The sequence below is a fragment of the Daphnia pulex genome, chromosome 8 (assembly GCF_021134715.1).
Source record: "Daphnia pulex isolate KAP4 chromosome 8, ASM2113471v1".
NCBI lineage: Eukaryota > Metazoa > Arthropoda > Branchiopoda > Diplostraca > Daphniidae > Daphnia > Daphnia pulex.
In genome coordinates, this window is record NC_060024.1 from 8,857,121 (window position 1) to 8,975,048 (window position 117,928).

A 117,928-nucleotide genomic window follows, 5' to 3' on the forward strand; every position below is an offset into this window, starting at 1 on the left:
TCTAGAGCCAATCACAAAGTGTATGCACGTTATGGGAGTTTCAATCCCTCCCTCATCAGAGGAAGTCAAAAGTTGTCGGCCGATGTGTCATTTCTATCGCACCTTCTGTTTTCTATTGGTATCGTTCCTTCAGCTTATTCTTGTTATTCAAGTGTTTTGTGATGCTAAGAGTATTGCAAATTCTTATACGAATGGAATCTCTACCACGACCTTCTCGTGGAATTTCATTATCGACTATTTAAATTTGGCGCTCTACACAGTCGGCAGTCATATTTCTTTTCTGTTACTTAGACCTACACGACCGAAAACCTAGCTGGATCGGCTGGATCTCATCCTTTCCTTCAAATTGTTGGAGGAAAATGGGCATTCATCAGAATTTTATCCCAAATGCAGACACATAGCAGTTAAAGCCATTATCTACATAATTACTACGGTATGATTAATATGTTGATCACTTAGAAAAAAACTTTAACAGCATACTTAATATCGATTTCAGAATTTATGCTTGGATATAATACCCTCGCTTGATGTCATTTCCAATGACGCTCCCTGAGCACGCAAAATCCTGGACGTGTTGGGATTAGTCAACAAAATCTACCCAGCCGTCCAGCTGGCATTGTTCTCTATTTTGATGAAAATGATTTCACTCCAGCTCAAAGCCATCCGGAAACATTTCAAGGATCAGTTTACTCCGAGTCATCCATCAAGTTTAACGTTGGTTGAAAGTCAACGTTCTCATCTCATTGCTTTAAGAGGCCATCACCGCTTGATCTGCAACGCAATTCGCAAACTGAACCGCCATTTTGGCGTCTTTCTTACCCTTGAGGTCATTTTTATCTTTGTTAGTGTTATTAATTGCTCTCTATTTGTCCTTATGGGCGCAACCAGCGGAGATGGGCTCTTGGGAGGGTTGAATGCCGGCATTTGTCTCGAAAGTCTCGTTCATCTCTTGATTCTTTCTTCATTCTCCGATGACATCCCTAACCTAGTATTCAATTATAGCGTTTAGCAAAGATTGATTACAACAATTCCTTTCACTGATTTTACACAGACTGATAAGGTTTACGAGGCTTTATTACAGCTACTTCATCACCAACCGTCGTTGCAAAATGAGGTAGACCTCAATAACACTTTAATCGTAGAAAATTTATATGTTAACAGTTACAGCTAAATTTCTCTCCCGTTATAGGTGTCGTTGTTCACGGAACGAATTTTGCACATGAAACCTCACATCAATGCCATGGGATTTTTCAGTGTGAGCAAACACCTTTTTCCAACGGTATTATGGTTTCGAATACTTTTTAAAAATATATTTTAATTTAAACTTGTCGTTTCTTTACATCAATGCGGTAACTAATAGGAACATGGTGACGTACTTCCTTATTCTCGTACAATTTCATTCAGCGGAAAAATCCTAATGGAAGTGCGGAAGTCCATATTAGCACGTTATATTTTCTTCCTTTCTAAATGTTTTTATTGTGTTATTATTACAATAAAATGCTATATTACAAGTGTTCAGCCTCAGCTGTATCACGTGTCCTAGCTTAAACGTCTTTATATAACTTATTACCTATGGTATTTCAAGCTTTAGATTTATTAAGTTATCATTGGATTCATAATAAAATTCATTTCACAAGGGAAATTTAAAAAATATTAAAAAACTATTCGATTTTTTCTCTTTAAATTCGGTCGCTTGGGAAAATAAAACTTGTTTGAAAATGGACATAAGTTTGCAAATTGACCGCCGTTGGCGCTCTGTCGCTGTTTCAAAGCGGAAACATTGCATCCAAACCCAGAATCCCCGAAACCTTTATTTTTCAAATGAAAATAAAAAGGTTATAATTAATTGTATTTAACTTTAGACAGATTGAACAATAAATCTAAAATCTTAAACTATAATTTCAATTCATTTTGAAACGTTGAAAAGAAGAAATTAAATTAAAAAGCTAGGAAAAACATGAGGAAATGACTCGTGCAAAGGTTGGTTTCCCCTTGACCGGCATACATATGGAGGCGACGCCAACGACAATAGATAAACGTACTATTACTTAATTTCGTCGATCTGAATAATCTGTTACAAGAATTAAAAAGAAGCTTTTGATCTCTATCCAAAATGCATTGCATACTTGATTGGCTTATGCCATTTTTCCTTCCTTGGATGGGATTTTGTTTCATCGATGACTGCATTGAAAGTACTACCAAATCGCATCAGCGTGCAGTGATGAAGAAGAGTGTTATTCAACCGGACGTCTTGGGAACCCGAAAGGGAACCGCCTTTACTACCAGACCGACCATCAGGCCGTCGATGACCAAAGACAACATCTATCAAGAAAACAACCGTACCTTGATTAGAAAGCTCGCTGAAAATAGCGATGTTGCGGCCGAAAATAAGATCCTGAAGGCCGAATTGGCAAAATTAGAATTCGAACTCGCCCTCTCTAACAACAAGAATCGTCAGCTCGAAAACGAAAAAGACGAGTGGGCATCAGCCTCATCTCAAAGTGCCATGGAAACCAGAATACTCACCCTTGAACAAGAAAACCTTCGTTTGATCGAAAAGGAATCAGAGTCGAGCCGTGTTATTGAAGCTAAAGACCGTCTTCTAGAATTGATATCGTTTCTGTCGTCTGACCACACCCCCGCAGATTCGATCGACAAAGTATTGGAAAAGAACCTGACTGGATTTGAAGACAAAAAGAACACGGAAGTCCTTCGACGGTTGGCCGAAAGTAAAATGGAAATCTCCGAGCCAGTGATCCAAGCTTCTACCGACTTTGGGAATCCTTCGGCACCGATTAATATCTCTTGTAAATCCACCAATGAAATTTTAATCGATGAACTTCAACATCCAACATCCGACTTAGTGGATGATGTCGCATCACCAACGGCGGCATCGTCATCTTTCATTGATACCAACAAAGAGACCGTTGTCGAATACCTCATTATAAGCAACTTACCACCATCGGTCCCCGGCGCAGATATTGTTGATGACTTTCAACTTTTAATTGGCTCTGTCAAACACTACACGACGTTCACTGACGAAAATAGCGGCCATTACATTGGCACCATGGCGGTTGAATTTGTTAATCCACCGGACGCGAGGCGTGCGTATAAGACCTACGACGGAATGCTTTTCGAAGGCCAAAATAAACTGTGGTACAAGGTGGAAGTCGTGCATTACGTGAAAAGACAACGATCGTCCCAGACGGAAGAGGAATCGGTTCCTGGTCATCCATTGGCCGTCCACCAACAGAGTTTGACTCAAGACATTTCGCAACCTGGAGCAATAGCTGATGAAGAAATCCAGCAGACAACCACTGCAACTCACTTGGATGATCCAGTCGACGACAAGAACTTGCCGGAAGATTCTATGTCTTGCGAGATCCTGACTCGTGAGCAAAAAACAAACCAAAGAACCAATCGACGGAAAAAGGCGAAGAAAGCTCGGGAAGCAGCAGCGTCGTCAGCCAAGAAAGAGGATTACGTGTAAGGATAAAGAAAGGACTTAAATGAAAAAAAAAAAAAAAAATTGTCAGATAATCAGAAAAAACCCCCAAAAACTCGTGTATCCCCCCCCCCCACAAAAAAAAACTACTCTTGCTATTGTATAATGTATCTATGTCTATTCTTTTTCTTTCCCCTAAATTCTTTACCTTCCCCCTTTTTTTCCTTCATCTTTTTTCTCATCTTCTTTCATAATCGGGTCATGATATTGATGTTCACCTGACAAATTGAATTGACTCTTAATCTCGAATCGATTTCTTAATTTTATGTTTCCCCTTCTTTCTCTTTTCTTCTCTTCCTTCGCTTCCTTCGTGTTAATGAATGGATGAGCGTAGATTTGAAGAATGAGTGTGTGAAGTTGAGAGTGTGCGTGATTTGAATGAAAGTCTCAATAAAATATCTTAAACTAAAACTATACCAACATTGTCTTTTTATTATACTTAGCATTAGCAACATTTCGGAAAAACTGGTTATGGCCCGAACAAATTAAGGTTAAGTTAGTTAACAAAAATACTACTGGGTAGCTGATTTTGTTCACGGGAATGAAAAGGCAATTAACAATTCGTGCTTTAATTCTTTAATTTTAATTCCTATCTTTTTCTTAAGGTTTTTACGCAATCGATTAATAAGAAAAATTTATTAACAGTCTGTTCGAGTCTGTTAATAAATTTTCTTATTGACTGTTTATAACAGTCAATTTTTGTCTCTTAAAAACTCAAACCCGTGTTGTTTAGCAAGTTTGACTCGATTTTGTTTGCAGAGTTTGGGTGCGCGTCTGTGCGGGATCTTTTAACGTGTAAAGAGACGAAGCGGAGACTGCGCAGCATAGGCAACGTAGCCAAGCTAGATAATCTATTTTTACCCCAAACACTGTTTGAGGATATGTGAACTTTAATCGTTTGAAAAAGATGGCGGAAGAAAAGCACTGGAATATCTGGTGAAAATAATGTTTAAGATTACAGATTAGTGGTGATTGCAGTAAGACAAATGCGACCAAATATTTCTTCGTTTTTTCTGTTCAAACACTTATTTCCTTTACATGCTTTCACAAAGTAGTGATTAGAAGGGAAAATAACATTATTGTTGTCACCTACAATTCTTTATCTGTGGTACTCAAGTCAAGGTGTTTCATTTTACGATTGAACTTCATTCCACATATTTTTAATTGGTGGTTGTAAATTCAAATAATCTTACTTGTATTCAATTAGAACATGATTTGCAATAACTTGTAAGTTCGCTTAAAAGTTAAATGTCCGTTGAGGCGTTGAGGTAATTTGGTCCAACTAAATTTCTCTTTTTTCTAATTTATGTAAAAATATTGGCATCGTTTTCTTTTAGCGGGTGATCTTACTTTAAATTGTGAGGCTGCAGGCTGGGCTGGATGGCTGGACACGAGAAGGACTGGAAGTTCCTTGGGAAGTTCATTATTTTTTTATTATTTGCTGTTTCGAATATTATTTGCAATTTACTTTTTCGTGAAATCGTGAGCAAATTTAAAATTTAGTTCGTTTCTTAATTTTAAGTCGACTCACGGGAGTTTTAAAAAAATCTGGCAAAAGTGCATCTCGTGTCCAATGCCATGTACAGACTTGACTTGTTACTTCACTCTGATCACTCACATTGACATACGCTCATACTCAGCAGTCAGCAGCAGAACTCAGTACTTGATGCTGAGTACTACGTCTACCTGCTGTGGACGTAATGTGGTTTTTTAATGTAGTGTAAATTTTTTTTCAGACTTTTGTAGGTCATGTCCTTTTTTGATTGTTTTTTAATAAAAAAAAAATCGCAAACATCCCTTCGGGTACCCTGCTAACGTAGGTAGCTGACAATATCTCAAGTTCAGTCCTTCAAATAATGAGTGTTTAGGCATGTCTAATAGATGGCGCGTTAATTGTGTCAGTTATGGGCTCATGGCGGTTTGCTGTCAAAAGTGAAGCTATCTTTCTTTCGAAAATTACCAATGTATTTACTGGTAAATTCGAGTGATTTCATCTGTAGATTGTCGGTGATGTGTTCTATTCCGTGTATATGTTGGATACACTTAATGAATCTCATCAACTTATACAGGAGAAAACGTGTTGAAAGGGTCGTGCGGCTTACTGCTGTTAACCATTTGTTATTCGTTCAAAATCATTGTTCAAAATCATTTGTTCAAAATCAATATGTGCCATCAAAATGAAACAGGTAACAACCATTACTAGCTTTACCAATACAGTATTGCTGAAACATATATTCTTCTCATCTTTAATAGGATTCATCATAATTGTCTGCTGTTTGTATTGGACTTGCTAGATCGCCAATCCCAGCCATTTCCCTATTTTGAGTGTACACTACTAACTGTTTAATCATTTCTAGATCATATATGTCAAGCACATTGATGACACAAACTATGAACAAGGTGACTTAATGTTTTTTTATTTACAAGTTCTTCATTTCAGGTTTCTAACACATTGGCATGACAGATTTGATGAGCTAAGTCATATTTTGAAGGAAAAGGACAAGGACCATACAGTCAACAAGGTTCCTTGTTTGCTAACCCGGTGGCTGCTACCCTTCCATCTCCCTGATTTACTTCCTTACACAGGTCCTATTGATTTGGGTATAACTTTTTGTCGCTAAAACCTTGTTTGAATATTATTGTCATCCAAAAAAATGTTTATTCCGCTTTACAGGGTTTACAGGGTAACTCTTTTGCTACTGATCACATCAACTGTTGTAAACTGACGAGAAGGTGCTGCAATTCAAGACTGATACATTGTGTAGTTGTTAGATAAATGACAAGTGCATATCTGGGCTCCCTTCTTTTCTGTGGCCCCGTTTCCCTAACTAACCACTAACCAACGCCCGCCGGTGGTCCTCACTCGCTGTGAAACCAGGAGGAGGAGAGGGCTCTGGTCAAACGGGGACTTGGAAGGCTCATGATCTGATGAAAACTTTTGGAGGGTCATGAGTCTAACCCGGAAGCCTAGTATGACTATATCTCCCCGGAAAAATTTGCCTCGTACTTCTCTCTTCTTCTCGGTCCAGATCAGATACTATCTCTGGGGGCCGTAGACAATTTTCACTAGATGTGCGAGTTAAAACAAAGCAATGCGCAGGCCTGTGCGCCACCAAATGATACAAAAAGCGATGATTGTTGAATCAGTAAAATTTGTAACTTGACTGACGTAGATTTCCGTAAAAATAAATCATCGCTTTTTTCCCATTGGATGGCGAATTGCTTGCCTTGACTCGTACTAAATAAGAAAAGAGGAGCTTCGAACCGGACGCTCTGTTTATTAAATATAATTATTTTATGTGTTTCTTAATAAATTTTCGATAAAAATTTTGGTGTTACAAATTTATTTATTTCGATTATGCATGTTGCAATTTTTTCCTAACATTTGCGGTTTTTAAGGTTGGAGGGTTTGGGTGGAATAGTTATGGTATTGTTGCATGGTATTGTTATTGTAGCATAAAAATATATGAAATTTTCCATTGATTGACTGAACCAGGGAGATAACCCGACCGTGGTTAAGAGAAACCGGTAAAAGAACGAAGAGTTAAGGTACAGTTATTGACGGTCTTGAATATCAGCAGCCTCTCCTCAGTTTAACCGATGGATCACGTCTATGGAAGGGCGGAAAACGATTGAACTGAAATGAGAAGGGAGATTTTGATTTAAAGTCAATAATTAAATGAGACTATACATCAAGCATTACCTCAACGCCGGTACAGGTAGCAAGAGACGACATATCGACAAAACGCTGCCGATAAAGTAAGCCCGACAGCCATCAGACAACAATGACTATTTTACCCAACTGTTCAACACTGCATGCTGAAGGGCAATGGATAATAATGGTGCAATTTTCAGAAAATTGCACCTAATAGAACATTCGCAAATCCAAAAGTCTCCTATAAGAAAGGCAGCATTTCATTGATGGTTGAAAAATCTGAAGTAATGGTATTCATATGTTTGGGGAAATTAAAAAATTTTATTTCAGGTTTTCGAGAACTTAAACTAATAAATAAATTGTAATTGAGACATGCTTTATGCCGTCAATCTCTATTCGTGGCGGAGTAATTCCTCTTCTACAAGCTCGTGGCCTTACATTTGAACAATTATATTTATCGGTGGAAGTAACGAGTGAAGAAGTCTATCTCATCATCAAGAGCTGCCCGAACATTCGCCGTTTGCGACTTGTTATAAAAAGTACCGGTCAGGATACTCCTGAACCTGTGGTAGATGATGGCGTCCACTCTTCTCATTGTTCTCCAAAGGAAGTATTTCCGTTAAGGATGCTGGAAGACATATCTCTTCTGACCTTTTTTTTTCTCCAAACCCCATCTTCGCTATTCCACGCAAATTGTTGCTATTGCTTTTGTATACAGTGATTTCCATAGAAAAGTGTTTTACTCTTGATGACCAAATGATTGAGGAAGCTTGCACTAAATAAAAAACAGTTTCAAGTATTTGACAAAGTTAAACTTTTACGGTTGTTCTAATGTGAGCCAGAAAGGCATCGATTTCTTCTTGAACGAAGCGAATCCTTTGGACGAAATTTCTTTAAAAGAATGTGAACCTTGAGCGTATGAAAACCATGGCTCAAGAGAAGCATTGGAATTCGGTAAAAATAACTGTTGAAGATTAGAGGTGATCGCAGAGTGAGATGGGCGGACAGAAATGCGATCCAATATTTCTTTTAAAAGTTTCGTTTCCTGTTCGAACACTTTTTCTTTATGTTTATATCTTTAAAAAGAAAAAAGAATATTGTTTTTGTCAAAATTCTTTTTATCTGTGGTACTCAAGAAATATTAAATAAATTCAATTTTAACATCTATGTTTTCATACTTTATTCTACAAAATTTTTATAGGTTTCAATTCAGGGAATGGCTACACTCATTCCGATAAGCTAAACAAATCTAATTTTGTGTTTGTATTTTATTCAGGACATGATTTTCATTAATTTGTTGTAAGTTTGCTTAAATGTCCGTTGTAATTTCTAATTTGGTCAAACTAGATTTCTCTTCCTTCAAGCTCTGATGTTAGAAATATTGGCGTCGTTCTCAGGTGATATCCAACTTTGATAGGTCGACTGGGCTCTGTTGGTGCTGGACTGGTGAAGGTATTCGTTGCTACTGGTGTTTCGTTTGATGCTGGAAAGGTAGGTTGTGTACGGAATTCAATGTGTCTGTTTCATTTTACAATTGAACTTCATTCCACACCTTCTTAATGGGTGTAAATTTAAATAAGCCTTACACTACATTTATTCAATTAGGACATGATTTTCATTACTTGTAAGTTCGCTTTTATGTTCGTTGAAGTAATTTAGACTGGACATTAAACTTAATTTATCTTTTTTATTCTAAGTGCTGATGTTAAAAATATTTGCATCGTTTTAACAACGGGTGATCCTACCTACTACTTTAATTTAATCGCTTTAACTGTGAGACAGGACACGAGAAGAAAGGGATGTTTATTATTTTTTATTATTTGCTGATGTATTTGCAATTTACTTTTTTTGTTGTTGTGTGGATTGAGAAATTTAGTTCGTTTTCGTTTCTTAATTTTAATTTTATCGATTCACGCGAGTTGTAAAAGAAATCTGGCAATGGTGCATCGCGTTCAATGAAATTATTCTGTTCGCGCTGGTCGGACCTATTGCCATGCCGGTCCGACAGGGCAATAGCCATAGGGGGCTATTGCCCTGTCAGTGTTAATAACCCCATCTAGCGACGGCTATTGCATTTCACATTACGTATGTACACTTTTACCTTGGTCTAGGCCTATTGCACCCCGCGGAGTCCTTTTTTAAAATTAACTCCGTCACGACTAACGAATCGTGTTAGTGTTATCATGTATGAGTAAAATTATGTGCAAAATTCTTTGTTACAAACTATTATGGATATGATGATTCTTATATCTATGACTGTTATTGAATTCTCAGGTTAGATAACCATAGTTATTGTAAGCGTTTTTTCATCTCGTTCAGTGCATATAAGTAATCTTGTTTTTGCTCTTGTTGTTCGTAAGATAAAAACATTTTCGGTGGCTCTTAACTTATAAAAATCGAATAGAGAGAGATAGTACACAGCCATGAGTGACGGTAAACACACTCTTTGGTTAAATTAGAAGCAATGTATAGGACGATAGAACTTTATAATTAAAATTCTATAAATTAAACTTTATAAACTAAAAATTTTTAATGACGCATGATACAAAGGTAGATTTCAATGTCACGTGATGTCACGGTATAAGACCGATCCTTAAAAATTCAGTGGGCTTTCCGTTTTGGTAAAAAAGTTTAACTTTATTTGTTTATCATTACATTAGGCTGTTTAAAAAATTATCGACCCGGTGGAAGAGAAGCATTCAAAAAGTGAAACGATTGAGTGCAACGGGCGTGAACCAGTTTTATTTTTTTAAGTATCAGCCTATCATGATGGCAATATTTCCTGTGTTGATGATTTTTTTTTGTGTTGACTAATTCCGTTAATTCTCTCAGACGTAAGAGGGTGAACGGTGAACCATGCGCAGCCAGTTCTGCATAAAACGGGAGTCCCGTTGGTCCCATCTTTCTTGTTCGATTCACGCGTAACGTGGGAATCAATCAGCAGAAAAGGGGGAAATGGTGAGTCACGTTGCTGGTCGATGTTTATTCAAGGTCGTAAACAACCCCCCGCACCCCATTCTGACTTCTGAGAACTCCGGCTCAACCTTCAGCCAAACAAGGTCAAGGGGGGAGATTGAGGGTGACTCAGTCTGTTGTTGTAAATGAAACCATGTAATTTACATGCTTTAAATGATAACGCATTTGTTTTGTTTACAAAAAACAAAACACAATAAATGCGTTTCCTTTTTCAAGAATATGTTTTACTATATAAACAAGTTTTTAAAACTATTCATCAGAGCAATAGATTGCTCTGCTATTCACCCATAATGATACAAAATTTTATAAAATATCCTCCTGAATTAATAATATTCCCTAGCTTACTTTAATTAAACACAAATTTCAAATTGAGGTTTGATATTACGAAAACAAATTTTAAAATATATTCTGTGATAGCTTTGCAGTTTACAATATAACGTCCCATATTATAACTTACAAGGTCGTTAACTTAATTCTACATAGCATTCATATGGATGGATTCAGAAAGGCTACCATTTTTTTTAGACTTTTGTTCTTCATATCATGGTATTTTTATTTTTCTTTTATGAAAAAAAATCGCAAACATCCCTTCCCCTTGCTAACGCGGGTGAGCTGAATTCTAGTTAGCATTCGTTTGGATTCAAACAGGCTACCAAAAGCCGTCACTAGATGGGGGTTTCAGCACTGACAGGGCAATAGCCCTCTATGGCTATTGCCCTGTCGGACCGGCATGGCAATAGATTTCACGGTTCGCGCTTAATTGTCAAGAGTCAGACAGAAGAAGGGACTAGGCCACTAGGGAGAGAAAACTGCGAAATATTTAGATTTTAGAACATTCTTTAGTGTGATGTGTGATCGTTGTCGTTGATTTTCGTCGTGTACGTGTCGTGGTTTTCACTGAACGTGTTCTCTTAACCATTATCTTCAACAATCAACATGCCTCAGCCGAAATGGTACCACAAATCTCTGGCAGAATTGTGTATGGACAGTATCGTCGATAACATGGAGAAATGGACGGCATCGCGTAGTTCGGAGCACGTTTTCTGTCATTTTTATTTACTGCGTGAGTGTCTATGGAATACTTGGTTATTAGTTGGTTTACTGTTACAATTATTTTATTACGGCATTTTGACTACATACAGCTTCACATTGTCTGGAGTACATGACTGAATGTCTCTTGAAAGACTACTCGATAACAGAGGACATGTTTGATTTACTTTTTAAAAGCCCACACATGAAAGTTCTGGATTTATCACAACTGGGCACTGGACGTGATGCAGAAAGAAATCTTCGCATCGTTCGTCTGGCATCTGACAGATGTTTGGTATATAGACCAATAGTTAATTCTGCATTATAATAGTAGTAAATTTATGTGTAACTCTTTGCAATTACAGCAACTCACTACACTGAAGATTCATGATGGCTATGGTTTTTTTTGCAATGGAAAGAGTAATTTTGAAGTAGAAGAGGCTTTTGCTTCTATTTTGCAGCGTTTTGAACACTTGCAAATTCTTGATTTATCTTCCACAATTTATGGTGCATGTTGCATGCTCAAACTTGGATCAACTTGTAAACCAAAAATAAGGTAGGTTCTACTCTACTTATTTAATCAAATAAATTGATTGTACATTTTATATTTTTTTCCCCTAGGGAGTTGCTAGTTAATCGCTGCCCTGGTGTAACTGATTCTGTAGTTGAAGTTTGTTGCAACGGTCAAAGTTCCCTTCAGAAATTATCAGTTTATGGAACGGAAGTGACTCATATCGGAATTCGATTTGCTATCGAACATTTACCAGAGCTGAAAGAATTAAATTGCGACGATGATTCTGATATCCTAAGAGCTTTTCGTAGAATTCGTAATGATAACAGAGAATCAAAAAAATATTCCTTGACCAAGTTGTTAATGGCTATGCCAAACAAAGTACCCTATAAACCCTATAAAAAAGGAAGCGTTTCATTGATGGTTGACATGTGTCCGTCGCTTGTTGAAGTTGATGTTATGATACATGTAAACGACGAAGGATTTACGGATGAGGAGTTATTAGGTGAGAAAAATCTGAAATGATGGTATTCGTATGTGTCGACAAACTAAACGCAATTGTATTTCAGGTTTTCGAAAGCTTCAACAACTAAAAAATCTCGAAATTTTGATAACCTTCATGTCGTCAGTCTCTATTCGTGGCGGAGTAATTCCTCTTCTACAAGCTCGTGGCCTTACACTTGAAGATTTATATTTATCGGTGGAAGTAACGAGTGAAGAAGTCTATCTCATCATCCAATGCTGTCCGAACATACGCCGTTTGTTCCTTTCTTTAGAAAGTACCGATCTGGATACTCCCGAACCGGTGGTAGGTGATGGCGTCCACTCTTCTCTTTGTACCCCAAAGGAAGTAATTCCGTTAAGGATGTTGGAAGTCATCTCTCTCTCCTCTGATACACCCAACGATATCTTCGTTATTTCACGCAAACTCTTACTTTTGCTTTTATCTTCCCTTACTATTACAGAGATAGCCATAGACGATTGTTTCACTCTTGATGACCAGATCATCGAGGAAGCTTGCGCTAGAAACAGTTTCAAGTATTTGACCAAGTTAAACTTTTACGGTTGTTCTAATGTGAGCCAGAAAGGCATCGATTTCTTTCTGAACGAAACGAATCCTTTGGGCGACATTTGTGTACACAACTGTGGAAATGTGAACCTTAAGCGTATGAGAACCATGGCTCAAGAGAAGCATTGGAATCAGGTAAAAATAACTGTTTAAGATCAGAGGTGATTTCAGTGAGACAAATTATGCGATCCAATGTATTTTAAGTTTCGTTTTCTATTCGAACACTTTCTTTATGTTTATGTGCTTTCACAAAATGCCCACTTAAAAGGAAAAAGAATATTGTTTTGATCAAAATTCTTTTTATCTGTGGTACTCAAGAAATATTAAAAAATTTAACAACATCAATTTTTTCTTACTTTATTCAACAAAATGTTAATAGGTTTCAATTCAGGGGATGGCTACACTACATTCCGATAAGCTAAACAAATGTTATTTTGTTTTTGTATATTATTTAGGACATGATTTTCATTAATTTGTTGTAAGTTCGCTTAAATGTCTGTTGTAATTTGGTCAAACTAGATTTCTCTTCTTTCAAGCTGATGTTAGAAATATTGGCGTCGTTCTCAGCTGATCCAACTTTGACAGGTCGACTGGGCTCTGTTGGTGCTGGACTGGTGAAGGTATTCGTTGCTACTGGTGTTTCGTTTGATGCTGGAAAGGTAGGAAAAGAATTTAACTTATTATGATTAAAAATGGTCGTTTGTGGCTGTGTTGAATATCTGATGAGGTTAGAAGTAACTTCAGGAGTAGTTGGTGGTTCGGTTGTTGGCAGATCGGTCGTCATTGGCCTGCCAGTTGTTGTAATATATTTAGCTGTTGTCCTAGGTAGTAGAGACGTGTTTGCAGTGTTAAGGTTTTCCCTGTTTATGGTATTGCGGTTTGGGTTATTTGAATAGTAATGTTGATTGTAGGGAGCTGTTAACTTTAATGATGAAGCAGTAGAATTTTTACGAAGATAAGCAGATTTTAGAGCCAGCCACGGATTTGTAGTCGTCATTTCTGGGACTTGTTTCACATTAACGGCTTGGTTATTATGTGGGTAAATTTCAAATGATGATGACGAATAATGGTTTTCTGTTTGCTCAGGAGATTTCAGAATAACCCATGGAATGTCTTGATAGTCGTTGAAATAAGTTGTGGGTGGTCGAACGGTCGTCGATGATGGCCGCTGACTTGTTTTTTCTGTTGACGAAGGGAAATAGGTGACTGAATCCGACGAATGTGATGGATGGCTGGATTCGGGGGATTGCGAGATGAGCCAAGATTCGTTTTCAGGATTGTTATCGTTAAAAACAGCTGGTTGTTTAGTTGGTGCTGCGCTAGTTGAAGTAGTTTTTGGTACTTGGAAGAAAATCAGATGTTGCTGGATGGATGAGATTTTGTGACAATCGCAGAATAGTTTGTGGTAGATCGTCATTCATCTCAGTGTACTCTGGATCGAATTCGGTTATGGACGATTGACTTTCCGTCTCAATCGACTTGTTTCTCAAAAAAGGTGTTTTTCCTAATAGAATACGAGATTTGATCGCCCATTAAAAATTTTCAGTTTTAGTTCTGTGATAGGTACTACCTGCCGAAGTGAACGACACGACGAGAATGCAATGGATGACAAACACAACGAAAACTTGTTGGCGCATATCGACTACCTGCACAGGTGAAATTTAAAATTAAACGTCTAAATCTTAACCCCTTAATAATCGAAATAATAAATCAAAATTTACCTTCCAGGGTGATCGTCCGATCCATGGCGAATTGAACGACATTTAATCTGGCAAGTACGACGTGCCTAACCAGTGAAAAAGTGTACGTGCAAATTATTTGGTGTCCTAACTCTTCTTCTGGTTGATAGGCAATAATGAGACGCCCAGGCAGCAAGTGCTTACTCAGATGCTTCAGACGTTGGACTGAGAGTCTGAAACTGTAGCAGTTATGGAATTAAGTGGCAACAACAAGTCGTTTTCTCCAGCACTCTCACAAGAAACAACATAGTAAACTCATTTTACACCAGACTACACAATGAACACTGTGTTTATTATATCCCAGCATTCAACTATTTAAAAAAAAGTTGCCCAGAGGTTTTTTCTTTGCTCTTTTGAGCTCATCTGCACCATATAAATTCTGTCCTCTTTAAGCAAATGAAACGAGCGAAACCGCAGAATAAGAAACTTCTTCAACCGAAAAATCTCTTGTGATAATGTTTTCGTGAATTTCCGTGACACGCATTCCATGCAGATATTATTTCACGCTCGCTCGACTCACACGGGAATGCTGTATGGGTAAGTTTTAAAATATTTTACTTGCTCAAGGAAAATGTAACCGAATCTAAATTTCTTGTTTGTTAGTTTTTTTAATAAAGGAAAGAACAAGTTCTCACAAATCTGGTAAAACCGCACCTGGAAAAACCACGTCAATTATCTTTTCGCGCCTTTGAATAAGGGGAGAGGAAATGATGCCCATTCTGGCCATTCATCGTTCGTGCCATCATGGTGTCAAGTTTCTTAATCAGCGAGATCAACTGTCAAGTTTGGTAATGATGACTAAAACAAATTATTATACATGACATGAATAATAACATTCTGCTTGGTTTATTATTAGTTGGTGCTATTTTGCATGGATAGTGTCGTTGTTGGGCATGCACGAATGAGTTGCCAAGCACGTTGCCTACTTATTTCACTGTTACGTCTCATGGAGTCTCGGTATCCCCTATTCAGTAAGTAAATTACATTTTATTCCTTATACTAGTGCACGTTTTTCCCATGGAATGAACGTTTTTTTATAAAGTTTTTGGTTATAGTTTAGGTCCCACCGATTTATTTATCAACCACAAAATGAGAGATAGATAGTAGCATAATATTTATTTAGGCCTGATAATTTATAACTGAGTAATTACTGCTGTCAATAAGCCATATGCTTATCAGACATATATTATGTTTCATTGCTGTTTCTGTTATTTCTGCTGGTTTATTTCCGCTTCCCTTTTGATTTCTTCCAATTGCGACGTGATGTCAGAAATGGCTTCGTCGATAATGATGTCATCGTTAATCACAATTGGCCGTACCCCGTTTGTGGCCGCCTTTGAATTGCTGTTGGGGACATTAAGAACCGGACTTTTGGTTGTGAGTGAAACCTTAGTGCCTGATTTTCGGGTCGTAGTTGATTGTCGTTTAGTTTGTTGACGAACGGTGGGGGAAGTAGGGCGAACTGTAGAAACACGAGTGGACGATGGAACAGCAGATTTAGTTGCTGGTTTCTTGGCTGCAGTGCCGGGACGAACGGTGGTCGATGACAAACGAGTCGCTGTTGTTGACGACTGAACTGAACCATTAGATGTCTTGTTAGGCGGACGTTGAGTCTTTGATGTTGGCTTGTTTGTCGATGGACTAGTCGAAGAGCGATGGGTGGTGGGTGGACGGACCGTAGTCAACGGCTTAGCTGAAGTAGATGGGGTCGTTGATGCCTTTAATGGGGAATGATTTTCACTAACGGGAGATTTTAGAATGACCCATGGAATAGGGGAAGTAACGTGCGGGGTGACGTGGGGAATCTTTGGAAGATTATTCACAGGACTTATTGACGAATGAATCGCTGCTGGAGCTACAATCTCATTTCTAACGACATTTGGAACTACGTTTGACGAAGAAGATATCTTCGTGTCGGACAGCGGCTTCAGGATGACCCAGGGAATGTCTTATTGATCTTCAAAATGGTTAGAGGTCGTTTTATTGAAGTTTTGAGTGTTTGGCAGGATCGAGCTGATGGTCGTGGAACCAAAGATCCCAGGTGTGATTAATCTCGGCCCATCTCCATTAACAGATTCTTCCCTCAATCGATTCACCCATCGAGTAGTGGACCAATAATTTTCAATATCGACGTCAATCTTCTTGATATCCGGCCTGATTTGAATACATTCGCCTAAAATTCACCACAGAGACACAGAATCAGGTATACAACATTCAATTGATTCATCAAATTATCTTTAAATGTCATTTTACTTTGAAGGCTGAAAGACAGACCCTCGGAACGGCCGTCATTTAATCCAATGTTTTACATGACGATGGAAACATCTTCCAGTTTTTGGTCGTCCACGTACCACTGGAAGGGCGGAACTGTTCCGATCCGGCCGCAAAGTCTTGACACAAAACAATGATGGTAATTAAAGGAAATATAATTTTACAAAGAATCAAGTACTTTGCTTCCTTCATTATAGGTGTCACGGTGTAGTATCCCTTTGTACAGCCATCCACATCGGCCAATCGACTCCGGACATCCACTCTCATTGTGACTCGAGTACGACGGCATAGCGGACTCACCTGCGAATGTAATTGATTAAATTATTAAAGCCGTTATAAAAGTTTGATTTTTACTTTTGACATTCCATATGCAGACGAGAGGATAATTGCGTCCGGTGAAGAAATGCGACGATTCGTGGAACGAGAGTCGATCGAATATCAAAGGGACATGGATTGTTCCTCCGCAAGTATCTGTTTTTCAATTTTTTAAAATTATTTATTAACCCCTTTTTGTATTCAAATGTAGACAAACCGTATTGGTCAAAAGTTATGGGTCGAGGTGTTGTTGCACGGGCAGTGACTGGATGAGCTGTTGGAAGTGACGGGCGTCGGATGTTGGGACGTCGAGTTGGTCGAGGACGACGGGTAGGCGGTTGATTTAGGTTACTCTCAATGTTATTTACTGTAGTGACACTTGCCAATGTCGTAGGTGGCGGCAGTGTTCCAGGATTTTCCATCCAGGGAATAATATTGGTCAGATCCACACCCGGAATGAAAACCCTGGGTCCTCCAGCGACTACCGAGTTTTTCCACAGCTGATGCAGCCACTGACTGTTGCTGGAATTCATGCCATTGTCGTTGATAGTCACGTTTGATAAGTATGCCAAACATTCACCTATCAGTTTAATAGAAGTAAGTTGTTTTTATAAGGAAATGAAAATTTTTAAAAGTGCCAGTGCTGTACCTTGGAGGGTGAAAGACAGACCGGTGGATTTGTCTTCTTCAAGTCCCATATTCCGCATGGAAATGGTCACAGTTTCCGGCTGTTGGTCCTCGACGTGCCACTGGAGAGGAGGGACGTCTCCGATGCGGCCACAGATTCTGTTGTATCCCATAATGAATCATTTTATTTTTAAGGTGAACTAAACTTAACTTTTGACTGTATTACTTGGCTTCTTTCATAAAGGGAGAAACGCGGATGTATCCATTTGTGCATTCCTTGTCATTGGGCAGTCAACTGCGTTCGTCAAAAACAATTCGACCGTGACGGCAATTTATGCTCACTGGAGTCGACCCATCATCACCATGAATTTCGAGGGCAAATGTGATTTTCTACGTACCTTGACATTCCAAGTGCAGATTGATGGATACGTTCTCGCTATTGGGAAACTAGTCGACCGGTAAGTTTCCTCGATGACTTTATTATTCTGATCGTCTGACAAAGGCACAAGGATGTTGCCCCCCGCAAGTATCTGCATGAATGATTGCATTGAATTTAATATGTTGAAAAATGTTATGGCGTATTTCTTTACCGGCTTGATCCCAACTGTGAACGGGATCTTTAGTTTCTGCTGGATGCCTAGTTGGTCTTGGACGTCGGCTCGTAGTAGCCGGTCGTCTGACAACGGGTTTAACTGTTGTGCTTTTCTTTACAGCATTGGCCGGAGGACTGTTTTTACGGTAATAATCCTCGTCGTATCCGCTGCTGTTTATGGATGTGGCCAAAGTTGTCTCTGCTAAGGTAATAGGCGAAACTGTTATGTAACTGCTGTTTTGCGAAAAGTCTTTAGCCGAATCATCTAAATAATAAGTTAATGAATTAATGAACATGTTGTCATTTGAACTACAGGAAATGATTTATTTACCTGCCACGGTGACGGATAAAACGAGGCTGAACAACAAGACGAGATGGCGAATTTCGAGTATCAACTGAAACAAGTTCACCTTTCGCAATTCAACGCAACGAAAATGTAGGAAACTTGTTGAAGATGTTGATATGCTTCAGAGACTACAGTTGGAGAAACACTGACTGCTGGATGAGGAGCGGAAGCAAACACACCTAACCGTGGGCTATAGTTTAACAGTCTTGTTATTAGAATGAAAACCAGCACGGCGCTGCTAGTTTCCAGGACGTTTTCTGTTCTACAATAACAACATAACTTACGCACTTGATTTGTCACGTGGTGAAAGTACTGCAAACGACGTTCGACTAGCTTACTTCTTTTATTTGCGGCTGCACCTCAGTCATTTTATAAATAGCGAGCTAGATAATTAAAACGGGGTTAAAAAATGGTCGTAACCTCAATTCCATTTAGTTTATAGATCTCTAATTGCGCCCTTTTTTTTAAACATCTTCACTTGTAAGAAAAAGGTATCCTGTGTTGTATTAGGAAATAAGTTGATATGGCGACATCTGCGTTACAATAAGGTGGTCGGCATCCACTAAAGACAATGAAACCTCTAGCCCGAATATCTGGCTTATTCCTTCAAGCAAAATAGACGTGAAATGCCTTTTTCAAAAACCATTTTCTTTGGGGAAAAAAACATGTAATGATCTTATTGATCATTTCTTTGAAACATATGGGCGTTTTCGCCATAATAAAAGGCTGGTACCATAGGCCTTTACTAGTAACAAATCAAGCATGCCAAACTTGCTAAACACATTATTAAAACGTATTAAAATCACTTGTAGGTGTACACTTTATCATTATATCAGATCACAGTGTTAAAGTATACTCAAATTCTATTTTGCTACTGCCAAAAATTTGTCACGACTTCTATTTTAAAGAGTAACTCCCGTCGATTCACTATGATTGGGTTGTCATTTTTGCATTGACAACGAGTAATGTTTGGGTCCAGCGGCGGTTGTCAGTAGGACGCTGATCAAGTTTGCCGGTTTGCGGAATTTTGCATTTGTTGGTCAGTATTTATGCGGGATAAAATATTTCAATCCGATAATTCAAATATCCACCAGGTTTTCGTGTTTCGTAATTCACCCATGGCCATGGGAATTCGCTAATCATGTTTGATTGTATTGGCAACTGTGTTCTTATTTCTTAAATGATAATTCAAGCTCGTGGATCGCCTGCTGTTCCTGGCTTTCGTCAATTTTCGCTTATCTTCATGCTTCATGACTGCACGTTAAAATTTGGTAATTTGGCTTCAAAAACTTGTAATTTGCACATAGCCATACAACGACTGTTTTATATTTATACAATTTTTTGCAGTTTCATCATGCCTCAAGCGAAAAGTGCAAAAACTTTATTGGAACTGTCGATAGCATATGTTGTACAAAGCATGGACCAGTGGTCATGGAAGCCCATCGAGCTCTTAGACATGTCAGATTCAGATCTAGTTTCAAGTCCTTTACATCAGCTGCGTAAGTGTTGAATCTAATATGATTTCACTTTCTTATTTTTGTATTATTATACATATTTTATTGCTTCAAGCTCTGTGTGTTATGGAGAAAATCGTGCATTATCTCCACATGAACCAATTGCTGACTAAACACTTAAAATGGGTTATTACATCTGAACTAAATGAGCTTCTATTAATCTCACGTGATGAAAAAGAGATTCATGTACAACTCAAACATGCTTCTATCCAATGCCCAGTAAGAAACAATTACGTTTTCTGCTCTATTAAGATAAAAAGATAATCTTCTAATTGGCATTCTTTTATTTATTACAGCTACTGAAAAAATTGAAATTTGAAGAAACTTGGAAATTTCTTGATATCGAAACATCCATAGTGCAATTCCTTCCTAAATTCCAACAATTAGAGGTATTGGAAATTGCAAACACTTCTGTGAGAGACAATAGCTTAGAAGTTTTTGGAACTTATTTCAAACATCTAAGGTACAAAGTGTCATCTGTGAAATATTTGTATTGCCTACAATTTATTAATGTGAAAATGTTATATTTTAAAGGGAGCTGGATGTGAGTCACTGTCTAGGTGTGACAGACAACGGAATTCAAAGATTGTGTGGTAGTGCCCACCATTTGGAAGAGGAAAGTAGAAGAAAAGATTATGTATGGTGGGATTATGGGAAGTGTAAAGGTATTCAGATATTGCGCGTCAAGGGAACTAACGTTACCAAGAAAGGAATTCGAATCGCTCTTCAAAATCTGCCTTCCTTGAAAGTTTTAAGTCATAAGTTAGTTGTAGAAGTCTTGAGTAACATTCATCATCATCAATTAGCGCTTGAGAGTAACCTGCCCGTAATCCCCAAATATTCCTTAATTGAAATCGCTGTCGCCCGTCCGTACACACATGGAAGCTTAGGCTTAGCGCTCCTTCTTTGCCCTTCAATTATCAAGGTCAAGATTAAGGGTATTAGTAATTTTCTTGATAGTGACTTGTTAGAATTATTGTCACTTGCTAATCTTTGTCACCTAAATATATCTGGTCGTTTTGTAACATTTTGTGATGGAGTGATCCCATTGCTAAAGGCTAATGGAAATCTTCTCGAGAGCCTGAAACTGAAACATTTCTCTGATGTCGACATTCATTCTATCATTGAGTTATGTCTCAATCTCAATTCGCTTACAATTGACCATTGTGAGATTCCCATTCCTGTTGAAGATCCAAACAATTCTGTGCGTCGGAAACGATTCAAAATCGAACAACCAATTTTAAGAAAACTTGAAGTATTGCGTCTATTCTTTTCGTCTTTTCAATTCAATGCCGAATCCCTACTTTTGCAGCTCTTGTCATCGCCTTCACTCAGGATTCTTGAAATTGTTGTTTGTATTGAACTTACGGATAGCATACTTGAAAGAGTTGTGTTGCTTCATCATTTCCAAAATTTGAAACATTTAAAATTAGCTTTCTGTGGTTCTCTGACCAAAAAAGGAATTGATTTTTTGATGAATGAAAACAACTCAATCAATAGCATGGAGTTGGAAATTAACGAGAGCTCTCTTATTACAACTGAGAACCTAAATGAATGGAAAGAGAAAAGCAAACAGAAAAATTGGCAATTTAACCTAACTATTAGGAATTATCGAGACTAGTTGTTCATAATTGGTGAGATTTTGTTTTTAAATGTTCTCCCTTTTCATTGTGTTCACTTGATATATTCCCTAAGCATGTTCTTTGGTGTCATAAACTCATAATGTTGAGGCTAGAAAATAAATCACCCAATTTTGAAATTGTGCGTTCCCGTTCAATAACAAAACTATGAATTTTACAAATCTTCTATCTGCAATTGTGCGTGGAGCTTACTTTACTAGGTCCAGCTCGGTGATCAGTATGGGTTATCACTTTGTGGAATATAGCATAGCATTTGTTCCATTGCTTGTCGATATTTATGCAGGAAAAAATATTTCAATCCGATGACCAAATCAGAGTAATAGAATATCTATAGAATATAACCAGAAAGCAGAAATCCAGAATCCACGTTTTCAGTTTTCATTTTTCAATCTGAAATATGAGAAATCGAGAAATCCGTTAATATCATTAAATGGCAACTGTGTTCCTTAATGAAAATCATAAATCATAAGATCTTCTGCTATTATTAATTATTCCTGGTTGTTCAGTGTTGTTCACTTTCACGTTTTATTAGCGGCGTTTTGTGTTTTCACTTTAGACGTATTATAAACTTCAACTTGCACATAGCCGTGTAACGCCTGTTCAGTAATTTTGACAACACTTTTTTTCTGTATTTTCGTCATGCCTCGAGCGAAAAGTGCAAAAACTTTATTGGAATTGTCGATAGCATATGTTGTACAAAGCATGAATCAGTGGACATGGAAGCCAATCAAGCTATCAGACGCCATATCAGATTTAGAGCTCGGCACGTCTCCTTTACATCAGCTACGTAAGTTATCAATTCTGATACGTAATTGACTTCACTTTGATCAACACATTTTTTTGCTTCTAGCTTTGCATGTTCTGGAGGAAATCATGTACTATCTTCACTATAATAATTTGTTGGACAAACACTTGAAATGGGTTATCACTTCTCAACTCGATGAGCTACTATTAACCTCATGTAATGAAGTTCAGATCCGTGGATATCTTAAACATGCTGCTATACAATGTCCAGTAATGAGCAACTAAGCTTATTCTTATTCTAGTAACATAATCTTACAGTTGGGCTAATTTAAATATTGCAGTGTATGAAATCAATAGAATTTCAGAGGAGCAGAGATAACATTCTTAATATTGAGACATCCATACTACAATTCTTTCCTAAATTCCAGCAATTGGAGAAATTGGAGATTGCATTCACTTCAGTGGGAGATAATAGCTTGGAAGTTTTTGGAACGTATTGCAAATATCTAAGGTAGAAAAAGTGTCAACTGAAAAATTTTTATTGTCTATAATTATATTAATGTGAATATGTAATATTTTGAAGGGAGCTGGATGTGAGTCACTGTCCAGCTGTGACTGATGCTGGAATTGAAAGATTGTGTGGTGATGCCGACTATTTGGGAGAAGAAGGTGGAAGAATAGATTATATGTGGGATAATGGGAAGTGTAAAGGTATTCAGATATTGCGCGTCAAGGGAACTAACGTTACCAAGAAAGGAATTCAAATCGCTCTTCAAAACCTGCCTTCCTTGAAAGTATTAAGTCATGAGTTAGTTGTAGAAGTTTTGAGTAACATTCATCAATTAGCGCTTGAGAATAACCTGCCCGTTATCCCCAAATTTTCCGTAACTGAAATCACTGTCGTTAGTCCGTATGTACCTGGAAGCTTTGTCGTAGCGCTTCTTCTTTGCCCTTCAATTATCAAGGTCAAGATTAAGGGGATCAATGGTTTTCTTAACAGTGACTTATTGGCATTATTGTCGCTTGCTAGTCTCCGTCACCTACAGATATCTGCTTGTCCTGAAGTAAAGTTTTATGATGGAGTGATCCCATTGCTAAAGGCCAATGGAGATCTTCTCGAGAGCCTGAAACTGGAAAATTTCTATGATGTCGACTTTCATTCTATCGTCGAGTTATGTCCTAATCTCAATTCGCTTGTAATTGATGATTGTGTCAGCCGTGAAATTCCTATTGAAGAACAAGACAATTCTGTGCGTCGAAAACGAATCAAAGTTGAACATCCGATTTTGAAGAAACTTGAAGTATTGCGTGTGACCTTTTCGTCTGTTAATTCCGAATCCCTACTTTTGCTATTGTCTTCACCTTCTCTCAAGGGTCTTGAAATTACTGATTGTTTTGAACTTACGGATGACATACTTGAAAGGGCCGCGTTGCTTCATGATTTTCAACATTTGGAAGAATTAGAATTAGCTTACTGCGATTCTGTGACCAAAAAGGGAATTGATTTATTGTTGAATGATAGCAACTCAATCAGGGAAATGTCGTTGCAATTCGACTTCGAACATTCAGAACTGCTTACGGCAGAGAACATAAATGAATGGAAAGAGAAAAGCAAACAGAAAAATTGGCAGTTGAAATTAGATTTTTATGTTCAAGAAACTAATTGTTCATAATTCATGACATTTGTTTTAAATTATTTTCCCTTTCAATGCGTTTGGTTGTTGGATGGCCTATCTGCGTTTTTTGGTTTCACAACGTCGAGGCTAAAAAATAAAACACAGTTAATTTTAAAATTGTCTGTTCACTAACAAAACGTAATTGCTATTTGGTGATACTGTGCAATTTACCGGTTTTCTTTCTAAACTATTTCTCTTAATTAGTGCTATTTGATCTGGTTAATATAACTTAAGAACCAACCCATTGGCAAAGTAATACTGAGATTTAAAATTGACAGAAATCGCGATAATCACCAATGAATAGGCGTATTTTTATGAAAAAAGTAAAAGCAAAGTATCTAAAAAAAATATGTGAGACTACTATTGTTTTGTCTATTTCAAATTCGCTAGAGAAGAAAAAGCAGAATACTGAAAACTCCATCAATTCATGCAAAACTTCGCCGAGCAATGGGGAATCGGCGAACCGTCCGTATGAGTTTACAATATTTTGAGCAAGATTCATTCACCATGAAGGCGGGAATTTGAATAGTTATACTGCACATCAAGGTTCAACACCTGAAAAGTTATTCCTTTTACAGGTATTCTTACTAATTGTAATAAGAAATTAAAACACTTACAGCATCTCTCCATCAACAGTCTGAACATCAATGGCCATCGAAACTTACACAGAGAAAATAAAGATTTATCACAAGTAAGGCAAAGTGCAGAATGACAGGAATGAAGATAAAAGTTAAAAAGGTGATACGTAAAGGTAGCAGTATACGATATTTCGTCAACAATCTGGGATCACTATCAGATGTAGGAGCACTCCTCATTATAGAAGAGATTGTACCTTGGGGATTTCATCTGTTGTGATGTGTGATGCTGTCGTGGTGCACTGCCTAACAGGGCCTTACGGCAAATCTGGGGGAGGTGCGACATATTCGGCCCCATGGCACATACACCAAGAGACCGAACAGTGCGGGCCCTTGCTAGAAGCTAACATGGGGAGAAAAATGCGTGGCAGCCAACGGGTTAACTTACAAACAAATCATACCAACAACAATAGATGATTAGCGTTGAACGTATTGCAGACCCTTCGTCGTTGTCAGCCGATTTCTTTTTTTTTATGCTCATCTAGGCTGCATCCTCTCTGTCATTACCTAAATAGAAAAATAAAAATAAAAAAGTTGACAATATTATGGAGTGATTTTACAATGAGATTTACATATAGTAACACCGATCTAGTTTTCTAGGCATCCAGATGATCCAGGGTGAAGGGGTTGTATAATGTGATGTCAACACCAAGTTCATTTCGTGGGGGAAGGGACCATGTCAATGACAGCAAACAATACCAAATGATGATTCACTTTGGTGATCCCTGATACATTCAGTGGTTGTAGTTTGCCATCATCACCTCCAAGGCTCCAATTCTAAATAAATTGAAAATCAAATATACACACACCATTAACTCAGGGATAAAAAATTATTAAAGAGCAATCAACTTACACTTAGTTACAACCCCGAATTACAATTGCAACAGGAAATCTGGAAGTTGGAGAATACCCCAATAAATGATGAATTTGGTAATTGATAGCCATCACCACAAATGTTGTTTCTTAATGACTACAGAATTTTTAAAGAAATTCAGAAATTTACTTGTTCCGATGAGGATGACACAGTAGAAAATCTCCTTACTTAACCAAACATGATTTCTTTTCCTGTTTTTTATATAATAACTGGCAGAATTACCTAATGAGTGTTCAATTAAAATGAGTTATCTCTGTCAAATTGAAAAAAAAGTCTCCAAAATGTATGAGTTGTTTCATTCATACAAAAATGATGACATACCTTCTTTTCTTTTAGCTCTTTCTTCACAATTTGTCAATAGGCAGGAAGTTGGTGTAAAAAATTTCTTATCAGGCAAACAAATCCAGTTTAATGCTTCTTGTGTTGATTTTAAAAAAACATATGCGAAAACGCAACCGAATTGCCAAATTTTAACGTGCAGTCATGAAGGATGAAGGTAAGCGAAAATTGACGAAAGCCAGGAACAGCAGACGATCCACGAGCTTGAATTTTCATTTAAGAACACAGTTGCCAATACAATCAAAACATGATTAGCGAATTCCCATGGGCCATGGGTGAATTACGAAACACGAAAACCTGGTGGATATTTGAATTATCAGATTGAAATATTTTATCCCGCATCAATACTGACCAACAAATGCAAAATTCCGCAAACCGGCAAACTTGTTCAGCAGCGTCCTACTGACAACCGCCACTAGACCCAAACATTACTCGTTGTCAATCAAAAATGACAACCCAATCATAGTGAATCGACGGGAGTTACTCTTTAAAATAGAAGTCGTGTTTCCTTGTATGAGGTCCTAGAACTAGACTCGTCTAATTAAAATTTAACAGGATCCACAGGCACATTGAAATGTAGAAATATTCCGTAAGACTGAATTTTTTTGCTTTTTGAAAATGATATATGGTCTCAACTTCTATAACGAGGACATCCAATAAAAAAAATTAACCGCATTGAACGACCCATTACACACCAGTTTACTAAACTCAAAACTATCGAGCGTTTAATAATTAAGTTCCTATTTCAAATAAAGACACTCCTCGTCCTCGATAGCATGTCGATAGTGTTGAATGTTGACACTTGACAATAGGTTTATATTTTAAAAAAGGAATTCCTCTCTCAACAAATTTTTGGCAGTAGCAAAATAGAATTTGAGTATACTTTAACACTGTGATCTGATATAATCATAAAGTGTACACCTACATGTGATTTCAATACGTTTTAATAATGTGTTAAGCAAGTTTTGCATGCTTGATTTGTTACTAGTAAAGGCCTAAACTAGCCTTTAATTATGGCGAAAACGCCCATATGTTTCAAAGAAATGATCAATAAGATCATTACATGTTTTTTTCCCAAAGAAAATGGTTTTTGAAAAAGGCATTTCACGTCTATTTTGCTTGGAGGAATCGGAAGGAATAAGCCAGATATTCGGGCTAGAGGTTTCATTTTCATTGTCTTTAGTTTATGCCGACCACCTTATTATAACGCAGATGTCGCCATATCAACTTATTTCCTACAACACAGGATACTTGGAATTGGCTAGGGCCAGGATTGGCTACCAATTCTGGTAGCCAATTCGTCTCCCAATTCTGGTAGCCAATTCGTCTCCCAATTCTGGTAGCCAATGATTCGTCTCCCAATTCTGGTAGCCAATTCGTCTCCCAATGAAGATTGATGATTTCCATCATTGGCTAGGCTAATTCATAAAGAAGACAAGTTAAATGTAAAAAAAAAAATTAAATGTAATAGTTCAGTATGGCTACTGGAATTGGCTACCAATTCTGGTAGCCAATTCGTCTCCCAATTCTGGTAGCCAATTCGTCTCCCAATTCTGGTAGCCAATTCGTCTCCCAATTCTGGTAGCCAATTCGTCTCCCAATGAAGATTGGGATTACTATCATTGGCTGGGTTAATTCATAAAGAAAAATTAAATGTTAAAAAAAAAATTAAATATTTAACATATGAATAGAATGAGAATTGTAACCACTTGTATTTAAACCAAAACCCAAAACCAAGAACACAAATTTTTGGGAAAAAAGCAAACAATTTTTCATGACAAATGTTGACAGCAGCAGGATGCCACAACATTTAAAAAGAGTAGAAAAATGGGTTTTTTGGGACAACTCGTGGACAACTCAAATGAACGTGTTAATTGACGATACAAAAGGGAAGGGGGGGATACGAAATTTCACATATCAACAGGTTGGAGTTGGGCCAATAATATGCTATTGGCGGGTGCTTTCAGGCTTACAAGTGGCACCAGGTGGGTCGACTTCTTCTTCGGGACGCCAAGCTAGAACTCTTAGGGCCACGGAATTCAGTAGAACCGGAAGAGGATATCCTGATAAAAATAAAAACAGTTAACACAAAGTAAAATTACAAGTTAAAAACACAAGGCAAAAAAAAAACTTACGTTTAAAGCAGCGAGAACAGCGTCTCTTGAGTAGAATGTTATGGTTACTGAGCGGCTCAATCCTTGGTTCGAATTTTCTCCAACCTCCATCACTTTCCCTTATTGCGAAAAAGTTTCCTAAGAAAAATAAAATTAATATAAGCAATTATCTATAAAAAAAAGAAAACTACCTTGATCGCCTCGAGGGGCACACTCAACCCGATTCTTTTAACAAACAGACGTAGGGCAGGATCCCGTTTAACAACTTCCTTCAGTTCTTTCAATTCGTCATCAACTTGATTTTTTTGAAAATTCTTGAGTCGAAGATGCTTCTCAAATGCAGCCGTGACATGACCAGCAGCTTTCTTTAAGACTTCCTGATCCTCAATGGGCAAGCTACTACGGGGATCAAACTTCAGTTTCTTTGGAGACGGTTCCATCGTGTGTTGTTCAAGTGCGTCAACTCGAGAGACTGAGGCTGGTAGGATGGGGCACTGGATTTATACGCCGCAGCGTCCTAGGTTTAGGGAAGCTACTCCTCTCTGAGAGGGCCAGTATTGGCTACTGGAATTGGCTACTAGTTGAATATCGTCGCCAAGATTTTTATCAAACTTAAAAATTATCATAGACGAGATAGTGCGCGACCAGCCTGTGAAGGTAAGCGAAAATTGACGAAAGCCAGGAACAGCAGACGATCCACGAACTTGAATTTTCTTTAAGGAACACAGTTGCCAATACAATCAAAACATGATTAGCGAATTCCCATGGGCCATGGGTGAATTACGAAACACGAAAACCTGGTGGATATTTGAATTATCAGATTGAAATATTTTATCCCGCATAACTACTGACCAACAAATACAAAATTCCGCAAACCGGCAAACTTGATCAGCGTCCTACTGACAACCGCCACTAGACCCAAACATTACTCGTTGTCAATCAAAAATGACAACCCAATCATAGTGAATCGACGGGAGTTACTCTTAGTAGAAGTCGTGTTTCCTAGAACTAGACTCGTCTAATTACAATTTAACAGGATCCACAGGCACATTGAAATGTAGAAATATTCCGTAAGACTGAATTTTTAAGCTTTAAATGATATATGGTCTCAACTTCTATAACGAGGACATCCAATAAACAAAAATTAACTGCATTGAACGACCCATTACACACCAGTTTACTAAACTCAAAACTAGCGGGCGTGTAATAATTAAGTTCCTATTTCAAATAAAGACACTCCTCGTCCTCGATAGCATGTCGATAGTGTTGACACTTGACAATAGGTTTATATTAAAAAGGAATTCCTCTCTTAACAAATTTTTGGCAGTAGCAAAATAGAATTTGAGTATACTTTAACACTGTGATCTGATATAATAATAAAGTGTACACCTACAAGTGATTTTAATACGTTTTAATAATGTGTTTAGCAAGTTTTGCATCCTTGATTTGTTACTAGTAAAGGCCTATGATACCAGCCTTTTATTATGGCGAAAACGCCCATATGTTTCAAAGAAACGATCAATAAGATCATTACATGATTTGTTTTTTTCAAAGAAAATAGTTTTTGAAAAAGGCATTTCACGTCTATTTTGCTTGGAGGAATCGGAAGCAATAAGCCAGATATTTGGGCTAGAGGTTTCATTTTCATTGTCTTTAGTTGATGCCGACCACCTTATTATAACGCAGATGTCACCATATCAACTTATTTCCTAATACAACACAGGATACCTTTTTCTTACAAGTGAAGATGTTTAAAAAAAGGGCGCAATTAGTATGGGGTATGGGGTGCCGTTTTTCCCTTTTTACAACATATCTATCGTTTAATTTATTTCAACTCCGTGTCATCATTAAACATATAAATTTGCATTGATATATTATTAAACCTACCAATTCATACTTTGATATCAAGAAATCAACCATACTATTTGTATTAATTGATTAAACATTAATAAATTGATTAAATACATTTCAAGCATGAATCAAACATTAATAAAGCAATAAAATTCATATCAAACATGAATCAAATCAATTTAACAAAATAACCGAGGGAAAGAATCATTAACGTGAAAATGGGAAACATATATTATTTATGTGGAAAAAGGAATAATATTAAATAATTCTACCGATTCCATAAAATTTATAATTCAACTTCGAATTCAAGTTGTTAAAAAAGACAGCCACCTAGCGGTTTATAAATGCTTCATTCGCCCACCCCCTTTATAGCCAGAACGGGAGCGGAGAGCGAGCGGTGCGATAGCGCCATCATCTTGGAATAGGTCTAAGCAATTCATTTTATCGTATTATTTACGAAACGTGCAAGCGCTAAAATATATTTAAAGCTACTTAACACGCATCGCATCAAATTTTATTAACAGGCGTAACAATGGAAGCGATTGCGGTGACTGGTCGGAAGAGCTTCCCCGTCCGTTATTTAAACGCTAAGCGTCGCCCATTTGCTTTTTTAGGCCACTCACTGCGCGAAAAATAATTAAGTCAAATATTTCGCGCTATAGATCTAGCGCTATGTAAGCGCGCATGTCGCTTATCATTTACTTTAAAATTCACACGATGCGCTAAATTTAGTACAATTCATTTTATCATATAATTTATAAAACACGCATTGTAAATATTTAGTGCTAGGTCTCTCTACATGTTTGCTACATGCGAAGTTTCATGTCACCTTTTTGCGGCTAATACAGTATCATGCCGTGTATACACAGCTCAATAGAAGCTTGTCCGCCTTTTTCCTTTCGTCCGATATTTACCCGCCCATATAGGCCTATATACACTGATTTTCCCGATATGTTAGCGCAATTAATTTCAGCCTAAAATTTGCAAGAATAAGTGTTCCCCTTTAGTTAAATTTAGTGCGATGCAAATGCGCTAAATATTTTCTCTCCAGCAACACGGCCAACTGGAACTTGTCCCGCAGCGTCAGCTCAGTGGGCGAGAGACACAGCGACACTTTCTCTATGCCAAAACATGGACCGTAACGTTCGGCACGGATTTCAACAGAACGGAAAGGATAAGGGCTTATAGTCAAGAAGTAGGACACCGATTTGACGCTCGTCGAGTCGACGATAAACGAACAGAAGCAGCAAAATAATAACAAAATTTACGTACGGTAAATGTATATATATGTATAAACGACCGAAATTTGCCCCCTTTTTTATAAACAACCATTCAATTATTACGATGGTTTTGAATGAGCTTGTGTTTTTTTTCTCCGCTTTTAGACGGTTACTTTTTTTCGCAAGGAAGACGGATTGGTGCTTCAAAAATGGACATCTAGTTCGAGCCTACGATGTCACTACCTTGATGTCAATGCTTGCTGCTTATATGGAAATTTTTTTAAAGAAACACACAAACGAACGAACGAAACAATACAAAAAATCCGTAAAAAATGCAGTGCTCTGTGGTGCTGTCAACGAATTAGACGAAAAACATAAATTGCATGGGTAAATACCGGGTAAATAAAATCACCAAGCAAAAAATTTCGATCCCTTCCACCTTTCATCCAATTATCGAGAAACTGAAACGGCCATTCGTTGGTGCTGGAGACTTTTGTCGACAACCCTCATGCTGAATTTCATCGTGTCATATTCTATAGTCCCGTTCTAGTCCCAAAATTGCTAGATAAGTGGCTGGCTAATTAAAATCTTATCAGCCGGGCAAGGCATCGGGAATTTCCTTGTGAGGGTTTATTAGTTGGTATTCATATTGATATTACGTAATTACACTGGCTATACCTTACTGAAGACCGGTTTGGATGTCGACAGCTTTTTTCAAATATAGTTGTAGCGCCTAGACAGACGGTGATGGTACGAGAAAGGCGAGCCGTGCCAAATTTGGCGATCATATTTCATTTTCCGACAAACTGAGAGAGATTTCAGGCTTATAGTCACTGCATTATTGTACGCTATTTTTTAATTAATTACTTGAATATTCGATTCTTATGAGATTTAGTGTATAAATACTTCTTATAATAAACATTGTCCATTTGATTTAATGGTTTTATAGTTACTCGTACTATTTATTTCATTTATTTTTCCTTTTATATAATTTCAAAATATATTTTTGTTTGATTCAAAATTTAAATGTCATTCGTTCTTTCATGGAACATAACCCACAGCATTGTAGTTTAATAAAAACAAATAATTTTATTCGCAAATTTATTCAATTAGGGGAGACTGGAGTAAAACGGGACGGTTTTCGTTTGCCCCCTATATCTCCCCAACTAATCATTTAATTTATTTAAAATTTTTTTTTTATGTATTCCCTATTGTAATGTACCCCCCATATTTTTTTTTATAATTTTATAATAAACCATTTCCCCATAAAAGACCTTTAAAGTTTACTCAGATTTATGGGAGGAGCCAATTTTTTGGGGTAAGTGAGGACACTGGGGTGGGTGGTAAGGGACGTCCTCCGTTTTCGCCTTAAAATTCATTAATAAAATTTAAAAAAATTTAAAAAGTGTTCCACTGCATAGACTCTTTGAGTTTATAAATGTTTCAATTCAATTATTGTGTTAATGAACCTTTTTTCTTATATATACAAAAACCCTTATGGAACAGTAGGACATCCTGCGTTGCTAGGTCAGGAAATCGAGCCTCTTAAAAATGCTGTACGCTGATTGGTCCGTAACTGTCCCATTTTAGGCAAAAACAGCTGTCCCGATTTCCCGATTACGACTCTTTTTTTAAAAAGTTCATACTGTCTAAATGAATTGATCTAAAATTCTAATTTTTTTTTAACGATCAAGAAATGAATCAGCTTCATTTCCATATTAAATTTACATGCCATTAGCGTTTATTTCTTTCTATAAAAACGGCACCCCATGGGGTGCCGTTTTTCCCTTCTATCAGCATACAAAGGAATAGAAAAATATTTAAACAAAAATCAATCATGGATCAAATGGATCAAACATGAATCAAACGAAATCAAACACAGATTAAACAAAAATCAATGTTTTTAACAGCGATCAAACCACATCTAACAGAGATCAAACACAATTAATCGATTAACAATTAATGAAATAGGGATGACGTCAATGGTAAGGTTATACTAAATAGCAGTTGCTGATATAAATTTGTAAAAACATAAGAAATCATTTCAAAAAGAGGAAATTGATCAGAAATGCTGGAATCAAACGGGAAATCCAAGAAAAATAATTGAATAAAGATGCGAATAAAATTATTTGTTTTTATTAAACTACAATGCTGTGTGTTATGTTCAAAGAAAAAACGAATGACATTTAAATTTTAAATCAAACAAAAATATATTTTGCAATTATCAAAGAAAAAATAAATGAAATAAATAGTACGTAACTATAAAACCATTAAATCAAATGGGCAATGTTTATTATAAGAAATATTTGTACACTAAATCTCATAAGAATCGAATATTCAACTAATCAATTAATAAATAGCGTACAATAATGCAGTGACCTATAAGCCTGAAATCTCTCTCAGTTTGTCGGAAAATGAAATATGATCGCCAAATTTGTCACGGCTCGCCTTTCTCGTACCATCACCGTCTGTCTAGGCGCTACAACTATATTTGAAAAAAGCTGTCGACATCCAAACCGGTCTTCAGTAAGGTAGCCAGTGTAATTACGTAATATCAATATGAATACCAACCTCACAAGGAAATTCCCGATGCCTTGCCCGACTGATAAGATTTTAATTAGCCAGCCACTTAGGCTATCTAGCAATTTTGGGACTAGAACGGGACTATAGAATATGACACGATGAAATTCAGCATGAGGGTTGTCGACAAAAGTCTCCAGCACCAACGAATGACCGTTTCAGCTTCTCGATAATTGGATGAAAGGTGGAGGGGATCGAAATTTTTTGCTTGGTGATTTTATTTACCCGGTATTTACCCATGCAATTTATGTTTTTCGTCTAATTCGTTGACAGCACCACAGAGCACTGTATTTTTTACGGATTTTTTTTATTGTTTCGTTCGTTCGTTTGTGTTTCTTTCAGTTTCTTTAAAAAAAATTCCATATAAGCAGCAAGCATTGACATCAAGGCAGGGACATCGTAGGCTCGAACTAGATGTCCATTTTTGAAGCACCAATCCGTCTTCCTCTTGCGAAAAAAGTAACCGTCTAAAAGTGGAGAGAAAAAAAAACACAAGCTGATTCAAAACCATCGAATGGTTGTTTATATGAACATAAAAAAGGGGGCAAATTTCGGTCGTTTATCGGGGGTTGGCAACTCCCCAGAATCCTCGTACACCCTAGCCAGAATCTTGTCAGAATCTTAAGAATCTTTCCAGAATCTTAAGAATCTCATAGAATCTTCAGAATCTCGTAGAATCTTCAGAATCTCACAGAATCCCGTAGAATCCCATAGAATCTCGTAGAATCTCCAGAATCTCACTAAATTTACCCCCTTTTTTAACTTTAAACTACCCCAAAACCGTCTAAAATTCCAGATATTTTGTGAATTTGGTCTTTGAAAAGCTCCAATTGTAAAAAATGCACTAGAAATACTGCAAAATGTAAAAATATGGGTTGCGCTAAATCTTCTTTAATTTTCCCTCCTTTTTCCCACCGCTGGGTGGCGTACACATTTTTTCATCTGCTCATGAATGGAGGATGGGGTGGGAAAAATTTATGGTTAAAAAAACTTTATTGATAATATGCCATTAATTCCCAGCAATTAAAGTTAATTTTCCCCGTATATTTTATTTCAAAATTAATAATCTGGACTTTTAATTCAAACCTATCAAATTTCTAACTATCAGATTACTTCATCTTACTTGAAACTACAAAACCTATTTAGCACCTTTTCCTATCATTAATTATCTTAAAGATAATACGATCTACATGTCTATAAGCTGTATAGAGCATGCCAAAACGGAGCTACGCCCACTACGTAACATAGTGCATACTTCTGTACAGAAACTGGGCAAAGGACTAGTGGCGCCCCTAGCGGAATTTTGGGGAAAACTTGATTCAGAATCTCGCAGAAATCTCGTAGAATCTCTCAGAATCTCTCAGAATCTCTAGAATCTCTCGGAATCTCTGAGATTCTGAATCCTCGTACACCCAAATTTTGAGTTGCCAACCCCCGTCGTTTATACATATATATACATTTCCCGTACGTAAATTTTTTTATTATTTTGCTGCTTCTGTTCGTTTATCGTCGACTCGACGAGCGTCAAATCGGTGTCCTACTTCTTGACTAAGCCCTTATCCTTTCCGTTCTGTTGAAATTCGTGCCGAACGTTACGGTCCATGTTTTGGCAGTAAATGCATATAGAGAAAGTGTCGCTGTGTCTCTCGCCCACTGAGGTGACGCTGCCGGACAAGTTCCAGTTGGCCGTGTTGCTGGAGAGAAAATATTTAGCGCATTTGCATCGCACTAAATTTAACTAAAGGGGAACACTTCTTGCAAAGTTTAGGCTGAAATTAATTGCGCTAACATATCGGGAAAATCAGTGTATATAGGCCTATATGGGCGGATAAATATCGGACGAAAGGAAAAAGGCGGACAAGCTTCTATTGAGCTGTGTATACACGGCATGATACTGTATTAGCCGCAAAAAGGTGACATGAAGCTTCGCATGTAGCAAGCATGTAGAGAGACCTAGCGCTAAATATTTACAATGCGTGTTTTATGAATTATATGATAAAATGAATTGCACTAAATTTAGCGCATCGTGTGAATTTTAAAGTAAATTATAAGCGACATGCGCGCTTACATAGCGCTAGATCTATAGCGCGAAATATTTGACTTAATTATTTTTCGCGCAGTGAGCGGCCTAAAAAAGCAAATGGGCGACGCTTAGCACTAAAATCGCGAACGGACGCGCGGTAAGCGCTAAAATAACGGACGGGCAAGCGCTACTCTTCCGACCAGTCACCGCAATCGCTTCCATTGTTACGCCGGTTAATAAAATTTGATGCGATGCGTGTTAAGTAGCTTTAAATATATTTTAGCGCTTGCACGTTTCGTAAATAATACGATAAAATGAATTGCTTAGATCTATTCCAAGATGATGGCGCTATCGCACCGCTCGCTCTCCGCTCCCGTTCCCTGGCTATAAAGGGGGTGGGCGAATGAAGCATTTATAAACCGCTAGGTGGCTGTCTTTTTTAACAACTTGAATTCGAAGTTAAATTATAAATTTTATGGAATCGGTAGAATTATTTAATATTATTCCTTTTTCCACATAAATAGTAAATGTTTCCCATTTTCACGTTAATGATTCTTTCCCTCGGTTATTTTGTTAAATTGATTTGATTCATGTTTGATATGAATTATATTGCTGTATTAATGTTTGATTCAGTTTTGAAATGTATTTAATCAATTTATTAATGTTTAATCAATTAATACAAATAGTATGGTTGATTTCTTGATATCAAAGTATGAATTGGTAGGTTTAATAATATATCAATGCAAATTTATATGTTTAATGATGACACGGAGTTGAAATAAATTAAACGATAGATATGTTGTAAAAAGGGAAAAACGGCACCCCATATACAACGGCACCCCATAAATTAGAGATCTAGAAACTAAATGGAATTGAGGTTACGACCATTTTTAACCCCGTTTCAATCCTCTAGCTCGCTATTTATAAAATGACTGAGGTACAGCCACAAATAAAAGAAGTACAGTAAGCTATAGTCGAACGTCGTTTACAGGACTTTCACCGCGTGACAAAAATAAACGCGTACACATATTGACGCATATTGAATTACTTGACTATTTAACCTTTAATCGTGTACACCAGATCCCAGATAAAGAATTGTATGACAAAAACAATATTATTGTTCCTTGTAGTTGAGAATTTTGTGAAAGCATGCAGTAGGCTATAAACATAAGGAAATATGTGTTGGATAGGAAAAACGACGAAACTTAAAAAATATTGGAAAGCATTGTCTTACAGCAATCACCTCATCTAATCTTCAACATTATTTTTACCTGATATTCAGTGCTTCTCATCCGCCATCCAATTTAAACGATTAAAGTTCACATTTCCAATATTTTCTACAGAAATTTCGGACAAAGGATTCGCTTCGTTCAGGAAGATGTGGCCTTTCTGGCTCACATTACAACAACCGTGCAACCTTAACTTGGTCAAATACTTGAAACTTTTTCTAGAGCAAGCTTTCTCAATGATTTGGTCATCAAGAGTGAAACACTTTACTACGAAAATCACTGTCAGAGCAGGGGAAGACAAAAGCAATAGGAATAATTTGCGTGAAATAGCGAAAATAGCGATTAGGCCTATTGTTGAAAAAAATGGTTTTCAGATAAATGACTTCCAACATACTTAACGAAATAACTTCCTTTGGGTATTGGGGAACAAAGAGAAGAATGGAAGCAATCCACCACCGGTCCGCGAGTTTCCGGATCGGTACTTTCTAAAACAAGTAGCAAACGGCGAATATTCAGGCAGCACTCGATGATGAGATAGACTTCTTCACTTGTTAGGCCTACTTCGATTGATAAATATTACTTTTCAAGTGTAGGGCAACGAACTTGTAGAACTTTAGTTAGTGAACAGAAAATTTTTATTTATTTATTTATTTATTATTTATTTTTATATTTCCATCACTTCGTTCCCAGAATCCTTTACTTTAGCTGGGGTTTTGCTGGATCTATTATAGAAAGATTGCAAATGCCTTTCTTTTTGATGCCATTATCTATTATCTCCGTATTTTTAATGATCTTTCGTTCGTTCCCATAAAAAAGTTGGCGCTTTATCTAAGTCACATCCTGATATTGTAAGATTTCACAATGATTTTGCTCATTTACAAAGAGAACTTCCTGTATTGCAAAAGAAAAACTTACTTCTGTTTTCATTATTTTTGTGATATTGCTTATTTTTTTATTATTCCCAAATTATTGTTAATAAAAAATAATAGAGTATAGGATTCATATTGTTTGTCCAGATTGTTTAGAAAAAGATTCTTTAACTATCTGTGGTCCTGGAATTGAGAGAATTGAAGAAGAAACTAGGAGTATTTTTCCTGATAGTAAAATTGCTGTAATTAGTAAAGATCATTCTCAAAAATCTAAAGATTCATGGGGCAAAGAAATTATCACAGATTAGTTTTGAGGAAATGCTGGAATTTGCATCTTGTGGGGCGAAAGTGTTGCATCCACGTTCCTTAGAAATTCAACCTGGTCAAAGACTTATTGCGTTATTGAATGCAGACTCTTATGTTCACATTGGTGCAAGTTATGCACAATATTGCAAATCTAGAAATAGCAATCCACCGATAAGCTTGAACAAAAACAACCAAAACTAAATATACCTTCTCTACCTTGATTGAAAAGCACCTTCGAACCAAGAATATCCAGAAGAACGTTGTTGACGACGAGCTAAAGGCCCTTGAGGAGGTTGTCAAACGCGATGCATCCCTTCGTCTGTATGTGAAAAATATTGGAGTAGGTGTGCCCCTCGAGACCATTCAGGTAGTTTGCTAATTAATTTAGATAATTGCAAAAATTAATTTTTTTTTTGTGAAGGAGAAATTTTCGTTTTTCGGCAAAGTGATGGAGGTAGAGGAGAACCCCAACCCCGGATTGATCCGCTCGGTCACTATTACATTTTACTCAAAAGATTCAGTTGTTGCTGCTATACATGTAAGTTGTTTCTATTTTGCAAATGTGACTTTTTATTAATTTTTTTGTTTTTTTCATTTCTTCCAGCATCAAGAACCTATTTTGCTGAATTCCGTAGTACTCAAAGTCACCGCTTGGCGTCCCGACGAAGAAGTTGACCTACCTGGTGCTGGAGGCGCCACCTGCAAGCCTGGAAGTATCCGCCAATAGCAGTTCAGTTTCGCCAGTTCAGTTTAGCCAACTTTCCAACTCGTTGATATGTATAAATGAAAATTCGTATCCCCCCTCTTCCCAATGTTTGGCCTTGTTCATGTACTGAAATGTAAATTTCGTCCCCTTTCTGAGAATGCAACGTTGCTGAAATAGAATTTTTTTCCTTGAAGTTTGACTTTTTTTTCCTTTTTCGGTTGAGTACATGCGTGAACGGTAGGGCTATGGCCCGGACCATGGTGGAGAGAGTTTTCTTATTACTTATTATATTATTTTCCTAATCTCCCTAAACAAAATTTAAATAGTAAATTTGATGCTTTTCCTTGGTCTCAAGACTTGAATTTATTTAAATGCTAGCAAAAAAGCTTAGGAAATGTATCTAGTGCATGTAAGACAATGGGGTATAGCAGAGATAGTTATTATAGATTCAAGGAATTTGCTACCAGTTCTAGTAGCCAATTGGCCACTGGAATTGGCTAGGGCCAGGGTTGGCTACTGGAATTGGCTACCAATTTTGGTAGCCAATTCCGGCAGCCAAATCTGGTAGTTCAGTATGGCTACCGCCAATATTGGCTACTGGAATTGGCTACCAATTCTGGTAGCCAATTCGTCTCCCAATGAAGATTGATGATTTTCATCATTGGCTAGGCTAATTGATAAAGAAGACAAGTTAAATATTAAAAAAAAATTAAATATTTAACATATGAATAGAATAAGAATTGTAACCACTTGTATTTAAACCAAAGCCCAAAACCAGAACACAAATTTTCGGGAAAAAAGCAAACAATTCTGAATGGCAAATGTTTACAGTAGCAGGTGCCTCAACATTTAAAAAGAGTAGAAAAACGGGATTTTTGGGGTTTAATTGAAGTTAAATCAAACTCGTGGACAACTCAAATGAACGTGTCAATTGACAAAAGTTACAAAAGGGAAGGGGGGGATACGAATTTTCACATATCAACAAGTTGGATAGTTGGCCAAACTATATGCTATTGGCGGGTGCTTTCAGGCTTGCAAGTGGCGCCACTAGCACCAAGTGGGTCGACTTCTTCTTCGGGACGCCAAGCGGTAACTTTGAGGGCAACGGAATTCAGTAAAACTGGAAGTGGATCCTGAAAAAAAGTAAAAACAATTAATACAAAGTAAAATTGGCAAAAAAAAAACTTACATTTAAAGCAGCGAGAACAGCATCCCTTGAGTAAAACGTTATTGTTACGGAGCGGCTCAATCCGGCGTTAGAATTCTCTCTTACCATCATCACTTTGCCGTAAACCGAAAATGTTTCCTTAAAAAAAAATTAATTTAAGCAATTATCTATATAAAATGGAAACTACCTTTATATCCTCGAGGGGCACACTCAGCCCGATTCTTTTCACGAACAGACGTAGGGAAGAATCTCGTTTAACCACTTCCTTCAGTTCCTTTAACTCGTCATCAACTTCTTTCTTCTGGAAATTCTTGAGACGGAGATGCTTTTCAAACGCAGCCGTTAGTTGACTTACAGCTTTCTTCATGACTTCCTGATCCTCAATGGGCATACTACTACGGGGATCAAACTTCTGCTTCTCATATATTCTTGTCATATCAAGCAGGTATAATCAGAAATATACTCACAACAGCATAAAGCAGAAATGTCTGAACATGGCTAGTTATGCATACTGTCGAGCACACTTCGATAGAGAAACCCCAGTTACCCAGATTACTTCAAAGCTGTTAAACTTTCACTACATCATTATTCATTACTGCATAGTAAGTATGTTCATTTAAACAAAAGCAGGCATTGTGATGTCAAAATTACCTTAAGTGAAACGAATCATAATCAAAACGTATTGCAATTGTCAAGCAGGCACAGCTTGTTGGGAATAGAATCGATGCCCAACAGCCGACGACTAGGATCGGCCGACAAACTCGATTACCGCGACATTTAAATGCTTACTGTATTCGGGGCCCCCGATAGGTGGCCCCCTGTGCCGCCGTTTACCCCCCATTTGGCCATTGTTCCTTTCCTCCTATTTTAAACCATTCGCATTTATGCTGTAAATTATTTAGTGTACAATAAACCAGCGCAGAGGAAGGAACCAATTCTAGAAGTGTCGTTATTATCGCATTTAACTTGAGATTGTAATTGGGTCGACACCCCACAAGCATTGCATTCTTAACACAGCTAACTGTAGGCCCGTAGCTGCCATCTTGAATGTTTAAATGAGGAATGTGCAAGGTTGCATGATAGGGAAAATGTTGTAAAAAAAATAGAAGAGAAATTGTGTTCAAAATAAATCCAAGTGGCTTTGTTTTGTATGTGTATTGAACCTTCTTTACAAAAAGCAAAAGTCATAAGAAAACCTTGAGAGACAGATAGAGATTCGAAATGCCACACATTCATAGGAAAATCCAAAGAGGAAGAAAATGTAGATGAAGGAGAGGGGGTCCAAATTCCAACACATAACGAATACCCAAATGTCTTGAACAAAAGCAAATGAAGGCGTTTACAAAAGGGTCTGACTGCATAGGCACGTAAACTGTTATCATGAGAGGAAAAAACACACCGGGGTTCAGGAAATGACAGAAAGAAGGACAAAATTAAAGAGTTTGGGGGGTCGACCATCGGAAAGAAATTTAATGAGAAATAAAACAAAACAACGAAAGCCTGTGTCCTCAATTCAGAAATAATTTCAAAATATCTGGTTCCAAGTAAAAAAAAAAATAAATCAAACTTTCTAAGTTGAATCAAAATATTGAAACAGGCTCTAGACTTCTACTGGTATGGCAGTGTTTCAAAACGGCGACGAGTAAGGCTAGCTTTCATATTTCTAATGATAATTTTATGAATCTTTTGGGAGGGGCTGGGATGTGAAAAAACTTGTGGGGTTTTCGAGAATGAAGGAGCGTGGTGTTGTTTAGTCGAGGATGGAAAATGACGCTCCGTTAAATGTGGCTTCTTCTGCTTACCAGAAGCAAGCCATGCCAATCTCCAGAGAGAACTGCTGGTTTGGCTCACCAATGTCGAAAATTCCGACATCAACGAATGGCAATCGGTTAGGCTTGTCCGTCTCGAATGTGATAACCGATTTGGCCCAAGTGTCGGAGCGAGACTGTGAAGAAGATTTTAATTAGACATCAATCGTCATAGCTGGGAATCCTCAATATTTTTCTGCGATAACTTACTTTACACTCGTCTTCGGTCACTTCGTACTTGAATCTCTTCTTGCCCATAGCGTTGAGCTCAATATCGTTCCAGCCGAGAATCTTCATTGATTTTTTGTAGGACCGATCATTGGCATCGTAATTAGCCACGGAGTTGCGGCAGTGGTATGTCAAGTTTTGGCTTCCGTGAGTAGACAACAGCTGCAAGAATGTCATTTGGTTGCTGTCTGATTTGTAAGTGAACTGCGAAGGTGAGAAGAAAAAATGAATATTAATGGTCGAACAATAAAAGGGCCGCAAATAAACTGATATACCTGGAAGCCGGAATCCATTTCGGAGAACCAAACTTCAGCACGAGGTTTGCCGAGATAAGTAATTTGCTTGGTTTTCTCGGGCTTGGGTCGGATGCAGGTGGATCGTCGGTTCATCTCGCAGAATACCAAGATAGAATCTTTGGTGTCACCTTGGTTGGGATCGATCCAGTAGTCTCCAGATGGAAGTTCAGGGTGGGCAACGGCCAGATCACGGCAAGTCCTGGCTGGAGCAGCCTTGTCTCCACTAGGCTTAGTGTACTTGTCAAACGAGACCTTGAGTTGCTCGTAAGCTTTCACAACCAAAGCTTTACGGTCGTCGTCTGTTAGTTTGGCAAACAGGCGAGACGGGTCATCACCAGCCATCGGATCAGGTCCCTAAAAATAACATACAACTTAATAGGCTGCAAGGAATAAATCAGTTTGATTTTAAATTTGAATTACCTTGGAGGAACCTTGTCCGAGGATGGCGGCCAATGCAGCAGCGTCGTAACCCATCGATTCACCAGGAGGTCCAGGAGGTCCAGCAGGACCAGGAGAGCCGGGAGGACCAGATTTACCAGATTCACCAGCAGGACCGCGAGGGCCAGGTGGTCCCATAATGCCCTGAGGTCCAGAGCTTCCGTCACGGCCAGCAGGACCTTTAGGTCCAGGTTCTCCAGATTTGCCAGGAGGTCCAGCGAGACCCATCGGTCCTCGGTCTCCTTGGGCGCCCTACAATCAAGCAAATGAAATGATTTCGTTGAGTGACGGGTAAGAAGTATCAAGATAAAATAAAGGATAGGAAATTTGCCGTACAAGTGCGCCGGGAAGACCTTGCAGACCAATGAGACCGCGATGACCCTTGGCGCCTTTAGCTCCAGATTCTCCACGCTCTCCGCGTTCACCTTGAATACCTTGGACACCAGGTTTACCACGAGGTCCCTAAATTAGAATAGAGATTTTTCGTTATTTACCTGATTTGAATTGCATGTTTAAACCAAATACTTACAGGAGGGCCTTCAACACCCATTGGGCCAGTTTCACCAATGGAACCACGCTCTCCAGTAGGGCCGGGAGGTCCAGATTGTCCAGGTGATCCCTAAACATAATCATAATGTACGATGATTTAAATGAATCAAATTGAAATCTAATTTCATTAGCATACGGGAAGTCCAGAAGGACCGGGAGGTCCGAGAGGGCCAACGGAACCGGGGGGTCCCTTGTCTCCAGGGCGTCCACCAATACCAGGAGGTCCTTCTTTGCCGGGTGAGCCTTCAGGTCCGGGTTCTCCAGGTGGACCAATCGGGCCGACTGGGCCAACAAGACCAATTGGACCGGGAGGTCCTTCATTTCCGGGTCTACCTGGGGGTCCAGTTTCACCCTAAATTCGAGAAGAAATTTGGGTAATTAAAAGAGAATTTTGATTTTCTTTTGAAATTTCCTTACGGCTGATCCGCGTAATCCACGAGCACCGATCGCACCAACTGGGCCTGGGAGTCCAGGTAAACCACGGTCTCCAGGTGGACCTTGGGGTCCAGACTGTCCAACAGGTCCAATAGGTCCTTCGCTACCTTGTTCTCCTTTCTGACCTTCAGATCCAGGAGCTCCGGGTTGTCCAGGGGGTCCAGCATTACCAGTGCGACCATTGTCACCGGGTTGACCCTTGATACCAGGCATACCAGCTGAGCCAGGTGGTCCAGGAGGTCCTTGTGATCCCTTTAGAAATGAAATGCATTAAAATTTAGAATTTTGATGAAACTCGGACGATGATGTTCAACTCACAGCAGGACCCTGTTCTCCAGCACGTCCAGGTGGGCCCATAAGACCTTGGTCACCCTTGTTGCCAGATTCACCACGAGCACCCTTAGGTCCAACCAAACCTTGCAAACCTGGTGAACCAGGCTCACCGGGATTACCGACAGCACCGGGGTTGCCTTGCTCACCCTTAGATCCAGAGAGACCGCGTTCACCTTTGGTACCGGAAATACCGGATGGACCTTGTGGGCCGGGGAAGCCTTGCAAGCCTGGGCCTCCAGGAGGTCCGCGTTCACCAGTCATACCCATAGCACCAGCTTCACCAGCCGGTCCGGGTGGTCCAGTGTCACCTCGTTCAGCTGGCTCACCAGGAGGTCCAGGGGGACCCATGATACCCTGCAAACCGCGTTCACCTTGTTTTCCTGCAGGACCTTCGGGACCAATTGGGCCCTGAGTTCCGCGTTCACCCTTTTCACCAGACAGACCAGGTTGGCCTCTTTGACCGGGCAAGCCCTGCAATTGAGAAAGTGATTCGTAGCATATAAGAATTTGGTTTTTCATTAAATATATAATGAAGTGTGGATTGAAACTTACCACTAAACCTGAAGGACCGGCATGACCCTTGTCACCTTTAGGACCAGATGGACCCTGTTTGATGGGAAAAGATGATAATAATTATTTTTAAGACATTGTTTTCGCATTGGAATTGAATGAGGGAAATTTACCGATGGACCGTCAGCTCCCATCATACCAACTGGACCGCGTTCACCAGGACCTCCGGGTGGACCAACCGGTCCGCGTTCGCCAGGGAATCCACGCTCACCGCGAGGTCCGCTGGCACCGGGTAAGCCGGAAACACCTTGAAGACCGGGTTCACCATCTTTACCAGGGTTACCAGGAGTTCCGGCGACACCAGGAAGTCCCTAATCAAATACATTTACCGAATTAAAACATAATTTGGAGTAAAAAATATAATGGAAGAAATTGGATAGCGAACCTGGAAACCACGAGCTCCAGCAGGGCCAGGGGGACCGCGTTCACCATCAGCGCCAGGAGGACCGGGAGGACCTTGGGCACCAGCAGCTCCGTCTTTGCCTGAATCACCGCGAGGTCCGGGAGCTCCTGTCGGTCCAGGATCTCCGTCTTTACCGTTCTCTCCCTGTTTTTGAATGAGAATGTTACTTTGCTTCCTTGGATTTGTGAAAATTATTGATTTCTATTTACCATAAGACCGCGTTCTCCGGGAATACCAGTAGGTCCGGGAAGACCTTGGATACCTTGGGGTCCCTGTTCTCCGTTTTTGCCATCAGCACCAGGTAAACCACGTTCTCCAGCGCTACCAGGCTTGCCGGGAGGTCCAGTTCGGCCTGGAAGACCGCGAAGTCCTTGCAAACCAGGAGGTCCAGGACGACCTGGGTCTCCGACTTTTCCTTTGGGTCCGTCAGGACCAGCTGGTCCTCTATCACCGTTTTGACCTGTGACACAAAATTAAGAGTCAAATAAGTATTCGTTTACATTCGCAGGCGATGATTTAATAAATACCTTTAGGTCCAGGGGGTCCATCGGCTCCGGGCAAACCTCTTCCTCCGGGGGCACCACGCTCACCAGGTGGGCCAGAAGCACCACTTGTACCGCGAGGACCGATCTTACCACGCTTACCAGCAGCTCCAGTAGGGCCGGGCAGACCGCGAGGTCCACCAGCACCGACTTCTCCCTTCAAACCAGTTTCACCCTTGACACCAGGAGTACCGCTCTCACCAGGGTGGCCTTTAGCACCAGGGGTTCCTGGGCTGCCGGCAAGTCCGGGGGGACCGCGAGCACCAGGGAAACCAGGAGCTCCAGCAATACCAACTTCACCTTGGCTACCTTTGTCACCAGCTAGACCATCTTTACCGGCCGGGCCAGGAGGACCTGCTTCACCAGGAACTCCGGGTTTGCCTGCCTCTCCGCGTGGGCCTTGCAAGCCTTGGCTACCTTTAGGTCCGGGGCCGCCCATGTCACCTTTGGAACCGGGACTGCCGGGGAAGCCGGGTGGTCCTGATTTACCAACAGCGCCCTATGAAAAAGATTCCGTCCAAGTGGAAAATTGTTGTTAGATTTCAAGTGGAAATATTTAAATGGTAGAATAATAATTACAGGTGGTCCGGGGGGTCCAGCCAAACCATCGATTCCTCTTAAACCAGCAGGGCCAGGGGGTCCTTCACGTCCTCTTTCTCCTCGTGGGCCAGCAGGACCCTAATTGAAGAGAAATTTTGTTTTATTTTTTATTTTTTGTTTTAGTTTTTTTTTTTTGTCTAAAAATCAGTTTAATTATTAATTAGATGATAAAAGCAGAACTTACAGTTGGGCCAACAGGTCCCATTGGGCCGGTCAAACCTTGCGTTCCCTTTTCACCACTTGGGCCAGGTTCTCCTTTGGAGCCGTCCAAACCGGGGAAACCACGGTGGCCTTTGACTCCGGGCAAACCGGGCATTCCCGGTAAGCCTCGAGGGCCTGCAGGTCCAGCAGCACCAGTTGGTCCAGGTTGACCGTCTTCTCCAGAGTCACCCTATGGTCATTTTAGAAAATGAATAGAATAATCGATTAAAGATCAACCAAATAAAAAAGGACAAATCTAGAAATTAAGAATGACTGACATCTTTGCCGGGAAGACCGGGGAGACCTCGCGGTCCACCACCTCCAGGAGCGCCAACAGGTCCAGGCTCACCAGCTTCACCACGAACTCCTTGGAATCCCTGAGGACCTGGAGGGCCGGGAGGGCCGCCTGTTCCGCGAGGACCTACGGGTCCGGTTTGAGCTTGAAGGAAAGAGAACGGATCTGGTCCAGGGCCTTTTTCGGCTCCGCCTTGCGAGGTCTGCAACGACTGCAGGAAGGGAGTCACATCGGGTGGTGGTCCTGGTGGTCCAGGGTTGCCAGGAGTACCGGGGTTGCCTGGTGTTCCGGGCTCGCCAGCTTCTCCAGGACGTCCAGGAGTGCCAATCTCACCTTGGGGACCCTGATGAATGAAAAAAATATAGATTTTTTAGTCGACAATCAAAGAGAATTGAAATATAAAACTCACCATTGATTGTTCTCCATCTTCAGGACCGACAGCTGAAATGGTCCAAATAGATGATCAGGTTAATGAAATTGGTCAGTGGACCCTCATGTTCAAGGCAGTGGGTGATTATGATGTTGAAGTTTGAACAAATGAGGGAACTAGGGAAAGCGATTTAAATGGTTGATATTTATATCAGGAGAAAAACTGACCCGCGCAAACCGGGCAGCATTCGCCGAGACGAATGTACTGCTGAGTCTCGCACTCGACCTCCGGGCATACGACTCCAGCGCAATCATCGTTGCCTGAAGAGATAAAGAAAAAAGATGGAAGAAAAAAACAAAAAAAAAAGAAGCAAATATGGTAACAAGTGAGCGTGCGATGAATGTTGAATGTTGTCGTGCAGTGATACGTGTAAATATGGCGTAGCGATATGAGGATTTCTTTTTCCCATTCATAGGGGGAGAAAATTGTTATAAAAAGTCCCCTGTTTCTCTTTTCTCAGTGGAATTCATTAAACTGAGTGGTGGATTTCTTTATTTTAATGAAACAATTTTTTTTTAATTTCAGCTGTGGAATGGCGGGATTTAACGTAATGAAACTAAGAGATATCAGGCAGAAACTGCTCGTACCTGTTGCTGTCACGAGTGGAGCAGCAGGAGCTCTCGCTGGTGGCTGTGCTGGTGGAGCGGGAGGCGGGCGATAGACGGGCCTTTGAGTTGTCGTTGTTGGGGCCGGTGGAGGCGGTGGTGGAGGATCGGTCTGACCCGGTTCGTAATCTGTTTCAAAATACGAAAGAGAAAATGAAATCCAATCGATTCCAGCCATTATGGGATAATTTAAAAACAAATTGATTTTTCTTTTTCATCCAATCTTGACTCAATTAAAATTCACAAATTAAATTTTACCATCCGGATTTTCCTCCTCTGTAGCTTCTGGTTGAGCTGGTGCAGGAGCTGTGAAAGTCATAAATAAAAATGTGTGCATTAAGTGAGAGTGAAACGACCCGACTAGGTCGTGAGTGAACGATTTAGGCATTTCAAATTGACAACAAAATCAAATTTTCGCTTCTTGATGCGACGATATGTTTGATTTTAATTGAGCCCCTTGCCGTGGTGAGTGCATGCAAGTGAAGATTTGAAAATCAAACGTGAGCGCAGCATCGACTGAAACATACCTGCAACATCTGGGCGGCCTCCGCTTTCAACATCACCATCTCCATTTTCGTCGACAGGAGCCGGAGCGGGAGCTGATTCATCAAGTGCAAGGTAGTAGGATTTAAGCCAGAAAAGTGCGCAAGAGGACCGAGATAGAAGTCAAGTGGAGATATTTTTTTAAAAACGAAACATGGAGAAAGGTAGATAGAGGCAAGGGATATAATTATAATATTTGAACAAACAAACAAAGTCAACATTAACTGAAAATGACTTTGACAAAAACACAGGACATTAAGTCGCGGATGTTGTCCTAGAAAGAGGGCGGATGAGGCAAATGGGAATGGTGAGGGAGAAAGACCAAAAGTCTTTGAGAAACGGCGGTTTTTAATGAACTGCCTTGGTCACAAAAGACTCTTTTAGGTTTTTCTAAAAATGGTTCATCCCCCAATGTCTCTCGGTAGGGTGAAACTGTGAAAGTTATTTCGGGCGTGACAACTTCGGTCGCCCCATGGAATGTCTGATTATCCGATAGTCAAAGCGGGCGACCGAAGGAGCAGCGTGAAATGTAAAGCCTCAGCTTTGCTGACTTCAACAGTCAATTGTTTTTGCTTTCTTTTTTTTTTTTGTTTCCCCCCAGGCTTTTAACTCGTTCAAGCACAAACCGTTCAGCTTTCAACATGTCTCCCAAAAGTCCGGAAGCAACAGAAAAAACAAAACAATGGTCGATCCCTGTCATCAAAATCATCAAAAATCGATTGAAATAAAGATGCAATTATACCTCGGCCAGGTCCGTTACGTCCGGGCTGGGCCGGTCTCCGACCTCCGTCTGCGCCTGTTTGTTTTCCAAAATAAAAAGTAGAGAAAATGAGAGGAGAGAAAAGAGAAATGCAAGAGAGAAATAAATCCTTGAGAACACGTTCTGATAAAATAAACAGACGATATGGATGGAAACTGTAGAGAGACAAATAAACAAAAATAGGCAACGATTGAAACGGCGCGACCGTGATCCGGCGCTGTCGAATAAACATGCAGACTCGTCGACTGGTGATCGCCCAGTCCGATAACCTTTCGGCTTGACCTCCCCCCGTCTTTTTTTTCTTTTTAATTACAAGACTCTGGACGAAGATGGTGTCGTTTTTATATTTCCAATCACACACTGGGATTGAAAGACGAAGTTTCCAGCAGGCCGCGAAAGCGCCTCTCCGCGCCAATGTGTAACACAATCTGTCCAGGGTTCTTTTCAACGACGTAAACTTCCATCTTATTGGCCTCGGGAATAAACGGGGACATGACGGGACTTGCTGTACAGCAACGGGAAAAGAAAAAAAAAAGAGTGCCAAACAAACTGGCGAACTTTTGAACCTCGTCCGTTTCTCTATTTTTTTTTCTCTTGCACCAACGCCAAAGCAAAAGAGAGATGACCCATCGTGACCGTGCTGATAGGGGACAAGGACAAGTTGGGCGAACGGGTTCTAGTAGACGATTGCGGGAGGCGACGAGCCTTTGCCTTTTGCGATTGCGTTGCAAATTATTTTTTTTTTCCAAAAATATTTCCACCCGATTCGACCATTTTCCAATGATTGAACGGAGTTGAACGAACGAACTGGAAGGGGGGGGGGGGGGGGGGGGTTGTGCAGAATATGGACGTACCTTCTTCGTATTCTGGTTCGTAGTCAACGGGATTGTACTCGTCGTAGTTATCAGCGTAGTCTCCTTCGGGTGATTCCTCTCCACCTCCGGCTCCTTGTTGAGGCTTGCCGCTCACGCCGGCCGAGATGAGGACGACGAGGAGCAGCAGGAGCGGTAGCCGCTGTATCCTGCCGCTGCGGCCCATCGCAAGCCGCATGGCTGTCAGGCAAGGAGTTTCACACGAGACACAACAACAGTCTGAGAGACGCGCGCAGTCTTTTCGAGTTCTTGAGGTTCCAAAATGTCCAAAACGGATGGGCCCGAAAAAAAAACTACCGAAGTCCAAGTCGCGCTGCGAGGGACGAAGCGGGAAAAATAACGTGTCCCGTCTCCCCTCCTTTTTTCTAATGCTAGTTGCTGGTTCCAACTTCCAAGCGGGGAGGCCCACACAGATCACACCGAGCGCCGCGGTGGCCTAGTCATACGCCACACTCGTATTTTGTTCGATGTGTCTTCGGTGAAGACGAGTCACACACTGACCGACGTGATCGAGGACGGCGGCAATTTCTACCAGGATCGGCCCACACGCACTAACCCCTTCAAGACTGGCATCCACACTGAAAAGTCAGTCGAGTCGAAATCGGTCCCGGGTTCCCAGACCCCACGGCCTCCCCAGTGTGAGGAGTGCTACTCTTGCCAGTCGGCTAGACATTTATAGACGCCCTACGACCAGCATCCTCCTTCCCAGCTCCACCAGACTCTTCTCCCGTTCCTCCCGTCGCCATCCCGTCCTCATCTTCTTACCCAACACCCTCCGCTCTTGCTGCTCCTGCTGCTGCATGTCTTTTCTCTCTCTCATTCTCTTGACATCCCCCCCCCCTTCTTGGCTCCCTCTTCTTCTGCTTCTTCTGCTTCAACTCTGCGGCCATACGTGAAGGCTCGGAAAGAAAACATCATCCAGTTCACCACTCTGCAGCCCGGCCCTGACTCTATTCACCACAATAAATAATCAAATCCAATATAATGATAACCGTCATAATCATTACCATACATTAAGTCTCCCTCCTCTTGTTTTCCTTCGCTGTCGACCAATCTAAATTCAAGGATCCTCCGTCGTCGTCGTCGTTTTCGTATGGTCAATTCCCTACACGTTATACATAAAAATCTGGTGGAAAAGTGAGAGAAAATTCGTCATCATTAATAATCGATAGACATAAGGGAAATTACACAAGTTTCATGGAGACCAAAGAAAAAAAAGTAAAGCAAACCCGACGACCGAAAACTAATGGGCCACAGCAGCATAGACATCCCAACCATTTTTTTCTTCTCTCTCTCTCATCTGCCGTCAAGTGGTGGGTTCGTTGGAACGTCTGCAGCGCGAATTGACCTCGGCCCAGCCGGCCGGCCATCTCATGTCTTTGATTCATTTGCCAGTCGCGCCCTACGTGACGTCAACCTTTCCACCAGTCCTTCTTCTTCTTCTTTTCGGCTCTTGGCCTCTTGTGTACGGTCATCCTACCCGACGGGGCGAGTCGAGGGCCCATGGAACGTATGGAAAGTGCAGCAGCAGGCTGCTATTGAGATCTTCCTTCGCCCCATCTCGAACTGGAACGCTGTCAAAATTTTCTTTTTTTTTTTGAGAGAGAGTGTGTCTGTTTTGTATTAATAGTAATATCGTATCCACAACAGTTACATGGCTCCATCACGGAAACAACGACACATGGAACATCTACGATATATATAGAGAGAGCGATAGTTGCTGCGCTGAAGAGGTGATTATTGGGTGTATAAAGTAAACGACGAATTCAATTTTTGTGTGTGTGTGTGTCAGGATCGATATCGCATTTAGACTCAAGCAATCTCCTTCCTCGACCGCCAACCTCAAGCGTTTCACAGGGCCGACCTACGATATTTGCTGTGCGAGGGAGTTTTTAAATAACGTTATTGCACCAACTTTTTGTTTGAAATCTTTTTTAAACAAGTGCACTCGTCGGGAAGTAAACAAATTTTTCAAATAACGGGGGAATATAGAATGGGGAGAAATAGAGAGGGGAAAAGTATGAGCGCTGGACGGCAGTCCGCGAAAAGGAGAGAACCATCTGTGAATACGAATTTTGACTTTTTTTTTCTGTTTTTCTTTTCTTTAACCACTTGGGGTTTTTTAAAAATAATTGAGGAATAATAATAATAAAAAGAAAAAAAAAGGCAAACCGATAATCAAAATGTAGAGCATATTTTCTTGGTCTTAATTGTCGTGACCAGCACTGTATGCCAATCGACGCTTACAGCTAATCCATCAAAGCGTCTCGGTCTTTGGTGGTTGAAGATCTTTCGGATAGCGATTCCTTTGCCGGGTCGACTTTAGGTTGGGCGCATTCCAAGTTGGAGCTGTCGGTTAATCTTGTATTCTCGACAACCTGTTGGAAAAACGAGAAGAAACAAGTTTAATTTTCATCACATCAGAATTTGTCGGCTGAAATGTTCATACCTGTCCATCTCCGTTCCAGAGGATCGAAAACTCTCGTCGACAAAGACCCAACAAGAAAACGGGAATAAGAGTGAACGGAACCAAGTAGAGCAAAGCCGGTTGAGCGACTGCCATCAGGTAGAGACCGGCAAAGGTGACCATCAGTCCCAGGCCATAGGCTGAAAACGATTTTGAAAAAATTGGAAAATTCGATAAACTGTTGGTCTCTTTTCATCAACGGTTCAAACGCAGAGAAAAAATAAATTAAATCATCTTCAACGACAGAATTCATCTGGAAGTTTTTATCAATGTTCAACATGGCCATATAATAGTCGTTCGGGGAATGTATAATAGCGAGGAAGTTGTTTGTGCGCCGAGTCAGCTCAGATAGAGCTGGCTCAAAACGGCCTTGCCCCCCTCTCAGCTATGATCGACGTGTTTTGGCTTCGAGCTCCTTCTCCAGACATCATCGCTAGTCCGGAGAGTGAGAGAAAAAGAGAGAGAGAGAGAAAAGGCGGCGGAAGAAAATCAAAGAAAAATAATAAAATATAAGATGGTAGCATAAGAAGAAGAGATATATACACCAGACCCTGCTGGTGAATCGGCGCCGATTTCAAGTTATAAGAACCTTTGAAAGGAAAATGTTGAAGACGGTTGGCTTACTGAATGACTACGACCTCTTTCGAGATGGCCTACAAGAAGTCGACGACACAAGCCATCAGGAGAGAGAACTAACAAAAAAAAATTTAGGTCTTGTTGTGACTCCACCATAGTTGGCCCTTTAATGAGGGAAACAGACTTGGTGTGTATGCAGATCGAATGTATATAGCCAACGGACGGGATATATAACACGAATCGAGAGAAGAAGAAGAAGAAATCAGTTGTAGATGAAGAAGAAGAAGAAGAAAAAGGGGAGGAGGAGGAGAAGGAGTGCCGCTCCCTGGTTCCGTCTGTCTAGCGTTCCATCGAACGGCAATAGCAGCCAGTGCCCGAAAGCCCAGCCAACTATCATGAGAAGTTAGTGGTCATCAGAAAATAAAACAAGAAACAAAATAAAATAAAATAAGAGAAATAGAAAGAAGATTGATAGGACGATGAGCAGCAGTTGCTGCGAGGGGAGGGACATGAGCTGAAGTAGCCGTGTAAACACACAAGGCGAGAGAGACACGATGAGACCACGAAGAGCGACACAGAGTCGTTCCCGACCGGAGCCAAGCGCGATAAACTCGGGCTCATTTTCAACAAATTGCAGACACCAAACAGTTTAAAGAAAAAAAGAAAAGCGGAGCAAGAGAGTAGAAGAGGAAAGAGAGAAAAAATTAGACGGAAAAACAGGAGGAAGAAGAGAGAGAAAAGCTAGAAACGCTAGAAGAGTAGGGAAAACGTTCTTTTTTATCCCGATTCATAACAAGAAGGCGGGCGGATCGTTTTACACTGATTCCTCAACGAGCGCGACTCGGTCATCGCGACCGGCTACATTCACAGCCAAAGTAGATCAAGGATGATGCCTGGTTTCCCTCCTCGTTCCAAACCGCTTATTCGGTTTCAGTTCCTGAGTCTCTCCATCCGCTGCTCCTGCTGCACAGCATATGAATCAGATAAACAGACGTCGATTCATTGAAGAGCCCCCCATCTGTTTTCTTCTGCCAACATTCTCAACAACGTTTCTGTTATGGTCACTTTTCTTTCTGACTCGTTTTTTTTTTCTTATTTTTTCTTTCAACACACAGTCAACATTTTTATGGGAAAGAGAATAAATGCTCCGCACCGAATCGCGGCGACAACAGTTGGCCGTTTCAACTGGGCTGCGTGTTAGTACTGCCAAAAAACAAAAAAACAGCCAACCAGCAGTGCGTACCGGTTGGGAAAACGAAAAACGATTTGTTCCCTGTGATATAATTATAAACGGCGAAGTCGACTAGCGACAGATGCTACTCAATCCTTTTTTTCACTTTCAACTTTGTTTTTTCTCTCTCTCGGTTATTTCGTGTAAACGTTGTTTGTTCATATTTTATTTTATTTTTTTCGTTTTGTTTTTTTAATGTTTGTTCTGTTTTCTTGGCCTGAGACGGGCTCGAAAGTCCACATGTTACACGAGCTAGCTTCCAGTCGCTCCAGAATCGAGAGCTTGTTTACAAACAAAACATGGCACGGCCCCTATATCGCTGGCATGACAAGAGAGACGACGAGAAAGACCCCATCATGTTGAGGGTGCATGTGTAAATGGATCCCATCCGACAGAGACAAGAAGCACTCGCTCTCATCTTGGTGGGGCATCGTATTTTTCTATAAAAACAATCCCAGGCTCGGAAGTCGGAATGAAAACCGACCTAGTCCGACTAGGTCTTTTTCATTTCTTCCAGTTTCTAAAGAAAAGAGAAGAAACTCACCGATCAGCGTGCTGATGTAGTAGAGTTTGCGGCGATTGGCAGTTGCCAAATCGAATCCGTGGCAGAATCCAACCAGCATGCCCGGGACGAGAATGTCGCCGAAGCCGAGAAGCGAATAGCGTTGCCAGCAGACGCTCAGTGGGTCGTAACCTAAATGCGGGACGCGGATGACCATGGGCAGCTGCTCGTCGCCTCCCGAAGAGTTGCCGCTGTTGCCTCCCGTTCCTCCAGAGACACCCGATCCTCCGCCCGTTGCCACCTCCACCATCACGCTCTGGCCGTTCTGTTAAAGTCATCATATCAAAAAACGGGGAATGAAGCGAGGTTTCACATTTTTAAAAATACCAGTTTCTTAATCTCAGTTCCAGAGCTTCGCTTTTAACTAACCAAGGTCCATATTACCGAGTTATGCAGGCGGACATCAAACAAGAGCTACTTTTGCGATTTAAGACATGAATTAAGCGGTACAAAGTAACAAAGAAGGCGACTATTGCGGTTCTTTTAATCCTATTAAAACTCGCCATTAAGTGTAAGTGGAAATGATTTTGATTTTATCTGGAAAACTATGTTGCCAATATAGTTTGTTACTCTCATCAAGTAGAAGCTGGGCATTGCTCGTACGTGGGTAATGACTACGACAGCTGTTTTAATGATGAACATAATACGACCAGCGGAAAGGAATGGCAACGAAATAATAATAATAAAAAGAAAGAGAGAGAGAGAGGCGAGCAATCACATCTGTCGTTTTCTGGCCACCGCTATGCGACTGTACATGTCTTTATTAAAATGTACGAGCCCTTAAATGGACTTGAAAAGTAGATTAACAAAGTGCCATTTACCTTGGTGAAAAGCGGCGTAATGAAGACGAAGAAAATGTCGTAAAAGAAGAGCAAGACTAGAAGGAGTGTGCAGATTTTTAAGCTGGGCAACCGCACCTGACGAATCATATTGACGCTAAAACGAAACAACAAAAGGCAGTTATAGTTAACAAATGTGTGTACGGTGATGGCCTTTTTTTTAGAATATGTACCTGAAAGCAAAACCCAGAATATCCTGTAGAATCCATGCGAATTTCTCTTTGCGGTATACCACCCAGCAGACGGCCAGTGTCACGGCTCCAATAAATAAAACGAGTTGCCGTACTTCAACGTGGACTTGGACAAAGCCAGCGTCACAACGAGGCAATCTAGAAAAAGGAAAACATTTACGATGAATATGTACTCGAGGAATGAATACGTTTCACGTATAATAAACGTTCGTACTTGAAAGCCCCGACCGGAATACGACGGACAATTGGCTCAAGGCACTGGTAAACAGCTGTGATTGACGCCAAAACGAACAGGCCGATGATGACGTAAACTACATTGACGAGAATAATAAAAAAAATGTATATTGTTGATGTTGGGTAACAATGAGCGCAATAACTTACCCAAGTAGCTGAAGAAAAAGTAGAGCAGGAGCAGCATGCCACACATGCACAGCACGAAGACGCCCACCAGCATAGGAGTAACTGATAGTGAAACTTCTTCTTGAAGGATGGCTTTGGCCTCTTCTGATACCTCACCTGAATGCCCCTGTGAGATTAGGCGGCTTTGTTTTTGCCTGACACAAAAAGAACAAAAATATTAGTTTAGGTGATAAATTCGTAATATCTTTCATGATTTATAAAGTTAAGCTAGTTGACACTAATAAGCGGATTTGGGAAAAATGAAGAGTGTAATCTAATACAATTTTAAAGTAACTTTAAGATAACTTCCACAAAAGTTACTGGTAGAATATTTTTTATTACTTTAAGTAGTTCAACTTGTTGTCGACTTGAGTTTTTTTTTTTACTGTCATAAAGATAAAAGTACGGCTAGTAGCCTTAAACGTTGTAAAAAGTTACCGATTTCGATATTTTGTTATCTTTCACGAGAAGACTTAAGACTAGAATTTAGTTGGACACAAATTTTGAAATATCACCCCCGCCATTGGTTGCCTCAATCCGCCGAACAGTGCAGCTGGTCACGATTGACCCATTTCATATCGCATAGCAACACTTTTCATTTTGAGAAAAAGAGTTTAGAGGAATTATAATTACAGGTCATGACGGACAAGTCCACTCCAATAAGCACCAATGCCCACTGTTAACACAGCTAAGCTCCAAATGACAAGGAGACTATAGTCCATGTGGGATCCATCGATTGGGGAATAAATAAATATTTGTACACTACTTCCTAATACCTAATGGTAAAAAATATACAGATTATTGTAAACCATTGGCACATTAAAATATAAATCAACACACTTACCACAAGAATAGTTTTTGAATCTTGTCCAATAAGAGCAATGGGAATTTCAACTGGATAACTAATATTAGCTGACAGGTGAATCACTTGGGCTGCTACTATGAGAAGCCCTTTACCATTGAACCTCTGTAGAAATATTTTATCAGTCTACATAAGAACTGGTATTCTTGATTTTTTACTCACTTTAATGGTTTCTGCTTTCTTGATAATTGAGCAGTTTCCATTACTTGTTATCACAAACTTGTCAGAAATGTCATCCGCACTGGGAGGAGTCTCGCTGCACCCATCCCAAGATGACAAGTCGATGATGGAGTCATACACCTGTGAATTTTCAAATGATAAATTACTGATGTCAGTTTAAAAAAAAGGATATCTTACTTACCGCATCAACTTTTTCTGAAGGATAACTTGTGATGTTCGGATAGTAGATGACACAGAAACTTACTTCTGTTGTCCCATTCTTGGCCTCAAGTACTCCATAACTAAATGACAGTAAAGATGATGCCTGCATAGAACAAACATTTCAATATTAAAACCAGTTTCAAGTTGCTGTTGAGCAACAATGGAAAACATAAGTTTGTTGCAATGAAATATGTAGGACACGGAAGTTAACGTGCTCTGTGACGCTTTTTCTCTATCGGCAGCCTCTTTTACCAAACAAAATTTTTCTAAACCTATAAATGAAAAGCAAAATTTCATTTCACGATTTAAAATGAATCGACTTACTTGACAGCAGGTAATGCCAACGAAAATAAAGAAGATTACGTCGACAATTCTGCAGTGGGCAGCCATGTTTTGTCTGTATATTTTTGTGTGTGCTCTGGCTTGTTTTGAAGCAGTGGCAACTATGTGAGTCACAGTATATGCCGAACGAGGGGGAGAGACAAACTGGATACGGCTAAAAAGAAAAAATTCCGTCCAACTCCCTTTGGAGAGAAACTCCCTTCAGCTATTTCACGAGATCTTTTTTAAGTTTTCACAATTAATCCCGCCCAATGAACTCGTCTTTCTTCTGTGCTGTTGCTACTTTTCAGAGATGCTGATGGCCTCTTTGAATTTCAAGTCGAAACGCAGGTAAATACAGCCGGGCAGAACAAGCACCATCAGTCTTTTCGATTCAACTGAGGTGTAGCAAAAAGGAGAAAGAACAAAACAAACGGGAATACGGTACGAGTCGCTGTAACGGGATTCTAGTATTGTTAGCTCAATGACTCTCCCCTTTTTTCTTTCTTTTTCTTAAAACCCCCAAAAAAGAGCAAGAAACCATCTCACGCAGTATGGTTTTATCAATCCCTCCCAACGTTGAAACCCGCCAATAAATGAAAAAATACCAAAGTCAAAATCTACTATCCAAATCAATTCCTTCCAGGTCTTTTTCTTTTTTACTGTATGGCCTACGTCCCGTTTTCCAGTAGAGCGAAACGCGGTTTTAGCAATACCTCTATATTATCTCTCTCTCTAGTCTTAATGTGACTTTGTTCTTCTTGCTTTTATTATTATTATTTTTATTATCATTCGGGCTGGCTTTTTTCTTATTGTTGCTGGGGGCCGAGCCTAGCCTAGAATACGCCACGACAAATGAGGACTGACAGAATGAGGACAAGGAATATAACCGCGCGACTTGGCGGGATATTTCATACCGTATAGTGTTGTATATTTTTTGAACGAAGAAATGTTTCATCAAAGTTACAAAGAGACCCATTAAATGACAATCGAGTTAAGTATGCACAATCAATTTTTTTTTCTTTTTTTTTGTCAAAATTTCATGTTTGATCATCAGGAAGCCATTATTTCAAATTTTCAATGATATTTGTATCTTTCCCTTCGCTATTTATAATCATTTGCACGCCTTTGGTATCATCATTTCTTTTTTTTTCGTCATCATCATTCCGTCATCGCGGCGAGTTCCGCCAGATTGCCGCCGCTGAGCCCGTTAACGGTACGATGAACGATTACATCAAACAACTGTTGAATTTTATTTTTATTAGATTGGGAACGGGAGAGGGAGGGGAAGGACTTTATTTTATTTTTTTGACAGGGGAATTGTGGAATTTAATAAAAAAGAGAACAATCTAAAGACGTTGATGATGTACCGTATTCTAGCCGGTGTTTATGAGATGAGACAAAACTGGTTTCACGGGGCCTCGCAGGTAATTATTTTTAAAAAAAGAAAAAAAAAACTCAAATTCTTTTCACGATATTATTCACGTATGGTTGCGGCACTTTTTTGATGGGCCAGTTAAGAAAACAAAAGACAAATTAAGGTTGAGAGACGGGAATGGTTTGATAACAAAGACAGCGCACGCTATAGGGGGGGAAGAAGAATGAGCAATTCAACAAAAATACGACGAGATCATTTCAATTTGGTTATTCTTTTTTTCTTTCATAACTTGTGTGTGGCGCTACCGTATGTATACAAGTTAAGTTTTTGTCTTGTTTGTACAAATCATACATTTGGTTCGTGTTGCCCGTGAATGCGTCATTTTAATTGTCAACCGGTTGTCGTTCAATCCTGACATTTTCCCACGATGGCAACGAACTTTTTCCGTTCCAAACTTTTTTGCCGTGAGTGCTGCAGTTGACGTTACGGTGTATTACATATGTGTTATAAGCGTGTTCTTTTTTTTTGTTTTGTTTGTTTGTTTGTTTTATTTGGTTTTCCTATTATTATACCTTCGTCTTCTTCTCCGTCTTCGTCTTCGTCTTCTTGTGTGGACAACTCAATGGAATAAAAACAACAGAGTCTCTGGCTGTGTCATCGATTTGATCGCGTCAGACAGACTATTAACTATTTGCTGTGATTGCTTTTTTGCGGATTGTATACACATGGCGCAGCCGATGGTGATGGAGGGGAGGTGGGTCAGAAATAGATGAGAGAAACGGAAACAACCGGTCGGGAGCAGGTCGTGTGGAGAAAAGAACTTGGGAAGAAACGATTCCGCCGGTTGCGCTTGATGGGCGAAAACCGAATGCAGTCGGGTCGTTAATCATGCACATTGTTCTCTCTCTTTCTTATTTCTTTTTTCTCTCTATATCTCTCGCCCTTTTATTTTTTTGCTGTTAACGAATAGATGAGAAAGAAAAATATATATATCGCTCCGCTTTTTTGGGGGTTTTTTTCTCTCCTTTCAATCATTCAGACGGAGCTCTCCTTCTTGCTGGCGGCCAGCGCTGCGGCGGCTGCCGCCGAGGAAGCTGACGAGGGCGGGGCCGTCACGTTGAAGCGCTGCACGCTGCTGCCGACGTGGTGGTTGCTGGAATTGGTCCACGGAGGTCGCGGCGGCCGCGGCAGAGTCGACGAAACGTGAACCAGCGACTGGCTCACAAATTCGTCCTGTTCGCCTCTCTGAATTTTAGAAAAGAATTTGAAAATGATTATTTTATTTTCGATAGTGGTGAAATGACCAATTGGGCCAACAGTTGCCCAGCCGACAAAAAAGGAAATTTTGATAGGGGCTGGCCTATACCTCTCTAATGAATTGGACAAAAGAAAAAAGAAAAAAAAGAAAAAAGAGAGAGGACGACGTTAGTAAAGTGTAACGACGACTTACCCATCGGGTTTTACCGCGACCGAGCGTGGCTGAGGAGCCCTGGCCCATCATCGTAACGCCTAATTGGCGCGTGCAGAAGTGCGGAGGCAAGTCGGTCAACATGGCAGCCAGCGGGGGACCACCTCCCGCTGCCGTCGTCGTCAACATCACGGCCGTTGGCTGCAGACGATCACCGTCTGCCCTCCGAGCAACCAACCGGCAGCACAGCCCAGCAAACCGTATGGAAAACACAACACACACAATGTTACAATGGTTTGGGCAACTCAACAACATCAACAACAACAACAAAACAGGTTTTTCTTTTTGTTCTAGATTGGGAATAAACCAGAATCTTGTTTCTCTTTTGCTTTTTTGTATACATGTTCTAAACTAAATATGTTTAGGGGGTGGTGGGTGGGCAGAAAAGTGCGTGGTAACAAGGAGAAGAAGGGCCAGCAGCCACCAAATAATATCGAGGCCGACATGACGACGGCCGCCGCCGAGGCCGCCCTCATCTGGGCCCGGCGACACTGGAGCCGCAGCGCCACCACCAGGAGCGAAGCCAGCAAGAGCTGGGATGTGGGGGGGGGGGGGCCAGCCAGACCGGTTGGCAATTTTCCTTGTCGGGGATCTTAATTGCGTCAACCTGACACCTGAATCTCTTAGTCAAGGCGGCGTCGCCCTGGACGACGATCGAGCGGGCCCAGCAGTTCAGGCAGCGCAAATAGAATCAAACAGCGAGAGCGGACTGCCGCACCGGGCTGGACCGGTTCCCTGTTGGGAGCTGACTGGGAGCTGACATCATGACGTCAATTACCGTCTCGATGAGGAATGAGATCGGGATTGCGATCGTCTGAGTCGGTCGAGTTGCTAAAGAGCGGCGTCGTCGTCGAGTGCAGCTGTTCCGATTTGACCAGGAGCAGGGTCTCGGAGCCTCCGCCGGACGCCCCGCCCACCACTGAGCCTCGATGCCCGCTGGAAAGGGCTCCCGACGAGGCCGACATGACGACGGCCGCCGCCGAGGCCGCCCTCATCTGGGCCCGGCGACACTGGAGCCGCAGCGCCACCACCAGGAGCGAGGCCAGCAGGAACAGGGCCGAAATGACACCGGTGATGATGGCCACCAGCGGACTGATTTGGCTGCTGGACGACGGCTGCGGTCGAGGTGGATCCACTTGAAAAGTTTGAAAATGAAGAAAATAAAAAATAAAATTCAATCGTTATTCAGGAAAAATAAAATCTGAAATCTAAAAATGTTTGGAATGAAATCAAAATTTTGATTTTTTCTTGGGAAAATCAAATCGAGTTGATATTTCTCCCGCGTTCCTCTTCATACACGGCGGTTTGATGGAATTCTATTGGAAGTTTCTTTTTAAGGGGCTGGCGGGCGGTGGGGGGTTGATGGTGCGTCTATAGACCTATGAATACCAAATGGCGGGGCTGTGTGTGTACATACTATGTAAGTCGTTCGGTCGAGTTATGCGACGACGAGACTTTTCTTTTCGATCTGCCACTCTACTTTGACATTTGAATTATTCCGAGGCAAAAAATAAGAACAGCCCCAGCATATATAACTTGATATGAGAAATAGTCCTGGCGAGTGTTTACTGATCGAATCTATCAAAATATTTTGGACAAGCCAAATAAGAAAGAGTCGTGCGTTATAACTCCTCCGTGATTGTTTCGGCAACGTCGTTTAAAAGGCCTTTTTTTTCCCGCAACAAAGTGTCTCAACAGTTTTTTGAGCAATTTCATTTTTTGATGGGGATTTTGATTTATTTTTGATTGTCCCGTTTCAAGGGCTCGTGTGGGAAAATAGACTTTGATCTTTCAGTGACCGTTCAAGTTGAACTATTTGGCCAAGCTCAGTCTGTTTCGTCCTTCTTGTCCGCCGTGGGCCATCTAGCTGCTTTCCACTTCAAATATTGAATTGGCCGGCTGCTGCTGCTGGGTGCAATTCGCCGCGTGTGTATGTTTGACCGCAGAGTAGATACACAAATTTTGAATAGTTGGCAAACGTTGGCTGGCCCAAGTTTTCCAAAAGTGGACGTACATCATATTATTCCTTCCAGGACTGCCAACTGACTCTCTGTTTGCTGTGTGCATGTATATGACCACTCTCTTATAACTGCTCCTGGGCTGGTATTGCTCCTTCTCAATGCAACAAAGTTAGGAGCGCTCTTCTCACACATTTTGAGGCTCCTAACCTATTTACTCTCTTCTTTTTTGCTATATGTATTCCGAAATGATCCAGCCGCTCTCTCTATAGGCTCCCGCGCTCCATCTAATATCCAGCGGCCTGATTTATCTGTATGCATTATACAGTCCGGTCCTCAGCTGGCCGGCCTTGTATTTTTTTTTCTTTTGCCCGTCTAGGAGCTGGGAGGGAGTCTAAGTACTTGATAACATGCGATATGTGTAGGACAGTAGGGACGCGCGAGTGCGCATTAAACAAAAGGGTCGAAACACGCAAAGTCTCATCCAAGGTCTTTTGACAGCGTGAAATCTCGCGATTATATCAACCGGCGGCCAAAGTCTAAGCGGGATCACATCTAGACAATTGTTACGTCAGACCATTGAGCTGCAGCACCCCCCCCCCCCCCCCGCCCCTCGCTAATAATTGCGCATAATAGGCCGAAAGACTCGAAAAGTCAAAGGATTAAAACGGGCTACCAGTTATATGTACACATCTTCTTCTTCTTCTTGTTTTTGAGCTGATGAATGCCTAGCTGGCCAAGCGATTTCCCGGTAAATAGCCGGTCAAGAGACTTTTAGAAAGTTATACCCCCCACCACAATGTTTTTTTATTTTTGTTTTGGGGCCGGCCAACTTTTGTCTGTATCGCTCCTATACAACTAAACGAGGGAAGACAGATGGAGTTGAAGGCGGCGGCACTCTATGTGTGTAGCTTCTTCTCTTTTGCGGGCTGGAAAATGATGTATCGATCTGGGGTTTTATGCGTGTGTGATGTGTGTGTGTGTGTTGTGTTTCTGAATGCGTCAATGGCACAAAAATGGCGCAGCAGCAGCAACCGTCGCCGGCTGTAAAATACCTCGTTTAAATCCAGTGGTATGTGTACCCTTGTCCTTAATATACGTTGGACTCTCCAAAAGTATTTAGGTGTGTGCCCAGTGTTATGTATTACAGACTAGGCTTGAAAACAAGTAGATGGATTGGATTTTAAAAAATATATCCAATCGTGATGGGTACGGATGACCAACAGGGGACGAAAAAAAAAAGGGATTTTAGTTATTTTTTTACAAGGGATTTACCCAAAAAACCCCATAGAACATCCGTCTTTCTTAAGGGTGGCACGGTTGGGGGGGTTGTGGGGGGAGAGACACAATCCATCCGGATAGAGAGGATGCCATGTTGGATGTCGTTGCTCACCTGATTTGGGTTTATAGAGTGTCGGATAGCTTAACGCCAACAGCCTTTTTCTTTTCCCCCCTTTTTTGTGTAGTGTACTATATCCCCGATGATGGCGGCCGTGTTAGACCCGAAAAGTTTATCGGACACACACATATCCTAAACTGAAATTGGCTTACGTATACACATTCCCTCCACCCTTTCCATTTAAGAACTTTGTTTCGAGCAGAGAATCATTGGCCGTCTGCACGTGTGCATTCGATTTGAAAGTCAGCAGACACTGTTCCCATTCACTATACACAGACAACGGGGGGGATAAACGAAAATAAAGTTTTTTTAACACCAATGCAACGCCGATCGGGAATTCGTGACCCGTTGGCGGAGTAATACGGACGTGTTTGCGCCGTTTTCTATCCCACCCTAACGTTCCCGGTGACGTTACTTTTTGAATAATACATTTATTCAATGACGGATTAGTGTCACGGTGTCGGGAGCACGTCACCTTTCGTCTTATTCGCTCTCAATTCAATTGCGCAAAGTCGCAATCGAATTTGCCCAACAAATTCCGCGCCGACTCTCCGGTCTCAGGAAATAATTTTATTTTTGTATTTTGGGAGAAACTATATCAAATAAAAGGATGTTTTATAAATGATATTGTACCTTCGGATTTGCCCGGCCCGACGTTCTTCTGCGTCTCGGGCGGGCGGAGCGTGACGACGCGGACGACGAACGACTCGCTGCGGCCCTTGGCGTTGACGGCCGTGACTTGGCCGACGTAGGTCGTGTCGGCGTCCAGCCCGCGCACGATGAAGACGGGCTTCATGGAAGTCTGGTTGAAGGTCTTGAGCTCGGCCGGCAGGTAGGGCCGCTGCGACGAGGTCTCCTGCTGGGGAGCGGGCGCCGAGCCGGCCAGCGCCCCGTCGGCCGTGAAGATTTCCAGCAGGAAATTCTGCGGCAATCCGCCGCTGAATCCTTCGCTGCAGGCGATCTGCAGCGACTCGGACGACTGGTGGCTCACGCTGCAGTTGGACACCGGGTCCGGTTTGTCTATAACATCACGAGGTGGGCGGGGAAAATAAAAAGGGGGAAACGGCCAATGTGGCGGAAATATCATCGGATTAGCATATAGATAGATTCACGCTCCACACTTTTAGCTACATACAAGACACACATTGTAAATAGAAAAGAGGGGGAGACATTATAACTGAATTAAAATTCGAATCTTGCCATTCACGCAAGAGAAGATCTTCTTTTATACGTACATGGCTACAAGTCGTCAAAGTGTGAAAAATTGATTTTTCTTCCAGGAAGAAAATGAAAAAAAGACGATTTCCGGAATAATGATAATAATAATATAAAAAAAACTTATTCGCCAGTCGTAGAATAAGAAACAAAGTTGCGCGATATAATAGAGTCTAGACGCTGTTCTTTCTTATTTTTTTGATGTGGGTGACGTAAGAGTGAATTCACCAGCGAGTTATTATTCATCCCTTTTTTATTTAAAATGGAAAACTGTAAAGGATGTTGATGCGCACCCCTGCCGATCCTGAATGCTTTTCTGATGGCAACATTGCATTCCTTCTATATATTCCTCTCTCTCTTCTCTCTCTTCTCTCTCTCTTGAAATCCTTTTCCAATTCGACGACGTCGTTATTAGATTTGGAATTTGGGGGATTTGATTCGATTCCGAGCGATAGCGACAACACCGTCCGTGGGTGGACTGCAGGATCGTCGCCTTTTCCTTTTTCTCTCTTCTCTCTCAGACGGCGGGCTGGATGGCTGGATGGCTGGATGGCTGGCTGCATCTTCACTTCGCTTTTCTGCACACACACACACCACGGGGAGCCGAATCGACTTAGGCAAACATACATACAGTCGAAGAGAGGAGGACATGCGTAACGAGAGAGCGTCTAGGCCTCTCAGTGAGGGACGCGATCGAGCGCGATGAATTCCAATTCCCTTTTTTCCTTCACGGATCGTTAAAATAAACTTTTTTCTTGTTCCCCCTTTTTTTTATTTTGACTTTTGTTGTTGTTGTTGTTGTTGTTGTCGGCCCTCCCCGCGACGGCGGAGAAAAGATGAAAGAGCGCGCAGTTCACCTTAGGTGAGAAAATACTAGAAAGAGTCGGGTGAAAGTTGTTATCTCTTTTCGTACTATATACGCACCGCGCGTGAAAAGACGCGATAATTACGACACCTCGATTGGGTGTGTCTCTACCTTACCCTACTTCTTCTCGGTAGACAATAGACAAGCTAGATTTGTCCCTTTTGTCTTCGATTCATTCCTGACGACACGTTTGATTTCCTTCTCTCTCTTTCTGTGTGTGTAGTTGTCGTCTCCTTTTGAGATTTCTCTTGATTGTATTTCGCACTCTCTCTTTCGGCTAGAGAGACTTGACGAGGGGGTATATCTCTTTCTCGCACTTCTCGCCGTGATTTTATTATTTATTTCTTCCATTTCTTTTGATTTTGTTATGCAGCGCTGCAGCAGCAGCAGCAGCCCTTTGTACTCTTTTGCCTATTTTACACTCTTCTTCTTTTTTTTCTTTTCTATTATAGAGACGGGAGGGAAATACACACCCGGGCGGGCGGAGCCCTTTTTTGGCGTGCCAACTAATAGTTCGCCATGTACATCAACCAGCTTCAGTAGAAGAGGAAATCTAGAAGGGGAAGAAGGGGGGAGATTCAAGCTCCACTGCAATCGAATCACGACCATTTGCACTACATCCCGCCCACCAAATTCTCTTTCTCTCATTTCTCTGTCGACCTTTTTTCTTTTTTCTTTTTTTCAACATTGGCAGTTCCGCGTTTCACTTTGTTGATTTCTTTTCCGCATTTCTCGACGCCCAGCCGCCCGGATGAGAGACGAGAAATAGAGAAGAAGCGCGCGACTGTTTCTAGTTTTATGTACATCCCACTGCCACGGTATCGTTCTATATAGTCAAGATATAAATACATATATATGTATGCGCTGTCGCTCACTTAGTCTCTCTCGCAAATGTTTTCCCCGTGAGTTTTATTGATTGGCCAAAGCGATGGCTGCACTTTCTCTTTTTTTCTTTTTCTTTTCTATAGAGCCCAACTCGTTTTCCTTTCTTCTTCTTCTTTTCCTTCTTCTTTTCCCCCCTTGGATATGTATACGAATATTATACCAAGGAATAATATCGAGCTTCATTCCCGTCGGTTAAGTCCCCCCCCTCCCTGCCCAAAAGCGTGTCTCCGTGATATCGATCCCTAGTCTTTCGTAGATTTCCGCCCAATATTCTCGAACGGACTCTGACCTTTAGCAATCCGTAAGTCTCTTGCGTACACCAGGGTATTTATATACCCCAGTATTATACCCCACTTTCTTATTTAAAAAAAATTCTTTAATTCCACCACACTGAAATTAAATTAAATTGGCCCCCAATGAAACTAACATGATTTATAGTGGCCGTGATGTCAGACACCTTTTTTCCCAGTTTTCGATTCCGGTGTCTTCTGCTGCTCACCACCAAACCTCACCGATAGAAACAAGTCCAAAACAAACAACAGATGAAGCCTGGATAAGAAAAGGAAGGACCTTTTTGAATCCAGCAGATATACATAAATAAAAGCCGGAGCAGCAGCAGCAGCAGTGCTGGATAAAAGTAGAGAGAAGGGAAGGCGATAGAAGTGAAGAAGAAGAAGAAGAAAAGCTTTTTGCGCTGACGTTTTCAAGAAGTCTCTCATCTATTTTGAAGCATCATCGATATACGACTACTACCTGCCACCATGCACACTATACAGCGCCTCGGGCTGGCCGTATTGTGCAAGTCTATATATATCGATATCTACTGTATAGATATAATATATATAGACTCTCCACACCATATCTATATATCGAAGCATGTCTGTCTGTGTAAAAACGCTCCTTCTTCTCCATCTTTTCTCTATATAAGAAAAGGCGAATGCACAAGGGGGAGAGCCCCGGATGATGATATATATATGTACACCAAACACCGGCGCGCGCGAGAGAGTGAGTGTTATAGATATATATATATATATGATATGAAAAGACGATTCTTTTCATTCTTATTCTCTTGCTCGCCGCCGTTCTTCTCCTTCAAGTGTCGGAGAAAAAAAAAGACGGAAGGATGGACGAGCGAGAGCAAAGAAAAGGGGACTCCACCCGTTCTTTCTTGACGGTGCGTGTGTGTGTGTGTGATGGTGTGCAGTTGTGCACACATCAGCATCAGACTTGCACACATCGATCTGTCGATGGCAATATCAAATACAAAAAAAAAACTAAAAAATACGAAAGAAAAAAAGGGGGAAAATGCTGCGGCCCCTGCAGATGATGTGCGCGTCCGCGCCCTTAGCCAAAATAGACTCAAGGCTGTTGGTTGGAATATTACATATGGAGGTCTATTGATGGCCGTTCGCGAGCTATTATTTCCCCACCCACCAGCCCATACCGCCAAAAGGACCGGCAAACCGAAATGTGGGCGTCATCGGGAGCGATTATATTTGTGTACCGTACCAACAAATAAATTTTTGTGTGACCCACATACGAACAAAAAATCTGAAAAAAACCGGACGACGAGTTTTTTTCACCGGAAGTGCCACATACTCGCAAGGGCACTTCACTTGAATACGAGTGTGTGATGGTCAATTCAGAAGACAGGGAGGGTGGGTGGGCCATATGACAAAACTGTTGGTCGTGCATCTTCCTCCCTTTCATCTCCGCAGGAATAAAGAAAAAGAAGGAAATAGATGGGCCCTATAGCATATCCCCCTCCAACCGAGTTGTGCGTGTTTGGTGGCTATATAGACATATAGAATAGGGCGTTTATATCAATCACATGTCATCAATATACGGAACAGTGGGCTAATACGACTGGTGTGTCCACAGACCGGAGGACACGCGGTCCATCATCTCTTCTCCACCCTGCTGCCCGTTCAAGAGGTTGTAACTTTCAGTCGCACATCACAAAGCGTCCGTCGGCAACGACGACGACGATATTAATAATTCTCAGTCGTCGTCTTATAGAGTTGCTAGCCTATATAGATGTATCTATCTATCTGTAGCATCTATTGTGGAAAAAGAGGGATTTTCGAGAGTGGCCGGCGGCAGTCCGATCGAGTGGATGATTTCCTCCTGCTCGTCATTTTGACGAGATATTTATAAATATCAATGAGAAGCGGGAGGGAGAGATGTATTCAACGCCATCGAGCTACGTACAGTACGTCTTTCGAGTGGCTCTTGGGTGAACCTCACGACGCGCAATAACGCATTACACGCAGGCCCTGTGTGCGTATAGACGAGCGTATTGAGCAAAGGGATCCATGATGTACGTTCTACGTCTAAGCAGCAGTAGCGAATAGATGGGCCACTTGTTCGGTCTTGAGATAGGCAATCGAAAATGGATATATCAATTCGAATAAATGTTCAAGTTGGCGCGCCGCTTTTCAGACGGAATGAATCATTGAGGGCGGGTGCGATTAGTAGAACGTTAACGGCCCGATAGCGCTCAATGATGGAGAACGCCCCTCTCCATATTACATGTGATATAAACTTGTCGACGTCATCGGGTCTCACGGGATGGATGGGTCGGAGAGAGTCGACGTGGAGGAACCCATCAATATTTGAAATTCAGCGCGCCAAAAAAGCGCGCTTGATTAGAGTGACAGCAGCACTTTGGATCGACTTTAATCGTCGGGATTTTAGACAAAAAGAAAAAAGGCTGCGCACGGTAGGAGATTGGCGTATGGGCAAAAAATTAAAAATTAAATTAAATTAAATTAAAGGGGGAGATGAGTCAGATTAGATATGGGCGGATGTGATCTGTTTCCCAGAAGCCAAAAGGTCTCTCTTATTCAGCCAACACTCTGTGCAATGTTGGCCACTCGGCAGCGATTGCCGTCCTCTTATAGACGTCCTAAAGGGTTTCGGCGGGTTGCCTCATCTGCTGCGACTGTGTCTAGTCTCTCTTGGAGTCATTAGAGATGCGTGACAAGTCGGATCGACTAGTTATGTATAGACGAGCGGGAGCGTGTAGTATAGTAGCTCAGCCAATCCTTCGAATTTGAGCGCGCGTGTCCTCCCTTCTATTCTTGTAATAGCTGAGGGATTTATGCGAGCAAGAAGGACATGCAGATCCGATTTGAGCAGCACGGGAGCTCCGCAAAATATTCATAGCCCGCAGCAGCTCTTCTTCAATGAGACAGAAGATGAACTACTTTTTCTTTTTGCCCCAACCAGCCACCAGCTGGTTTATTACCGGTACGATATTTCTTCTTTTTCTTTTCAAAAAGCCATTTTATAACTCGACAGACGATCTCATTACCGGCGATCCTCTTTTTTTTCTTTCTCATGGTACGTTCAATGGCTATGACCGATAGCTAAAGGATTGAACGAGAGAACACGGGGAACGTTTACCGTCTAGGTTGGCTTCCTTTCAAAAATTGTCCCGGGTGATGTGTGTCCACAGGATGATTGGCTGGCAATGACAAACGAAGCATTTCAAATCGCATCAGACAACGCTTATCCTTGTTTCTTTTCCACGTTATACACGACTGTACGATACACACTTTGCCCAGTGGCTTCAAGTGCCTAAGTAGGCTAAACGGACGGTTCGTTTCTCCGGCGAACTCGACGGCCTTCCATCACCGACAAACAACATTGGCTGCGTTGGTTTTTGTCTTGTAACCGTTCTCTTCGGCGTGTTTTTTCTCATTTTCTTTGTTTTCACGACATTTTACGTAATAATAATTCCTGTCGCACGGTGAAGAAAAACGAATGCTAAACGGATGAGATTTGAAAGGCGAAAAAAAAAGAAAACATGCCAACGTTATTTTGGAGGGTTGTAGGCCCAGCCGAATAATCACAACAAAGAGAGAGAGGCCATAGACGGCCCGGCCGAGTTTTTTTTTTCAATCACAGCGGCTCCCGCTAAGTTTTTTTTTCTTTCAGTTACACGAGAAAAAAAAGGGGCGTCGGCCGCTTACCGGAAAGTAGGGGGTGGTAGTGGGTGGTAGTGGGTGGGGGATATGGTTATTTCCTGATCATAATCACTTTTGGCGGGTAATCTAATGCCGGTTGTTGCTTCAGTGACGTGTAGCCATCACGCTATTTAGAGAAAAGACCCCCCGTTCGACTGATGAAGTGTCGAGTTTGAATTTGACAAAGGTCACCATTAACAATGGCCAGCCGAAAAAGGGTCCATAGGAAATTGCTCAGTTCTCTGCTGTGGCTCTTTTGTGTGTTCAAAAAACTAATTAAAAAAATAGCAGCGGCAAACAAACGATGAAAAAAGGAGTCGCAAAAAGTTGTCCAAAATCTTTAAATAAAAGGTCAGAGCGGAAATGAACTGGATGCTATCCGCCCGAAAAAAAAAACTGCAAGGCGAATATTTTTCCCGATTTATCTCGTGACTGCTAGACTGGACTACGTAGTACATCTTGACATTTCTCTTTCGATCACGACGATAAGCGGAGCCAGCCAAACGGAATGAATCTCTTTGAATGCTAGATAGACTAGAGAGTTAGACTTAGTCTAGAATATGTACATAATACAGACGAGGCGCAGCAAGCAAAGCCGGGGTCCTCCGTACATATCTAATAGACGGGAGATGGAATCAGATTTAGATATTCTGTCACGCCTCTTCTTTTTCAGAGTTTCTCGGGAGCGGTCGGCAGAATCCTGAACTTTTGCGACATCCTTTTCCACATGACGACGATGGCACACACAGTTCCCCCCTTTCTATATAGAGAAGAGCCGGATCCCCCCAACGTTTCTTTCTTTTTATTCTGTCCTTTTCTTCGTATTATATGGATCCAAGTTTGTATTCCATCCAAACACACACAAGACAGGCGCTCGCGCCCGGCAATCTCACACACACCGGTGCCAGCCCAAAAAATAAGGAAAAAAATAGAAGATAAGAGAAAAAAGTCCTCGGCTTCTTCTTCTTTTCTTCTTGTTCTTCGTCTCCTACAGGTCCTGTCTCTTTTATAATCTGATTCCAGCAACTCTTTACTTAGTCTCTCATACACTCTCCTCTCCCCGTGTGTGTGTGTGTCTATATCGCGTGTGTGTAGCTATAAATACGCAGAGCGACTAATCACATGTCTTTTTTATTTTCCTCGCCGGTTCCCAGCAAAACGCGCTATCTCTGTGTGTGTGTACTGAGCTCTTCTAGTTATACAGCCGAGGTATTATTTATTTAAGAAAAAATAAAATAAAATAAAGAACTGGGCAAAAATGGGTGAGGGGGGTTATTTGTGCACGACCAGATTGTTTTGATCTATTTAGATAACGATCCTTATAATATACGTGGAGCCAACCAACCCCACCATCTTTTTTTCTTTTCACTTTCTCTTCTTCTCTTTTTTACATATTATTTTCATTTCCTCTTGTGTTTTGTTTTGTTGGTCTTTTCATTTTCTCCGGGTCTCTTTTTTGTGTACACACACAAACAAACGGGGGAGTAGGGTCCCTCTTTCTCTCTCTGTGTGTGTGTACATTTACACACACATGCAGACACACGGATAAAAGGGAAGGCCGGAACGGCACGCATCGGCAGACGTATGGAAAACCGGAGAGAGACTGAGAGAGGATGGTTATAATAAATTGAAAGTTGCGCCCGCCTTCGTCCTATTGAGTACCATACAGCTTGCATTTATGTGTGTGTGTATTTGTGTATACGTTTTGTATAGAAACTTTTATCCTATTGCTCGGCATCATAATACGTTATGTGAAACATATACATATAGCATCTAAACCCTATAATAATAATGATCATTAAAAAATATTAAAAAATGATAGATTATTCAAATTCTCCTTTTTTCGCTTGGGATTCACGGGGGGCTGTTATTCTTCGGTCTTTTGCCTGCTACTCACATCGGTTTCACCTTTCTTCTTCTTCTTCTTTTCCTTTTTCTTGCGCAAGTACACACTAGAATGATAAAGAAGAGTCTCTCTTATCTATGCCCAAAAATTGTACAACTAGCTATAGACTCTGTGTAGTTTGTTATATCTCTTTGCTGCCATTGTTAACGTCTCTGAGCACGCACAAACGAGTTCGTTTTCGTTTTTTTTCACTTCTTTTCTCCTTTTCTTTTCTTCTCTTTTGCATGTCACCGTATCAAGGGGGTGGGGGCGGTGCCGGCGGGAGTTCGATCGATCGAAACGCTTGGTCTATTATATAGATGAGAGAGAAGAGAGGGGAGAAAAAACGAACGAACGAACGAACGAACGGAGGGGGGCCATCATCAACTTTCCTTTAGATGAAACAGATATTATACGTCAAGAAACTGGAAGGAAAAAAAGAAATAGAAAAAGAAAGAAACCGCAGAAGTAATACAGCGACTATATACAATCAGCGTCGAGGTTGACGTCGAAATCGGAAAAGATTTCCGTCTCGTCATTTTCTATCGAAACATACAAATATACACAGTATCAGCTTATGTACGTAAGTTTTCGTTCAATGGGCACGAAAATAACGAGTGCGGGAGTTCCCCCTCCACCCCACGTAAAAGAAAAAATGTTCTTTTCATGCAACCGAGATTTTACCAATTTCCCCCGTCTGTCAAATCTCCTCAATATTCCTCAGGAAAAAAAAGGAATAGCCTTTTATTTGTGTCGAATGTTATTCAACAATTATTGCGCAAGTTCGGCGTATACATGCCAGAGACTTTGTGGCATTGGCTTCCATCAAACAACACCACGTCTATATACCACCACCCCACGTATCCCTTTTTCAGACATGTTAGACACAGAAGGTGGAGCTTTTTTAAATTTTTTTCTTCTCTTTTTATTTTATTTTGTTGTGTTTTATCTATGTGGACCAAGTCGTACGTGATCGCCAAGACCAGCCAAGCTTGAAAGGTATTCTCCGCCTCCCTGTCGGCGCCCCTCCTGTCTTTTCTCCTCGTCGGCGAGCTGCCACCCCCCTCCGACGTCGACGAGCTGCCACCCCCCTCCGACGTCGACGACGTCGCCTCGTTGCTTCTTTGTCGATGGCCCAGGCACAGCACTAGACGCATCTATACAGAAGGTGCAGTACACACTACACACACGCATCTATACGGCTGGGCCTGGGCTCCTTCAAGTGTACAACACCCCCACCTATAATGTAAGGTCGCAGATAGAGGAACGGCCAGGGGCTTTCATACTATATACCGAGTCCTTTATTCTTTGCCAACGAAACGAAACGTGACGCCTAAATTTTCCGGTTCCAACACAAAAGAAAAGAATAAAAAAAACGAAAAATTTCTGGAAAACTTAGACGTTGACTGACTGACGTCTATAATATACAAGTTGCTCTAGCTATTTAAAAAATGAAAAAGGTGTACAGGCAGCAGCTCCTTTTATGTCAAACTGCAGATGGAAATGTATATAGGAAGCCCGAGCCAAAAGAGATTCCACGTAAGAGCCCGGGAATTTGTTCTTTTCCGGATATATATTGAAACAACAGTCTGAGGGAAAAAATAACATAAGTCTAAAAAGGATTGCCGCGTTTGTTTACGCGTGTACATATATGACGAGAGATGTATATATACACAACATTGGTTGGGGGTAAAAAAATGCCGCTGCATTTTTGTGTGTGTCTGTTGTGCCAGGAGACATGAAAAGAGAATCAAAGGCATCCGAACGTGAAGGATTTCGCATTGGGAGCGGATGAAGGGAAAGAAAAAGAAAAAAAGGGATTCGGCTGAGCCTGGCAAAAGTCGTCATTCTTCTTCTTCTTCTTCTTCTTTTTCCCTGCCGTTTGCTCTCGTATTTCTTCTCCCTCCCCTGTCTGTAAAATATGTCTCCCCCCCAGCTATTATTGTACGCCATGTGTCAGGTCATGTTCAGCCGTGATATTACTCTGCCAGTCTATATAGATACCGTCGATCTATAGTAAACGCCGTCCTCCACCAGAAAAAAAATTCACGATGATTCCGGATAGATTTGTGTAGCCATCTAGACATAGTTTCCTAGCATTCAATGTGGTGGGGGCTGGTCTAGACCGATAGAAGAGGTATATACGCAGAGTCTATACACATCACAAAGTCCTCGTTCTACACAATATCTGAGCTGGCCCATTATGGAGCATATGTTGTCATCTGACACACACACAAAGTTATTCTATCGATCTAAACCAGGGCGCAATAATAATAGTAAACGATAAGAAAAAGATCTGTACTCTTTTCGCCATTCCGGTTGAGAGTCTCATCTGTCGGAAAGAAAAAAATTTACCAAACGGCCTGCAGAACGGCTCACGTGCCTATAATAGTTTTGCTCGAGAGTTTCATCAACTGCACATAAGCCCGTCTGTCGAGAAGCAGCTGTCTCTCTCTTTCTCTGCTTTGTACCGGTGAGACCCAACGTCATCCGGCGACCACTTAATGTAATTCATGGTGGGGGGAGTTGTCTAAGATGGAATCAAGTCTATTCTTTTCTCCTCCGACTCTCTTCATTAGAAAAGCCTATTACCCCCACTAATATATAAGCGCTCGTAGGTATACATATCAATTTCTATTTCTGGATGCTGCCCTTTGTTAAAAATGTAGACCGGCCCAAAGTCTTTGGGGAGCGTTTGTCATTTGGCGCGCCAACTTTGAAAGTCGCCCGTGACGAATCAATAGTTGAGAGACGCGAGACTCGGCTCGTTTGAGAAACGACTAGACAGTTTCGTTAGGTTTGCGAGGGAAAATTGGCCGCCGCCAACTTGCGCCCAGCAACTCTTCCAATGGCCGTCTCTCTTTTCCGCTGTGTGCACGTTGGGAAAAGGGCAGACAGTTGGGGAAGCAAAGGGGGGCCGGGCGCTCTCGAAACATGTTTTCCATTCCAAGAGACTGCGAGAGAGATATAACACGGCCTGAATGATTGAAAAGGTATAATGTCTCTTTTGCCCAGCAAAGTTCTAAAGGGAAGACGTCGTCGTCTCTAGTTCCAGCAGCCCAGCTTCTCTCTTGTGTCTACTACTACTCCATTCACTATCGATTCGGATGATAAGGCTCGTCGTCGAGTTGCCGAGCCTTGCAACTGAAATTCGAGCTGCTGGCCCAAAGTGGGCGATGCTGGGCGTAGATATCTCTCTCTCTCAAAGCAAACAGGAGAGAAATGGATGGAGAGAGAGGGGGGAATAAGGGACTCACCGGCCGGAATAACGTGGTAGAGACAGGGGACAGCCTGCTGGCCGATGCTGTTGGAAGCGGAGCAGAGGAGACTGCCAAAGTCGAGGTCGGAGCTGGGCAGGTAGCGGGCCACGCTTCGGCTGCCTTCGGCCGTCCACGTGCTGGCTGGCAACTCGATCACGCCCGCTGAACTGTTAAACAGCCAACGAAAGTGGAGCGAGCCGGACGGGTTGGCGTCCAAGTCGCAGCTGATGCGGGCCTCCTCGTGACGCGCCACGCCGTACACTCGGTGCTGGCCAGGCCGGCAGAACGGAGCATCTATACACGGAGAATAAGGAAAAAAAACGCAATTACAAATCGTGCGATTAACAAAAGTTTGGCGGGGATGAGATTAGACACATAACAGGGAAAAACAATCAAAAGAATCGAGACGGCGATGACATTTGGCATTTGATCGAATGGGCGAGCGGGGATGAGCGCTCAGTCACAGAGTTTCGCATGCAGATGATGATGAAATGCTGCTGACGAGATTTAGCCGAAAAACGACGAGCGATTAACGTGCATAGAAGCAGTGGGGAGAGATAAGGAGCGTCGGTCGTGGGTAATGATTGAAGAACAACATCAAAACTCGAAGCAGCAAACAAGGCCGGAGGAATGATCGGCAGACGCTGGAAAATGTCTACCGTTTCGACATCAAACGGAATATTCTATTTATCTCATCGACTCTTTTTTTCTTTTCTTTTTATTATTATTATTATTTTCTCCAGTCTCTCCCCTCCTGCCACGTACACTTCGACTTTGAGAAGAAAACTCTCGAACGTGGCTCACGAGTCTATTCCCTTTTGACTGTCGTCGTCCTCTGTGATTTCGACGGTATCGACGCCTATGATCTATAGACCCCCTTGACGTGATCAAACAAAGATCCGCTCTCAAACAAAACTCTCAACCCTCTACCTCCTCCACCCCTTAACTCCTGCTGTACATATTACCCTGTAGAATAGATAGATACGCACCCGGAGTAGACGGGGGAACAGCAGTCACGTAGCCCCCTCCCCCACCCAAAAAAGTTGGTGGGCAAGTCAATTTTGGTAGGTAAAAATAAAAATAAAAAAAGATAACGCGAATAAACTCCCAAGGAAAATGTAGAGCGGCCGCCTCTGCAACTTTGTATGTAAACCCGTCAGAGGATATATTTGACGGACTGGTGTAGTCGTTGCCGGACAGCTGTGTGGCACGTGACAGATGGGAGAGGGAGGAAACAAAAAAAAATCTGGAAAACGGAACACGATCAAGATTCGCCCGTTTTTCCATCAAGGGAGAAAAGGAAAAAAAGAAGAAGATTCGCCAGGGGACACGGATACTATGTTGGCTCTTTCCAATTAAATTAACTGCCGCCGTCAAGATTCTGTGCCGTTGTAGGTTTCAGTTTTTTTCGGCTTTTTGTTTCGGATTGAACATGCCGGGCACAACACCATTTCTAACGGCTGCAATATAGGCCGGGCCAAGAAGAAAAATGATTGACGTTCGAGCCTTTTTTCGTGGAAGAAATCAGACTCAATACATTGTGCATTGTGTAGCCGCGCTAGCTAGCACTTACGTCATTTTTCGGAAGAAATGGTGAAATAAATCGGACGACTTTTGGGATGGATGAAACCGGTAGATCTTTGACACCCACCCACCCATTTCTTTCTTCTTTTTATTATTTTGCCGCTTGGCGTGTCGTCGCCACTGGATACCCCCCCCCCCCCCCACCCACGAACATGGCCGGTTGATATATTTTTTGTTGGTGTTTGTCTACCAGACATAGTGTGTATAGTAGTAGATACTATACACACTATCATTCTTCTTATCTGTACTTGAGTGAAAATAGGGGGGAGCGGCCTGCGGCCCCCCGTCCCGCGTTTCGGACGCAGCAAAGCGAATGACTTTTCTTCCGGATTCCATTTTTCATGGGAGCCGCCAGCCCCTACAATAGAAACGCATTCACATCTCTACTTGTATGGGCGATATGGAAGAGAGCTGTTTATTTATCTTCTTCTTTTTTCACGCTCAGTTTCGTGTCAATGTACAGAGACATATCTTTGGAAATCATTGAAACGTCTATAACTCGGCCGATCGTGGGCCGCATCGTTTTCACCCTCCCTTCCTCTTCCCGCTTAGCTATTATTCGGCTTATCGGCTATGCAGGCGCAGTTACATAACATGAATATCGTTGGCTATATGCTGTGTGAGTGGCCAAGCCGTACAAAAAAATAACAAAAACAAAAAAAAGAGCGAAAAAACGATCGATGCCGGTATCAGCCACAGAGTCAAGAGAGACTCGGCGATCACGCCGAAAAAGGATCACACAATGCCCTAGACTACTACACCACCACCGTGGTGTAGTAGTATCTCGCTTTGACGCGTCTTTGGCTCCGGCGCTGCCACCCGAAAAAAAAAAAAAAAAAAGAAATAAAAAGGAAAAAAAAACGATTGTTCCAATAAAGAAGTCAAGGAGGGGGAGGGGATAAATAGGAAGAAGCTGAGGATTCGGGATCATCTCTCAGTGGGAAGGAAATGATTGACAAGTCGATCGGGAGAAAGAAAAGGGCATTACAGGGCTAGAAAAGGAGAGAGAAAAGGAGAGAGAAGACAGAGGCATCAAAGTGGCTTACATTTGACATTGAGATGGAAGACGTCGCTCTCTGTTTCCCCTTCACGGTTGGTTGCCGAGCATCGGTAGCGACCGGCGCTGTGGCGGCTCACGCGCTGCAGCACCAGGCTCTGGTTGGTCGTGATGATGCCCACCGAAATGTTGTGACTCAGCTTCTTTTCCTGTCGGGGAGTAGGTGGGGATAGATGCAAAACAGAGTGAACGCAATTAAAGAAAAAAGAGACACACACACGTGAGAGTCAACACGTTGGCCAACGGGGTATAATAGCCCTGGCTGGAACCACCCTCTCTCTTTGAGGGCCAGCAGCAGCAGCCCTGAGAGACCCCAGTCCACGAGCCGGCGGGAGTCGATGTGATTGAAATATTGTGCGACTCACGTTGTGAAACCATTCGAGACGCGTCACGGGTGGCAGGGCAGAGGCTCGGCAATCAAAGTAGACGTCATCGCCCTCCTTGATGTTGGCGGCCATTAGATTGGATCCGAGAGTCAGCTGCACATCCGGCCGAGCTGGGTGCGACGAAGAAGAATATATCAAACGGAAATAGCACACACACAAAACACAAAACAAAAAAAGAAAAGAAAATTAAATCAAATGAAAAGAATATAAGAGAGAGCGGGGATGGGACCATAGTTTCTTCGTTGCACTGCTGATTAAGACGCTAATGACTTTTGTTAAGGACAAGTCATCCAACCATGTGATAAGAACATGGCATTATACTACTAAGTTATACAGTAACGATAAAAACCCGTCGCTAAGCCAACTCATTAATTATGCGGCACAGATTAAAGGAGAGAACTGGAGCAAAGACTGGACCCTCTGACTGTTCGCTCTGGTTAGTACAAAATAAAATCAAACAAAAACAGAAAGAAAATGATGGTCGACGTCTACCGTAAACGACGAGATGTTTGGCGTCCTCTTTGTAGTGCTCGGGAAAGTAACCGGCGCTGTGGTGTTGTCCGGCTGGCGGCTCGAGGACGACGACGCCCGTCTCAGTCACTCGGCTAATGTTGACGTTTTTGGCCCGGCAACTGAGTCGTTTGCCGCGATCTTCCACCATCGGGGTGAACCGGATGACGCCCTTGGTTTCGTTCCAACCGGCCGTCGGCGTCTGTGTGTTACGTACAGAAAATATGACGCAAAATATCAGAGAATGAAACGTGTAACCAAGGGCGACCGAGAGGAGTAGAAAGGCGTCAATCAAAAAATGGAATCACGGCCGTGATGATGAGCAGCCCGAGGCACAAAAGGAGTCGAAGAATAGGCCATTAGATTCAAACGAATTGCTGCTGCCCAGGAGGAGTCTTATCAGTTTGTTATTATTATTATCCACTAGTTTTCCCAGGTTACGGGGTTCGTCCACTCTATCAATCTTATAATCGACTTTTGTACGCGACTTACCGGTTGGGCGGACATTTCACTAAGGACGCGGTCGTCCAGTTGCCAGGTGAGGACGGGCGGCGGCCGGGAGCCGAGGACCAAACACGTCAGCGTTACCTCCTTGCCGGCCGACAGCGGTTGATCGGCTCCCAATAGCTGGACGCTCAACGGAGGCACTGTATATTAGACAACCAGAAGAGTTATATTTTATTTTGATCCAGCGGATGATTGGATGGATCTATATATACTAACGTACAGTATACTAAGAATGACGCAATAGAACAACAAACAATACGTGGCCAATTGGGAAAAGAAAAGGAAACGGCGGCAATCGGATTACAAAATCTGCAAAGAGCATCAACTCATTCACAATTCACGGAGGTGATCCAGCCAGCATCCGCGCGCGGATTTTTTATTTTATTTTTTTTTCTTTCCCGGTCCGTCTCATTTGGGTTTTTTTTTCAATTCACTTTGGCCACCGCGGACGTGGTATAGTCCAATCTATTCGTTTCGATTCATTTGTTTTTCTTTTCTCGTCTAACTGGTGAGTCATTGAGATGACCCAGTTTTTTTTCTTTTCCCAGCTGTGTGTAACGAAACGGAAACTCACGGAAAGAATAGGAGATGAAGTGGGGGTAGGGGTAGGGGGGGGGGGTAAACTCACTGTGAAGATCGATGGTGACGCTGGTCGAGACGGGCATTGTCAAGTTGGAGTTGGACGCCTCGCAGGTTAGCGTGGCGTCCAGATCACTGCGGTCAAGTGATGGCAACCACAGGTCATTGCGCACCGTGTTCTCAAAGGTCGTCACGAACGAGTCGTCGATCACGCGGCCGTCCCGCAACCACACCAGACGCGGCAGCGGCTTCCCTGTTTTTTTGTTTTTATTTATTTTTGGATCGATTGGTTAGTATGTGAGTCCATTAATATTGTAAGAGAGGTCGAGTCAACTTTTGCGGGGATGGGGGAAAGTCCAAACACAATTACGAACGAATTGAATTTTTGAGTGGGGGTCGGCGGCCATGTATATTAACTTAGGTAGTAGTAGTTTACCTCCGGATGTTTCACAGGAGAGCGAAAGGGCTTGGCCGGCTGTCATGGGAGCTAGCGTAGACGAGGTGGTCAGCTGGCCTTCTTTGGCTACGATGATGGGCCGTCTCGGTGGAACTGTGAAAGGAATTTAAAAAAGAAAAGCATGAAAATTAATCATTTAGAACCGAATATAAGATCTATCAAAAATGATAAGACTGTTTTATTTGTTATTTTTTACTCATGATTTCAATCGTTAGTTCAATGCTGATGGATGCCAAAGTCTAGATCGGAGAATTTCCAGCTCAGTTTTAGGTCGTGTAAGCCATATAACGTTGCGGTGGCAGGCCGGGCAGACAAGATAATTCTTTTACTTTTCTACCGAGAAATGATGAACGCTTCGTTGATTTGATTCATTGTCACAGACCTACAGGCAAACCGAGGTGGTGTATTTATTAATGTAGAGAATTCTAGTTGCTCATTTCATTATGCCATACATCGTCCGATGTAGAAAAGAAGCGGCTGGGCAAGGAGCGCCGGCTGGCACGCTCCTTTCAACCCTCGACCTTTCTCTCTCTTCTCTACTTTGGTGATTCTATTCAGGAAAATGAGACATATAATCGAGAGTGCGTTTTGATGTCTGGCGCCGACCCCGTTTCGTCATTGGCCCTGTCTAAATTTCCCTGGTCGTCTCCGATTGCTTGGCCGGGGCCATCGAGTACTCTTCTACGTGGTCGTCCATTGAAGCTGTCGGGGAACAAGTTGCACAACTCTACACACCGGGGTCGCCCCGCTATTTCTTTCTATCCGTGGGTGCGTTGTGTATGTGCGCGGATTCATTGGCCCTCGATGATTCTCTCCTTCGCGGATCGGTGACGATCTCGACAGGACCGGGCGAACCCGGGACACCCAAGTGCAACTAGTCATTAATCCCCGTGACATTGTAGCTCGTCCTCCTCGCAGGAGTGAGCGTGCACAGCTTTGAGACTGTGTATCATTAGCGACACCACGACTTCACCTTCTGAGACAGACTCAAGTTTCCCTTCACATCCCTGAATTCCCCCCTTTACATTATATCATAACAGCTGCTGGGCTGCTGGCTAGTTGGCGCCCGTCTCTCTTTTGAATCCAGCAGATGGCAATCGGAATAAGATACGGAGCTGCTGCTGGATGCAGCTAATAAACAGCAAAGACCCCTCGACGGTGCCGTGTTGTTATTTTTTCGGGACGGGATTCATGTCACATACTCTGTATGTATGTCCACGTTGCCATGGCAATTTCCGGCAACTCGGGGGAAAAAAAAGAGCCAACACCCAGAATTCGAAAGGCAGCCAGCAGCAGCAGAAGCAGCAGCTCAGGCGAAATTGTACTACAAAGACTTTCAGACGGGGATCCTTCGTCTCCTCGTCCTGGCTGCTGGGGGATCCTTCATTTGATTTTTCACCGGCGTCCAATAACTCTACGCAGGGCGTCTCATCGTATGTGCGCACTTGTCAAAGATGACGTACCAATGTCGCTCCCGCTCGCTCGCTCCTTGGAATCAAAAATCGAATTCAACGACAACGACACACACACACGGTTTTTTTTGGGTGAAGTATATCTACAATGGTCGTTCTCGGTGTTGAATTTCCCCTAGGTATAGAATAATGTTCATTCCTGGGCTCTGGCTCACACTTGGTTCATGCTAGTTTTGATTTGGAAACTTCATATTAAAACGAAAAGGGTAATACAATCAAAGTTAAAAGATTGCAAAAGAATAACGCAAATGAACGCCTAACGTGTAATATGAAAGACATTTAATTAAAACGAATATTACTTCTAAGTTGACTTAAGATCAAGCTTCTCCTCAGGATTACAGATGCATTTTATACTATTCTTAATTTCCGAAATCAGCTATGGTGTTTATAGGGACCTTCCATCGCGATTATCAACATGTTGATTAAATTCGATAGATATATTTTTTTAAATTTAAACTATAAAGTGTATTTAAATAGACGTAAAGCTCATTTAACAGAATTAAAGGTTTTTATTTAGCTTTTTTTTAGCGTTTCTAGTCAATGAGTTGGATATCCTATGAATAACTAGATTCCCAATTGGTAATCAGGCGCTTAAGGTAAATGACATGATGAGATGCTTGATCTAAAGTCAACCTAGAGTTGTATTCGTTTTAGCTAAAAATGTTAGAATCATTCTTTAACATTTAACGTCATCTTTGACAAGTGAGCAGACGAGTCCCTCTGTATAGTTTTTGGACGCAAATATACGCGGCAGATTTTAAAAAAAGCCAAACAATAATTTTAGATAATTAGAGAATTAAAATAGATAACAAAAGGGTTGGAAATGTGGACTCGCTCGTTATCAATTCATTCGCTTCCTCTTGCTGAAAAGGCAATCATCATCATTGGGAAAGAGACGGACAAAAGACATCAGAGAATCTCCTCCTGTCGCCTCCTGTGTGATTCATTCGTCACTTGGTTTTGATATTGTTTTATTGGGGTGTTTTCTTTTTGGAAAAGACTCATATGTGCTCATATGTGGAAACACTCTATATGTGTGTCCACGTTTCCATGGAAATTTCTGGCAACTCGAAAAAAAAGAGCCAAGATCCAGAATTCGAAAGGCAGCCAGCAGCCCGCGTGAAATCGTACAAAGACTTTAAGACGGCTCGTCCTGGCTGCTGGGGGATCCTTCATTTGATTTTTCACCGGCGTCCAATAACTCTACGCAGGGCGTCTCATCGTATGTGCGCACTTGTCAAAGATGACGCATCACTGTCGCTCTCTCGCTCGCTCCTTGGAATAAAAAATCGAGTTCAACAACAAACGACACACACGTGGAACAAAATATAAGAGCTCGGGGAATAAAGTGTTTTCCTTTTTTCTTTTCTTTTTTTGAAATCTACTATGGTCGTTCGGTGTTGACTGAGGATGCAGATCGATACGGATACACGTATCCGAAAGCGATACAACGCGCCCAATGATCACGACGGAAGCCAATCGATGAAGACGCCGAGCAAAAATGATGTCGGGAGGTTGGCGAAATTTTTCGTTTTATTATTTCATTTTTTAAAATAATTCAGCAGCGTCGAGATTTTTTTCTTATTAATATTTGAAGGCGTCAACAAAATCCGCCACAACCGAAAATCCCATATCTGATGATTACCTTCACGCTCTCGCGTCGCCCATTTTTTATTTTTTTTTTTTCACAACTATTCTTTTTTGTTTTGTGTTTATCTTGCGGTTGTTCCAGCTCTGCGGATGTACCCGCCAATGTCAAGCTTATTTAAACCTATATTTTTCCATTTTTCGCCTCTTTTTCTTGAGCGGGTTTGGGGGAGGGAGGACCCAAAAAAAAAGAGCGGAAAAGTTCAATCAAAAACGGAGCCAATCCTTTATACACAACACGGACTCTAGACGGGCGAAATCCATAACCGGCTTTGTTTGTTTGCGTTTGTTTTCCTTCTTTACCATTCAGCTTCTCCTTGGCTTCTCCTTTCCGATTTCTTTTGATCCGGCAGAGAGCAAAGAGAGATGAGACAGGAGGGCGGAAAAGCGCAGACTCAAGTTAACTGAGTTTTTCGTCGAGCAATCAAAAGAGCGCGACAAGGAATAAAAAGACAATCAGACAGAGAGAGAGAAAAGAGACGGGAAAAGAAAAAGACGGTTGTTTCCGGAAGCAGCAACAGCAGTAGCAGCTTAGATTCTGCTCCGCACAAACCCTGGTGCAAAATGCGGCGTTGTAACATGGCAATAAAGGAGTGTCGTGCAGCATTGATCAGCTATTGTTGACAAAGTGATTATTTGGTTTGTTGGTTTTCGGTTTCAATCTGTTTAATTCACCGCCGTGAATAATGGACAGTTTCCTTTTGACTCGTGTGTGTGTGTGTGTAAATCCCTGGCTAAATTATTACATAAATAATCGATTGCATAATACAGGTCGCGAGAAACGCGATATCTTTTATTTTCGGTGGTCGACGCTGACCTAACCCAATCCCCAATCTCATTTTTTCCCCTTTTTTTATTTATTAGTTTCTTTTTCAATCAGATGTATGACGCAAGAGAAAAAATAGAAAAAAAAAAGATTAGATTCTGGCGCGGAAAGAGAGAAGATGTCGGACACGAGTCCACGGATGATCACGTTTGTGCGGAGAGCGATTTTTTTGTTTCCCCCCATCCACCACCGACCCATTCCGTTCGATGGATCCTACATTAGATGCATCCAGCGAGAGTGGTGAAGACGGGCGAGAATAAGAAACAAGAGGCTCTATACTACTCTATATGCTTCTGTAACGTTACACACATTGGTGGTCTATACTGTGTACACTGAAGGAGTGGCACAACTTGGCGTCTGTGTGTTGTAAAAAAGAAACCCCCGCGATGGCTGCCGAGAGTATAAGGAGAGAAAAAAGAAATTGAATGACTTCCCAGAACGAGAGACTCCCTGCGAGCCGCGGGGCCAGAAAAGTCTCTTAAGACATCAAGCATCAAACCGTTCGGGCGGTGGCGGTAGTGGCGGCCCAGTAGTAGATTGAAACTGTCTATGACTTTTTCTTCTTTTTGGTTTTGTTCCTGGGCCGCGGGAGTATATGTACTATATAAGAAAAGGTTTTTCCTTTTTTCCGCTGAGCTTCACAGTCCCACTGGGAGCCAACTCTCTTATCCTCGTTCCTCATTCCTGTTCGGCCGTCCCTCTTTTAGTCTTTTTTGGACCTTTGGATTCGCCTTTTTTTCCCCATCGCAACTCGGCCATTACACCGTGTGGGAGGATCAAGAGAGACTGCCGAGAGATCCCTCACCGTCCGTATATATATAGGCAGAGACAGCCGACAAGAACAAGTTTGTTTTTGGTTCTTTTCTTTTGTTTTTAAACAAGTCTCAAAACTTCCTGTAGCTCCTGCTGAGACTACGTGAATGTTCGTGAATGTTCCTAGGAGTAGTAGTTGCTGAGACTGGCTTTCCCCTAGACTCATAAAAGGAAACAATAAGTTGAGCTCGAGTGTTCTCTCGTGTTCATCAGATGTGCTCATCTCCACTGACGGGCTGCTCCCCACTTCTTACATCGGTATCTATACCAACCCGTTTGATGCTTTATGATTTTTTTTTCTTGGTGGAGAGAAAAGAAAAAAGGAAAAATAGATATATATAAGGAGCCGGGCGAGCCTATATAGACTCTCCAGGGGATGTTGCAACTCCCTCCCGACAGAAGAGTTCGTGAGAATCTTTCGCTTGGCTGTTGTTGTTACTCTAGTGTAGAGAGAAGGGCCCGGGAAATATAAAAAAGCCTTGTAAATAGGAAAAAAACACGGGTGGCTGGAAGAAGTTGCATGCGACGACCAACGGCTTATTTCACGACCGGCAATAATGCAAACAACGACCCGCGGGTCAACTCAACATCTAACTGTGGGCTATACATTTATGGGCTGCACAGAGCTGCTTCCCCCCATTAGATGTTGGACAGTCTAGTTAGACTCTCTCTCTCTTTCTCTATCTGTTTGTGGGTTCACAAGAGCCAAAAACGACACGTTGACGGGGAAACAAGCGAGTGTATCTATATCTCGGGGCTTTACTGGGTAACATCCTATCCTTGGCAGACTCTTGTAGTAGTTTCACAGACTCCCGGATCTCTTATTTATATATTTACTTGTCTTCTTCAGCTTCTTCAGCTTCTTCTTTTTCTTTCGGCAAAAGATTATTTACGCTTGAACGGACTGGCGATTCATAACCTCAGCTATTGCGGCCCATCATTTCCGGATCCCGTTTCTCTCTTTTTTCGAGGGGGATGGGGGGTTGGTTGGTTGGTGCGACTCTTTTTTGTACATCACGTCCAAGTTGGCTACTATGCGGGACTTTCCCTGGTTCGGCCATCAGCACCACATTCAGGGAGAGAGAGAGATCAATTGCCAGGCTGGCTGGCTAGCGCTGGCTGGCTGGCTGCACTTATGCTCGTCCACTAGAGATGCCAAACTCTTTTCCTTTGCAGGATTTTGCCCTTCTGTTTTGTTGGTGTCTTTGTCGCTCGGTGGTGATGTATTGTGTCGGCCGGCGACGGCCATCTATTTTCATTTCGCGACGAGTTACCCGAAAGCCCCAAGTGATCGAACTGTTTTGATGAGGATGCGCGGGATCCCACAGACTTGGCAGGTGGCAACTTTCCAAGGCGAGCCGGGGGCAAAACTATACGCTCCCGGTCGATCATACAAGAGACCGAGCCAAAAGGATCGGAGAGAGCGGAGGAATAAAACCAAACGAAACAAACAAAACAAAGGCCGTCGTTCGGATGATGTAATATCCCAATCTGGCCTTCCCCCCGTTTGCGATTTATCTACCGATGAGTCAAAGTTAAGCGAGTGGGAAAATGATCCCGATTTTCTTAAAACAAAAACACCCGCACAAGGATCTGTCCTCCTTCTCCGACTACGGGGTCGCGCAACTCTTTTGGAAAATGAATGAGCGGAAAACAAGGAAAAACAAAAAAGAAAGAAGAGTCTTGAGCAAAAATAAACAAAGATGAAAAGACAACCGAATAGATTAGGTCTACTGCAGGATCCATCCTGTGGCGAGAGAGGAGAGAGAGAGACTGGCTGCAAACGTACCCGGAATAACCCCGCAAGCCCCGGAGGAGAGACAAAGCAAAGAGAGAAAGAGAGACAAGGAAAGAAGATTATTCCGTACACAATCAAGAGCTCGAGATTGGGAAAAGCAACCAACGAAGAATGAGCTCGTCTGGAGTCAATGTTGACCGCGTGTCCCGCTATAACCGTCTTGGGTTGCGGTTTATAGAATGCGGTGACAACTGTGAGATGATGATGACCAATGAACCCGCAGCAGAGACTGAAGCGGGTGGTGGCCCGTTGGGGGAGTCCCGGGTCATCATCATATCTCGTCCATCTCACGGGAAAAAGGGAATTATACGTGCGATGGATGGAAGCAATGAGCGGACGAGGGAGGAAGCGGAAAAGGGGATGTACTGTACAGTGTACATCTCGGAGCGAGTCTAATGGCCGGACAGGAGTCGGGATGGATTTAAGAGAGAAGCTAATGGGCAGTGCTGTTGTACGTTACCAATGACGGTGAGGTTGACGTGGGCGTTGCGGGTTTGAGCCAGACGGAAGTCGACGCGGCAGCGGTACGATGCCTCGTCTTTGGCTTTGACGTTGGTCAGGATGAGGGCGGCTGGATGGCGATCCGCCCGGAAGGTGGCCCGCTGCCCAAGAATTTCGCCGCCGGACCACTGCTCGGCCACACCGAAATCCGAGTCTCTCGTGTCGACACTGGCGGATGAAAAAGAAAGAAAGAAAAGAAAAAGAAAAGGAAAAGTCAAATCAATTCAATAAGCAAGAAAACCTAGGCGTAAACCTATACGGACTTAGGGCTGGATTAATATCTAATATCGAAAAATGTTTGAAGAAAAGGTCAAATGGAACCCTTGCCAGATTTATGGATAATGATATCTATAGCCTTAAGCCCCGTAGTAATGCAGGTTGCTCGTGTGTGTGAAACATCTAAACCGGAATTTTCCCTCACGTTCATTGCTCCGCCGAGCGAAAAAGAAAAAATAAGAACCTGCGCTCATAAATACGGCGAACCGCCCCACGCCAACCCGAAAAGCCATCCGATGTGGTTTGTAGTCTAATAATGGGGCCGCCTACATATTGTACGTGGCACGTCTAAGTCGGCGTTGACACCGAAACGAACTCATCTCGTTCACTGGCCGTTGCCGGCTCTCGTCGTGAAATATATATATATGCGACACAGAGCCGGAAGAAAAAAACAATCGGAGCGCTAACAGGAGAAGCAACAACAACAGCAATGACGGCGGCAGAGCAGAGCAGAGCCGCCAGAGCCAATAACGAAGCTCCTCCGGGTCTCCGGCTCCTTTTCTTCTTTACTTGTGTATAACCCCAGCGATATATAAGCAGAGCAGACGGAGGCCGTCACCGCCCTGCCCGCCATAGTGACTGATTGAATTGTTATTTAGATGTGGACCCATTGTATTCTGATTTAGAAGGCCTGCGCTCCGGCCCCGGAAGGCGGAATAAAAAAAAAGGAGGTGGAATGAAAAAAACGTGCAAATGGAAGTCGGTGCGGAATGCGAGATGGAAACGGACGGGCGACGGAAAGCATAACGACAAAGTCGTATCAAACTTTCAAGTGAAAAATTCCAATATACGATGAAACAAATCAGCTGTTGTTACTAACCGACTTTCATACTGCCGAGTCCTAAACGGCCTATAGTATATAGACGCCCGCTGTCGTGCTGCGCCGCTCTCTCTCTCTCTCTGTGTGTGTGTGTGTGTATTTACATGTTACAAATCCAGCGGATTGGACACCCGGAACGGCACGGCTCTTTTGGCAGGGCCCAAAATGAAAATCTTTCAGATTATTCCTCCACACACACGACCCGCCATCGGAACACATTCACGGCAAGGCTATAGCGGGTATACAGGCTCATACATACTGTATGTGGCAAAAGAAAATTTATATTTCCCGCTTCGTCTTTTTTTTTTCTTTTGGCCTCTTTGGGGAGCAAGAGCCCAAAAGGAATTTGTAATATTCCCCCTTTTTTTCTTTCCCTTTTTTCCAGTCTGCCGCATATCACGCTCCTTAATTCCGGTATTACAGTATGTAAATGGCGTATACCCAGACTATTCATCTTCACTCTATAGCATTTCCCACCAAATCCCCTCAGAGTACCAAGAAAAAAAAGGACAAATAGTATCAAAAAATGTTTGCATATTTTTAAAACAGATACAATTCTATAGATATTAATCATTTTGGGCTGAACACGAAGCGCGCATACACGCATATATATAAAAGCGAGCCGCGCGCTTATATACATATGTGTGTGGCACACAGAGACTTTCTAATTTCGCGTTTCTGTCTCCGCTGATAATGTTGCCGCTTCATTCCATCCCATTTTGCACGGCAACGTGGGAAACGTTGCTGAATGGACATATTCGAGACCGTGGAGAAAAATGTCTCTAATTTTTTAAAGTCGTCAATCGTATAGTGCATAATTGAGTCGCCGAGAAAACTACTGGGTTAACGTCTTTGGAAAATCCTTTCACATTATATATGGCGATGATGAATTTATCAGATGTCGAAATTCACATCTGGGATTCTCTCTCGCATGTGTTCCGTTCTCATCTTCTCCGACATTTGACTGCTGTTTGTTTGTTTATTTAAAAATAACCGCCTTTCTCGTTGGGAGTGAAGGAGAGAGAAGGGGTTGCCTTCCAATTATATTTCCATCAACTTTACACCAGCGGCTCATTAAGAAAACAGTGGTAACATTACAACTACGCCAAAGATGGTGATTATGTCATATCCGTGACATTATAGAACCACGGCGCGTTAGTTCATGTTGTACTAACTAAGTACTGAAGTGCGTACTAGTCTCGATGCCCCGGCCAATCCCGGCGCCTATATGAATCATGAACGCATCACACGCCAAAAGTTCAATAGTCGAGTCGGAGTTGGAGAGTCGAAGAGGAGCTCAAGTTCTGGGTGGGAGTGGGAGTGAGACGGGTACACCGACAGCAGCGAAAGGCTCATCAAAGTTGTTCGGTACAACACCAAAGGCGACTGCTGGGCCAAGGAAGAAGAAGGATGGAGAAGAAGAAGAAGTAACGAGCATTGGTATAATGATGGCGCACACCTGCAAGCCACTTTTTCCGAGTTATTGGATATGTTCAAGTCACGCCGGGTGACTTTCTTTGAGGGGCGTGGGCCGACCCGGCAGATGGTGCACAAGGAAAAGTCGTTCGCCAAAAATAAAAATAAAATATGAAAACAGCGCATCGCTCTTCGGATCAAAGAGTCTCCCCGCTCTGTTCGTGTGCGCCAACAACTTTGTCCGACAACTTTTCGTTCCAAATTTTGGAAAATAATCATTTGAGAGAGATATAGTACGTGTAATAAGTCTACCGACACTGATCTGCTGGCCTTGTTTGCGCCAAATGTTTTTCCAGTCTTTCCCTGCTGCTGCTGCTGTTACGGCGGGGCGCCTTATTTAATCTCTTCTCTCGCACAATGAACTCTGTGGGCGTCTCACCAATCCTTCACAAACCACTCAGAGCGTTCCTTATTGTTGATTAATGGCCCAGTGTGTGTGTCGCCCGACATTGGCGCTACAACCAGCCTCGGCCTATAATGAAGCCGAGCCGCAGCAGCCTCTCGTCTATTTCTCTCATCTTTCGCCGATATGTAAACACTCGCGCAGAGCATATCCAGCACGTCGTCAACGGCACCCGCCATCTTTCTCCATAACATTTCAATGATGCCATGCAAATTTAAAAAGGAAAAGGGAAAAAAATAAAATAAATTGGGAAGACTTTTGAACCAGTTGATGGATGGATGATTTTGTTTAGTCTCTAAATTATTTGTCCGGCTCTGTGTGGGTTTAATCAGCAATTTGGTGAAAATCGAAAATAATAATTTAAAAAAAATATATAATCGATTTGATCGATTCGTTTTGTATGGTAGCGGATCGCGCCCAGTGAAAATGAAAAAAAACCAAACAAAAAAAAACGAAATGATCAAGAGACGTTTGCGTTTGCGAGCCCATTCGCCGGAGAGGGGGAACGGCTTTGCACGGTCGGTTGCACGCGAGTGATGGTAATTCAATTGTTTCTCGATTGTTAAAGCTCACATTCTCCACTTTCCTGGCACCATTACCACCGGTGTACACTAACTCTCTAACGCAGGAAATTGGGTTCCACCTTATTTCATTAATACACACGAAACGCGCACGGCCGGAAACAAATGGATTCAATCATCGTTATCGTCCCCTTAACCCCTTCATTACTAAAATTTAACGATTGTTTTATTTTTATTTCTTTTTTTAGTTCAAATCTACTATATTCCCCCGCCCCCAAAAAGAAATAAAAAGAAAAAGGTCAAAGCGGGAATATCAAATCAAAAGGCGGGGGGTCTATAAACTCTTGTGTGACGTGTTCACCTTTTCACCCGCCTCTTGATCTGTCGACTTTTTTTTGTTCGGGAGAGTCCCGAAAGTACATGCACTCACAAAAGACCGTGTCACACGTATACGCTGAAGACGGTCGCGTCGACAGTTGACTATGGCTGCTAGTGCTACTGTATGGAGATACGAGAGCGAAAGGAGAGCAGCAGCGGCAGCAGCATATTATTATTGATTTCCGTCTTTTGGCTCGATGTGTCCCGATGCCTTTTATATATACACACACACACATACATAGAAACTGCGTTGGGCTGGCGGAAAAAAAAAACTGGCAATCTGCTGCCGGTTGGTTTCGACAACACTAAACGGCGATGCCGGATGCTCGTTCTCCTTGTCATCGTTTCCTTTTTTCCGTCTTCTTTCCTTTCCATTTCTGGAGAGAAGAAGGAAAAGTGTTATCAACATCTTTCTCGTTTGTTTGTCATAAAGCGGCCATCATTCAAGTGCCCTGTACATATAGAAGCCCAACAGAAGGGCGCCGCCTTCTCGGCCGTTCTTCAATCACCAACAGCAACAAAACTGGACGCCAACCGTCTCATCTCAGTCCCCTATATTTCCTGAGCTCCTATTTTTCGCTTTCTTTTTCTTCTTTTTACTTAAGCCAGTGTTTCAATATTGACAACGTAACGCTTTCGGCTGTTATATTTTTATATAATAAGAAAAATAGTTGAGGAAAGTTTCAAAAAGAAAAAGAAACTTGAATGAAAAGAAACTGTTGAAAAGAGAAATCAAATGAAAACATCCCACGCCAACAAAAGTTGGCTTTTTTTGTTGGCGTTTTTAAAATATGCACATCTTTATTCAATTATATGACACTGCGATGTTAATGCGGATGAGGAGAATCGCCTGCTGCGTTAGTATATGTGACGCAGGGCAGCCATTTTTGCGGTTTTTTTGGGGGGTTCCTCGCCAAATATTTGCCTACATGTGACGCCTAGGCGGCTGACTGTGCCCTTGATTATCAAGCGTCAAAGGAGCAGATTGACGTAAGGAGCTTGTGGTTGTGTACATAGCTCCTTGTGTTATTGGATCTTCTTTTTTTTCTTCTTTTAAACCACAAAATTCTATTTCGATCCTACGCAGGCCGGATACCCAGAAATACTAAGCTCTATTTGATTTGATCGACTCACCAATGTATATATAATAAACTTAGCGACTGATGACATTTACAGTAACTAAAATAAGAGGTAGCCTACTATAAAGCCGGAATTTAGATTGTTATGCGTGTAATAAGACAGTACCTGTAGATTGGCGTCGAGGAATCGGAGCGGTACCACAAAACCAGTCGAACGGGATCTTCAGGATCGGGAGTAGTCACATCGCAAGGTAGTTCGGCCACGCCCCTGACCAGAGCTATAACTTCTGTCGCGTCTGAAAACAAAACAAATGAAAATGAAATAACCGGTCGAAAAATACGATGGTCAAGACCCATAAATCTAAATGATCTTTATTATTATTATTACAGCTCGGCGATAATCAAGTTTTATATGGATATTTAATTCCATTACGGATGAAACATCTTGCAAAATTTATTGCGCGTTTCTTGCCATTTTTTTATTTGGCGACGTGTTCTTCTTTCTTTTTTCACTTTCTCTCTCTCCGGGCTTTTTTCTTCCGGCACGTTATTAGAGGTACGTATAATGGAGGATACACTAAAACATGTACACCCAACAGGAAGTGCGCCGGGGAGTAAGACCGGACGTTCTACAAGGACGGCGGGATAGTATATTACACAGCCGAAAAAAATAAGAAATAAAGCGAGAAACAAGAAGAAGAAGAAGAAGAAAAAAAATAAGAATTAGTGGAGGAAACGAAAAAAGGAAATGGACGTGCTGCGGCCTGTGAAGGATGTGGAAAGAGAAGGGGGGAGTATATCCAAGACGCCGAGGACCCCCCCGGCCCCCGGCCGATGGAGAAGTAGCGAGAGAAAAGTCCGGTGGGACAACAGTTGATGTTGATTGCATCACGTTTGCGTTACAGTCTATCGCAGATGCTGCGTAATACGGTCAAAGACTTGACGGCAACCCAAGAGGGACGACATGGGGCTGCGTCTAGACCAACCCCCCCAGTCGGTTCGTCATCACCCCCAGTAGCTCCGGTCCTAGGAAGTTTTCGCTAGCCTACTGGAAAAAGAAGAAGATGGGGGCAACAACCAGGAGCCTGGTGGGAACTTTGGACCAGCAGTCAGAAGGCAGAACTCGTATCTGAGCGTCAAATTGATTCATTGATCCATTTATCAAGGCTTCAAATTCAGTGGGAGGAGGGCTTCATCATCACCCCAAGAAGTCATCCAACATCATGTAAAAAAAAAAAAAAAAAAAAAAACTGGGGACTGCCGGACTTGGCCAGTAGTTGCTGGACCTCCCCAGAGACATGGGAGGGAACAAGAAACTAAAGAAGCGCAAGGAGACACAGAGAAAGAGGACCTCGTCCGAGTAGAGGAGGGAGGAACATGCAGGAGCACACCAGCGCTCTTGTTTGTTGGCATGACAAAAGAAAACACAGCACAGACAGCCGGAAGACGATATTGCGGGGGGTTGGGCTGTTGCCGTCGCACATATACATCCTCTCTCCCTTCCCTCTCCGCCCCACCAAAGTCTGGGAGTGTGTTTGACGGAGCGGACTGGTCCGTGCGTGAATTGTGCCCGACGTTCCAACACACAACCAGTCCCAACTTATTTGTGGGACGGGGGGTTTCATCAAAATTTGCCAACTCTGTGCAGACTTTTGTGGGCCTCTATAGCCGCCAGGCGCCTCGGCTCTCTCTCTCTCTCCCCACCATGTATACGCTCTCGTGCAGTGACAGATGGTTGCGTGGGAGCTCGGCCGTCTGCTCCCCCCCGCTACTTTGTCCAGCTTAAACCGGCAAACTGGGCCTGATTCTTCCCAATCTCTTTTTCTCTGCTCTCCTCATTCCCTCTCTCTCTCTCGCTCTGCTTAATACGTCCCTCTACTTTCTAATACCCTCACGGCCTCTCTCTCTTAATGGACGGGCACAGCAGTGTGTATAACCGGCCAGAGAGAGAGAAATGACGTCAAAGAAAAAAGAAAAAGAAGAAGAAGAGTCTGTTACATTCCCCATTTGATGCATGGGGGACATTGGAACTTGATACTTTAGTTTAGCGGACGATCGAGTTGGGCAATGGGCGAAGTGCAACTGCGCTGCTGCTGCGGTAATGGGCTGCGATGCGGCAGAGAGAACACAGCAGAGTCGCTTATGACGCTCAGGGAGTTTGCCCGGCCGACCAGAGTAATTCAGGGCCGGCAACTCCGCTAATAACCGACTCCGGCTGGTTGTCGCGCATGGAACCAAAAGACAAAATTGGTGGTGGGGGGTTTATAAAAACAAAGTGAGACCGGCTAGAAAAATAAACACAGCTTCATCTTTTACCAAATGGAAAGCTTACATAAATGATTAAATTATAACTTGGAAAAAAAAAGCACAAGATGTAGGCTATAAGGGTCTTCCCCTGCAACCACTTGAGACGGGCAGAGGTGTTATCGATTATTCCCTTTTATTTCGTAGAAACGACAAGCACTTTGGCAGAGGACAAGTGCAAAGAGGTTCAAGGGTGAGGTGCTCCACCCGTTGATTGCGTAGAACACACACACACACACACACACACACACACACACACATACAAAAGAAACGTGTAAATAGGAGGCCAAACAGTTGTGTCTTTTGTCTTTGGGACAGGAGTTGAGGTTAGCGCTGGACATTGTCCACCATCTACGGCCTCATATTAGCCACTTAAACCCAACCGTCCGCTCAATATTGCACTTGAACTCTTCCCCATACTACACCAGTCGCTATACGCCCGTACCCCAGTTTCTTTTCCCCTCCTCATCTCCATCGTTTGGACGTGAACGCAATTTCACACGTTCCCCATCAAAGTATAACCACATTCCAGCTGTACCTCATCAAATATGGCCATCGCTCGTTTTTTTATTGAATTCAAATGACGAAACCGCACGAATCGCCTCTGGCGCTCGAGACTCCCGGCCAAAACAAAAAAGTGACGTCAATTATTCGCAACATCGACTGCAGACATATGGTGGTCGTAACATTTTGTCTGTTGGCACACAAAAGAGCAAAAGAGAGACTCGACTGACATCGTAATAATGTAAACGCGATATCGTGAACGTGAAAACGTACGTGAATCGCTGGCGTATAACAACTTGTCGCCCGGCTCGTCTTACTTGCAGGTCGTCCGATCCTATTAAGGACCGACTCGGGCGCAGGGTACATAAGTTGTCGTGCCATTAGTTGTAACCGCGGTAGACAAAAATAAGTCTCCCATTAGAAACGTAGGCTGCGCTGGATATCTCCCGTGTATTAATGGAATATGGGTAGACGGGATTGAGTTTCCTCGGCGATTGCCACGACGTAATAACTGGTAACCGCAAAGAGCTATAGGATCGGAAAGCATAATATATCTGCCATATCGGTGCATCCGCATTGGATGCAATATAGGGTAGAGGTGTTGCCTTGACAACCGACCGGGAAAAAGTGAAAAGGGAAACCAGTGGAGAAAAAGAGAAGTTTGTCAGTTCTATATATATTTTTGTTATTATTATTTGTGTGTCCGGAGGCGAGAATGGCGCATTGCTATATTGGCACCTCCGAATCGCGTCAAACGCTTCAATAGCTATTCATTGTTTGAGAGATGTATTTATATTATTCGCCTGTCTTCTGATGTTGCACGAGTCGACACGCGTCTGCTGCTCCGCTCCTCCTGGGTTGAGAGAGGACGGACGGGTATACGCACTAAATAAGCGAATCAGATTGAACTTTGCGCTGGTGCTCGTTTCTCTGTTCCCCGCATCCAATTCCGTCGAGTTGGCGTTGATGCAACCGAGGGGAATGTCAGAGCGGAGAGAGAAAGAGAGAAGAGAAAAAGGGGGAAAGAAGAAGAAGAAGAAGATCCTTCCGTTTTTCTCTTAGACTCTTCTTCCCTTTTCCCTGCCACTAAGCTGATTGCTTTTTCACGAGATGCGCCAGCAGCGAGAGGAGAAACGAGGGCGGAACACGGGGGATGTATACTTATGGATGGTCTTGACTGGTTAGTAGCGGTAGTAAGACCACCGCGCTACCATATATATATATCTCGCTTTAACAGTTCATAATACACATACATATATAAGATATTATGTGTGTGTGTGTATACGAGGGTGCTTTAACGGCGTGGGTGTTGAGCGGCCTCCGCTGGACAATATCAGTCGGATTTTTTTTTCAAATATGGTAAAAGGATATTCCGCAATCTCCTTTTTTAAAAATTGTTTTCCTTCGATATTTTTTAAAAATTTAATCTACTTTTCTTGTTTGTCAGACGAGCTTCTTTCCATCAGCCAAAAATGTCGGACAACAAAATTGGAAACAAAAAAAGAGATTTATCGATTTGGTTATAATCCTCTCTCTTCCAATGGCTATATAAACGTATACTAGCCTGTTATGAAAAATAAAAGGAACTCTTGTTATCTCGATAAGTAATAGTTGAGAATGGTAAATATATTTGCATTGTTCTAATGTTCTTATGTTTCTCCGCTTCATCCAACAAAAGGAAATCAAAATCAGCTTGCCATTTCCTTTTTTTCTTTTCTTTTTCCCATTACGCAAGGGCATATTTCCATGACAACCACCTGCTGCCCTTTTTACCCGACGGATGGAGGGGAGACGCTCCTTTTTTGGGGGGTCCCCCCTCCCACCCCTCGCATCTATCTCTATCCATCATGATGAAATGATTCATATATCGTGTCCATCTAGAGATCCCACGAAATCGGGTCGTGATTGCGTGCAGCGGATATCCTATTCCGATGGATATTAGCTTTGAAGATCTTTCTCGTTGTCTGTTTCCTTTAGTACCCTACTTATTTCAATTATTATTACGACGACGACGACGTTGGACGCGGGGTTTTCCATTTCCATTCGGCTGCGGAAATACTCCGATAACGTAACCGCTGTACGCACGAAATGATTCAATCGCTACCAAATATGGAAGCGAAGCGTCCGCGCTCCTGCCGTACACACGTTCATCGGACTGGAGGGTTTTGATGTTTGCGGGTTCAGTTTTTTGGCAGTTCAAACAGTGGACGACTGCCAGGAGCATCGGCCACACAAACTACAACAGCGAGGGGGAAAAGTGATTTTTTTCTTTCGTTTTTCAAAATATAGACGAGGTTATTCTCGGGAATTGTTTCTTACATCTCCCAGTCCGGATAATAAATGGATGCGGATCGAACACGGTTGTTTAAAAGGCCAACTCGGCTGTGTAGTTGTGCAGACACATAGTGGCAACCTTCTTTTCAACAGCGGAAGCGAGCGGAGAAAATCTAAAGTGTGAAACAACTTTTCCCGATTCCCACTTCGCTTTCAAGGAGCTTTAAGGGAAGGGGGAAAAAGGCGAACAACAACAACACAACTTTGTATCTTTTGTTTGTTTGTTTGTTAAATTCAGAGCGAATGTAGGGAAAGAAAAAAAAGGTCGTCGCTCTCTGCCCAGAAACTGTTGAACATTTCCCTCCGCTGTAGTTTACAATCAAAATCCACCCGGATAATCAAACGGAGTGAAAAGAGAGAGAGCCAAAGTCTAAAGTTTACACCGAATTTCTAAATTCAAACGCTCCTCAAGGACAGTTTCACGCCCGTCTCTTTGCACCTTAAACGATCGACTCTTTTTTCCACCCGTCTCTAAAGCCTTTGCTTATTTTTGTTCTTCATTTATCAGAAAAATCAAATAAAAAGAAATACAATTAACCGAAACAAGGGCAGACCGAAAGTGCACGTAAGAAACCGGAGAGTAAGCAGTGTTACCGTTGATCTTAATTCGCCAGGCTCCTGACGGAGGAGGATCCATCTCTTTCTCTTTTCTCTCATCTAAGCTAATGAGAAAATGTCTCATTTCATTTGAATGAGCATCAGCGACATCACAATACAAGTATGTACTAGAACCGTTTTTCCACCGCCGTTTCAAAAGTTTTTTACTCTCGTCTCTCCGGCGACTAGTGCCTATACAGTCAGAGGAATACCGCACCCACAGCCTACAGGATAAGATAGATTAAGAGAGAGAGACTTAAGACGCGGACAATGAGAGAGCGCAGTCTCCGCCAGTCTCTCTATGTACGTTAAGGGAACCAAAAAAAAAAAAGCTTTTAGCACCAAAAAGCCGAGCCCCGAAAATCTCCAGAGACTTGTGATGTGCTCGACTATATAAAACAACTGCGGGACCGGTTATATGCCAATCACATTTTGGCTGGGTTATTCTCTGCTGGCCCATTTTTTCTTATACGTCTGGTTTTGGCCGCTGCGGCGCTGTTCAGGCTAAAAGACCTTTCTTCTTCTTCTTCTTCTTCTTATATATATTTCTCCATTTTTTTTCACTCAGTTTCTCCACAATGCCTATCATATTTAATCTTTATAGTTGGCCCATTCCCTTTTGGCTAACCCCCCTACACCGCCGGCGTGATACGTAACATGTATAAAAGGAGATGACGCCCGAAACTCTGTTGTGTGTGCATTTACTGAGAACTCGTCTAGTTGTGTGCATCGCTGGCTAATGTATGTACACACACCGTCAGACAGTTCATCTTCATGTGATTATTACACGGCGATGTGTAAAATTGATATGAGACGGTCACCCTGGGACTTTTGGGTTGGGCCTCCACGATTCTTGATTCGGTTACAAGCTGGGCTCCAGGGCTAGGGGTTAACGGAGAACTCTTTTGTCATGTCTCAACGCTCTCCCCCCCATATCCCATTTGAATGAATAGATAAGAACATGACTGATAGATAATGTCCCACGAAAAAGAAGAGGAGATAAATGATCCGCGATACTTTGCATTTCATCAGGGATAAATTCAACCGAAATAGGGGGGGGGCTTATATTTATGTATGTGTGCATAGCACCCATACAATAACCGTCGTCAAATTCTTCTAAATTATTCCAAAGTATAGCCCAGCTCCAGGAAAATACATCAAAGATACAGGGACATCAAATATACAGGTCGTTTTCATAAGATTTTACTTGATCGCCCATCAGTCAGTCAGATCTTTCTCTGTGTTTCGTTTGATTTTTATTTGGGCCCCCCTGCAATCCCACTTGGCCGGGGAGAAGAAATTCTCGACTTATTATCAACGGCGCTGATATAATAATGAGACGACGACGACGACGTGTGGATATACCATCGGTGGGCTTATTTCCACGTCTAAGCCGATTAAGATCCTCGTTTCCCATTTCCGAGGTGTACGGAAATGGCGGTCAACTTAAACATTACCAGCAGCAGCAGCAGCCGAGGGGGGACCGAGGAAATTATTATTATTTTCTCTTCTCCGTTGTGTGTGTTTCTCGAAACAGCAAGAGGAGAAAGAAACAGCGGGGAGCTAGGAAGAAGCTTTATTGTTAGTATATAATAGGCTCCGCCAGCGATATCGATCGCCAGGATCTGCAGCCTCGCGCGCGTATTGGTTCTATATATTTTTCTTTCTTTCCACTTTCTTTTTGGCCGCGATACATAGGCGGACCTGCTCCTCCTGGCTCCTCTTTGGAGAAAGCAAGTTAATGCGCCCACCGCTCCATTGAGCGCTCCTCTGTTTGTTCTCGCCCATGTTTCTATATGGGCCATATAGCCCAGCCTCCTGTGATAGAGTCGCAATCAAACTTTGCCGTTCATCAGTAGTATAACCTTTTCACAGCCGCCGCCTCTTTATTTTCTTCTTCTTCCCTTCTCCGACGCTTTATTCGAGATGTTCATTATACACACAGTCGACAGGGGGCGCATTTCAGTACAATAAGACCTTAACAGATGTTAAGGGAAAAGGGGAAACAACCAAGAACTGGGCCAACTGAATTTGACAGAGAACTATCGGACTGGCCATAGCACTAGGAGCAGTCTGACATGCTCTAGACAAAACAAGCACACAGAGAGAGAAAGAAAGAGAGGATATAGTTTGAAAGTGAGCTGTTACGTGTGTTCAACCCTTTTGTTAGATGTGGATGTTATGTAGGTACTTTCGAGGTCAAGAAAAAGAGTCGGATTGTATAGGAACAGTAGCCTTATCTCTCTCGTTGAACCGGACTTGTAGGCCACATAAAAGCAACAGCGACTCTAGCGAAACGAGCTCGTGTTTTAGACCTATCTGGACGGTCTCTCTGCTCTTCTCCTCCGGCCCTGTTTCTGGGGTAAAGGCAATGATGAATCCATTTGCCGGAGAGAACGACGAGAGAGAGCGCCCACCCCCCACAGCTCGGCGGGACTGTATCAGAATGTAACAAAATGGTCTTTCGACACGCAAGAAAAGAAACAAAAGACGGACCTCGTTTTTTTTGGGAGGGTTCCTCCCTGCAAATCGTGATGAAGCTCAGTTTGCGAAACGACGGACATATATTCACCCCTAGCCGGCCTATACACATAGTATAAATCTATGTGTGTGTGTATACGTAGTATAGAGTTTTATAGATGTACGATGGCGAGTTGCCGCTGGCTAGAAAATTGGCTGGGATCTATTGACTCTTTCTATCCCCATCTCCTTTTTTTTTATTTTTTTTTACTGTTATTATTTTTGTCCAGCGTGTAACCCCCGGGGGGCGAAAGACAAATAATAATCGTAAGGATCCTGACTGGCCCCCTTGTGGGCCCTAAACTCTCGTAATAGTCAAGGACAAGGACGAACCCATTCAATCATTGCGACGGAAACTTTTTCTTTTTTTTTTTTTTTTTTACGGAGTTGCCGACGACCGTCTCGATGATGGCCGGCAGATAAACGACAGCCAAACTCTCGTAAAAACAAAACAAAAGAGATACAGAGAGATTTAAAAAAAAAAGAAACTCGGATAAAATAAAATCGGAACGAAATTTTGAAAAGAGTAGAAAAGAATTAGCAGCCTTTAAATTTAGCAGGTCACGTCTGAGAATTTCGGCAAATATATTCGCCCGAGTCGTTATCAACTCTAATCAAATTGCCTCAATAAAAAAAAGGGAGTAAAGATGCCGAATTAACGAAAGCTCACGTGTGTGTGTGTGTCGTCTTCAAAGTTTCTTAACTTTTCGCATAATAATAGCGTCAGTTTTTTTAGTGAGTTTCTCTCGTCAGTTTCTCAACTGGTTACCAAGAAGGAGGATGCCTATTTTATTTTTTGCTCGTCTACCGTCTACTTATACACCTCACGTACGTGTTCTCCTTATTAGCGAAAGACACGAAGAGAAAGGGGAGGAAAAAATAAATAATACCAGCTGTTTTTTTTCGCCGTTTTCTCTTTGTTCCTTTTCTTTTATTGGAAGAACAAGTTTCTTGCTCATTACCACAATTTTGAATTCATTTGTTGCTTTGGCCTTTATCTTTCTCTCTCTCTCTCTCGCTCGCCAAAAGTTCCGGCTTCCGCATCAAAGCACTAATCAGTTAAACGGAATCCCAGAGAAAGCACTCACCAAGCACAACAAGAAGATTATAGTCTGCGATACCCGCAATATTTTTTGAACTGCTTTTCTCAAAATCTGTCGGCTATTCATGGCTATATTGCTCAATATTCGTCACACGTCAAAGGGCTTTTATCGACGACGTTATTCATTCGACACCTCATTTCTTCAACAGACTATTACTCGCATGCATCCAAGAGATAGAAAGCGTTAGTCAGCACCCTCTCTCTTACGACAAGTAAAAGATGGCAAGAGTTATCATTTTTACGAGAAATGCGGGGGATCCCCCTCCCCCCACTGACTGTGTCGTATCTTTTCGCTATACGGACTTATCCAACCGGAGGAGGAAGGACGAAATAACATGCAAAATCGTTTCGGGAGGGATTTCCCGGAAAATTTGTGATCAAACAATCAGCGGATTGGGAGAGGCGCAGCGCACGCAATTGCATTGACGAAGAAAATGCGTGGCTTTCCAGAATTCAAAACACAATTATTATTCGGGAATCAGAATATTCAATCGATCGATCGATTTGGCACAATCAACAAGTTTAATTCCTCGTCGGTTTTAGTTGGGAAAAATGAACACGTTGTTTACAAAAAAAAAACAAAACAAAAAACAATGAACAGTTTCAAATAAGATATATCTAGAACCGCGAGTACCCTACTTGGAATATATAAAGTCATAAAGTACCGCAAGAACATCGATTCCGAGAGCAGCCAGAACTTCATCAAATAAACGATGATACATCTTCTTTTTTTCGGGGCGGCGGATGACGTCAAACGCCCAAACGATCGAGCGCAATTTATACGATTTAATCGAGTGTGAGAGCAGTACTCTTCAGAGAAACGTGCGTTACCTTCCCTTTTTTTTCACCCTTACCTCGGCACTAAATCCATTTTAGTTTAGATAATCATCCGGAGAAGAAAAAAAAAAAGAATAACGGATTAGGTATCGACTTTTTTCTTTCTTTCTTTCCTTTTTTTGTGTGTGTACCTCCTTTTTCCCCTCAATAACAGGAACAATAATTGAATTTGTTGCGAATGTGTATATCGACAAGATTGCTCCACGGAACGTGTTCCATTTCTGGCAAAAAAAGAAGAAAAAAAACACGGCACTGCTGCCGACGTTTCAATAGATTCCGGGAATAACCCGAATAGGTACTGTACTGGGACCGCACAATGGAACTACGCTGCACAACGAGAGGCTATATCCTCTATAGAAAAAATGTAATGAAAAGAGGTGCGCCCGCAACATCATCGAGCGAAAAACTATAAAAAGAAAATGGAGTAAAAAAAAAATGTTTTTAAAATATAGTAGATTCGGCGAACTTTGAATAGTCGACGTAATCAACCGGGATTCGAGAATGTAGAGAAACCCATCAAATGTATCATCGTCGCATTGGGACCAATTTGTTTGAGACTATACGCAACTGAATGTAGAGTCGATGCATCTCAACGAAAGATACAAGGACGAACTGCCGACAGGGAAAGAAGAAGGGGGGAATCAGCAGGGAAGACAATTAGTAAAAAATTATGTAATACTAACTCAAGTGGGGGAGGAATAAAGTGGACGACTGTAGGGTGTAGAAGTTAAGGTGGTGCTGGCTAGGGGAGGTTAAGTTGGTGTTTAATTGGAGTAGTATGTAGAGAGAAAGAGAAGAGTGAGAGGTCGTTATAAAATGGAACGCGCGCGTATCCAGCAGCAGCGCGAGTCCATAATTGACGAGCGACGGGAAGAACAAGGACGACTGTCGTCCCTTTTTGTGCGCAACGAGCAGGGCTCCCACTGCTTGCACATACACATCCATACCAAGCTGCAAATACCGATGTCTAATATTACACGACCGGCTTATATATCTACATGATGGAAAAAAGAGCAGAGGGGAGAGATGTATTTAAATAAAAAGACGTCATGTGCAGGGCAAGAAACTGGATAGGGTAGTATCTAGCAAATTGGCCAGCGATGTAATCACCGCCATCCTCCCACGGTATTTCTTGTGCCCGGGTCGCCTGGACATCTAGCAGAGCTCTACTAGGGCCATGATTAATAGCCAGCGCCTTAGGGCAATCCATGTATTATATAAGCCGTCTTGTATATTATGTATAAACACACTACACTGGGCGCCCGGTATATTCATCAGGAGACACACAACACACACACACACACACCCCGCATTACATTTATATGATAGCGGGAGATTATCGTTGCAAAAGAACCTTAGGGCTAAAAAGCCGACTCATATATCACCACTCGGCGGCAGCGGTAGATATATATATACACACTACGCATTACTGGATTGTGTTTACCAAATGTGCGCGTCTACATATAAATAAAAAAAAAAAAAACGGGAATGCATTTATTTGTATAACGGTCGGGAGGCAGCCGTCGGTGATGTTTGTGTGTTCCTTTTTTTCTTTTCTCGGTTTCCATTCGATGGCCTTTTTCCAGAATATCCATTCTTCTTTTCAATTTATTTGTGTGTGTGGCTGCGCTACTGCCACTGTTGTCGTTTCCTTGATTGTGACTATAGGCGACGCTCTACGCATACATTTGTACATGGTATAACATCTACCACGAACTATTACGACGGCGACAACATCAACTGTGTCTATACTACATAACGACGGTCGCAACTTCGCTTCGGTTGCCATGACAGCGCCGGCAAATCAAATTCACATAGCTGAGCGTATAGCAAATGGAAATCAAGCGCGGCGCATTATATGGCTGGCGTCGATGATGGCCGACAATTTCGGACGACGACGACCGACACGGAAAAATCCCCGGTGCATATAAATATGAAAAAAGGTTGTTGACGACGCCCTTTTCTTCCCCCCATCCGTCGCTTTGGCGACCGTCCCGACGCCCGTCCTGTCCTTTTATAAAATTCAATAAACCCCAAACTATAATACACCGGACACATTGTGTACTACATCACGAATGTTGGGAAGGAATTATACATCCAGGCCAGAAATGGCATCGACGGAAAAAGCCTTGCTGGTGGGGTGGTGCGAGCTGGTCTTTTATAGCGGCGACGAGTTTAAGGTAGTCTTGTTATATAGACTGGCCAACGCCATCACAGAGCTGTGAGATGACGAATGAGAAATGGGCAGCAGCGAGCGAAACAATCTCCAGCGGAGCTCGTCACCGAGATTGACAAGTCGGGACCTTCTCCGGAAATTGCCCTAGTAAAACAACGAGTCCCTTTGCCAGTTTAGCTCACACGCTGGAATAAGGGAGGGATGGCTGGCTGCGATGACGTGGGCACGCTAAACAAGGCGAAGAAGCTGCCGCCCCACAACAGAGCGCAGCAAACTAGGCCATCATTCTTATTAAATTCCAACTTGTGTCGACTCCCACAATATGAAAGGGAAACTTGAAAGGCTCTCTCTATCTCTCCCGCGACATAAAAGTTGACAAGAAACAAATATATTTAGAGCTTCGGCAGAAAAGTTCATCAAGTTCAAGTCGCCAGTCGGGAATTGATAACTGGAGGGGGAACTGCTGGTGTTGCAGGTCCAGCTGTGTTTACACTGGAGCTGCGACCCAGGACCAAAGTAGCTTAGACCATCATATCCATCCAAGTCATTATGCATAGAGCATTGGTCCTTGGTAACAAAAAGGAAAAATAAAAAAAAACAATGTTTCGTCTTTTTTTATCCTTGGTCAGTGACCCGACACCATGAAGAGCTCAGGCCTGCAATTGATAAGCTCATTTCTTCCACACGTGCGGATCCCGCGACACTGCAGGTATTCCGTTCAACCAGTTCACGAACCTCAGCAAGAAATTTCTGAGATTTGTTTTTTTTTCTTTCTCCCCTTTTTCTCGGTTGCCCATTCAGAAGACGAGGACAGGACAGCAGCGCAACAATGTCACCCTCATTTTCGATGGGCCAAATAAAGGAAGAAGCCCCGACACACAATCAGCTCGGGTGTCCTGTGTGAAAATGGCCCCCAAACGCGCACACGAAATATGCACAGATAGACGGGGCAGTTATTGAATCGACTCGGTTTGCGTGTTTCCTCAATATGTCACAAAGTCACAACCTTCGGGTGACCAAAGAAACTAGCAGCCTACACACACACACACACACACACACACACTACACAACCTATAAACTAAGTTACACACCTCCAAAAACCTACACCCCCCATCCACATCGAGTCTATTTTGTGCGTCTTCCCCCCTAGTAGTAGTGGAAGACTGTTTTTGGTCTGCTGTTGCGTGCGGTTCGTTTTTTCTGAGCCTTATTATCAGCAGTGTGTCCAACGAATCCCGCAGTGTTTGTGTTTTCTCTCTTGAAAGTCCCCCTCCCCCCAAAAAAAAGAAAAGAGAAAAAGAACTAACGAATTTATATTCGGTTGAGATGAGTAGCGAAAACCTATCGCGACTTCTAAAACAACTTCTGACGTGTATAGGCTAAGTAGGGCAGGACGTACGGAATGTTCAATACTACTCGAAAAAATAGATATCACAAAAAAGGTGGGGATTAAATCCCTCCAGCTGGTCAGAAATATAACAAAAAAGGGTTTTTGGAAAGGAAACTCTTTCCGGTGTACTTAACGAGTAGAGCATAGTATGAAAGAGCATATAAAAAGAAGAAAGATGAAAGAGTCTAAAAGGCTGTTTGTTTGATTCTGAGGTTTTTTTCTTTCCGGGTATGAATGTTAGTGCGCTATATAAATGCGTAATAGTTAGATAACCCTATCTTCGCCGCGAGTAGTCAATAGGCGGCTACGCTACCCCTCGGAGGATTATTCTTTAACATAATTTTTTATTTTTTCCTTTTTCCTTTCTTTCTTTTCTCAGATCGCATAAAAGGAATCTGAAAAGATGGAGAAAATAAGAAAAAAGAGACAATAAAAAGGAGAAAAAGTTTCTTTCTCTGCCCTCGCCAAATAAATGCAATGACGAAACCAGAAGCTTCACTCTGTGCCGGACCGTTGCAGCTCTTGACCATTGGCAGCCCCGAGGTTTCGCTGACAGGCTAGATGTGTGTATATGGCTCTCTTTCTCTCTCTCTCACTCTGGGCACTCGACAAACTCCCCGCAAAAACCCACCCAAACAAACAAACACACACAATATAAAAGAATAGAAGAGAAGGGCAAAAAGTGCATCATCATTGGAGTTGTTGTTGTTGTTGTGCCAAGGAAAATATGATGAGGATGAGGTCTATATACCAAACGACCTAGTACCAACTATTGTTGTGTGTGTCCCCCACGCTAAAAACGTGTAGAATCGAAAGGGAAAAAGTGTCTTGTTCAACATTTATTTATCTGCCTGGGATAGCAACTGCGACCCCCCTCCTCTCCGAAGTGCCCACCACGTCACGTCGATAACGTCGGAGGGGGCCGTCCAGCACTGTGCCAACGTCAGCAAACACCACATCCAGCAGTATATGTATGCATTAGATACGAACGTTAGAGTGGAGAACACAAGTTGCCTAGTATTTAGCCCTTTTGTGTGTCTAACATTCGTATTATAATAATCTATACCTGCACACAACATTGGCCCGGAGGATGAAGAGTCGCTGGCGGTTGGGCTGTTGATCAATACTACTACGACTACTACTCCGGCTGCTATTATTCTGTGCGGGAGCGAGCGAGAGAGAGTTGCTTGTGGTGGCTTCCCATAGATATACACACACACATGTATATACGTACTATATGCCCTGTTGTCTGCCTAGTTTGAAGCCCGAGCCGCGTTTCGCCAAATGTCTAAAAGAAGACGGAGGAAAAGGGCTGAGATGAGAGACTGGCGTTGAGGAGATTCCGCTTTGGGCTTGTGGGAGAGAGAGGGGGGAGGTTTTTGGGTCGGCAACTCTCGCGGGACATTCTGTGGCGCTACACTACAGTGAGCAGTTGTACACATACATAGAGACTCGTCGTCGTAGTACGTCTAGAGTGAGTTGAGCGGGGGGCATCATATTATACGGCGTATGTCAGAGTGATGAAAAGTCAGCAACTGTAACGATGAAACTGCCGACCGACTTGACATTGCGCAGCGGCAGTAATAACAACGACAACTCCCAGTTCAGCCACAATCATAATCATAAATTTCGCACATGCCCAGCTATAGTATAGTAGTTCGTAGCTATAGTTGCTACTAACCAAGATATCGCCATTCTACAACTCTATAGACTAGTGCGCGGGCTGTGTGTGTCTTGTTATGGGGGAGAGAGAGAGACGACTCGATTGCATTTTTAAAAACCGTTGGACAATACAAATTGAGAATAGAAAAGAAAGAAAATATTTTTGGGGGAATTTTTTTTGAATTTCGCGCGCCTTTATCCTATAAGGACGAGATGTTGTTCGCCATCAACCGCTATTCTGTTTGGACGGACTGGTTTTGTATTGTCTTCGACAGACGTCGGTGATGGGGAGCGCGCTGGCGACGGCCGACACTCCTCAACAATAATCCGCAGCCCACCCCCCACCCACCGCGGGAATGAATTGTGTTGAAAACACTGCTAGCTGGCAAGTCTGCTGACGATGATGACTTGAGAGCTTTTTGTTCTTCTCCCTTGGCTAAAGCAACCGAGATGGAGCAATTTCAAGACTTATTGTTGGCCGCACATATTGTCTATTTCATTCCCTCCACCACACAATAGGTGACGGGTTGTCCACCCTCCAAAAAAAAACTATAGACAAGTTCTCCATCCAGAAGAGTTTTAAGCGACTCAAGTTTAAAAAAAAAACATCAATCAATTGAAATTCCGGTCACATGAACGGCGGGTGGAATTTAAAAAAAAAAAATAAAGCATTTTGATTGGCCGGTCTAAAGGGATTTTTATTTTGGTGGCCGATGGCAACTCGGCGGTGACCATCTGAGACAAAGGGACATCCATCAAAGTGACGGAATAGAAAACGACGAGCGACCGACGCCCCATTAAAGCGCTTGTCACTCATCCATCACCACGGCCGACCATCTTGTCGACACACAATCAAACTGGGCGGGGTTGTCCCCCCCTGGCCAGAATAACAAAACAAAACCAAAAACAGATGCGCCAAAAAAGAGGTTCAAAGCTGCTAGGCGATGCACATTTTGAATGTCGCACAATCCCCTTTCAGCACCTCCCCAGGAAAAATGCAAAAAAAAAAAAGGAAAATTGGAGAACAGCCGACCGAGAGATGGACCAGCCAACGTTTAGGCTGGACGTGCCCGGGGAGCTAAACGAAGGCACTTTTACAGAATACGTGCGATCAAACAAAATAAAATAGGCCCCCCCCTCCCAACAACAACAACACTAACAACAAAAATTGGCTACATAAAAAATGCAGATGGCGACTACATTTAAATTTCCCGCTACACTATCCCGTTGAAAAATTCACGCTTCCTCTTTTCCCAAAGCTTACATTTAACTTTACTCAGAATCGCTGACGACGTATAGTATCTACAAGATCCATATTTCTCGCCGTTCGAAACGTCATTTAAATCACGCGGGAGTTATGATACACAAAGTGTCCTGCGCACCGACCTTGAAGCAACACGCCATAGCAACAGCTATATGGATTATATAGTAGTACCTATCTGCTCAATAACATTTTCAAATTTTTATGGCGGGAGGGAAAAAAATTTCTTATATTCCGGCCGACAGTTTATCGTTGCGTCAACGACAGTCCGGCGCAGTCCTTTGACGATCCCCGAAGTCTATTCAATTCGTTCTCCACTTTTCCATTAAGCTCTCGTAATGGTGAATACGTCTGTGTGTGTGTGTTTTTAGACTGAGCATAATAATCTTTTTTTCCTTCTCTTTGACAACCGAAGCAAAAGGAAATAGAGGGAGGAAAAAAAAATCAAATAAAAATAAGACATTTGCCCGGGAGATGTGCGTCACGCTTCATCGGATTCTCCGTGAAAACGGGCGCGGCTCCCCAATCAATCCAATCCGAGTCCCTGCGTAGTCATACGCGGAACTTGTTATTACCTATACGCTAGAATAAAGAGAGAAGACGGACGGACGGGCGACCCTTACGTGGAGATTTAATGAAATTGCTTTATACTATTCCATTAGTACTAATGTATGTCGCCCTAACTCTCCCCTTGACTAACTTTTTTGTCAAAGTACACAAGAAAGAATCAATCAATTCATTTGTGGATATTAATAATCATTCGTCCGGATTCCCGGACAAACCTCTTCTTTAATCTTCCCCGCCAGGAGAACAACAGCGCATTTGTTATTACGTAAAAGTTGACAACGACAGAAAACAAAACAAAACCAAAAAAGAATACTGTATGTCCCCCCATCAAAGAAACTTGTTCAGATACATATGAATGAATAAGGAAGGGCGACGTGTCTTTAGCTCTTTTTACTGTAATAATCTCTCTGATCATTTTGGGAAAAAAGAATCCCTTTAATTTTCTTTTTCCCTCCGTTCCCTTTTTTTTTCTTCAATGAGTTCGTGACCCCTCGAGTGGGCGTGGTTTTACGGCGGCGAGTTGCGTCACCAAAATCAAAAAAGATTCGCTACCCCTTTTTAGATTTTTTTTTTCGTCCCCTGTGTTTCCGGTCTTTTGTGATCTCATTTGAATGAATTTACGTAAAAACAATTTCCCCCCTCAGGTTTTTTATTCTTATTTAATTTGCGCTGATTTCTACGAAACGAAACCCAAAAGAAAAAAAGCGTCGACTACAGACAAAAATGGCGTGACTGTTGACACGAAAACCCGCATGAGGTGACACTGCCTGGCAAAGGACAATGGGGCTACACACGGATATTATCACCCTGATATCATATAACACAATTTTCTCTTCACCACCCGAAAAAACAAAAGTAAATAGAGCGAGAAGAAGAAGACACACACACAATGTTCTCCGTTCAATCGGGAATTGTTTAATGGGCAGGACGGTTTCTTCCAGCAGCAGCAGAAGGTGGGAGATAAAATACAAATCCCTTTTATAGCCTTGCCATCCGTACATCTCTAACGTAAATCCTTTGGATGCTAAGAAACGACGATATCCTCTAAGCCCTCCTCCCTGGAAAACCCTAACAAACCCTACAGGCCGTCGTTCTCGGTTCGTCCTCTCCGTTGCTTGTCTGAGAGTTTAAGCCACAACAAATTTTCCAACCACTCGCGCTGTGTCTCCCCCTGTGTGTTTCTCTGCGCGGTGACACACCACCGGAGAAGAACGGAGAGCGGGATTGATTGCGTGACCTCGACATCCGCGCAAAAAAAAAAACGAAACAGAACGGCACGGCGACTTGACTTATATTTCTTTCAGACAGCCCAGGGGGAAAGGAAAAGAATGTCGATCTTTATTTTCCAGGCTCAAATAGTTGCTGCCCCACCACGACATTTTCTTTCATTTCGCGGAACATTAAAGAGGAGAAAACGACGGCCAAACAAGAAAAGAAATGAGTTTGTTTTCCACGTTAAAAAAAACAAAAATATTGCGGAAGAAAAATGTAAAAAAAGGTGATTGGGGGGGGGGGGGTTACGATTATGGTGAACTGGAAGGCGGAGAATGTTTAGGGAGGCAGCACGGGTGGTGGGTGGGTTGGTGGGAAAGGACTTGTAAATTGCTTTGATAGGGATTAACTCACGGAAATTGGGCAGTCGGTTGGTTGTCGAAGAAGATCCGCCCAGATCAGGGAGCGATAAGAGCAATAACACTCGGATGACCACTGATGATAACCAGAGACCTGGGCGGTGGCCTGCAATTTTTTCCTCCTCCTTCTCTCTTGCCGGACCGTCGAGTTGATCCACCACAGATTCACCCATCGTGAGGCGGGCGAAAAACAAGACGATCAACCGGAATTTCAAAAATTCCGAAAATAAAAACAAATTGTCAATTGTTTCAATAAGAAACCCGCAGAAATGAATGGACGACCACTGAATGTAGAGAGTAGGCGGTTCTCCCTCCCCACAAAAAATATGTTTTTGTCTGGCAACGGCCTGCAGTTTGACTATTGTACCGCACGAGGTGTTAGATTAGTCCATCACACCACCTAGGGGGGTACGCGTCGTCGTTTTGTTCATTGGCTTCCTCGCCAAAAATTCCCTTTGGCTCCTTGGCAACTCCCTTTTGTCCACTGTTATTCTTTTTATCTTACAAGGGCAATTTTCACAGTCGTCCAGTTGGCGAACGTAAAATAAAAGTGCGATCAAACAACTCCATGACGGGGTTGGAGAAGAAAAAAACAAAACAAAAAACACACTCGAGCACACACAAACACAAACACACACACAACACACACACGAACCGGGGCTATTATAATTAAGAAACTTTAAAATCCTATTTGTTTGTTTGGTTTGTTTGTGTTTCCCTCCCAGCGAATTTTATTCGGCAAAGTGGAACCGGACGTCTATCACACGGAGAGCGAAAAAGACATTCGCCGATTGTAGAGGCCTGGGCAAGATAAGGAGAACAACAATCGGTGCACACCTTGACGAGGCGATGACTGGCCAGTGTCTGAGACGTGGTTGCCGCTCGACGTTGCTCCACACTCTCCTTCACCCCCACAATCATTTCCCTTTTTCGCCCGGGAAAATGAAAAAGAAAAAAAAACGGAATTCGATTCTGCGCAGCTGTCAGCGAGCGTCTAGTGGGCCGTCCGTTCTCCACGGCGCAGGATAGGATCTATCGGAAAATGGACTAGCTGGAAGGGGGAAACTCGCGGGAGTATATATCTATACGTGTGTGTGTGTGCACAGACACCATATAAGAAATAGCAAATAGTGTATTGTGTGTATGTACAGAAAGGGCCAGTTTTCTCCATCTGTAATATACTGGACACACAAGGCGGGTTGTATAGATCTATAATAATAATAATAATAATAATAATAAGTCTCTTATATAGAACTCTCGGCTCTCTCTCTTCTTATATTATATGCACATATAAGAAGAGGCGAGGATCCAATATAAGAGTACTGCCCCAGATGGGAGATGACCCCCTTACGGAGTCTGTGAGTGGGCTGGTATATGTTGTGCTGTATAATAAGTACGGCTAGAATTTCTTTTTTTGAAAAATAGGAGGGGGGTGGGGAGATCTTTTGTAGTACATTGTATCAGTCATCATAATACGCTGTCCATCTCTCTCTCTCTCTCTCTCTGCTACCAAATAGATCCAATCGGTAAGGGGGGAAGAAAAAAAGAAGCTCATGACTGGCGCAGCATTGAAAGAAGCTCATCTTTGTACCTCGTCTCCAAAGATCCCGACACACACACAGTGTAAGACCCTATAAATAATGTTGACTGCTGGCCCGTCATTACAGGACTGCTGCGCAAAAACCGCGGACGGAGAAATGTGGACGACGCTAGACTGCAGTTATTTATTCATTGATACGGACACCTGTGAAGTTTTCCGGCACGTGGAAATAATAAAACTATAACAACTCGCACCTTCTTCTTTTCTTTTTTTTTATCGCCTCTGAATTTTTTTTACTTTGGACGAAAAAAACAAAAATTACGAACAGAAGCGCGGAAAACAAATTATCCATAGAGAGAATCTAAGTCACTCTATTATGGAATATGGGCGCACAGCCGGGTGAAACCAAAACAGGGAGCAAGTTCAAATATTGAAAGTAAAAGTCGAGCGACGATAGCGACTCTTTCCAAACTTCTCTCATATTATACGGAGGAGAAAAAATAAATAACCAACAAAAACAACAAAAAAAAAGGACCGACAGCCCGTAGAGTTGAAAGTGGGGCTGAACAGTGAAGTGGATGTCATTCCGGAAGTGGGGATGAAAAAGAAAAAGAAAAAAAAAGATGTCGAGCGAAAAATAAAATAGAACTTTGTCACCCGCACTTTGACCTATTTAATAATTTAGCCGGTTCGGGTGACGTTAATTTTTGAAAAAAGTATTTTCTATCCCTTTAGTTTCCGTCAGCAAAATAAAAAAATCAAAATAAATAAAATAAAACTCTCAGGGCCGGCATGTGGAGCTCGTGGGCTGCGATTCACAGCATCCTTCACAACACACGCGTCATTTCGCTTCAAGTTTTAACTCGCCATCCAAAATGGAACAACATTTTCGCTACGCGCACACGCTGATATTTCACGACTATTTTGCAGCGGTGAATGAAAGTCTAGAGAGACCCCTGCTGGTCGATAAAAAAGATCAAATAAAGCAATTTCACTGACCTTTTTCAAAAAGAATCCTAGCGCTAGACGTTAAATGGTGAACGGACTGGTGAGAAGTTCAAATGACGCAACGGGGCACTGTAAGAGTGTTGTCACTTGTGCTGGCAAAATGGGCCCGAACCATTCTTCTTTTTTAGTGGGATGGAGCAGCAGAAGAAGAAGGGCTTTCATCCTGTCCGACAGGCTACAGCGGATGCTGCTGCCGCACACATATCGATCAGTTAACTTCGATATCCAGAAATCGGTCAGTCCTGCAAAAAGAATAAAACAAAAAAAGTTATAGATGCAACACACATTTGCGTTTATTCAAACTCGCCATCTACTTGGGTAAATATATAATAGATATCAGCAGACTCAATTCTCAGATGGTTATTAACGACTGTCGGGATTTCCCTGGGTCCGTCATATAATAACTCCTAATCAGCGGCAGGGCAAATCCCGTGCCACGAAATAATATAAGCACTATGCACCGGTTGGCGAATGGAAACAATCGATCAACATTTTCATTTTCATCGAATGAGGTGTGATGTAACAATAATAACAATAACATAGTACAGTATAAGAATACACACGTACTACAATCACACTTAAATATCATGCTGATTCAAATGTATGCGCATTGAATTTTCTCTTTTCGTTTCTTTCTTTGCCCAGGCAGACACATAAAACTTTCGGTTAGCGCTTGGTGGAATCTCAGGAGAGAGAAACCCAAATAAATCTACATTACCAGTAGAGCAGATAGATTTGGATTTACGTCGTCTCCCAGAAGCATCCGCCACCGCTGTGTATGTGTATGTGCTGCAGTGGTGTGCACAAACGTATGAAGAGGTGACCGGCCGGACGACGACCGGAGTCACAAAATGAAGTGGGCCCAAAAAAAAAGGGAAGATAGAAAATATAGGAGAGAGGAGAGAGAGAAGGACCTTTTCAATCACCAGCGTCGCGGAGGTAACAGAGGAATGCTTTCAACGCCCTGGGCTGCGGGTCGATACGTAACATCCAAGTCTATATGCGGGATCGAACGGAATAGATTTTCGCCATCCAAATAAACCGGATCTTAGCCTAGTCTATACTATATAACACTATAACGCCTACAAGAGCGTGAGTAGAGTCTTTTTTGCCACGATATATACACATCCAGACAGGAGGGAGGAGGAGGAGGATATCCCCTGTCAAGCTAGGACTTGGTCCTGTTGCCATGGTTATCTACTGCCGGCGGTCACACGTGTGCGTAAAAACAAAAACAAGCAAATAAAAAAAATATATATAAAATTGTTTGCGTCACGCTCTTACGCATTTGTTTATATAGATTCCGACTGCGAAGCGTAACCTTTTTCTGTTTTTATTTTATTATTTTAAGCGAGATTCGTCATTTGACCTCGGTTGGGTGATGGCCAAGTGATGGCCAAGTGACTTGGTTGATTTTTTGGTTTGGTTGTGTTACCCGCCGGAACAAGTTTGAAACAAATAAAACAAACAACAAAAAAAACAAAACACGATGAATAAAAGAGAAACACGACTCGAAACGGGAATCGCTTTCGACGTAAAGAATAATGGCAAACTTTTCACTCCCAGTGACATAAAACTTCGCGCTCGATCCCCCAGGCGATTCCCTCCGGCTGCCATTCCAAATATATATGTTTTATGTATCTTTTTGCTCCTTTTTTTCATTTTTTGTTATTTTATCCACTCGACTTTCTGATGATAACTGATGATAAACCACACCGGAAACTACCGCTAGAGTTAAAAAAAAATACTAACAAGAAATCAAACAATTCAAAAGAGATCGATCTGTTGATTCTGTCCGATTTTTTCGCCCAGATAACAACGGCGTACGGGTACGGGTACGGGTCTTCTCTGCTGCTGCTGCAGAGAAGGGGGGAAACAGTTGAATCGCTGAAAACAACTTCAATTGGTGCGGTGGGAATCGACCGGAATGAAGAGAGAGCACAACACTTTGATACGCCAGAGGATGGAGAGACAGAAGAGAGAGAGGGAGAGATGGAAAGGCTAAGGAATGTCATCGATCGCGCGCCCAAATCGAGCCATGTCAGCTGTAAGATGTAGTTGAACGAATCAGCACTTTCGGCTGGCTAGAGGGAAACTTTTCGACTATAAACTGCACATTACACGTCGTATTGCAGCCGAACCCCCACGCCATCGATCCTGCGTGGAAGCCGTTCGATAGACACGAGGCGAAACTTGTGTTTGTTCAAAGTTGCACCCCCCCCCCCCCCACTCCCACCCCACCCGACAACAAACGGAATCTGCAAAACTGTTGGCTATATTACACTATGTCGTGAGTGTGTGTGTGTCCGTTGGCATTTAATGATCATCCGATACGTATATTACGCCCTCGCTATAACCCCCTCTACCTCCCTTTAAGGTCGTTTGATCACGCAATATTCAGCCCCAATTATAGATATAGTTTACCCCTTCCGCCTAGACAATAAAACACAAATTCCAACTTTTAAAATAAAACAAGAAAAAAAAGGAGTTGTTTCTTTTATTGGGAAAAGTAGTGCCCTAGATGAATGATTTTCACGCCGAATCGTAAGCCTATGAGACTGGGTACGTTCGTTGTTGGGCGGCCGGGAATTCTTGGGCTTAACGATTCATTGAAAAGGAGCAAAGTGTATAAGGTAACCTTTCTCTCGCCCAGCAGTAGCTTTCCTTTGATCAGCAAAAAACCTCAACAAGTGCTGGAGAAGAGAAGTCTTGAGAGACGCACTTCTTGCAGTTTACAAGGGTGGCACGTCGTCCGTGACGTTGATGCCTATAAGCCCACACAAGCATCGCGATTGGCTCCCTCCTGAACCAAAGAATAAAAGAATTTGATTCATATTTTTTTTGGACCGATTGATTTGATCAATATTTGATAATAAGACTCTCTATTGCGCAACGTGATGCGGGGAAAGGGCACGGCGGAGTGGCCGGAAGACCTTTAACATGATTGGGAGTGAAAGAGGATGAAGGACCAGGTATACATACTATAATCAAATATTGTCGCCATATGATGATGACAGACGATAAATAAAAGGTGAAGCCCTTATTCATCGATCGTCGATACATATATAAAGGCAATTAAGGCCATACTGATGCACAATCAACTCGCAGGGAGAATATAGCAGAGGGCAACAAACTTGCAAACTACGTAAACAATTGCAAGGAGCGCCATCACATCATCTCGTATCCCAGCAAATCTAATTACGTAACAGGACGACGACAATTTTCCCTTTTTTTCATTTTCTTTTTCCAGTCTCAGTTTAA

General features: G+C 42.3%; 9 protein-coding genes and 2 long non-coding RNA genes across 22 annotated transcripts; 4 read left to right on the forward strand and 7 right to left on the reverse strand.

Moving 5' to 3' along the window:
• Positions 1–5,187: 5,187 nt before the first annotated feature.
• Positions 5,188–6,362, forward strand: LOC124199526. 3 transcript variants are annotated; one of them, XR_006876864.1, is made up of 5 exons: positions 5,188–5,512; positions 5,575–5,691; positions 5,759–5,905; positions 5,970–6,091; positions 6,180–6,362. It is a non-coding gene; the product is annotated as an uncharacterized LOC124199526 (long non-coding RNA). The 3 variants fall into 3 exon arrangements; XR_006876865.1 differs by having other exon boundaries at positions 5,188–5,325; positions 5,387–5,512; positions 5,759–6,091; XR_006876863.1 differs by having other exon boundaries at positions 5,759–6,091.
• A 4,490-nt stretch (positions 6,363–10,852) lies between these two features.
• LOC124199476 lies at positions 10,853–13,042 on the forward strand. The gene is made up of 5 exons (XM_046595300.1): positions 10,853–11,199; positions 11,279–11,460; positions 11,531–11,721; positions 11,787–12,181; positions 12,246–13,042. Exons 1-5 carry the CDS (start codon positions 11,073–11,075, stop codon positions 12,896–12,898), a joined length of 1,548 nt encoding a protein of 515 aa, XP_046451256.1. The 5' UTR covers positions 10,853–11,072; the 3' UTR covers positions 12,899–13,042.
• LOC124199477 (putative uncharacterized protein DDB_G0281251) lies at positions 12,820–14,848 on the reverse strand. Of its 2 annotated transcripts, XM_046595302.1 has the most exons (3): positions 14,467–14,848; positions 14,316–14,391; positions 12,820–14,249 (listed from the first exon to the last, which is right to left on the reverse strand). In XM_046595302.1, exons 1-3 carry the CDS (start codon positions 14,506–14,508, stop codon positions 14,065–14,067), a joined length of 303 nt encoding a protein of 100 aa, XP_046451258.1. In that variant the 5' UTR covers positions 14,509–14,848; the 3' UTR covers positions 12,820–14,064. The 2 variants fall into 2 exon arrangements, with proteins under 2 accessions (XP_046451258.1, XP_046451257.1); XM_046595301.1 differs by having other exon boundaries at positions 12,820–14,391.
• Positions 14,849–15,541: 693 nt separating this feature from the next.
• On the reverse strand, positions 15,542–18,773 carry LOC124199478. Its single transcript, XM_046595304.1, has 9 exons — positions 18,621–18,773; positions 18,288–18,554; positions 17,924–18,227; positions 17,720–17,856; positions 17,288–17,650; positions 17,110–17,226; positions 16,934–17,055; positions 16,738–16,874; positions 15,542–16,657 (listed from the first exon to the last, which is right to left on the reverse strand). Exons 3-8 carry the CDS (start codon positions 17,935–17,937, stop codon positions 16,773–16,775), a joined length of 855 nt encoding a protein of 284 aa, XP_046451260.1. The 5' UTR covers positions 17,938–18,227; positions 18,288–18,554; positions 18,621–18,773; the 3' UTR covers positions 15,542–16,657; positions 16,738–16,772.
• A 372-nt stretch (positions 18,774–19,145) lies between these two features.
• Positions 19,146–21,908, forward strand: LOC124199475. 3 transcript variants are annotated; one of them, XM_046595297.1, is made up of 5 exons: positions 19,146–19,906; positions 19,983–20,134; positions 20,205–20,368; positions 20,446–20,612; positions 20,684–21,908. In XM_046595297.1, exons 2-5 carry the CDS (start codon positions 19,990–19,992, stop codon positions 21,768–21,770), a joined length of 1,563 nt encoding a protein of 520 aa, XP_046451253.1. In that variant the 5' UTR covers positions 19,146–19,906; positions 19,983–19,989; the 3' UTR covers positions 21,771–21,908. The 3 variants fall into 3 exon arrangements, with proteins under 3 accessions (XP_046451253.1, XP_046451254.1, XP_046451255.1); XM_046595298.1 differs by having other exon boundaries at positions 19,875–19,906; positions 19,969–20,134; XM_046595299.1 differs by lacking the exon at positions 19,146–19,906 and adding an exon at positions 19,910–19,927.
• Positions 21,909–22,272: 364 nt separating this feature from the next.
• On the forward strand, positions 22,273–24,405 carry LOC124199631. The gene is made up of 4 exons (XM_046595541.1): positions 22,273–22,576; positions 22,640–22,803; positions 22,875–23,044; positions 23,117–24,405. Exons 1-4 carry the CDS (start codon positions 22,429–22,431, stop codon positions 24,204–24,206), a joined length of 1,572 nt encoding a protein of 523 aa, XP_046451497.1. The 5' UTR covers positions 22,273–22,428; the 3' UTR covers positions 24,207–24,405.
• A 913-nt stretch (positions 24,406–25,318) lies between these two features.
• Positions 25,319–26,274, reverse strand: LOC124199634. Its single transcript, XR_006876907.1, has 5 exons — positions 26,040–26,274; positions 25,848–25,940; positions 25,698–25,736; positions 25,417–25,621; positions 25,319–25,351 (listed from the first exon to the last, which is right to left on the reverse strand). It is a non-coding gene; the product is annotated as an uncharacterized LOC124199634 (long non-coding RNA).
• A 13,431-nt stretch (positions 26,275–39,705) lies between these two features.
• On the reverse strand, positions 39,706–41,157 carry LOC124199633. Its single transcript, XM_046595542.1, has 5 exons — positions 40,775–41,157; positions 40,591–40,700; positions 40,311–40,518; positions 40,145–40,261; positions 39,706–40,088 (listed from the first exon to the last, which is right to left on the reverse strand). The coding sequence occupies exons 2-5, from the start codon at positions 40,617–40,619 to the stop codon at positions 39,966–39,968; spliced, it is 477 nt and encodes a 158-aa protein (XP_046451498.1). The 5' UTR covers positions 40,620–40,700; positions 40,775–41,157; the 3' UTR covers positions 39,706–39,965.
• Positions 41,158–41,263: 106 nt separating this feature from the next.
• LOC124199628 (collagen alpha-1(I) chain-like) lies at positions 41,264–50,751 on the reverse strand. 6 transcript variants are annotated; one of them, XM_046595531.1, is made up of 24 exons: positions 50,014–50,751; positions 49,142–49,195; positions 48,384–48,455; positions 48,115–48,162; positions 47,839–47,985; positions 47,419–47,511; positions 47,231–47,262; positions 46,805–47,164; positions 46,510–46,716; positions 46,305–46,403; positions 45,711–46,224; positions 45,393–45,643; positions 45,166–45,327; positions 44,894–45,091; positions 44,763–44,816; positions 44,196–44,681; positions 43,860–44,129; positions 43,579–43,794; positions 43,423–43,512; positions 43,230–43,355; positions 42,876–43,145; positions 42,435–42,809; positions 42,142–42,363; positions 41,264–42,068 (listed from the first exon to the last, which is right to left on the reverse strand). In XM_046595531.1, the coding sequence occupies exons 1-24, from the start codon at positions 50,207–50,209 to the stop codon at positions 41,922–41,924; spliced, it is 4,689 nt and encodes a 1,562-aa protein (XP_046451487.1). In that variant the 5' UTR covers positions 50,210–50,751; the 3' UTR covers positions 41,264–41,921. The 6 variants fall into 6 exon arrangements, with proteins under 6 accessions (XP_046451487.1, XP_046451489.1, XP_046451490.1 ...); XM_046595533.1 differs by lacking the exon at positions 48,384–48,455 and having other exon boundaries at positions 50,014–50,673; XM_046595534.1 differs by lacking the exon at positions 47,419–47,511 and having other exon boundaries at positions 50,014–50,673.
• Positions 50,752–51,811: 1,060 nt separating this feature from the next.
• On the reverse strand, positions 51,812–58,453 carry LOC124199630 (signal peptide peptidase-like 2B). The gene is made up of 12 exons (XM_046595540.1): positions 57,864–58,453; positions 57,520–57,642; positions 57,321–57,458; positions 57,141–57,263; positions 56,930–57,072; positions 56,279–56,451; positions 56,112–56,208; positions 55,880–56,035; positions 55,689–55,803; positions 54,850–55,132; positions 52,481–52,638; positions 51,812–52,409 (listed from the first exon to the last, which is right to left on the reverse strand). The coding sequence occupies exons 1-12, from the start codon at positions 57,927–57,929 to the stop codon at positions 52,281–52,283; spliced, it is 1,704 nt and encodes a 567-aa protein (XP_046451496.1). The 5' UTR covers positions 57,930–58,453; the 3' UTR covers positions 51,812–52,280.
• A 316-nt stretch (positions 58,454–58,769) lies between these two features.
• Positions 58,770–114,920, reverse strand: LOC124199629 (nephrin-like). Of its 2 annotated transcripts, none has more exons than XM_046595539.1 (14): positions 114,659–114,920; positions 93,401–93,530; positions 88,241–88,449; positions 81,204–81,317; positions 80,817–81,020; positions 80,174–80,328; positions 79,664–79,883; positions 79,151–79,281; positions 78,775–78,934; positions 76,142–76,438; positions 64,697–65,083; positions 61,485–61,841; positions 60,689–60,864; positions 58,770–60,483 (listed from the first exon to the last, which is right to left on the reverse strand). In XM_046595539.1, exons 4-14 carry the CDS (start codon positions 81,247–81,249, stop codon positions 60,274–60,276), a joined length of 2,343 nt encoding a protein of 780 aa, XP_046451495.1. In that variant the 5' UTR covers positions 81,250–81,317; positions 88,241–88,449; positions 93,401–93,530; positions 114,659–114,920; the 3' UTR covers positions 58,770–60,273. The 2 variants fall into 2 exon arrangements, with proteins under 2 accessions (XP_046451495.1, XP_046451494.1); XM_046595538.1 differs by lacking the exon at positions 114,659–114,920 and adding an exon at positions 112,115–113,025.
• Between the last annotated feature and the right edge of the window lie 3,008 nt (positions 114,921–117,928).

What these genes read in the sequence shown, in the direction of transcription:
- LOC124199476 (XM_046595300.1), top strand. Translation starts at nt 11,073, where the DNA reads ATGCCTCAGCCGAAATGGTACCACAAATCTCTGGCAGAATTGTGTATG. An exon ending in CTGTCATTTTTATTTACTGC is followed by an intron (nt 11,200 to 11,278) that starts GTGAGTGTCTAT and finishes GACTACATACAG; the next exon opens with CTTCACATTGTCTGGAGTAC. An exon ending in TACGGATGAGGAGTTATTAG is followed by an intron (nt 12,182 to 12,245) that starts GTGAGAAAAATC and finishes ATTGTATTTCAG; the next exon opens with GTTTTCGAAAGCTTCAACAA.
- LOC124199477 (XM_046595301.1), bottom strand. Translation starts at nt 14,162, where the DNA reads ATGACGATCTACCACAAACTATTCTGCGATTGTCACAAAATCTCATCC.
- LOC124199478 (XM_046595304.1), bottom strand. An exon ending in TCTGTCTTTCACCCTCCAAG is followed by an intron (nt 17,651 to 17,719) that starts GTACAGCACTGG and finishes TTAAACTGATAG; the next exon opens with GTGAATGTTTGGCATACTTA. An exon ending in CTGCATATGGAATGTCAAAA is followed by an intron (nt 17,056 to 17,109) that starts GTAAAAATCAAA and finishes TTACATTCGCAG; the next exon opens with GTGAGTCCGCTATGCCGTCG.
- LOC124199475 (XM_046595297.1), top strand. Translation starts at nt 19,990, where the DNA reads ATGCCTCAAGCGAAAAGTGCAAAAACTTTATTGGAACTGTCGATAGCA. An exon ending in ATGCTTCTATCCAATGCCCA is followed by an intron (nt 20,369 to 20,445) that starts GTAAGAAACAAT and finishes TATTTATTACAG; the next exon opens with CTACTGAAAAAATTGAAATT. An exon ending in ACTTATTTCAAACATCTAAG is followed by an intron (nt 20,613 to 20,683) that starts GTACAAAGTGTC and finishes TATATTTTAAAG; the next exon opens with GGAGCTGGATGTGAGTCACT.
- LOC124199631 (XM_046595541.1), top strand. Translation starts at nt 22,429, where the DNA reads ATGCCTCGAGCGAAAAGTGCAAAAACTTTATTGGAATTGTCGATAGCA. An exon ending in ATGCTGCTATACAATGTCCA is followed by an intron (nt 22,804 to 22,874) that starts GTAATGAGCAAC and finishes TAAATATTGCAG; the next exon opens with TGTATGAAATCAATAGAATT. An exon ending in ACGTATTGCAAATATCTAAG is followed by an intron (nt 23,045 to 23,116) that starts GTAGAAAAAGTG and finishes AATATTTTGAAG; the next exon opens with GGAGCTGGATGTGAGTCACT.
- LOC124199633 (XM_046595542.1), bottom strand. Translation starts at nt 40,619, where the DNA reads ATGTTCAGACATTTCTGCTTTATGCTGTT. An exon ending in TGCCCCTCGAGGATATAAAG is followed by an intron (nt 40,262 to 40,310) that starts GTAGTTTCCATT and finishes TTTTTTTTTAAG; the next exon opens with GAAACATTTTCGGTTTACGG. An exon ending in CTGTTCTCGCTGCTTTAAAT is followed by an intron (nt 40,089 to 40,144) that starts GTAAGTTTTTTT and finishes ACTTTTTTTCAG; the next exon opens with GATCCACTTCCAGTTTTACT.
- LOC124199628 (XM_046595531.1), bottom strand. Translation starts at nt 50,209, where the DNA reads ATGCGGCTTGCGATGGGCCGCAGCGGCAGGATACAGCGGCTACCGCTC. An exon ending in ACGTAACGGACCTGGCCGAG is followed by an intron (nt 48,456 to 49,141) that starts GTATAATTGCAT and finishes TTGATGAATCAG; the next exon opens with CTCCCGCTCCGGCTCCTGTC. An exon ending in AGGCCGCCCAGATGTTGCAG is followed by an intron (nt 48,163 to 48,383) that starts GTATGTTTCAGT and finishes TGACTTTCACAG; the next exon opens with CTCCTGCACCAGCTCAACCA.
- LOC124199630 (XM_046595540.1), bottom strand. Translation starts at nt 57,929, where the DNA reads ATGGCTGCCCACTGCAGAATTGTCGACGTAATCTTCTTTATTTTCGTT. An exon ending in ATTCCGGTCGGGGCTTTCAA is followed by an intron (nt 56,036 to 56,111) that starts GTACGAACGTTT and finishes TCCTTTTTCTAG; the next exon opens with ATTGCCTCGTTGTGACGCTG. An exon ending in ATTCTGGGTTTTGCTTTCAG is followed by an intron (nt 55,804 to 55,879) that starts GTACATATTCTA and finishes GTTTCGTTTTAG; the next exon opens with CGTCAATATGATTCGTCAGG.
- LOC124199629 (XM_046595538.1), bottom strand. Translation starts at nt 112,292, where the DNA reads ATGGGTGAATCTGTGGTGGATCAACTCGACGGTCCGGCAAGAGAGAAG. An exon ending in CGGGCCGGGCAAATCCGAAG is followed by an intron (nt 61,842 to 64,696) that starts GTACAATATCAT and finishes AAACTTTTCAAG; the next exon opens with TGGATCCACCTCGACCGCAG. An exon ending in TCTCATTCCTCATCGAGACG is followed by an intron (nt 60,865 to 61,484) that starts GTAATTGACGTC and finishes CTCGGAGGGCAG; the next exon opens with ACGGTGATCGTCTGCAGCCA.